Here is a 142509-nt window from a genome sequence, read left to right as displayed (position 1 = left end):
AAATTTAACATTTTTGAAAACAGCTTTTTTTTTCTTCAGCCCCGAATCCAACCGTGTGTACAGTTCTACTACCAGACGCTTTGGGCGGGTAACAGATACGACGACAGACAGTTATTATCAGTATCATAATGCGTCTCATAAACAGATTATGTAACTCACACATCTAGTCAGGAATAATGTCGTAAAAAGAACTTCAACATTGAAAACGAAATAACATATTAAAACTAGGAAAGGTTCTTGCATCTTTCAACAAGAAATAATACATGCGAAATATACTAACTAATTTATGCAATTAAACTGGTTACAGTATTCAACCGTCAGCTGGGCTATCCTGACTGTATTCTGAAATGCAAGCACACTTTCACACTGCTGTCCACGTAGTATGTCGTATTTTATACTGGACATCGTATCAGTGGATACAAAACAACTTGTCGAAATCAGCTGTATGTAAATCACAGGCCTTCCACAATAATGTACATTACATTTTTATGTTGATGTAGCTGTGTCCTAAAACTATTATCATTGTCCGCCATGCTAGTGGTCATCCTGAATAATTGTTGGGCAGTGGTGTTATTTCATTTTGTTTTTTACTATCCGACATATGGTCTAGACAGGTAAAAGAGAACGATTGTTCGTCTCTACCAAAAATTGCTATCTTGACCACATATTTATTATTGTTGTTTGTTTGTACCTTTATTTATGAAGATGTTGATGTGGTTTATTGTCCTGTCCCAATACTCTTTATATATTGATGTTACTGCTTTTCACGTTAGAAGTCCTATAACTCTAGATGAACTATCCAAGATTGTGTTAATCAAACGGTAGCTTACTAAGTAGTACTTAAGATAATTTTTTTAAGGGTTTCTCAATTAATTTTCAATAACCCACTCCCTTTAAAATGTATAAAAGTGACAGACTTATTAATATACGAGTTGACGGTTGTTTGTCTGGCGTCTAAAGGCCATAATTTGATGGATATAAAAGACTTCAGACTATAGATAAAAAAAAATGCACCCGAATTTCACCCAAAAAAGATTCAACAGAACGATTTTGATAACTTGACCAATTAGTATTTAGTAGAAATTGTCCTCTTTATAATACTTTCCAATGATTTTGAATTGAAATACGCATATAAAAAAATGACCGGTGCCTTTTTTTGTACACATTACATTAAATGAACAAAAAAGTAAATAGACAGATACTATATTGGTTTATTATCGAATGAGTCTGTAATGGTTTGTACATCCCATACTGCATGCATTAATACAATTTATTTGATAAACATTTTAAAATATAATCTATCAAATACTTGCAGATGCAATAACTGTAATGATTAAATATTCAAATAATAGTATTGAATTCTTTAAGTGAAGCGTATGGCATTTGGTGTAACCAAATAATACTAGTAGTGTAAAGAAAGAGAAATTAAACACATGATTTAACATTATTTGATCTAAGCGTATCAAATTGTTATTAAAAACCTTTGATAAATAGTTACATTACTGAGTCGATGCCACTGCTGGTGGACGTTTCGTCCCCAAGAGTACCACGAGCCCAGTGGTAAGCACTCTGGTGTTGACATGAATATCAATAATATGGTCATTTTTATCAAATTAACTGTTTGAAAAAATGAGGGATTCGAAATGCTAAGGATTTTCTTATCCGAGGCATAGATTACCTTAGCCGTATTAAGCATAACTTTTTGGAATTTCGGGTCCGCAATGCTCTTCGACCTTATAATTGTTTGGCTTGGTACCTATTTTGATCTGAGCGTCACTGATGGGTCTTGTGTAAACGAAACGCGCGTCTGTCGTATCAAATTATAAGCCTGGTTCCTTTGATAACTATTAACAGACTGAATGTTATTCATGGTATATTGTTCACCAGCTTCATTTTCAAAATAATAATAATGTCGTTACAAATGATTTCAAAAAGACTAAGTAAACTACTAAATATACAACTACTGAATCATTTGTGGTTTTCTGAATTACATATTATCGTAAATTATGTCATGATTGAGTAGCAACTTCAGTCGCTGATAACTTTAATCTTCATACAAGATCGTTTAAATAAAACACTTGCTTTAATAGTGGAATAGTGTTAAAGGGAAGGTTAACATGGAATTGTTTTGCTTTAGTGTTTTTTTCAGTATTTATGTAAACCTTGAATACTTCACTTATTGTCCCTATTTCTATTTAATTTGTGGAAAATAAGGATATAGGAAACGCATATTTAAACCGTTTTTTAGTAATATCGTATGGATAAGAGCAAGAACAATAAGTTACTAGTAAACGAAAAAAAGTTTAAAAAAATTATAGAACATCTGTGTTTTACAAAAGGAATCAATTAGATGGAATTTTGGGAAAACGAATGTCAACTTGAAACTAATATAGTTTAAATATTACATGCTGTTATCGCATTCTTGTATATACAGGGTAAATATAATTCTTAACCAAAACTATTAATTTGATTTTTAGGTCAGTTTTGAAAATTAAATTCTCCCAACTTGACGGAATTTTCAAGAATCCTCCTTGACATCACACATATTCATATTGTATGTACTGAGTTGTAAAGACGTATCCGATTGTGAGTTACCATTATCGTATCTTCGATAAGCACCCATCTATTCCTTTTGTATTCGGTATAACAAATAATTTCTAACAATTAATACATTCAGTTATTTATATTGTTTCCTTTAGCATCGATTTAATTATGATATTTTTTTTAATATTCGGATTACATCCTCGGTTTTTTTTTTCTTCAAAAAATTAAGCAAACAAAAAGATAATAAAAAAGTTGGAATATACAACAAGCGCCTGAGATTTCGGGATGAGCAAAAAACGTCTTACAAACACATTTAAATGACCAAGATCGAAATGAAAAAGTTGGAGATAATAAATCCGTATAGGATTAACATACACCTGTGCCTGTTAAAAGTCGGGAACCTCATTAGTGACTGTCGTTATGTCTTCCTTTTTTTTTTAAAACATTTTAGACATAAGATTTAGATATAAGCCTGGTACCTTTTAAAATAACTATTTGGAGACAGATATTGAGAATCTGTGTACATTTATTCTCAACGTTTTAAGATACGGGACTGTACAAATATTGAAGGGGGCCAAGAGGTTTAGGTAGTTCATATACAACGATCACTAGTCTGTCAACACTCACTCGGATCAACACTGAGGTTGTGAGTTCGAGACCCGTACAAGGTATGTGCTCTTAACTAACTTAAATTGAAAGTTTTTCTGTAAAAGTCCAGTGGTTCTCTTCGGAAATTTCAGCATTCTCCACCAAATGAAATTGGCATTCACGACAAAACCAACAGTGAAGAAAGTGGCGCAAAACACCTACCAACAATCATCCAATCAATCAATCAAAGCGTGGATGTTATATAAAATTGTCAGTGTTTAATTGAATACGACTTTATTTTAGGTTTTTTTTCTAACGGTTGGACGCTTTTTCATTGAAGTATATCGATAATCTTTAATCACAAAAAATACAAGTCTTATGCGGTTTTACAAAAATAATATAACAAACACTTGTTGTCACGTTAAGAGTTCTTTTGTCAAGTGAGGTAACCCTATTAAGAACCGAAATATGGAGATGTGAATTTACTTTTAAGAAATTGAAACTGAGATACATGTCAAAATAATATAAAAGATAAAGCCCACATAATTTTAACAACGTCCAAATTTCAAGGATTTAGGGGAAAATATTTAATTCAAGCATTTAAATCATGATTTTCACATCTACATCTATACTATTGATCTGCAGTGAAAATTCATAACGCAGATACTGCTATGCAAACTGTAACCTGCGTGTAAGTGTAAATTTAAATTGGATAAAAATAGGTGGTTTCTGAATACATCTGCAGTCCCCGAAGTTGCTTCTTGAAGCATTACATAGATGTAGCTTGGAAGGCGTCAAGAGGCAGGCTTTTTCAGTCGGAGATGGTGCGTGGTATGTAGATCTATTTATAGGCATCTGCGGAGGTACTGATATGAGAGAATTAATCTGGATGATATTGTCTTGTTGAGGTGGATGGTCTTCTAACGTATGATGGTATGTTGACTGCCGCCTTTCCATGTGTGCAAAGTCTACTGCATATCAGTCTACTAAGATTCTAGCGTTTGCTATTCTAGAGTTTTCATTATATATGTAACAGTGCCTGGTTCCCGACTGTATGTTAATGTCGCAAATCTGACAGCTCTTCTTTGGACCATTTCTAATGAGTCAATGTGATGTTTTCGATACGGATCCCGAACTGCAGAGGCGAACAAAAGATATGGGCGTACTAGCGATATGTAGGCCTGCGCATTGGTGTCTTGTGGACGCTTCCAGATGTTGCGTCTTAGGAATCCTTCTACTCGGTTGGGTTTTGTGGTCACTTCTAGATGTGAGAATCCCAACTGATGCCTTCTGATAATTCGACTCCGAAATATGGATATTGGTGAACTGTTGATAATCTTTTATTGTTTAGTTTTTTTCTTTCTTATTACCCATCAGTGTGTAGCATTTAGATGAAGAAATGTCATTTGCCACCTCACCGCACTTTTGGTCAGTTCTGTCAGATCTTGTTGAAGTTGTAAGTTGTCCTCACTACCATTGGTGGATCTATATAGCATCGAGTCGTCAGCAAATAGATATAGGGTTGATTTTGATGAGATTGTTTCTCTTATATCGTTGATACATAATATTGCAACGTATCATATAAAAATATCTTAATCAATTTACGTTTTCGTGTACCAAGTTCTTTTAAAAAGTCCCCTTTAAAACCACGCACTGTGCTTTTGTTAATTGTTCTCGACAGTAACGGTGAAAATTTCCTAACCGTGGCACTAGCTAGGGCTATTTTCGGCAGCATATTTTCCCATTTCTAGTCTTTGACTTGGGCTTTATGTAGCATATTTCCCACGACAACAAGGCTTAGGGTTTTCTAAAAGCCTTTGCATCTGTTCATTGGCAACTTCAAATTCTTCATTTGTGGGAGTTTGGATTTGTCAGTAACTATTGATAGTTAAGCAAAGACATGTTGACAAATTTGATCAACACACACCACTGACTTAATACGGGTATAATAATTATTTTTACCTTCAGTTTTTTTAAAACAATGTTCACATACTTGTATTTTCATTATTTACTTACCCGCATGACCGTATATGGAATGTTTATAGAGAGACAACTCCGACACTTTAAGGGAAATTCTTGCTGGGATTAATATTCGCGATTAAATAGCTGGCGCGAACAAAGCGGAAATTAAACACACGCGAAACAGACCCGATATACTGTATATTAGGAAACAAAGTGGTCCCAATAATGTACCCTGTGGAACTCCTGATCTCACTGGCGTCTCCATCTAGACATACTCTCTAGTGTCGCTGAGTGAGCCATGCCGCATTGTAGTGTGTTGGGTGTTATCCAATAGTGTAACATTTCCTTTAGAAGTCTTTGGTGGGGAACTGTATCGAACGCTTTCGAGAAATCAAGGATAAGCATGTACATTTGTCCTCGATGGTCCAGTTCTCTTGCAACTGTTTCAATGGTGTTAATGAGTTGAGTTTCACATGATCGGTTACGTCTGAATCCGTGTTGGAAGTCGGATAAGACTTGATGTTCTTCAAGATGTTCCATGATGTGCTTATAGATTATGTGTTCCATGACTTTACAACATATTGTGGTTAAAGATACGGGTCGGTAGTTTACTGCTTGACTTCTGCCTTTTTATAGATGGCTGTGATGTTTGCTTGTTGCCAGTCTTAAGGAACTTCTCCACTGGCATAGGAATGTTCATAGATTTTTGTTAGGAACGGTGCAATTTCGCAGTGTGCTTCTTTCAAGATTCTAGTTGGTAGTTCATCTGGACCGTTTGCTTTTATTGTGTCTATTTGTTCCAATTTTTCTTGGTGTTATGTTTTTAGCTTTGCTGTCTGGGTCGTATCAGTCTTTTGATATATGTAAAGATCATGGCACACGTTGTTTACTACCTATCGTTTTCTGTCGGATTAATTCTGTAGTTGCTTGTAGTATGATCTTTTTGAAGCATGTCCAGTTTTCTTTTACAGTGTTTTCTTCCATGTTTTTCATAAGGTTTCCAAAGTTGTTTTCTTCGAGTCCATTCATATCGCCCTTTTTAAAAAGGTGCACCAGTCTGGGTTTCTAATTTTTTTTATGTTTTGGCTTTCATATGTATATTTGCTATGACTATTTGATGGTTACGAGTCATTCCAGGATGTACTTCGATTTTACTTGCAAGTGCTGGATTGGTTGTCATGAGTAGGTTTAGTGTTTCTTTGTCTCTTAGCGATTAACCAACTATAGTGGGTTTTTTTTTTTTATTTGAAGCTTTTGATTTGACGTACAATAATTGTATACTGTAAATCCTTTATATATTAGTTTTATTAGAGACTAATGCTTTGCTATGGTCAAATTGCATGGTCTTGAGGTATATATTCAGGGTACTGACGTTGTTTAACATCTTTTAGAAAACGTGTTATAGTATTCTTTTATTTGCCTTTATGAATATCACTTACTGTACAGTCTGTTTTTGGTGATTTCTATTTCAAGTGGCTCTGTACTTAAACATCCCGTCATAGTATTATTGTTCTATGGTAAAAACATTTGTATTCTTGTCTTTAATTTTTGCTAATGTGCTTTATCTATATGCCTTTTTGTGCTTCTTTGTTACATATTTGTTTGTTTTCATAGTGATTAAGGTTATAACACAATGTTGACTGATGTACCCCGATTTTTGACTATTATGACTATTATGTCTGAGGGGTTTTCACCCATCGTTTTCAGCCTAATTGAATTTTATGCGACTGACATACAAGTGAGAGGTTTAGCTAGCTTTAAACCCAAGTTTAATCCACCATCTTTTACATAAGATAATACCTGTACCAAGTCAGGAATATGAAAGTTGTTATCCATTCGTTTGATGTGTTTGAGCTTTTGATTTTGCTATTTGATTAGGGACTTTCCGTTTTTAATTTTCTTCGGAGTTTAGTATTTTTGTGATTTTACTTTTTTCATAACCTTATGACTCAGTATATTCTTGAAAGGGGCACTAGCTGTCAAATTTATGTTCTCCGATTTGACTCAAATTCTCATATTAATATAGGATTTAAAACATACTTAAACCGGTATCCAAATTACAACAGCCTCAGGTAATACACAGTTAACAAAGCAGGTACTCGATAATCTATATCAGAATTTCGTTAGTATTTCGGTCTAGACGCCATCTAATTAACTATCGAGATGACTTCCGAATACTGCTGACGATCACATAGCCTGATATAAAAATAAACATAAATATATATAAATTGTGACCTCGTGTAATTGGATTTTTATAGGTCTGTTCGATTTCATGTTTTAGGTTAGAAATATAAGTCTTTTGATGTTTTTACCTGTATAAGAATGCTTTATTGTGGATCGAATTACTGTCTATGTTGACAATCGTTTCCTATTAATGGCTGAACACGACTTATACCTGTTCTGTCTTAGCTATTCCTAAGCAGTTGAGTTGCCAGTAATCAACACTATAATAAATAAGAGACATTGATCAGAAGAAACGCGATTTCTTATAACCTATAGTTGAATAGAATTTTACACATCAAACAAAACAATCTATTTAAGTTTTTAGCATATCAATAGGATTGATACCAATAATAATGCACCATTAAGCACTTCGAAAAGAAGTCGGCTGAGGCAATAATAGACATATATGACATCCAAACGTTATGCTGAAAATACGAAAAAATAATAAATGTAAAGCCAAACCTGGACAAGAAATGAGAGTTTGGTACGAAGGCATACATTCTTGAATTTAAAATGAATACCAAAACTTTAGAACTGCAACTTTAATACTACTAAATCAACTAAAACAGTTAAAGAAGTAATTCTATTTGAAAATTCTATCGTTAAACACTTTTTTGCATGAATGTGTCATCACTTACATTTCCATCTTAAAATACAATATTTTGTGTCTAATTATAGCAAAGATCTTGTACACCATGACAATACTGGGTGATATGAAGTTTTTGTCTAAGTACACGTTGCCCTTATGATATTGCATCCTTGAGGTTTTTGTACATAACAACTTACAGTTTCAAGGTAAGTACATTGAGCATAAAAGTATATAATATGAAGCGCAATTGATGTCTTCACTATGCATTTAGGCCAGATCCCTACCAGTTTAGGTAAGTTTGTATATTTTCATATGTATGTAGTATATTGCAAATTGAATTTTGTAAAAAATATTTTTGATGAAGAAAAAAAGAACGATATAATTGTAAAAAAAATAGAGGAACTGTGGTTAAATAACAGAATCCTCCTTGATAAACTGTATGTGTATGGATTCATCTTGTTCTTACGTAATAGATCTTTTTTTCTAACGGCTACAATAAGATACCGCAGCAATGGTTTGCGCTTTTTTAATTATGGGTACACACACAGAGCCATGAAATATTTATATTTTCTCTTTGTAAAATACACAAAAAAGATCAATTGTTGTAAAGGAGAAGATTGTATTTTCTAAGTTACCTACAATGAATGCAAAATGATCAGCTTACATCAACATGTTTTCGCATCCCGAGGAAAGACAAACTTTGCAACGGAATTATTTAATTCAATTGACAAATCAAGATCTTTTTTTTATTTTAATTATATTTTTTTTTTCATTTACAGATTCCGTAATCAACAACTGATATTGCGACGAAAAATACCATCATGACGTCGAAAGCTGCCCCTATGCAAACAAGGACTACCCCTTCGACGACTACCCCTGTGCCGACAAAAACAACCATAACGCCGGAAACAACTAGTAAAATGCCGACGAAAACTGCCATAATACCAGAGAAAACTACTCCCTTGCCAACGAAAACTACCATTACGCCCGAGAAAACTATGACTAATCCGACGAAAGCACCCATTACGCCAGAGAAAACAACCACTTGTCCGACGAAAGCGGCCATTACGTCAGAGAAAACAACCACTAGTCCGACGAAAGAGCCCATTACACCGGAGAAAACTATAATAACACAGGAGAAACCTACACCTATTCAGACAAAAGCTATAATTACGCCTCAGAAAACTACCACTCTTCCGACAAAAACTGCAATAACGCCGGAGAAAACTACCCCTATGCCGACGAAAACTACCATAAGTATAACGCCAGAGAAAACTACACCTATACCGACAAAAACTACTCCAGGTGAGTCTCCGTATTATGCATTTACATTATATTGTTCTCCAATGTTTTATTTAAGTGTAAAGTTTTTCACTTGTTTTTTATTAAAATTTTTGGATATACAAATATCAAATTTGTCACATTGTATAAATGGGGGGCTGTGTGGTGAGAATCAATGAGACAGCAACCTAACAACACCGAGACCATCCTTCTCACAATATCTTCATACCACTAGTTAATTACATCAGATGTGGTTGCCTTAACTTAAAATGACTTTAAATTTCAACTAGAATAGTCAGCGTCTTCAGTTGTGTTCATCGTGTTGATAACTTGTATTGGTCTGGACTTTGCAACTGCGGTTAGCTAATAAAAAATGTTCTTCTTAAAATTTCAAACCAGAAAAATCCTTGGCCAAACTGGATAAGGATGTATATATTAGACAATAGATAGCGAAATGCCCAATAAAAGAAAAAACTACTTTCTATTTTATTTTTACAGTGGTGTCTGGAATTGAGTTCTTGAAAGAAAAGTGGAATGTCTGGTATCGCACTCTTGATGTGAATCATGACGGGGTTATCACACGTGCTGACGTTGACTACACACTCAAGCAATTCCTTCTAGTTGAAGGCCTAAGCAAATCTAAGGGAAAGGTGGAAGCTGCTAAAATAGGAGCATGGTGGGAGAAATACATCCTTAAAGGGAATAATAAAATAACCAAGGCTGACCTCTTAAAAGATTTAGAAAAAGGGTATACCGAAAACAAGAAAAATTTTATCGCAAAAATGAAAGCCTTGTGTGAAGACATTATTTGCATTCTGGATACAGACAAGACTAAAATGATTTCACTGGATAACTACGTCAAGGCATATAATATATATGGTCATGACAACGAGGCTCTCATTAGGAAGGCATTCGAACTTTACAAACCAAGCCATGGTATGGTTCCGATACAGGAATACATTGAAGACTGGCTTCTATTTCTCACCAATGATGATCCATCGAAGAATGATGTTGTATATGAAACATACAAGGCTTGTTTGGTATAAACAATTGCACAGAAGAATGAAGTTTATGGAGACTAATTGATACTCCAATTTGTCTTTGTTGTCCAATTTATTATGTTTAACTTTTAAACGTAACTAATATATCATTTATAGTCACAAAGTTATCTTTTATTTAAGTAACAATTTAATGAATGTTATTTCCTAGGTATCTTATACCAATGGAAAAAAAATACCAGAGTAAACCCACGAACCTTTACCATCAACCACGAATAGTTCAATAATTATGATAGAAGAGCAGTCTCCCTGTTTTTGGTAGTCGATCGGTTATTTATCCTTTAGTTTTAAGTCGTGTGGTCATATTGTAGATTACAATGTCAGGTTACTTGATTTAGCCCATTTTGCTTTATATTTAGGTATGTTGGGGGTGCATTTTTAGATACAGATTTTTTTTATAGAGTTTGTAGAGAAAATGGTTGATTCCTTGAGTTAAATTGGTGCAATGATGTTTTGCTTTTTTTATGCCCCACCTACGATAGTAGAGGGGCATTATGTTTTCTGGTCTGTGCCTCCGTCCGTTCGTCTGTGCGTCCGTTCATGTTAAATATTTTGGTCAAGGTAGTTTTTGATGAAGCTGAAGTCCAATCAACTTGAAACTTAGTACACTTGTTGCTTATGATATGATCTTTCGGATTTTAAAGCCAAATTAGACTTTTGACCCCAATTTCACGGTCCATTGAACATAGGAAATGAAAGTGGGAGTTTCAGGTTAAAGTTTTTGGTCAAGGTAGTTTTTGATGAAGCTGAAGTCCAATCAACTTGAAACTTAGTACACTTGTTGCTTATGATATGATCTTTCTAATTTTAAAGCCAAATTAAACTTTTGACCCCAATTTCACGGTCCACTGAACATAGAAAATGAAAGTGGGAGTTTCAGGTTAAAGTTTTTGGTCAAGGTAGTTTTTGATGAAGCTGAAGTCCAATCAACTTGAAACTTCGTACACTTGTTGCTTATGATATGATCTTTCTAATTTTAAAGCCAAATTAGACTTTTGACCCCAATTTCACGGTCCACTGAACATAGAAAATGAAAGTGGGAGTTTCAGGTTAAAGTTTTTGGTCAAGGTAGTTTTTGATGAAGCTGAAGTCCAATCAACTTGAAACTTAGTACACTTGTTGCTTATAATATGATCTTTCTAATTCTAAAGCCAAATTAGACCTTTGACCCCAATTTCACGGTCCACTGAACATAGAAAATGAAAGTGGGAGTTTCAGGTTAAAGTTAGTAAAGTCAGCATATGTTCTCTATAGTATAATCTTTCTAATTTTAATGTCAAATTAGTTTATTACCCAATTTCACGGTCCACGGAACATGGAAAAGGATAGTGCGAGTGGGGCATCCGTGTAGACTTTGGACACATTCTTGTTTTAAATGTTTTTATTCTAAATATATTTAAACACTCGGGAAGTAAGTCCAGCAAAAAATGTGAATTGTTGTAAAAAAAAGGTCTATCATCACGAGGGATACGGTTTTTATATTTTCACAATGAATTTAGAACTACAAAGGAATTTTTAATATATAAAGATGTATGGCCTGTTTTGCTATTCATTAACTAATCAGGTAAATATTTTAAGGCATTTTAATGTCAAAAAGCATTAACTATATACCTTAAAGAATTTTAAAATATACCAAATGAATCCATAATATAAAGATATAATTTAGCTCTATATATTTCTATGTAAATATAAAAAAGGAGGTGGTGTATGATTGCTAATCCACAAGAGACCAAAATGACAGACACAGAAATTAACAACTATAGGTCACCGTACGGCCTAATAATGAGCAAAGCCCATACCGCATAGTCAGCTATAAAGGGCCCGAAATGACAATGTAAAACAATTCAAATGAGAAAACTAACGGCCTCACAGGCGCGTAGCTCCCTATAAGCTAACACGCAGTTGCGTGCACATCGATTCGGCATGCAAAAAAAAATTGGCAAAATAAAAATTTATAGATTGAATGTTAAAGGAAACACCTATGTTGTCACTTTTTTAATTGATGAAATATCATTAAATAACGACAATGGTTTCAAAATAAAAGTGTTATTGGAGGTTATGACTAAATCGGACAGTAACTTGTATCTTTTACAAGATTTGAATTTGTAATACTCAGTCTAAGACATGTAGTTTTTGGAGCACATTTTACAGTGTACGGTTCATTAGTTTGGAATGAGATGTACCAATCGGCATTAGAATTATCAGAACCCTTCGATATCGTTGAAAATATGCCGAGGCGATGTGGGCGACAGACTACCAGAGCCAATCACCCTGCAAACATGCCAAAACAGTATTGGAAAATCTCATTATTTTTTGCGTATGTTGAAAACAAATGTACGATATACAATGAACGACGACAGTTACTAGCATTACTACATATTCATCAGCATTTCAGTGTGAATATTGACAATTAAAGTAATAGAGAAGTTTGTTTCTGCCTAGACCCGAAAAGCAGATTTTGAGTAAATTCTGTATCACAAATATGTGTTGTTTATGTATTACTCTATTTAGAAGATTTATTAATAGTTTTACATTCATAAATTTTTTATAAGTCCTATCTACATATAGCTCCCCTTTTAACCGTCCTATGACCGAAAACCGGAAAAGAAAACATTTTTCTGCATAAAAGGGTCCCAAAAATTTTTCTGCATAAAAGGGTCCCAAAATTTTTTCGCCTCGCTACGCTCGGCGGTAGTTGCTTGCACATCGTTTCTTTCTAGCTACGCCCCTGCCTCATTTATGTATAAAAATGAACGAAAAACACATATGTAACACAGAAACAAACGACAACCACTGAATTACAGGCTCCTAACTTGGGACAGGCACTTACATACATATTGTTGCGGGGTTAAACATGTTAGCGGGATCTCAACCCTCACCCTAACCTAGGACAGTATAACAGTACAACATAAGAACGAACTATAAAAATCTGTTGAAAAAGGCTGTGTCATGTTGGTCTCTTAAGGACAGTTGTCTCATTGGCAATCATACCACATCTTTTTTATATAAACTCATCAGATGGACAATCTATGCAAGTGGACGTGACTGGGTAATACAATTTCGGAACAAAATTGAAAATTAAAATTGTTTTGTTGGATTTTATATTCTTAGAAATAACAATTATAGTCGTTGAATTTCTTGTATTTGAAAGACAAAGAAAAGCTTGACTTCCAAAATATTGTTTGTTTTGACTGACCTTTGGTTCTCCATCGTTTTAGTCGGACGAGTCGGTTTGCCAATAATTTGAAGATTGAAGTTTTGAGCCATCTTTACGTAACTTTAACTGGTTTCCTGTTTAGAAATATAACATAATGTTGTATTCTAATGTGGTGTGATACCACATATTTATTTGTTAATCACAATTACACAGCTTTTCATTTCTTGTCTCATACGATGTTCAAGATCATGCATGTGAACCGTACGGTCCAGAAAAATGTAAGGTAATGAGACTGCAGAACATTTAAGAATTATACAATTTAAGAGACTTTCTGGGCAGATTTTTTTAAGTGGGTCTGATTTTTAGATATTGTCGGCGAGTGCATCTATGGAAAATCTGTAAAACGAAGAATGTTTTTCAATTAAAAGTTGTCCCATTATTTTTTAAAGACACTATGTCATAAAATCTTACTGGGGCATAAACGCAGAGTGGATGTGACCGGGTACTTGTATACTAGTATCCCACATCAAAAAGATATCAAGCACAGATCTGAGAGTATTCACAGTTACTGACAGCTAGTTCAAAGCCACTAACAACTAATAAAAAATATACAGATATGTATAGACTAAACACATTGATATCGTAAAATATTAGCCGCGAGCCACAATGTTATCTTTTTTGGCAAGTGAGCACAGTTAATGCACTCAAATCATTGGACACGAACATTATTGTTACATTCGTAATTAATCAGTTCCTTTCCCAACTCTGAATTCCGATGTAAGGCAGCAACCATTTGATTTTCTGGGGGGGGGGGGGGGTATGGTTTTTTTTTCTGGACAAATTTTTTTCGCGACAAGTCGAAAACAATTATTTTCTTTCAATTTTAGCATTACATATAGTGGCAGCTGAGGGTGAAACAAACAATTTTTTTTTCTCAGAATCAAAAACAAATTATTTTTTTCTCCAAAAACTGGAAACAAACTTTTTTTTCCAAAAAAAACCATAGCCCCCCCCCCCCCCAGAAAATCAAATGGTTGCTGCCTAACAATAACTTATAAATAATTATTTTTACATTTTAATGTAACCGTAGCCAGTGCCTATTACTTAACAAGTTTGCCTGATTGCAGAATTTCAACATTCTGCACCAAGTCAGAAATATGACACTTGTTATCCATTCGTTAAATCTTTTGGCATTTGAATACACAGGGGCGGATCCAGCCATTTTAAAAAGGAGGGGGGGGGTGTCCCAACCCAGGACAAAAGGGGTAGGTCCATCTATATGTTCCCATTCAAATGCATTGATCGTCCAAAAAGGGGGGTTCAGACCCCCCGGTACCCTCCCCTGGATCCGCCACTGATACGGACTTTCCGTTTTGAATTTACCTCGGAGTTGGGTATTTTTGTTATTTTACTTTTTTCTATACACCAAATATAGTTTAAGAAAAACCCAAATCAAAACGCTGAAACTTAACTCTGAAGATTGGACCATGTAAACTAGGTCAAGGTCAAATAAAAACCAGTCACACTGAAATGGACACTTTTGATTTTGTATTAACATTGTATGATCTTGTGCCATAGATCAAATTTATTCGTTCAGTGTATATTCACTTGTTAGTTTTCATGTCTTTTGATTGAGTTAAGCCATTTCAATTGAAATTTTTTAGTGTCTTTCTATATTTGTGATGATACACTATTGTTCCAGGTAAGGATGAAGATCGATACCTATTGAAACGTTCAAATCAGCTGCATTTGTTTGCACCTTTCCTAAGTCAGAAACCTAGGAAATAATGTTCAGTGGTTGTCGTTTGTTGATGTTGTTCATAAATGTTTCTCATTTTTTATAGATTAGACTTTTGGTTTTCCACTAGTCATTTTTTAGGCCCTTTAGAGTCTGCTGTTCGGTGTTAACCAAGGCTCCGAGTTGAAGACGGTACTTATACCTATAATGGTTAATTTCTACCAATTATGACTTGGATGGAGAGTTGTCTCATTGGCACTCATTGCATACCACATATAATAATAATAATAATAATAATAATTTATGGTAGAATATTTACATACACTAAATATGGTTCACCTATTGCATACAGTATTGTATAACAGATAAAGTAAGAACGCCCAAGCTGAAATGTCTCGCCTTCTTTACTAATTATTAATGTTATGTTGAGTCCTAAATATAAAGCTTTAAATTCTAATTCGTAAACTCAAACGAACATAAAATATTTATCAAATAACCACAAACTCTTACATGGGAGACGCCACTTGCAGATACAAGTGCTCTCGAAACACATAGAACGGGAATATAGCATTGAATATTTATTTGAATTTCTTAATTTCGATGAAAAGATAGCTGTGCTGGAAAGTCTCCTCTAACGTAACCATCCTTTCCTCTGTCCTATTTAAACCTGTTATGCTTTAGAAAATTCTTATCAGAAGTACAGGTGTTGGCACTGGCTCTTGTATATGAGAGACGAATCATTTCGAAACTTGTGAACATTTGACTACTTGGTGAATGTTATTCTAACTAAATATTAATCAAGGTGTATGTCAGCATCTTTAATATAATTATTTAAAGAAATTTATTTTGTTGAATAATATACCAATTTGCACGTCTAAAATTTAGCCTAATAGCTTCAATAACAATCAGTATTGTCTAAACCTTCGCCCTAGTGACTTTAATAATAATATGCTTAGTTACTTAGATAATAAACAGCCTAGTTGCTTCATCCACAGCCACCTGCCCAGTGTATTCAACAACAACCAGTCCAGTGTCTGTAGTAACAACCTGTCCAGTGTTTTGGAAGAACAACCAGCCCAGTGTCTTCAATAACAACCTGTCCAGTGTTTTAACAACAACCCATCCAGTGTCTGTAATAACAACCGGTCCAGTCTTTTTGAACAACAACCAGCCCAGTGTCTTCCATAACAACATACCCAGTGTCTTCAACAACAACCAGCCAAGTGCCTTTTATTAAAACTTGTCCAGTGTTTTCAACGAAAACCACCTCAGTGTCTTCAATAACATCTCCAGTGGCTTATACAAAAACTGATCCAGTGTCTTCAACAACAACCAGCCCAGTATCTTTATCAACCAGCCGATAATTTTTAACAAACAGCTCAGTGTCTTCAAAAACAACAAGCCCAGTGTCTTCAATAACTAAACAACCTGCCCAATGTCTTCAACAACAATCAGCAGTGTCTTCATTAACAACATAACCAGAGGCTTCGACAACAAACCTGCCAAGTGTCTTCAACAATAACATACCCTGTGTTTTCAACATCAATATGTCCAGTGTCTTGAATAACTACCAGCCAAGTGTTTGTAATAACAACCTGCCCAGTGGCTTCAACAACAACCAAGCCAAGTCACTGCAAGTGTCTTCAACATCTACCAACCCAATGTCCTCAACACCAAGCCTTGTGTCTTCAACATCTATCAACCCAATATCCTCAACACCAAGCCCAGTGTCTTCAACATCTACCAACTCAGTGTCCCCAACACCAAGCCCATTGTCCTCAACATCTACCAACCCAATGTCCTCAACACCAAGCCAAGTGTCTTCAACAATAACCTACCCTGTGTTTTCAACATCAATATGTCCAGTGTCTTGAATAACTACCAGCCAAGTGTTTGTAATAACAACCTGCCCAGTGGCTTCAACAACAACCAGCCAAGTCACTGCAAGTGTCTTCAACATCTACCAACCCAATGTCCTCAACACCAAGCTCAGTGACTTCAACATCTACCAACTCAGTGTCCCCAACACCAAGCCCAGTGTCCTCGACATCTACCAACCCAATGTCCTCAACACCAAGCCCAGTGTCTTCAACATCTACCAACGCAATGTTCTCAACACCAAGCCCAGTGTCTTCAACAAAAACTACCCAAGAGTCTTCAATAACAACAAGTCCAGTATCTTCAATAACAACCTGGCCAATGGCGTAAATAACAACATGCCGAGTGGCTTAAATAACTAACTATCAGCCCAGTAGCTTCAATTACTAAATGCCAAGTGGCTTCAACAACAACCAGTCAAGTGTCGTCAACAACATGCTGCCCACTGATGTCAATAAGAACCTGTCCAGTGTCTTCAAAAACAACCGGCCCATTGGCTTTACAAACAACCTGCCCAGTGTCTTAAATAACAACAAGCCCAGTGTCTTCAATAACTAAACAACCTGCCCAATGTCTTCAACCACAATCAGCAGTGCCTTCATTAACAACATAACCAGAGGCTTCAACAACAAACCTGCCAAGTGTCTTCAACAATAACCTACCCTATGTTTTTAACATCAATATGTCCAGTGTCTTGATTAACTACCAGCCAAGTGTTTGTAATAACAACCTGCCCAGTGGCTTCAACAACAACCAGCCAAGTCACTGCAAGTATCTTCAACATCTACCAACCCAATGTCCCCAACACCAAGCCCAGTGTCCTCGACATCTACCAACCCAATGTCCTCAACACCAAGCCCAGTGTCTTCAACATCTACCAACGCAATGTCCTCAACACCAAGCCTAGTGACTTCAACAAAAACTACACAAGAGTCTTCAATAACTGCAAGTCCAGTATCTTCAATAACAACCTGGCCAATGGCGTAAATAACAACATGCCGAGTGGCTTAAATAACTAACTATCAGCCCAGTAGCTTCAATTACTAAATGCCGAGTGTCTTCAACAACAACCAGTCAAGTGTCTTCAACAACATGCTATCCACTGATGTCAATAAGAACCTGTCCAGTGTCTTCAAAAACAACCGGTCCATTGGCTTTACAAACAACCTGCCCAGTGGCTTCAATATCAACCTGCCCAGTGGCATTATATAACTATCAGCCTATATATTTATATAACTACATGCCCAGTGGCTTCAACAACGTAATGCCCATACCATATGTATTAATAATTAATATGTCCAGTTGCGTCAATAATAACATGTCCAGTGGTTTAATTAACTATCAGCCCATTGCCTTTAATTATAATTTGCCAAGTTGCCTAGTGGCGTCAACAACGACCTGTTCATGGGCGTCAATAAGAACAAGCCAAGTGTCCTCAACAACAGACTGCCCACTGGCTTTGTAAACAACCTGTCCAGTGGCTTCAATACCAACCCGCCCAGTGGCGTCTATAACAATCTACCTAGTGTCGTCAATAATAAATGCCCAGTGGTTAAATGACTATTAGCCTATGGATTTAATTAAGACATGCCCAGTGACTTCAACAGCATCCTTCTCCTTGGCATTAATAATTATTTTGCCAAGTTGTGTAAATAACAACATGCCCAGTGGCGTAAATAACAACATGCCCAGTGGAGTCAATAACAACATGCCCAGTGGCTCAATTAATATATATGGAAGTGTTTAACGACCTTGACTGGCTTTTCATCCCTCGCACGGTCGGTTGGCTCAATTAACAATCAGCCTTGTGGTTTTTATAACAACTTGTCTAGTGTCTTCAATAACAACACGCCAAGCTGCGTCAACAACATGTCCATCGGCATCAATAACAACCATTCCAGTGGCTTCAACAATAACCAGCCAAGTGTCTTCAACAACGACTCGCCAAGTGGTTTTACAAACAACCTGCCCAATGGCTTCAATACCAACCTGCCAAGTGGCGTCTATAACAACCTGCCCAGTGGCTTCAATACCAAACTGCCTAATGGCGTCTATAACAACATACCCAGTGCGTTAATAACAACATGCCTAATGGCTTAGATAACTTCTAGCCCATGGCTTTAATTACGACATGCCCAGTGGCTTCAACAGCATCTTGCCCAGTGGAATCAATGTCAACCTGCCCATTGGCTTTAATAACAACACGCCCAGTGGCGTCGATAACAACACGCCCAGTGGCGTCAATAATAACTTGCCCAGTGTCGTCGATAACAACACGCCCAGTTGCGTCAATAACAAAACGCACTGTTGCGTCAATAACACGCCAAGAGGCGTCAAAAATACCACGCCCAGTAGCGTAAATAACACGCCAAGAGGCGTCAATAATACACGCCCAGTGGCGTCAATAACAACACATCCAGTGGCGTCAATAACAACACGCCCAGTTGCGTCAATAACAAAACGCACATTTGCGTCAATAACACGCCCAGTGGCGTAAATAACACGCCAAGAGGCGTCAATAATACCACGCCCAGTGGCGTCAATAACAACCCATCCAGTGGCGTCAATAACACGCCAAGACGCTTCAATAATACCACGGTCAGTGGCGTCGATAACAACACGCCCAGTGGCGTCAAAAATAACTCGCCCAGTGGTGTTAATAACAACACGCCCAGTTGCGTCAATAACAAAACGCCCAGTTGCGTCAATAACACGCCACGAGGCGTCAATAATACCACGCCCAGTGGCGTCAATAACAACACGCCCAGCGGCGTCAATAACACGAAAAGAGGCGTCAATATTACCACGCCCAGTGGCGTCAATAACAACACGCCCAGTGGCGTCAAAAACACGTCAAAAGGCGTCAATAATACCACGCCCAGTGGCGTCAATAACAACACGCACAATGGCGTTATAAGCAACACGCCCAGTGGCGTCATAGACAACACGCCCAGTGGCGTCAATAACACGCGAAGAGGTGTCAATAATAACATGCCCAGTGGCGTCAATAAAAACTCGCCCAGTGGCGTCAAAAACAACACGCCCAGTGGTGTGAATAACACGCAAAGAGGCGTCAATAATAACACGCCCAGTGGCGTCAATAACAACACACCCAGTGGCGTCAATAACACGTCAAGAGACGTCAAAATTAAAACATCCAAGTCGTCAATACCAACATGGCCAGTAGCTTAATTATCTATCAGCCCAATGGCTTTTATTACAATTTGTTCAAGCGTCTACAATAATAACACGCTCAGTTGCGTCAACAACAACATGTCCATTGGCGTCAATAACCACCAGTCAAGTGGCTTCAACAATAACCGGCCAAATGTCTTCAACGGCAACCTGCCCAATGGTTTTACAAACAACCTGCTCAGTGGCTTTACAACTGTACAATTGCTTTACAAACATCCTGCCCAGTGGCTTCAATACCAACCTACGCAGTGGCGTCTATAATAACCTGCTCATGTGGCGTCAAAAACAAAATACCTAGTGGCTTAAATAACTACCAGCCGATGGCTTTAAATACGACATGCCCAGTGGTATCAACAGCATTCTGCCTATTAGCGTCAATAACAACATGTACAATGGCTTTAACTACAACTTGTACAGTGTCTTCAATTACAACACGACTAGTGGCTTCAATAAAACCCGCCCAGTAGTTTCAATAACAACATGCCCAGCGGTTTGAATAACTATCAACCAAGTTTCTTATATTACGACATGCCAAGTGGCTTCACTAGCAACTAGTCCAGCGGCTTCAATAATATTCTGTCCAGTGGATTAAATGATTAATAGTCAGTGCCTTAATATAACTATCAGTAGATTTAACAATCAATCAGCCTAGCGATTAAGACAAATAGTTACTCAAAAAGTACTAAACCTAAAAGAAAAATACTAGTATCATTCCCAGTGATAAATTAGGCAACAATAAACAAATTGAAACTCTTGGTTACTGTATTATATTTTAGCTAAAACTCATAACTATATATTTTATCTGCTGCACATGTCAGATATCTTTTTATCCTTTTCTTACTTTTTTTAATAATTAGTACTCATTAAAAATCTGATGTATACTGAACTGGATACCATGAAAAGAAGAACTGAATTATTTATTCCCAAACGTGTTGTTTAACCACTTGTAGGTCAAAAATGATCCCCTTACAAATCCTTTCTCTGGATTAGCTTCTGAAACAAATTCAGCATTTTTATATAGTTTTTGTTGAATATAACAGTATAACTGGTTGAATCGTGATAAACGAGATAGAATAACCATTATCAATCATGTCTAAAATTAATGAATTTGTATCATAATCTTTCAAATATATATGTTTCTCATTTCCCTAAACAGATCATGAAGAGTGATTCTTTTCGTATTCAAATGACATGTACTGAATTGTATCTAAATATTCATTTTATATAATAATTTTTTATATTCAATATGATGAAAAAGCATACATTATGTAAACAATACTTATCACCTTGATCTTTAAAACGCTCTAGTTACAGCGGACCTTATCTTCTTCTCATCATCGGAAACCTCTAGCAAGCTCGTCTGACTGGTATTCTTTGACTGTATCCCATCCTGCTGGTGACTTATCAGCAATCGTAATAAACTTGTTCCGCTTAAGAAATTGTTCAAGGTTATGTCTGCAATTTTGGTTAACATGTCTTTATCTGTTATGTCAGTATCATAATGTCATAGAAGTGACTTTCTTCACGTTCAGAACTTGCCATATTCCGAAAAGTACAAGTTGAAGAGAAACTAATAAAATGCTACAGTACACTTTGACTGCAATGGCTCGAATGACTTCAAACCACCTGAGTTCACTCGTGCATGAACTCAATATCCCAATCGAACCGACCTTACTATAATTAACCAAACACGTGTTAACTATAAACAAATAACATTTTACATGTTCGATTTTGTACAACTTTGATAAATACATTTACTACTACTATCACATAAACTAAACATGATCCAAGAAAATGAGGTCAATGTCATATAAACCAAACAAGAAAAACATGTACACCTTGCACTCATTCAATACACTAAATATAGTTGACTATTGCTTATAATTTATACTGAAAATAAACATTGACCAATGAACCATGCCAGACAGACATGTACAGCTTACAATTCTTCCATACACTAAATATTTGACTTATTGCTTATAGTTTAAGAAAAACAGACCAAAACACAAAAACTCAACACTGAGCAATGGACCTTGAAAATGAGGTCAAGGTCAAATAAAACCTGCAAGAATTACATGTACATCATAAAATATTTCCATACATCAAATATAGTTGACCTTTTTCATAGTATGAGAAAAAAAGACCACAACTCAAAAATTAACGGACCACTGAACCATGAAAATGACCCCAAGTACAAATGACACCTGCCAGCTAGACATGTACAATTGCAATCATTCCATACACCAAATATAGTAGACCTATTGCATAGAGTATAAGAAAAACAGACCAAAACACAACCAGATGCTCCACAGGGCGCAGCTTTATACGACCGCAGAGTTCGAACCCTGAACAGTTGGGGCAAGTATGGACACAACATTCAAGCTTGATACAGCTCTGAATTTGGATTGTGATTAAATAGTTGACACAACATAAGTTTCTGACACAGAATGAATGTGGTCTAAGAACTTAAACTTAAAAACTTAAAATTTTTAAATTGGACATTTACCTATTATGGTCCAATATCCAAAATCTAAATACATGGTTAGATTCAGCATATCATAGAACCCTAAGAATTCAATTTTTGATGAAATCAAATAATGTTCAATTTTAGTCCCTTTAGACCTCAATGTGGACAATTTGATAAATAAAGGCAACAGTAGTATACCGCTGTTCAAACTCATAAATCCATGGACAAAAAACAAAATCGGGGTAACAAACTAAAACTGAGGGAAACGCATAAATATAAGAGAACAACGACACAACACTACAATGTAACTAACACACACAGAAACGGACCAAGCATCAGACAAAATCCCACGAGAATAACAAATATAACATCAAAACCAAATACATGAATTTGGGATAGACAAGTACCGTGACACGTCTTATCGCAATGTCAATTTACACTCAAAAATAAGAGAAAACAAACGACGCAACGTTAAATTGTAACACACACAGAAACGAACTATAATATAACAATGGCCATATTCCTGACTTAGTACAGGACATTTTTAAAGGAAAAAATGGTGGGTTGAACCTTGTTTTGTGGCATGCCAAACCTCGCACTTTAATGGCAATGTTAAATATAACATAGAAATGACAACATAATATTACAGGACTATAATACAAATACCGGGCCCAAATATTAAAAATCTAAATACATGGTTAGATTCAGCATATTGAAGAACCCAATATATTCAATTTTTGTTGAAATCAAACAGTTTAATTTTGGAATCCGATTTGGACCAACTTGAAAACTGGGCCCATAATCAAAAATCTAAGTACATGTTTAGATTCAGCATATCAAAGAACACCAAGAATTCAATTTTTGTTAAAATCAAACTAAGTTTAATTTTGGACCCTTTGGACCTTAATGTAGACCAATTTGAAAACAGGACCAAAAATCAAATATCTAAATACACGGTTAGATTTGTCAAATCAAAGAACCCCAATAATTCATTTTTTGATGAAATCAAACAAAATTTAGTTTTAGACCCTTTTTGCCCCTTATTCCTAAACTGTTGGAACCAAAACTCCCAAAATCAATCCCAACCTTCCTTTTTGTGGTCATAAACCTTGTGTTAAAATTTCTATTTACTTATACTAAAGTTATTGTGCAAAAACCAAAAGAAATGCTTATTTGGTACCTTTTTTTGGCCCCTAATTCCTAAACTGTTGGGACCAAAACTCCCAACCTTCCTTTTGTGGTCATAAACCTTATGTTAAAATTTCATAGATTTCTATTTACTTATACTAAAGTTATAGTGGGAAAACCAAATGCCTTTGGACGACGACGACAACGTTATACCAATATACGACAAAAAATTTTTCAATTTTTGCGGTCGTATAAAAATCTTTATACATGTTTAGATTCAGACTATCAAAGAACCCCAAGGATTCAATTTTTGTTGAAATCAAACAAAGTTTAATTTTGGACCCCGATTTGGACCAACTTAAAACTGGGCCCATGATCAAAAATCTAAGTACATGTTTAGATTCAGCATATCAAAGAACCGCAAGAATTCAATTTTTATTGAAATCAAACAAAGTTTAATTTTGGACCCGGATTTGGACCAACTTAAAAACTGACCAGATAATCAAAAATCTAAGTACATGTTTAGATTAAGCATATCAAAGAACCCAAAGAATTCAATTTTTGTTAAAATCAAACTTAATTTAATTTTGGACCCTTTGGACCTTATTGTAGACCAATTTGAAAACTGGACCAAAAATAAAGAATCTACATACACAGTTAGATTCGGCCTATCAAAGAACCCCAATTATTCAATTTTTGATGAAATCAAACAAAGTTTAATTTTGGACCCTTTGAGCCCCTTTTAAATTCCTAAACTGTTGGGACCAAAACTCCCATAATCAATCCCAACCTTCCTTTTATGGTCATAACCCTTGTGTTCAAATTTCATAGATTTCTATTTACTTATACTAAAGTTATGGTGCGAAAACCAAGAAATATGCATATAAGGGCCCCTTGTTGGCCCCCAATTCCTAAACTGTTTGGACCAAAACTCCCAAAATCAATCCCAACCTTCCTTTTGTGTTCATAAACCTTGTATAAATTTCATAGATTTCTATTCTTATTCTACAAAAGTTATTGTGCGAAAACCAAGAATAATGCTTAATTGGGCCCCTACCTAATTCCTAAACTGTTGGTACCAAACTCCCAAAATCAATCCCAACCTTCCTTTTGTGGTCATAAACCTTGTGTTTAAATTTCATAGATTTCTATTTACTTAAACTAAAGTTATAGTGCGAAAACCAATTTGTTTTCGGACGACGATGACGCCGCCAACTTACCAATATATGACCGTAGAAAATTTTGTGGTCATATAAAAACTTGGAACTATAACCACTGAACCATGAAAATGAGGTCCAGGTCAGTTGACACCTTCCAGTTGGACATGTACATATCACAGTCCGTCCATACACCAAATATACAAGACATATCTGAGATGTGAACTTAACCACTAGAACTTAATCTTGTTCACCGATCCATGAAATGAGGTCAAGTGCAAACTGTCGACGGGCATCTGGAGGTTGCAAGGTACACGCATACCAAATATAGTTATCCTATTACTCATAATAAGAGAGAAATTAACATTACAAAAAATCTTAACTTTTTTCCCAAGTTATCACTGAATCAAGGTCAAACAGAAACTTCATATCATGAGGCATCTATATACAAAGTATGAAGCATCAAGGTCCTCAAACTTCTAAAATATAAAGCTTTTAAGAAAATGGCTAACACCTCAGGATCACTCTCCCTGTCGAGTTTTCAGCGAAAAAAAACTTAACTTTAATCACTGAACCATGAAAATGAGCTCAAGGAAAGATGACACCGGCTAGTTTAACATGTGCACCTTATCCTCATTCCATAAACTAAGTATAGTAGACCTTAAAGTTGTTAATACTTTAACCACAGAGTGAATGTATGTTAATAGGCAGAAAAAGACAAGTCCATCATAAGTAAAATACGGAAAACAGGGTGGGTTTTTTTTAACAAATATACATCTGGATACTGTCTTATAATCACAAACAAGCATCTGTCCAAGTTTAGTAGAAATCCAGGATAGATTAAGAAAGTTATTAAACCACTGAGTGAATAATTGTGGACCACAACAATGTAGGATCGCTGTCTCACTTTCGAGACGAAAGTTGCTGTCAACAAAAATTCTTTGGTGGTTGAATTTACATAATTTCATAGGATTAATCATGCACAAAAATTAGAATAAAATTTATAGTGTACATCTTCCCAAGTAGAGCAAATGACAATTAAACCTGGAACTCCTACCCCTAGCAATGGATTTTTTCTTGTATACTTTCCCAATGTATCAGATACAAATATGAATACTTAACTTTGTTTATACATGTAATGCACATAATTATGTCTGTCATGGTCTATAATGGAACATATATACCAAGTTATTTTTTTTCCTGAGGCCAGACTTTTTATTTTATCTGTTTAACGAGAAAATTTGTAAAAAATTAGGGTCGAGGGGGCGAAATAAAAAAAAAATAAAAGTGCAAAATTGGTCCAGTCGACATTAAAAATAAAAATAAAACCATTATAAGTGACTTTTTTTTTTTTTTTTTTTTTTTTTAGAATTTATCAAAATACAAGAACAATGAAATGAGAACAGACCAGTATATTAACCCAGAGAAATATAAATACATATAGTTTATATATGTCTCTGGTTAACCCTTCTATTAATATAAACATAAAAACTATGTTTTGATTCTGTATTTCCACTAATATAGATCCATGGCACCACTCAAATATATCAACCTCGCTGCATATACACTATATATGTATATACCAGTCACCCAGTCAGGAACTCTTAGTGTATACAGAGACATATATATACACATGTGTATATATGTCTCTGGTGTAATAGTCCCAGAGTTAAGCAACTTTAACCTATAAATTGAAACAATGCTTATACATGGAAATATATACATTAATCAAGAAGATCTAACCAAAAGTATGTTAATGCGTGTGGAATGCGGAATTTTCCCTTTTGGGATCAATTTTTGTCTGTCAGCAGTGCCATTCATGCGTCTGTAGTCATTATCGCAAGAATCCGGATTTCGGTCATAGCGGGTCCGTTTCCGATGCAATCCCGATTCCGGTCCGTAGTTCTACAAATTTAAATGTCGGACGAAGAAAAATTTACAAAAATAAACGATGTTTGATACGCTATTTGGAAAGGAATATGACGTTTCTAATGCAATACATGGACGACAAGTTTACTTTAGGCTAATTTCATCAAGTTCTGATGAAGTAATAATTGATTTTGCCGAAAGTTAGAATGATTTGATGTACGCTCTCGTGTAACAAGTATGAAAAGCATGCCACCAGCTTAAAAATCTTTTAGAAGAAAATATATCGTTTATGCCTTGAATTTCTTTACTTTTAAATGAAAATTGCTGTTTCATTGACTTGGTAAAAATTAAATATTACCGATAACGAAAATGACTGAAAGCGAGTATCGTGAACAACACATTTTATTTTTTTCTGAGGATTTCGTAACAGTCGGCGGGAAAAATAATAATAAAAGTAAGAAGCACTACTTTTATTTTTATTCTAAAATCGGGAAAGGTGGAGTCGGCGGATCTCGTTTAACAGATAATAAAAAAAGTCTGGCCTGATGAGAAATAAATTTTTTGGATCTGGTTTTTAAAGAAATATGAATTATCTGATAAAATCAGTATTGATCCAAGACAACCTGAGTGTTTTCATCAACTGGATTATAATATGACTCGCACAATAGGATAGCTAGGGACTATGGGTTATTGAAGTATTCATAACAAATAGTTTTTTTATATTTTATTTTTGACACTTCAAAGTTCCTTCATTTCTCTAAGACGTCGAACTGCACTTCTGACTGTGGCTGCAGCATTTGTACTACAAAAGATAGAAAATTTGGTGTTTAAATAAAATTATTAGTATTTAAAGATAAAATATCAAAACAACTATCACATTAATAAAATATACACCATTTTCTATGTATAAAATATGCCAATTAGTAATCTCTTTCACTTGTTTGTCTAGTTTATTTTAACAATTAACAAGCATGAAGTAAAAAAGCGTGGATAACTGATTTGCTGGACTGATGGATGGACAGACAGACAGAGTGCAAACCTTAAGTCACCGTCGATAGGGGACAAAAGATTCATCACACAAATGAAATTAAATGCCATTATTTTTTTCTCTTTCTTCAGTGCCAGTATCTCATTATTATGTTACTTGGATATTAAAAATATTTAAAATAAATTGGGAATGTGTCATTGGGACACAGATGATGCCTCTGCTTGCATATAATATTATAAAGAGACATAACTAAGAACTGTAAAAGTGACGCTACCCAAATTTGTAATTGATCTGAGTTTTGTGGTAATAAGCATTGTATAAACATTTCATAACATTTAGTTGAGGCAAACTTAAGGCAGAGAACGAAAAAAACATAGCGATCCTGCATTCTGTTGGCATCAGCCGTGTCCACAAATATTCACTCTGGTTAAAGTTTTTGAAATTCCAACAACTTTCTTCCAGCAATTTTTCAATTTGTAACGGGGCTTTAATCTAAAACATTAAAATTGTGACATTGGTAAAACTTAATGCCCCTCCCCTATGGCAACATAAAAATATCTTTGAGGCTCCCTTCCCCAAATCAAATTGCACCGACAATATTTTATGCCATTGAAATCAATTGTGAACCTCAATTTTCTTGTTTATTAATGTTGATCTCTACAGTTCCTCTATCCATTATTGTTTTGACAAAAACTTTGAAAATATATCATATAGTTCATCACTCAGAGACAACTCAAATAAACAGTAAATCCACAGTTAACAACGGGAATCAATTCTATTCTTGCCTTGATGATCATTTGACAAAATTGTTGTATTTAGATTCTGTCAGTTCACCATTTAAGGGCTATAACTCTCATAATAATATATTAAGTAGTTCCTTTTTAAGTTACATTATATAAATTGTCATAAATAAAATCTATTCGTTCAAAGAATGTTTACTTGTTTTTGTTAATATGTCTTTTGATTGAGTTAAGTCATTGCAATTGATATTTTATAGTGTGTCTTTCTATGTTGTGATGTTACACTTTGGTTTAAGGTTAGGGTGAATGTTGGCACCTATTAAAATGTTTAGTCAGGAACCTGTGGTTAATAATCGCTTCTAGCTTATTTTTATATTGATTATAACGTTGGTTTTCCTATTCGAATGGTTAAACATGTACACTAGTCATTTTTGGGGCCCTTAAAGGCTTGCTGTTCCGTGTGAGCCAAGGCTCTGTATTGAAGGCTGTACTCTTACCTATGATGGTTTACTTTAACAAATTGGGACTTTGATGGTGAGTTGTCTCATTATACCACATCTTCTAATATCTATTAACATTTAAACAATTTAAGTTTTCAGAGTCAATAAACCCTGACAAAGATGGGGGGGGGGGGGGGGGGAGGAGGCATATAAACTCAGCAAAAGCAATAATACATCGTCTACTCCATCTCCACCGAAGGCTTACTTATGGGAAGGTTGAAGCAAGGCTAGAACAGTACTATGCATTGTTGATATGAGGACTTTTATGAATAACAGGGGTGTGGAAATATTTGCTGTGGGCACCTGGGCAAGTAAAACTGTAAAGTTCACTTGCCCGGAAAAAAAGTTACTTGCCCTGGTGTTCCCAATAAATATTGAAGTATTTCATTGTAGTTAATATATGATTCTTAGCACTGTTTTGCATTACAAACAAATGAAATCCATTTGTTTTATTATGTATTAAAATTTAGGAAAGTAGGTTAACATCTATAAGAACAGAAACCTTACAGCAAACCAACCAATAAAATGACATGTAAAGGTAATTTTTGCAGCAGTTTTTAAATAAAAATTGTAGCCAGTAGGTACATACAATGATATACTAATTTAGAGGACAGTGAGTGAAGAAATGGAAATTAAATAATGGATAAACTATTGACTTTTTTGCTGTTTCTCTCAACTGACACACTTGGTTTTTTTGGGTTTTTTTTTTTTTTTTATAATTGTCTTGATGGGCGATTAAACCGTCCCTTCTATTTACCACTCTGACAACAAATAATGTTGACCTTCGATCTCTAAATATAAAGACAAAAAAATATTTATTTTCCGAATTTCCATCCTTAGTAGATAGCCAGGTGCAATCTGATATTCATGATGTCTAAAATTCTCGCTTCGTATTTTTTTTTAATACTCCTTATCCTCCATTTGCGTTTTAGGTTTTTTACTCGACTCATTACTCTTTGTCTTGCTTGCCCAGTGTTTTATAAAGTATTTATCAATCTGAATCTCGATACAAAATCATATAAAATAACACTTCCGGTACATGATGGATAAAACCTAATTGACGATCCCGTGTCAATGGACAAAACCAATGCAATGTTACGCAACTCGGGTTCGCACACTTATTTTTATTTATTTTGTTAATCGATCTATTTCCGGTATTATGTAATATTTATCGTCATGAATATTGGTGTTTTTACTCGCTGACCATTAGTTTATTTTTACATAAATTTAACATCTTTATACATTTTGAACATGTTGAAATTAATTCTATATTTCTGTTGGATTTGAACTTTGTCTTTTATATTTTTTTACTTGTCCACGGGCAACCAAGACCAAAATAATTACTTGCCCGGTTGTTCAAATGTACAAGTCGGGCGAGTCGGGCATAGCATTTCCACACCCCTGAATAATGTTGCATTGAAAATCCATTGGTGGCCTTCCACTATTGTCTGCTCTTTGGTAAAGTTGTTGTTTGTTTCTTGGACGCAATTCCCAATTTCCATTCTCAATTTTAATTTTATAGGTGTATTGAGATGGTGAAAACACATGAACATGTACCTGTATATCCAAGCACCTCCTGCAACAGTCTTCATACACTTGGTGCAGTGCCAGATTCCTACAGCTCTTCTTTTCATAGCGTCCTGTAAATTATAGAATACAAAATTTAAAATATAATGCTTTTTAGACAACAGAAGTTACGTCACAAAATCAACATCCTTCAGTTCACAGTCATTTTGAATGATTGGTGTATAACACCACTTTCAACACTATTGAGCTATTTTAAGGTTCATAACCTTTTGGCTAATATGGCCCTATTTACACCACAAATTTTACTCTTGAGTACAGACAAACCTATGCACCTGCAAAAATTTTGAGGGATGGCAGGAACTAGATATATAAATTTTAAATGCATTTTAGGCGACAATTAAAATAATTTTGGTTTGCCCAAACCCTACCCAAAGGTTAAGACAGTGGGTAGGTAGGTAGGCATTTTCTTTTTTTTTTCAAAAAGAGAAATTGAAGTATCTGGTGTTTATTAGTCTTTATGCTATATACATGTATCTGATTAAAAAACAAGAGGCTGTCACAACGACAGCAAACCGGATTTATTAACATTTATTTGTGTCCTGGCAATATCACAAGAACCATTACTGATGAATGGTGAAAGTGAAAATCGTCAATATCAAATTTGACCTCCATTTTGTCATCAGTATCAACATCTTAAAATTTGAAAAGCTTAGATTGAATGGTTCATGAGTAAATGCAACAACCTGAATGGAAACGCCATTTTACGATCTTTCAAGAACCATAACTCCTGAACGGTAAAAGTCAAAATCGTCATTATTGAACTTGACCTCTATTTTGTCATCAGTAACAACATATTAAAATTTCAAAAGCTTTGGTTGAATGGTTCATGAGAAAATGCACGGACACGACGGGAAAAACCATTTTTCAATCTTTCAAGAACCATAACTCCTGAACGGTAAAAGTCAAAATCGTCATTATAGAACTTGACCTCCATTTTGTCATCAGTAACAGCATATTAAAATTTGGGAAGCTTTGGTAGAACAGTTCATGCATAAATGCACGGACATGACTGGAAACTCCATTTTTCAATCTTTCAAGAACCATAACTCCTGAACGGTAAAAGTCAAATTCGTCATTATTGAACTTGACCTCCATTCTTTCATTAGTAACAACATATTAAAATTTGGGAAGCTTTGGTAGAACAGTTCATGCGTAAATGAACGGACAACTCCATTTTTCAATCTTTCAAGAACCATAACTCCTGAACGGTAAAAGTCAAAATCGCCATTATTGAACTTGACCTTCGTATAGTTGTCAGGAATAACATATTAAAATTTTAAAAGCTTTGGTTGAACGGTTCATGAGTTAATGCACGGACAACATTTGATTGCCGCCCACCCGCCCGCCGTACATCCCCAAATCAATAACCGACATTTTTGTCACAAAAATCCGGTTAAAAACTTCTTCAGATCAGGACAATAAAAGAATTTGAGTAGGAAGCTTTTTTCTGGGTAGGTAGCTAACTAAGTTGGGAAAAGGTTTGATAATCTGCCCTCATATAACAGGTTGGGCGCAACCCACCAAATGGGGAACTGTTCCCCAAATGAGTAACAATCCCTCATTTGAGTAATCATTTGGTAGTGCTAAAAATCTAAATTTTCTCAATTGAGTCTTTTTACTTAAAATGGCACATATTCATGAAAAATGCAGCCAATTTTCCAAAAGATGATTATCTGATTTACTGAGAAGATACAAGCCTATAATCAAAGAGCAGATTGCTCTAAGGGATACGATTGCCATTGTTTTCATCGATACATGTATTAGTATTATTTTCAAAAATAATTCAACTGCACATGTAAAATGCCCAACGTGTTTCTAAATTTATAAAAACACTAAATATAAATACTGCTTAATTCTGATTTTCCGTGTTGTTAAAAACACGCATACATTGTACAAGTCAAGGGAAATATCGAAACATGAAGATTATGAGAAGAACATTATAGGACAGTTGTTTAAATTCAATCCTTTTGTTTTTTATACCATTTAAAGCAAGACAATCACAAGAATCTGAGATGTTCCTTGATGTTTAGAATAAAACGTTTGAAGTGAGGGCATGGCCCTGAGTCAATGGTATAAGTCTACAGATTGCTTAAAAGCAATTGTATCCCAAAAACTTAGAAAATTTGACAATTCTCAAGGCTTCTAACTTTTTTTAAATCCATAATAAAAATATGGTTCTTTGGAAGAAGTTGTTCCATTTTCTATAAATGTGTGCCATTTGAACTAAAAATACCCATTTTTAGAAAATATTGTTTTTGACACTATGAAATGATTACTCAAATGAGGGATTGTTACTTATTTGGGGAATAGCTCCCCATTTGGCAGGTTGTCCCCAACCTGTATAATACATATGTTGCAAGTAGTATTGATTTAAATGAAAAATAGATGGACAAAAGACATCTGCAGACAATAGTTTGATTTAAACTGTGTTACTGAGTGGACCATAACAAATGAAATCGGGATTTTGTTTATTTTGCTATCTTCTGCAGACTGGAAACAACTGGACATCAAAATCCAGGTACGTTTTTAATTTTCTGAAACGTATATTACATGTAACTTTTATATATATCTAGTTCCCGCCATGCCTTAAAACTTTCCTAGATGTACCAGTTTGTCTGTACTCATAGTAAATTTTTAGGTGTAAACACGGCCATGTTTTTCAATTTCCTATGATGACCCTTAACTTTTTTTGGTAGAGGAGGATGGAGTACCAGATTTTTTTAAAACTTTAATGTAAAAATGTTATTATATTTTCCTTTCTTATGCTTCTACAATATGTATATAGTGGTTATAACAGTTCATTTTTTAAATTAGGACCAAGACAATAAGCTACTGACCCAATATTTTTTATGAAAACAAACACTCATATTTTTATTGCTTTACCTTTCCACAAAACTGACATGTGTACTTGGCATGCTGTTCAATTTCCATCTTTTTGATGGTCTTCCTCAGTGAAGCACCATATCTGGTACCATACTTTCCAGTAATGCCAACCTTTCTTGTTCTCTTTGCCTGAAAAAATAACATCAACAATAAGACACAAATATAAAATGCATTTTGTCTTATTGATGACAACATGCAAAAGTGATGCACTGCTTGTCAAGCCTGTCTAGTTATATGTATTAGGTTTATCCTATTAGGTATAATTTCTGAGTTCTCATTGCTTTTCATTATTTACACTTACACCAGAAGTTGTAAAGCTCTGAAAAGCAAGATAAGTAAAGATATCAAGATCTCCATTGGCATTTCAACATTTACCTTTATACATAAACATGTCAAAGTAGTTATAGACTGTTAATATCGAAGATTGTGAATCTTTGGAACCCTATATGGCCATGGTTTGTTTTTTTTGGACTAGTAGAAACTTTTCATGTATATTTAAGAAAATCTATATAACTAGAAAACAATGCAAAATAAATATAGAACAGACAACACAATTAGAAAGAGAAGGAAAACATGGTAAACTTCAGAATAATAGTGAAGAAATTTAGACAGATATTTAACCCGTTCGTGAATTTTATATTATTGCAGTCGTTCGTAAGCCTTTAAAGGTTGGATAGAAATTCGGGATATTCCTCTAACAGTGTAATGTATTAAATCTATTCAAAAGTAACAAGATGGCATAGATTAAGATGGATTTTATTTAGCATGTACCATTTCGAAGGCTGAAAGTTGGATAGAGGAAGCGGAAAAGGCTGACGAACGGGAAATACGGATACATCTCCGGATTCGGACACGCTTTTGATTCAACCAGATATTTTTTTGATAACCTGAATTAAAGTCGCTTATGTGTAGATTTTATGGAAGATAAATTGAATTTGTACATTATCATTTACTAAAATTTAATTTATTGATTGTGAATCTTGAAATGATTTCTCTCTCTCCTACTGTCAAATGTTTGTTTTCGGATATTCAAACCGGAAGTAGTATGTACAGATTTTAGTATTGCAAAACACGTTGTAAGAATCTTTGACATAAATATTGTTAGGTAATTTCTTTAATTTAATTGTCAGAAAAGTCTTGAAGAGAACTCGGGTATACTATGGGAAGGAGTAGAAGGTGACGAAAATGTCATTGTTGATAAACATTCTTCATTTTCAGATTTGTTTATAGACTAATATAGTTTGCCACAGGTTCAACGTATATTCGTTGGTAGTGGGTCTCCCCGTAGATATAATCAAGTGCCTGTGAATTTTGCCGTGGCATAGAGTTTTAGACATAACCAGTTTGTCCACAGGTCTTTTTGGCCACACTACCAGTTGGGGCCGTAGTGATACATTTTGTAGTCTGACGCTTCGATAGTCAGACAGTTCGATGGTCCGACGGTTCGATGATCCGACAGTTCAATAGTCCGATAGTTCGATAGTCCGACAGTTTTGAGTCAGAAGTCATATACCGGATTTGAGTACTGTGTACGTATGATTAAAGTATAATGAACTAATTTAAAAGTAAAAAGATCCTACCTACCAACTGAAGGAAACGCTGAACACGAATTCCGGTCACCTGAATGTGTTTTTTAGGCCTCCATAAGTCAGTGTTGGTCTCACATGACTGTTTTCAGGTATTCACAGTACTCATTTGACTGACTATTGCTGCTCCCTGGCTTACAAATGCTGCACTATTTCATTTTCAGGATGGTTGTTACTTAGATGTTCAAAACATCATTTGTAAGCTAGAGTTAAAATTGTATCTTTGGTGGTTTCAGACGAAAAGGTCTTTTAAGGTATTTCCTAAAGGATTCAATATTACTAAGTTCACTATGGCAGCCATCTTGGTCGGCGGCCCCGGATCATTTGACTCATTTCTGAAACAGGACCACCCAAGGACCATTGCTGCCAAGTATTGTTCCATTTCCTAAGTTATTTCAGACAATGAAATATGTAAGTAAATTTCTCATAGGGTCCTATATATGTTAAACTATTAAAGTTTGATTGTTGCGGCTATCTTGTTCGCAGATTGAAGATGTTGGAAATATTTTTCGAAGGGACCACTTTAGAACCATTCTACAAAAGTTTCGTCACAATTGGCCTACTGGTTCCAGACAAGAAGATCTTTATGAGAATTTTCCATAGGATCCAATGTTTAGCTGAGTTCGGCTGTTGCGGATATCTTGGTCTGAGATCGGTTATGTCGGACATAGTTTTCGGAAGGGGACCACCCAAGGACCATTCTACTTAAGTTTGTTCCCAATTAACTCAGTGGTTTCAGACAAAAAGATTTTTGATTGATGCTGCCATAGGGTCCTATGTTTAATAAAGTTCAGATGTTGCAGCCATCTTGGTTGGAATTTGGGGACGCTGAACATAACTTCTAAAGCGGACCACCCAAGGACCATTGCTGCAAAATTTGGTTCAAATTGGCTGAATGGTTTCAGACAAGATGATTTTGAAGTGACTTTCCATAGGACCCTTGTGTTTAACTATGTTCAGCAATGGCAGCCATCTTGTACTACGGATCGGGGCATAGGACACAATTCTGAAAGAGGACCAGATAAAGACCATTGCTGCCAAGTTTGGTTCAAATTGGCCCAATGGTTTCAGTGGAGAAGATCTTTAAGTAAAATGTTGACAGTGACGGACGCCAAATGATGGCAAAAGCTCACATGATCTTTTAGGTAAGGTGAGTTAAAGAAAAAAGGACCCCGTGTAAAATAATTCAGACGAGAAAACTAATAAACGGAAAAAAGTGTGGAATTAGCTTAAAATATAGGTAGAAATATGAAAGAATATTCTATTATGAAAATTAAACACAAAGAATAAATAAAAGAAAGGGGATATCCACAGCATACGTGTATGCGACTGTATTCTATTTCATGATTACATTAATAATTATCTACCAACGATGTTTTTGAAAATAGAAAAGATATTGAACGCATTTGGATGTAAGCATGAAATTGAGAATGGAAATGGGGAATGTGCCAAAGAGACAACAACCCGACCATAGAAAAAACAACAGCAGAAGGTCACCAACAGGTCTTCAATGTAGCGAGAAATTCCCGCACCCGGTGTCGTTCCTCAACTGGCCCCTAAACAAATATATACTAGTTCAGTGATAATGAACGCCATACTAATTTCCAAATTGTACACAAGAAACTAAAATTAAAATAATACAAGACTAACAAAGGCCAGAGGCTCCTGACTTGGGACAGGCGCAAAAATGCGGTGGGGTTAAACATGTTTATGAGATCTCAACCCTCCCCTCTATACCTCTAGCCAATGTAGAAAAGTAAATGGACTTTTAGTTTAAAATCGACCAAAAGCGGAGTCGTTGGATTATCTGTGAAATAAGCTAAAAACAATAACAGGATTCAGTTTTGGAAAAGTTAGGTCTGTCGCGTCTCGAAAGCCAGGTAGAACGCCTTGTGCCTGTGAATTGATTAGTCTATTATATCATATATGGTTGTATATGTCGGACTATCGGACCATCAGACCGTCGGACTACAGAATTGTCGGACTATTAAACCGTCGGACCATTGAACCGTCAGACTATAGAACTGTCGGACTGTCCAGCGGACCCCTACCAGTTTTGGCCAAAGTCGAATCGGACACACTTTTTATACGCCCGTTTACAGGACGTATAAAAGTATACCTTTGTCCGCCCGTCTGTCTGACCGTCCGTCGTCAACATGTGGGACATTCACTCTGAAACTTTTATGCAATATTTATTACCACAATATACAAATGATTATCATGATTATTACCACAAAACACAGACTACATTTGTAAGTAAAAAAATGTACAAATTTGGATAGTGTCACTTTTATCGTTCTTAAGTTATCATAAATTTATGTTCCTTTAATATGAGGCAGGCATTACTTGTGGAAGGGGGAGAAGTCCATATGAATTCTTTTAATTCATGTTAAAAAAAAAAGAAATAGAAATACCGTTATGTTTCCGATTTTGGTTCTGTTGTTAGGGATTTTAGTTAAGACGTCATATTCAAAGTAAACAAAGAAACGCTCTCAGGTAACGTTTTTTTCATATCAAATATTTATTAAAAATGATTTGGTATTGAGGTCCTTCCTTATATTTTACTAGACTGATAAATAGATATTTTATTCAAAGTCTCATGCAAACAAGACTGGAAAAGGAAGTAGATTTCTGCACAGATGGGTGGATTTAAAAAAGTCTGAAAAAAAGTTAACAATTTTGAGTTTATTAGTAGAATGAAAAAATTCGGGAAATTTTCCTGATTTTTAATTAATTTTTTTATTGATTTTTCTACCGTTATAGAGGACTTCGTCTCCATATAATCATATATGCAAGGTGGAACATCATCTGTGTCCCATAGACACATTTCCCAATTGTTTTATAAATATTAACCCTGCATTACAAAAGTGAAGTATTTTGTGATCATGTTTCATTTAACTAAGTTACAGGACTATTCAATTTTAGGACAGCTGTTGATGTCATGTCGGGCCTGTATACATGTATAACATGCAGAGTAGGATTTTCCACATTGGATCTTCAGAGAGGACATTATAAAACTGACTGGCACAGATATAACTTGAAAAGAAAAGTAGCTGAGCTCCCACCAGTCACAGCAGATACTTTCCAACAGAAAGTTCTTGCACAGAGAGAAAAGGTAAGTTCCTTTAATTCCACCAGTCACAATAAATGATCTATTTAATGAGACGATCAAACTTGACATTAATAAATCAACCGGATCTGATAACATAGGACCAAATTTTTTTAAATTCAGTGCTCCTTTCATAACTTCATCTTTAACTTACATTTTTAACAGAATGATAGACACAAGTACATTACCCAGTGTTCTAAAGAATGCAAGAGTAACCCCTGTTTTTAAAGCTGGGGAAAAATTCATGGCAACAAATTATAGACCAATTTCTGTACTTCCTATTTTATCAAAACTTTTAGAAAAGCATGTTTCAAAACATTTGTATGACTATCTGAAAAGATTAGATCTTTTACACCTAGCATAGTCTGGGTTTCGACAAGAACACTCTTGCCAAACTACCCTTATCAATATCAGAGATAAATAGATACAGGATATTCATTCATAAATGATGGTAATATCACCATAGCAGTCCTGTTGGATTTTAAAAAAAGCTTTTGATGTAGTAGATCATGATATTGTCTGTAAAAAAAACTTGAAATTTATGATTTGATAATGCTGCTGTTTTTTTTTTTTTTAAATCGTATTTAAAAGTACAAATTGGTAATGCTCATTCTGAAAAACTTTATATCAAGTATGGTGTTCCCCAAGGCTCCATATTAGGACCCATTCTGTTTATATTATACATAAACAACCTTCCTATCTAGTATATAAAAAATTGTTGGTCTGATTTGTATGCTGATGATTCAACTTTACATCTTTCTGGTAATTGTTATCAAACTCTACCGTCAAAGGTACAAGAAGATTTACATAGTGTTGAGGAATGGCATGAATGGTGCAATGATAACAATATGTTCATCAATAAAAATAAAACAAAATATATGATTATTGGAACAAAGCAAAGAGCTATGCCACATTACAATGAGAGTTGTTTAACTATTAACAATCAAGTGATACAATCTTCCACATGCGAAAGTCTCTTAGGCATTAAAATTTACCCTTCCCTCACATGGACAAACCAAATTGATGTGATCTGCTCAAAAATTTCATCTAAACTATATCTACTATTAAAGATTAAGAAATTTCTAAATCTAGACTGCAGAAAATTATTCTATAATGGTTATATCTAACCACTAATTGATTATTGTTGTTTAGTGTGGGGTAGTTGTAGCAGTGAGGGTTTAAATTGAATATTTAAATTACAAAAGAGAGCTGCTAGATTAATACTAGAAACAGACACTTTCGCTCCTTCGCTTTATTCAAACACTTAAACTGGATGACAGTTGAACAGAGAATAAAATATCTTAAGTTTGTGATGACATTTAAGTGCATTAAAAATGATGCCCCCATCATATCTTACTAACAAGTTTCATTATGTTTCAGACAGAAATCCATACCCCTTGAGAAATGCTGTTCAAGGAAACCTCATACTCCCTAAACCAAAAACAGAATTGTTCAAAAAATCTTTTGTGTATTCTGGACCATTCTTGTGGAATAATTTGCCAATACCATTTAGAAATATTACAAATGTTAATTCTTTCAAATACAAAATAACAGATCATTTAATGAAATCAACCTAGCTGTATAAATAATATTGAAAACTGACTATGTCATCATGTTTATTTTTTGATAGCATTTTATCAAGTTGTATTGAACGTTTTATCATACTTGACTTTTTATACAAATGTATGCAATGTATATATTTGCATTTTGTTTTATTTTCATGATGAGGGCCTCGGGGAAGATTAGTTATATAGCTAACTGTGTAACCCTTTTAAAATAAAGTATTGTTGTTGTTGTTTTTGTTTAATCAAATGTATTTCTGAAATAATTTTAACATCAGGAACTCAAAAAATTAGCTAGAAGTATTTTTTTTTTTTTAAATTATATCAGAATGACAGAATATCCATTCAAGGATTGAATTAAACAAGAGCATAATGATAATAATTATTAATAATAAATTCTTTATTTAAAGAAGGTAAACACAGCTGTAAGTTACAACAATCTAAACTTCCTTGTGGCCCTCACATATAAATCTAAAACATATATTTACACATAGTAGCAGACAAGTAGTTCAAATTACAATGAATTTTTATTTAAATGTGATAAGAGATAAAACTGGTCAAGAGGTACACAAAGTAAAAAAAAAAAAAAAAAAGTAAAAAAAAAAAAAAAATCAAATCAAATCAAATCCAAAAATATAGAAATCAAAATAATACATTGTACTTTGTTTAAAAGTAAATGTGTTTTGTTCTTTAGGCATTTTATATGGTAGTCCATTTCTTAACATTGATCCAGAATCAGATTTTTAAAAACCTCAACTTTTTGCTCAGGAACTATCAGATCACCTTGTGTTACATCTTTCAAGGAGAGGAATTATCTGATTTCAGTTTAAACTTTTTGAACTTTGGTGCTTCCATACACAAACATTTACATGGAAGTAAATATTAGTGGTATTCAAAAGAAACAAGTTAAATTTGTTTCAGACAATGTTTCATTAAGTTTGATTTGGTTTGTTAACAGGCTATTATAGATGAGGAGGCCACCACTGCTACATGTGAAATATGTAATAAACATTTCAACTCAAAGAACCAGTATGAAAATCATTTAAAATCTAAAAAGCATAAAGATGTTGTTACAAAACACACCTCAAAGCTGAGAGAAGAAATAGAAAAAAATAAAGAAAAAATCACAGAAAATGCAGAAGGAACAGATTTTTCTGATTTGCCAGAAAATGAAAAAAGATTGATGAAAGATTGTGTAAACATGGCACTGAAAACCAAAATATCAGCTACTGCTGGTGGCAAGGGAGATCAAGCTAAACCAGCTGGAAGTAACAAAACACAGATGGAAATATCCGATGACGGTAACTTCATATATTTACCTTTGATAAACCCCTATACCCATATTCAATTTTACCATCATTGTGTAATACAGTAAAGGGTATTTACATCTACTCTAAAAAAATCACTGGTTCAGCATAAAATTGCATCTGCAGAAATAGAAGTTCTTTAAAATGGAAAGTTCACCAAAGGAAATTTAGGATTATGATTAGCTGTTTTTAAAATGCAATACTTCTCAATTGAAAAGTTTCAATCTTTTCAGTTTTTAAAGAAGAGATGTCTTGATGGCATTTTTGAATAAGGATTTACTATTGTAAAACATGCATGATAATAATAGATTCCCATTTAATCCTTAAAGTATTTTTATGTCTGTATCTTGTTTTCTATAATATATAAAAGTCAACAGATTACCGAAAAAAATACTGAGTATATCTTTCACTGAAAGATAGTATATCTTTCACTGAAAGATATTTACAATTTATTAGATTAATAATTGTGTGATCTCTATTTATTTTTCTTTTTATAGATGATTCTGATGGAGAATCCGTGGAGGATTGGGAAGAAAATGCCTTAGGTATCGAGGAATGCTTATTCTGTTCACATATCAGTTCATCTCTGGAGTCAAATGTCAATCACATGACTAAGAAACATAGCTTCTTCATACCGGATGCAGGATTTATTGCTGATTTGGAAGGACTTGTTGTGTACCTAGGTAACATTAATTTGATTCACAATATTTTGAAAATGGGGACGAAAATGTCATTTTAGTCTGAAGTTGAATTTCTATCCATTTGAGTGACACCTTTCCTGAAACCATTTATCAAGAGGTCAAATGAAAATCATATATGCATTAGTGTGTTAACAAATTGATTAAAAACACTACAATAGTTACTGTACTTATGGCCAGTACTGATGTGAAACAACTGACTGTCAATTAGAAAATGGCCGATAACACATGCAAAAGATAATCTTGATGTTCATATAAACCACTTTGAAGGCTTTATTATTTGTTTGCTGTCTAAAAAAGTAAGTTGATGGCACAATAACTTTCATAATTGAAAAAATCACATATCAAAATGGGAAATAAAACTATAAACTGTATATTGCTACCTAAGATCTCTGAGACAAAAATTGAAAAAAAAACATTAAATAAAGGATAAAGAAAATTATGAAAATAATGTATTATTGTTCAATGTTTTATATTTAAATTTTGTAGGTGAAAAAGTAGGAGTTGGTCATGTTTGCCTGTGGTGTAATGAGAAAGGGAAGGCTTTCCACTCAGTACAGGCTGTACAGAAACACATGTTAGACAAGGGACATTGTAAACTTCTACATGATGGGGATACAATGTTTGAATATGCTGATTACTATGATTACAGGTAAGATTGTAAAATTCTACATGATGGGGATACCATATTTGAATATGCTGATTACTATGATTACAGGTAAGATTGTAAACTTCTACATGATGGGGATACAATGTTTGAATATGCTGATTACTATGATTACAGGTAAGATTGTAAACTTCTACATGATGGGGATACAATGTTTGACTATTCCGATTACTATGATTACAGGTAAGATTATAAACTTCTACATAATGGGGATACAATGTTTAAATATGCTGATTACTATGATTACAGGTGAGATTGTAAAACTGGCAGGAGACCATCAATTAAAATTAAGAATGGAAATTGGGAATGTGTCAAAGAGACAACAACCAAACCATAGAACAGACAACAACGGAAAGTCACCAATAGGTCTTCAATGTAGAAACTTCTGCACCCGGAGTCGTCCTTCAGCTAGCCCCTAAACAAATATCTATACTAGTTCAGTGATAATGGACCTAAAACTAAGTTCAGTATTATACACAAGAAACTAGAATTAAAAATCATGCAAGACTAACAAAGGCCAGACAGAGGCTCCTGACTTGGGACAGGCGCAAAAATGTGGCGGCGTTAAACATTTTTTTTGAGATCTCAACCCTCCCCTATACCTCTAGCCAATTTAAAAAAGAAAATTGTAGATATGCCTTCTTAATGAAATATTTCTTGGTATATTTTTTTTCTGTATATGATTTAATATCAGAAATAGTGCAACTCCTCAGAATTTTTTTGTTGGTCTATTGCTCTGTCCACTCAATTTCTTAACAGTGCTGTGGATAACAGACTTTTCAAGCTCTCCATTTATAGGCCATGACAGCTAATAATTTCATCACCTGTTCTTGTTCTCTATAAGTAATCTGATTTTTTTGTTACAGGAGTAGCTATCCAGACTTTGATGAAGCTGCAGGAGAGGGTGAGGAAAGTATGGAAGTGGATTCTGAACAAGTTGACCCACAAGTTCTGCTTGATGATGGGTATGAATTGGTATTACCTTCAGGTGTGTAATGCCTTTAAATAAGGATTTTTATACGACCGCAAAAATTGAAAATTTTTTGGTCGTATATTGGTATCACGTTGGTGTCAGCGTCGTCGTCGTCCGAATACTTTTGGTTTTCCCACTATAACTTTAGTTTAAGTAAATAGAAATGTATGAAATTTAAACACAAGGTTTATGACCATAAAAGGGAGGTTGGGATTGATTTAGGAAGCTTTGGTCCCAACAGTTTAGGAATTAAGGGCCAAAAAGGGCCCAAATAAGCATTTTCTAGGTTTTCGCACTATAACTTTAGTTTAAGCAAATAGAAATCAATGATATTTTGACACAAAGTTTATGACCAAAAAAGGAAGGTTGGGATTGATTTTGGGTGTGTTGGTTCGAACTGTTTAGGAATTAAGGGCCAAAAAAGGGCCCAAATAAGCATTATTCTTGGTTTTCGCACAATAACTTTAGTATAAGTAAATAGAAATCATTGAAATTTAAACACAAGGTTTATCAACACAAAAGGAAGGTTGGGATTGATTTTGGGAGTTGAGATCCCAACAGTTAAGGAATTGGGGGCCAAAAAGGGGCCCAAATAAGCATTTTTCTTGTTTTTCGCACCATAACTTTAGTATAAGTAAATAGAAATTTATGAAATTTAAACACAAGGTTTATGACCATAAAAGGATTTTTTGGCTAAAACTATAGTAGAGAGAATTCAAATGAGTGACAGTTTAAAATAATTTATAACTTATCAATTGTACTTGGATGTATAACTGTATAAATACAGTGTGTCTCTGCATAAAAAATACTTAATTAATATAATGCAAAGAAATTTTATTTCAATAAAGTGCAAAGAAATTTTATTTCACAGAGTTCAATAAATTTTAATTTCATTGATTTTCCAGGTGCAACTATTGGGCATAGGTCATTGATGAAATATTACAAACAGAATTTACCACACAGAGACTTAAGCCAGAACAAGAGCGTTTTACCTAAAATGTTGGCTCAGTACAAAGCACTTGGGTGGACGGGTTGTACAGGTAATTATTTATTATACACAAATGTTGATTAGTTAAATAGGTCATGTGTCCATTATACACAGGACTTCACTTGACTAGTTTTAAAACAGATAAAAAACACTATAAAAAGCCAAGAAATAACAAATGTAAATCAATTCAAAAGAGAAAACCAACAGCCTGATTGAGGTAAAAAACTAACAACCACTGAATATCAAAACTCACCTAAAACCTGGCATCAACTGAAGTGCTTTTGAAGGATCAGCAGTTCAGTCTGTTCCTGTTGTATTTCTATTCATTACTTTGGAAGAGTACTATAATCTGAAGAATATTAAACAAGGAAGCACTTTTGGATGATATGAATTGTTATGTCCCCAGGCCAGAGTCTTTATTTTTACTTTAAAGAAAGTACCATGTTTATTTTGTCAGAAAGTGGGGTGTGTGAGCTTGCTCCTTAAAGTTACTTTGTGTGATCTTTGTTATAAGCAGGTATCCCATTTGTATTTCATATGATGTAGACGGTATTGGTCCTCTTTGATAGTACTCCAACATTTATAATTAGGTTTCATTTAAAAAATAACAATTGCCCAATGTTTTTTGTAATTGTGTCATAAATATTTCATTGGTAGAATGTTACATCTATACAAAAATTGACACATAAAATTCCATGATTTAAAAAAACTTGTGTTATAGAATTATATTTGTCACATAGAATAATATATAATATGACATCTCTTTATTTTTAGGTGAGGTGGCACAGAAAAGAGTTAAAGATCTTGGTTACATGCAGAGACTTAAGAATAAGCACAGATTAAGACTTGGTAAAAAGGCCAACAAATTTCAACCTCACTACAGACCACAAGTGGTGTTCTAGAATGGATACCTTTGTTATTAATAGTCAGCATTGTGATTTTGATGAATTAAGTACAATTCTAAAAGAAAACAAACAATTATTGTTACAATTATAATTTATTTGTTACAGCTGATTAATTATGATCCTATGGATGTGATATGTTGGAAAAAAATCAGTGTTATGCAGAAAATGATGTATACACATATTAAAAGACTATTAACAAATCACTGACTCAATCTTTTAAAACATATATCTTATATAGTTTTACATTTATATTTTGACGTGAAATATTCTCTGATCTAGTTCCTATAATTGTGCTATATCCTCCTTTAAATCCCCTTCATTTTTAGTGGTAGAAGATTTTAAAATCTTCTGAAATCCAATACTGAGTCAGTATTACTGACAGCTGGTCAAGTCTATCATTATACATTTCCAGGAGTGTTCCCTTTTTGTGGTTTTCAATTTAATAATCTGTAATAAGATTGTAAAATAGTTGCTGCATCATTTTATTATATGGAAGAACAAATGTACAGCTGATTTCAGACAGCTGTTTCTTACTCTCAAACTAAAATTCTCAATACAATAACAATAAAATACAATAGCATTAAATAAGAGGAATACTCAGTTTCACTAGGTTTGTTTACATCATCTGTGTTTGTCACTAAAGTAAAATTGTAGATGACCGTGATGATATTATTATAAAGTGTATAAAATTATTACAGGTTCCCGGCTTGGAACAAGCAAATACAGAAAATAACTGGGTTGTTATAAAGACTTGGATGCTTCAAACCTTGTGTGCAGATACCTTGTGTTGAATTGCGTCTATTGTCCTTGATCTCATTTTTGTCTTGCTATGATGATGTTGAAAAAAACTAGCCTTACATTCTGCTTTCGTCAGCATCATCAACAATGTATTAGTTTGTGATAAAGTCAAGTTTATGGGAAACACTAGTGATAGGTCAATAATATTTGGTATGCAGTTGTTTTAGCATTGGCACATCTCATTTCCATGGAGATTTATTTGCCCTACCCCCTCAGTTATCGACTATTGACTTTAGAACTTTAGTTTACATGTACAAAATTGTACTAGTCTGTGATTATGTAAGAACTGTTAGAGGTAGGTCAGTGATATTTGGTATACTGATGTATTAGCATTGGCATATTACATTTCCATGGTGGTAGTTTGGCTCCCCACTCAGTCCTAATTCATGGACTTTGAATGTCTTGCATTTTTTACATGTAAACAGTTTGTGACTAGTTCAGTTCGAGATGAACCAATAATGTTACCAGTTAGTCAATAAAATTTGGTATGCAGTTCAATTATCATTTGCAAGTTTCATTTTCGAGGTGATTATATGGCCCCACAACCTCAGTGAAACACATGGCTTTCAACTTAAATTTTGTTGTAAAGTTAGTCAGAAGGGAACCACTTATGATAAGTCAATGCTATTTGGTATGCAGTTATAAAAGCATTTGCATTCACATCTCCATGCAGGTTATTTAGCCCTGCACCTCCAGTCATTGTTCTTTGAATTTGAATGATATGCTTAGATATTGCCACTTTATTTCAATCTTTGCATTTAACCATCAAAAGTACAAAATGCAAGACATGTCATTTTATCTACAGTTTATCATGGATCAGTTACTGCTTGAAAATACTCACTTAATGAGAGCAAGTGGATACCTATACTTGAGTATATGGGTTCCTTGCAAGGTCTTTCAGGGTTAACGGACCTCAACCTCATTTTATGGAAAACTGATTGGGGTTAAATTTCCGTGTCAAGTTCATAACTCAAATAATACGAGCAATAAGTCAACTATATATGGTGTAAGAAATGATAGTAAGTTGTAGATGTTTTACTGTCGGGTTTAATCTGACTTGGGATCTTATTTTCATGGTTCATTGGACAATGTTGAGTGTTTTGTGATATGGTTAATCTTTAAGATACTATATTTTACCAATTATATAAGTAAGCTATTAGCCACTATATATTTATATATGGAATGATTGTAAGGTTTACATGTATGTCTATTCATCTGACCTTGACTTCATTTTCATGGTTCATTGGTCTATGTTAATTTTACATGGTTTTGTCAGTTTATCAGGTACCAAAAGCATTAGATCCTATATTTGGCATATGACTGATTGTAAGGTAAACATGTCTGTCTGGTTAGGTTCAACTCACTGTGACCTCGTTTACATTGATCACTGACAAATGATAATGATAAAATTCTAAGAAACTGTAGATAAATCTTCATATTTCAGACTTGCAACATAAATTCAGTTATAAGTAATACAGGCAAGACAGTTCATTGTGTATATATATATATATATGTTTGTATTATTGAGAAAGAGATAAACCCTTTCCCCAGAATCAGTTAAGTGTTTACCTAGCAATTTAAATTCTTGCAAATAGGAATCTCCATTGAATTATACCATACTTATTATTTCCTTTGAGTTGATTCAATGGAAACATTAAAATCTCTCCTTGAATAACCCATCAATCATTACAATCATTACTAATTTGGCTGTTTACTCTTGGTATTGATTCACTTATTATGAAATCAGTTTTGACTGTGCAATAAGAAAGACCCAAATCACTGTTAATAGTATCCATATAGGCAAATATTTATCCTCCTTTCCTCGTCTGTGTTTCCATCAGTATATTTCTATGGTCTTCTGTCAATTCCATGATTGTTATGTCGCAATTGTCTCCAGAATACGTCAGCGCCTCATTTGTAATGCTGTGTGATGTATTTTAAAATTCATTGCTCAACAACTTCCTGTTAACCAATACTTATACTGTTCATGTATATTCTTGCACATAATTAATTGCTTTCTGTGACATTTTTTCCAATTTGTCTTAGGAACAATAAATCAAGACTTTCAGAAATTTGAAATCAATCTGACATGCATTTCAGATCACCAGTTTGAGCAGAACAATTGCATATTTTTACACCCCCTTCATGTTGTGGTATTTACAAAAGGTTTTTACTGTGGATTCATTTATTTTTTCGTGGGTACCAATTTTTGTGTGCCTTTTCGTGGCGATGTAATTTCTTGGTTTTGGCAAAATCTGCATACAACCTGATAGAAAACCACGAAAATTGGTATCCAATGAATAATAATAAATCCACAGTATGTGTTTCAATGGGACATTAAATAAAATTAAGAATGGAAATGGGGAATGTGTCAAAGAGACAACAACCTGACCAAAGACCGAAAAAACAGATGAAGGCTACCAATGGGTCTTCAATACAGCTAGAAAATCTCACACCCCCGGAGGCATTTCACCTGAACCCTAAACAAACCGGTGAACTAGTTCAGTGATAATGGACGTCATAATTTTAAAATATGTAAAAAAAAAACTAAAATTAAAAATCATACAAGACCAACAAAGGCTAGAGGCTCATATAACTTAAAGAAAGTCCCTTTTACTGAATGAACATTTTTAATATAAGTATTTGTTTTTTTCATGTATCACCAAAAACAGATAGCACCTTCATTAGATCTTTTGATTATTGCACAAAATGAAAATATTAGTTTAAGTTTTAAATTTCTTTTGTTGTGGCTCTTCATCCCAATCATCATCCTCCATTAACAGTTCAAGGTCATTTTCAAAGTCATCCTTTGAACTCTGACCTTCAATATTAACACATTGTCCACTCGTTTGTAGAGTATTAGTATTTTTAAATGAACTACTTGTTGGCACATTTTTAGAAGAATCCTTTTTCTTACTGGAAAAATAGTTAAGTAATGATCCATCTTTTTTGGAATGTGAATCATGAACCACTGAAATAAATAAAAAAATGTTCAACAGAATGGTAAAACATAAATTCATTTTTAATCGGTTCTTCAAAATGAGTACTGTGAGTTTAGAAATAAAACAATGTATCTATAACTGCAGATTCCTGATTATTGGTAAAACCTTATCAATGTGATTACACAAATTTTGCAAAAAAAAAACTACTGAAAAGGGAACGTAAACTCTTATTCTGGTAGGCAATGAAATGAATAAAAAGGAAATGGAAAATTACAAATTAAAACTTAAAAAAAAGCATTTTCTCATCCATTTTTCATTTCTTTTATATGTCCAGATAGCAGCTTTAGTTCAAATTTCTGTTTTGCTTTCAAATGGGATGTCCAATCAAGTTTGTTCAAGAGTACAAATGGACAATGAAAGATAACTGATGCCTTTAGCGTCATTTTATCGTAACTTTCTATTTAAGTAAGTTGTGGCTACCTTTACATATTTTTTTGTCCAATTAAAACTTGATGTTGATGTCAGATGTTTATTCATGAAACCATATTAATAACTTGTCCAAACTTGAAGCAAATTAGGGCTTGCAATATAGCGAGTGCCTTGACGACAATATTGTGACATGTAGATGTTTATTACCTCTCCTGGCCCGAAGGGCCAAGTGAGCTTTTCTCATCACTTGGCGTCCGTCGTTTCGTCATCGTTAACTTTTTACATTTTGAACTTCTAGAGAACCACTGAATGGAATGAAACCAAACCTGGCATGAATGTTCCTTATGAGGTGTTCACCAAGTTTTGTTACTTTGTGGCCGATCAATCATCCAAGATGGCCGCCAGCAGGGGACTTAGTTTAACATAGGACCCTATGGGAAATGCATACAAATGACTTCTTTTAGAGAACCACTGAATGGAATGAAACCAAACACGGCATGAATGTTCCTTAAGAGGTGCTGACCAAGTGTTGTTACTTTGTAGCCAATCCATTATCCAAGATGACCGCCAGCGGGGGGACTTAGTTTAACATAGGACCCTATGGGAAATGCATACAAATAACTTCTTTTAGAGAACCACTGAATGGAATGAAACCAAACATGGCATGAATGTTCTTTATGAGGTGCTGACCAAGTGATGTTACTTTGTAGCGATCCATTATCCAAGATGGCCACCAGCGGGGGACTTAGTTTAACATAGGACCCTAAGGGAAATATATACAAATGTCTTCTTTTAGAGAACCACTGAATGGAATGAAACAAAACATGGCATGAATGTTCCTTAAGAGGTGCTGACCAAGTGTTGTTACTTTATTGTCATTGCAACGTCCAAGATGGCTGCCAGTAGGGGACTTAGTTTAACATAGGACCCTATGGGAAATACATACAAGTTTCTTCTTATAGAGAACCACTGAATGGAATGAAACCAAACATAGCAAAAATTTTTCTTATGAGATGCTGACCAAGTGCTGTTACTTTGTAGCCGATCCATTATCCAAGATGGTCGCCAGTGGGGAACTTAGTTTAACATAGGACCCTATGGGAAATACATACCAATGTCTTCTTTTAGTGAACCACTGAATGGAATGAAACCAAACATAGCATGAATGTTCCTAATGAGATGATGACCAAGTGTTGTTACTTTGTTGTCATGGCAACATCCAAGATGGACGCCAGTGGGGGGACTTAGTTTAACATAGGACCCTATGGGAAATGCATACAAAAGTCTTCTTCTAGAGAACCACTGAATTGAATGAAATCAAACACAGCATGAATGTTCCTTTCCTTATGAGGTGCTGGCCAAGTGTTGTTACTTTTAGCCAAATTTTATATTTTTTTATATATGATTTCAAAAACCCAAGTAGAATCAGGTGAGCGATACAGGCTCTTGAGAGCCTCTAGTTTTTGATTATAATTGTTTACTTTGTCAGTATCTAATGCATCAAAACTACAGTAAAACCCACCATTGTCATCATGTTCTTCTATTTGGTCAATATTTTCAGCAATAAAACTGTCATCCTCTTCTATAAAGGATTCCTCAAAGTACTGCATCAGATCTGTTTGCCTGCTATCCTGCAGAACAGACACAAAATTTTAGATTGATACTGATATAAATCTCAGTTCAGACAATACTTGTACTGTTACTGTAGCCTGCATGCATTCAAATAGAAATCACACACTTCATCGTGTCATTGGGGAAAAGTTTGACAAAAATCATAATCCTGATAATATCCTCAACTTTGTACTTGTTTGGCTTTATTACTTTTATGATATGAGCGTCACTGATGAGTCTTATGTAGACGAAATGCACGTCTGGCGTACTAAATTATAATCCTGGTACCTTTGATAACTATATATGTACTCATGACATGTGTAATATAAAAAAATATGAAAACTTTGTAAGTTACCCTATGCAGTTCACAGGAAGGACAAAGGGTAAACAATATGCAACTTCTCCCCACAACCAAAAAAACATTGAAGAAAAAAATTACAATCTTCATTCAACAAGGAAACCAAAAACAAGGATACTTTGAATTATAGATACCTTCAGTACTAATGTTGTTGTATCTGCAGAGGAAAAGTCATCTTTACTGAGGCCAGCCTTATTCAAAACATCTAATTTCTTTTGTACCAAGGGCCTATAAATAAGAAAATATAATCAAATTTCATTTATTATTTTCAGAATGATTACCAATGGTAATTTACCATTGATCGACACATTAAGTATTATTTCTTTATTATTTTATACTGAAATACTTCTTTTATCATTTTTTTGGAAAGTGCGAAGTAATATCCCTATAATACATTTATTTTGAACTTTGTTAAAACTGTTTTTTACATACCTATAATTATTACGTATTAAAAAAAATTATCCAGAGACACCCAGTATCAACTATGAAAACAGAAATCATTTCAAAATAAAAATCAACAAATCAATATAACAATATTTATGCCCGCGTCACACTGTCCCGATTTTTACGCCGATGGCAACACGATTATGGAAATTTTCAAAATCGGGACTGATCGTATCCAGATCGGGCTATTCGTAGTGCCATCTTTAACCATCGTAGAACCATCGGCCACTTTTTCTAGCCTTCGGGGACAACTTCGGGAAGGGTTCTAAATTTTTTAACATGTTAAAAAATTCCCGAAGGTGCGTCCGATGTTGAGGGTTCGTATTCAGTTCGTATCACCATCCTCATCATCGTAATGTCACCGGGAATGCATCTTTGAACATCGTATTGCATTCGTGTTTCCATCGTTTCCATCGGGCAGTTTTGACATTACGATGTCTACACGAATGAATCACGAAGCTACCCGAAGGTCTTACAATGGCAACACGACTTCGTAAAGACCTCGTAATCCCGTCGTGTTGCCATCGAATAAAAGTACGAAGGCGACAAGATGGAACTACGACGGCAATGAATTCAGCTAAATGTAAGTTAATTTTCGCACTAAAATACATTTAAAGTGCCATGCGCGATATGCACTGGTCAGTCTAATACGACAGTTAAGAAAGACGTTCACAAAACATGGAGCTCATATCATATGATTCTATGAGAATAAGAAAGGCGACAGCGTTGTTTCTATTTATTCAAATGGAACAAGAAGAGCAGCTATTACAGGCTCAGGATTTAATTTTACAAGTAAAATATTATTTTTTGTCAATTTTTCATATCAAGTAACATAATGAAAATCATAAACGCGCCTCGTACACCAACACTACAGGTACACGTATATAGGGAAACCAACTTTTTCTTCATTATTCTGATTTTTTATGTATCGTCTGAGTTGTCGTCACACGAATGTTTACTCCATAACCGTTTTGTTTTCTATATGTCATATTTTGCCGCATTTGTTGCTTTCCCCAACATCCTTCCTTTTGTCTATATTATTATGATATTCTCCTGGAAAGAGCTCTTTTTGAATAAAAGGGATCAACGAACCCATTACCTTACCTTTAAGATAGATCAGTAAATATGGGCATAATTATGGGTGATTATTCAGACTAGTGCACACATTTTACAGTTCAAACAAGGCAATGCCGAGCGTGGCATCCCCTCGTATGTAACATATTGGGGACAAATATGGACACTATATTTGTATATGACACATGCAGAAAATGGTAAATTAAATATGCATATTTGATACATAAACTATTTTTTTAGAAATCAACAAAAACATTCAGTAACTGGAAATACCTTTAATATTGTCTTTAGAACAAGCAGGTAAAAAAATGAGCAACCAATTTCCTGTGTATTATGCTATTTCAAGGAGAAAAAACAAGTCCATCTGCATGACCTTGACCTTTGGCCTTGAACGTAAAAAAGGTCAGATCATTACAAGGAGGAACAATATACCAAATGTGGTTAAAATCTTTTGAAGCATATTGGTTTTAGAGTGTCCACAAGAGTGATATTGCCTTGTATTACAACTGCCACTGTGACCTTGACCTTTGAACTTTAAAGTCAATAGCGCTTAAAACATTATTAACGAGTAGCACCATACCAAGTTTTGAGCATTTTAGTTCTAGAGTGTCCATAACAATTTTATCTACACGCAACTTACATGTAGTAGGCGAGAGGATAATAAACTAAGTTTTATAAGAATTAGACAAAAAGATCGATTTCCCGCCATGCATGGCAGACTTGTACAGAAACGATATGTTGTCGAAATTCTGTTTTACCCTTCAAGCCCACGATCTTCCGTCTTATGATTAAACCAGAAATTAAATGTACAATATAATATATATTCAATATTGATCAAACAATTTAAAACGCGTGATGCCTTCGGCATATAATTTAAATGCATCGTAAGCTGTACACGACGTCTTTTAGACATCGTAATCCATCGTGTAGCCTTCGTAACCCATCGTGTAGCCTTCGTGATCCATCGTGTAGGCTTCGGCTGAGATATGAAGCTTAAATACCCGTCTTCGGTTAACCTTCGTATGTCCATCTTTTGCTATCGTATATAATTTCGGCACCATCGTATAGACTTCGTTATTCATCGTACTTGCTTCAGTCACTTTTTTGTATTTTAACGAGATCGGGACCAACTTCGTACGAACTTACAATTTTCGCATTCGGTTGTCCATCGTATATAAAAATCGGGACAGTGTGACGCGGGCATTAATAAAACATATGTATGCATGAACATGTATTCTTGAATTCAACATTTGTTTATAAACTAATATAAAATGTGACCCGGAATAAAAAAAAAGGCATAGTATGATTGCCAATAAGACAACTCTACACCAGAGACCAAATGATGTAGAAGTTTGCACCTATAGGTCAAGGTATGGCCTTTAACAATGTAAACCAGTTGCTTCGCAGGGCGCAGCATTATACGACCACAGAGGTCGAACCCTGAACAGTTGGGGCAAGTATGGACAAAACATTGAAGCGTGATACAGCTCTGAATTTGGATTGTGATCAAATGTTGACATTACATGGGTTTTTTTTACACAAAAAAAATGTCAAGATTTTACAAATCAATTAAAGATTTCTTCTTCAAACTTTTTAAATCTAAAATTAAATAGTTGACACAGCATAGGTTTCTGACACAGAATGAATGTGGTCTAATGAACTTAAAAGGTTTTTTTTTGCCTTTGAGCAATTCACTATGCTGTTGAATATTAATCCTCTTAATAAAATGTTTGAAGAAATTTTCTTTTTATTTATGAAATCTGAAATGAGAAAAATTTAAACCCCCCCTTTTTTTTCACATCCCCGTTTCCCTTTTTCCAAAACTGATATCAATTCAAATTTCTAATGGAGTTTGCAACAACTAGATATCATTGAGATGGGAGCCATCTCTGTGGGCCCCGCTGTGAATAATGTGCATTAAAAAATTGTATCTTTACCATAGGACATGGGTTTGTCAACTGAAATCAAAGTTTTTGACCTTGACCTTTGACCTATGAAGTTGTAAATAAATTATGACACACCCTTTGGTGTTGGTTTATAAACATGTCAAGTATAAACTTTGAAATGATAAAGGTTCTCAAGATATAGAGCGGACACGATCTTTACCATAGGACATGGGGTTGTCAACTGAAACCAAAGTTTTTGACCTTGACCTTTGACCTAGGAAGTTGCACATAAATTATGACACACCCTTTGGTGTTGGTTTATATACATGTCAAGTATAAACTTTGAAATGATAACGGTTCTCAAGATATAGAGCGGACACAATCTTTACCATAGGACATGGGGTTGTCAACTGAAACCAAAGTTTTTGACCTTGAACTTTGCCCTAGGCAGTCGTTCATAAATTATGACACACCCTCTGGTGTTGGTTCATATACATGTCAAGTATAAACTTTGAAATCATAACGGTTCTCAAGATATAGAGCGGACACGATCTTCACCACAGGACACAGGGTTGTCAACTGAAACCAAAGTTTTTTGACCTTGACCTTTGACCTAGGAAGTTGTACATACATCATGACATGCCCTCTGGTGGTGGTTAATAAACATGTAAAGTATAAAGTATGAAATCATAATGGTTCTCTAGATCTGGAGCGGACACAAAGTGTTACGGACGGACGGATGGACGGACGGATGGACAGACTGATCACTATAGGGGACCCTAATAACTACTCTTTTAAATACATCATAAAATATTAAAATGTAAAATAAAGTGCTTGTTATCAGTGAATGGTAAAGATTGGTTGGTAGTAAAAGTGAATATACATTGTTTATTGTATAAAACAATAAAAAAAACTTCATCAGCAACATTTTATATTGGCAAATTTCCAATGAAGTTATTTACATAAAGTTATTGGCAAATAAAAATAGAAAATGACATCATAGTCATGTCTGGCAAATGTCCAACATACATTATCTAAAAACATTTTAGATAAGATAAGGAAAAAAAGCTTCATCAGCAACATTTTATATTGGCAAATTTCCAATGAAGTTATTTACATAAAGTTATTGGCAAATAAAAATAGACCAGATGCTCCGCAGGGCGTAGCTTTATACGACCGCAGAGGTTGACCCCTGAACGGTTGGGGCAAGTATGGACACAACATTCAAGCTGGATTCAGCTCTAAATTTGGATTGTGATTAAATAGTTGACACAGCATAGGTTTCTGACACAGAATGAATGTGTTCTAATGAACTTAAAATTTTTGTTTTCTCTTAGAGCAATTCACTATGCTGTTGAATATTAATCCTCTCAAAACAAGTATGTGTCCTCAGTACACGAATGCCCCACTCGCACTATCATTTTCCATGTTCAGTGGACCGTGAAATTGGGGTAAAAACTCTAATTTGGCATTAAAATTAGAAAGATCATATCATAGGGGACATGTGTACTAAGTTTGAAGTCGATTGGACTTAAACTTCATCAAAAACTACCTTGACCAAAAACTTTAACCTGAAGCGGGACAGACGGACGGACGAACGAACGGACAGACGGACGGACGGACGGACGCACAGACCAGAAAACATAATGCCCCTCTACTATCGTAGGTGGGGCATAAAAATGTTTGAAGAAATTTTCTTTTTTATTTATGAAATTTCAAATGAGAAAAATTGAACCCAATTTTTTTAATCACATCCCCCTTTCCCTTATTCCAAAACTAATCTCAATTAAAATTTCTAATGGAGTTTGCAACAATAACTACTCATTTAAATACATCATAAAATATTAAGATGTAAAAAAAACTGCTTGTTATCACTGAATGTTATTTATTATAATTTATCAGTTGGTAGTAAAAAGTGAATATACATTGTATATTGTATATAACAAAGATTTAAGTTGATTCTGGACAAAGAAAGATAACTCCAATTAAAAAAAAAATCTTGCTATTGCACAATATTTTGCAATTAGATATTTCTTGCTTACTATTCTGGACAAAGAAAGATAACTCTAATTAAAAAAAAATTTGCTATTTCACAATATTGTGCAATTAGATATTTCTTGCCATTGCGCAATACTGTGCAATTGAAAAGACTTGCTATTGCACAACACTTAATATAATAATTTTAGATCCTGATTTGGACCAACTTGAAAACTGGGCCCATAATAAAAAAATCTAAGTACATTTTTGGATTCAGCATATCAAAGAACCCCAAGATTTCAATTTTTGTTGAAATCAGACTAAGTTTAATTTTGGACCCTTTGGACTTTAGTGTAGACCAATTTGAAAACAGGACCAAAAATGAAGAATCTACATAACAGTTAGATTTGATATATCAAAGAACCCCATTTATTCAATTTTTGATGAAATCAAACAAAGTTTAATTTTGGACCCCGATTTGGACCAACTTGAAAACTGGGCCAATAATCAAGAATCTAAGTACATTTTTAGATTCAGCATATCAAAAAACCTAACTGATTCATTTTTTGTCAAAATCAAACTAAGTTTAATTTTGGACCCTTTGGACCTTAATGTAGACCAATTTGAAAACGGGACCAAAAGTTAAGAATCTACATACACAGTCATGACAGTTAGATTCGGCATATCAAAGAACCCCAATTATTCAATTTTGATGAAATCAAACAAAGTTTAATTTTGGACCCTTTGGGCCCCTTATTCTGTTGGGACCAAAACTCCCAAAATCAATACCAACCTTCCTTTTATGGTCATAAACCTTGTGTTTAAATTTCATAGATTTATATTAACTTATACTAACGTTATGGTGCGAAAACCAAGAAAAATGCTTATTTGGGTCCCTTTTTGGCCCCTAATTCCTAAACTGTTGGGACCTAAACTCCCAAAATCAATACCAACCTTCCTTTTGTAGTCATTAACATTGTGTTTAAATTTCATTGATTTCTATTTACTTAAACTAAAGTTATTGTGCGAAAACCAAGAATAATGCTTATTTGGGCCCTTTTTTGGCCCCTAATTCCTAAACTGTTGAAACCTAAACTCCCAAAATCAATCCCAACCGTTCTTTTGTGGTCATAAACCTTGTGTCAAAATTTCATAGATTTCTATTAACTTAAACTAAAGTTATAGTGCGAAAACCAAGAAAATGCTTATTTGGGCCCTTTTTGGCCCCTAATTCCTAAAATGTTGGGACCAAAACTCCCAAAATCAATACCAACCTTCCTTTTGTGGTCATAAACCTTGTGTTAAAATTTCATAGATTTCCATACACTTTTACTAAAGTTAGAGTGCGAAAACTAAAAGTATTCGGACGCCGGACGACGACGACGACGCCGACGCCAACGTGATAGCAATATACGACGAAAAATTTTTCAAATTTTGCGGTCGTATAAAAATGACATCATAGTCATGTCTGGCAAATTTCCAACATATATTATCAACTACTATTCTATACAAAGAAAGATAACTCCTATTGAAAATTAATTGCTATTGCACAATATTGTGCAATTAGATATTTCCTGCTATTGTGCAATACTGTGCAATTGAAAATTTCTTGCTATTGCACAATACTTGATATGGACAACTTGAAAACTGGACCCATAATCAAAAATCAAAGTACATGTTTAGATCAAATAAGCCCAAAAATTTACTTTTTGTTAAAATCAAACTTAGTTTAATTTTGGACCCTTTGGACCTTAATGTAGACCAATTTGAAAACTGGACCAAAAATTAAGAATCTACATACACAGTTAGATTTGGCATATCAAAGAACCCATTTATTCAATTTTTGATGAAATCAAACAAAGTTTAATTTTGGACCCCCTTTGGACCAACTTGAAAACTAGGCCAATAATTAAAAATCTAAGTACATTTTTAAATTCAGCATATCAAAGACCCCCAAGGATTCAATTTTTGTTAAAATCAAACTACATTTAATTTTGGACCCTTTGGACCTTAATGTAGACCAATTTGAAAACGGGACCAAAAATTAAGAATCTACATACATAGTTAGATTCGGCATATCAAAGAACCCCAATTATTCAATTTTTGATGAAATCACACAAAGTTCAATTTTGGACCCTCTGGGCCCCTTATTCCTAAACTGTTGGGACCAAAACTCCCAAAATCAAACCCAACCTTCCTTTTATGGTCAAAAACCTTGTGTTTAAATTTCATAGATTTCTATTTACTTATACTAAAGTTATGGTGCAAAAACCAAAAATAAAGATTATTTGGGCCCCTAATTCATAAACTGTTGTGACCTCAACTCCAAAAATCAATCCCACCCTTCCTTTTATAGTCATAAACCTTGTGTTTAAATTTCATTGATTTCTATTTACTTATACTAAAGTTATGGTGCAAAAAACAAAAATAAAGATTATTTGGGCCCCTTTTTGGCCCCTAATTCATAAACTGTTGTGACCTCAACTCCAAAAATCAATCCCAACCTTCCTTTTGTGGTCATAAACCTTGTGTTTAAATTTCATTGATTTCTATTTACTTATACTAAAGTTATTGTGCGAAAACCAAGAATAATGCTTATTTGGGCCCTTTTTTGGCCCTTAATTCCTAAATTGTTGGAACCAAAACTCCCAAAGACAATCCCAACCTTCCTTTTGTGGTCATAAACCTTGTGTCAAAATTTCATAGATTTCTATTCACTTAAACTAAAGTTATAGTGCGAAAACCAAGAAAATGCTTATTTGGGCCCTTATTGGCCCCTAATTCCTAAAATGTTAGGACCAAAACTCCCAAAATCAATCCCAACCTTCCTTTTGTGGTCATAAACCTTGTGTTAAAATTTCATTGATTTCTATTCACTTTTACTAAAGTTAGAGTGCGAAAACTAAAAGTATTCGGACGATGACGCAGACGACAACGACGGCGCCAACGTGATAGCAATATACGACCAAAAAATTAAAATTTTTGCAATCGTATAAAAACCTATACTGCATAGAAAGCTAAAAACAGCCTCAAAATGCCAATTGTAAAACAATTCAAATGAGAATATTCATGACCTAATGTATGTACAATACAATAAACCTAAAACAAATATGATTGATATACAGCATCAAACAAAAAGTATCGAATTACAGACTTGATATAGCCATTAGGTTTATCTTAATATATAAACCAACACTAATGGGTCCATAGTACACGGATGCCCCAGTCGCACTTTCATTTTCTATTTTCAGTGGACCGTCAAATTGGGATCAAAACTCTAATTTGGCATTGAAATTAGAAAGCTCTTTTAAAGGGTACATGCGTACTAAGTTTCAGGTTGATTGGACTTCAACTTTATTAAAAACTACCTTGACCAAAAACTTTAACCTGAAGTGTGACAGACAACCAAACTATTGAATGGATGAACAAACGAACGAACAAACAAATAAACGCTCAGACCGAAAAACATAAATGCCTATAAAGAGGCATAAAAATAACTTAATGGATACCCTAGATGAGTACTTTGCAAATAAAATATATTTTTTCAGACAATGAAATTTATAAAGCTTAAAAAAAATGACTATTTCTTCTATTACACTCTTTAAAATGATCTCCATTTTACTTGACATACCATATTTGGTCATCAGCAGTGTTTTGAGCAACTAAGTAATGTACACTGACCATATCCTGTTGTCCCATTCTATGTGCTCGGTCTTCAGCTTGTACAAGTATCTATTGATAAATAGTCATTCTAGGAATTCATATATTTTTCATAAAAAACACAGAATTACTGTGGATTCACTTATTTTCTGTGGATAGAGGATTAGCTGCATTTTTGGGGACATTTGATTTTATAGTTTAACAAAAGTTTCCATACAGCCCTAAGGAAATTATACTTCATTGAACATACAAAATTTTGGTTAACTTTTAACCGTGAAATCCACATAAAACGGTATCCTACAAATAGTGATGAATCCACAGTACCCAGTAATTTTCATGTGTCTTTCTGTGTAAGATGATGGAATGATTCCATTTCAAAAATGAGTTTGAAATTAAGAAGAATTTCATTATATACATAATCTGGTAAAGTCATTTTGATTTATGTTATGGTCTTTGGAATAAAAAAATAAAAAAATCATTTAAATCATGTTATCCAGTTAAAATTAACAATGATGCATGTCCCAAATCATATTATCAACAAGTAAAACACATATATACTTTTGATATCTGCCAAGACGTTTGATTTTTAATGATAACTAGTGAACACATGACATTCAATGCTAGAAACATATCTAGTTCAATTTACTATTCAAAAACATCTTCAACATGACTTTGATTACAATTTTTTAAATACAAACCCCTGGATTCCAGAAAAGTTCCCCAAACACAACCAAAGTAGCTGCTGATAGATTAATGCCTGCATTAGCAGCTGTGATAGATAAAATAGCCAGTTTATAATCTGGATTTTCCTGGAACTTCTTACAGAAAATATTTCTATTTTCTGGTGATGTCTTTCCATCTATTCGGATATAGTGTTTTCCAAGCTGTAAAAAAAACAACAGCAATAATTAATTTTTAAATAATTTCCATATTTTTAGTTCTAATTTGTTTTTCTAACTGTTAAATTAGTTCATTTTTCAAAAAACTCCTATCAATATCAGCAAGGACTTATTTGCCAAAACATGTATTTCATATTTGTCTGTTCACTTTTATTGATAATCATCTGCCAGAAAATTTGTAGCATATTTCTATAAGAGTGAATACAAATTTGATCTTATTTTTCATATATAAGTTTACTTACTTTAGATTGTGCTAATTCTTCTACGGAATCTAAAAATTCTTGGTGATGGGCAAACATTAAAAATTTTCTGTCTGTTTCAAATAAATCTGTCAAATAATCTCTGAAATTTTTTTATAAATATATTATATCATATTAATGTCAAATCTATAAAATACAAAGACTTGTCAAATAAATATAATTCAAAATAAGTTGAACTACTAACTACACATATATATCTTTGACACCCTGTTTCTGACACTTATAATGAAAATCAACTGGCAAACAGTATTCCTATAAAAAGGAAAGACTATTCCAAATTATCTCCCTTTTTTGCAAAAAAAAACCACATTTTTTGCATTGAAATTGAATGTTTATCATCGTTTTTACCTGTATAAGGATGATTTTTTTGTGGATCGAATCAGTCAATCAAATGTTTACCTTTGTTTCACTTTCAGTGTTGACATTCTTTTCCTTTAAATAATTTTACACATACAATTCACGTGTTACCCATCTCAAGTTAAGGGGTTAAATTGAAGTTCACATGAATACAGATTCAATGAGGTCGAATTATTAACTTGTAAGTTAATAATTCATCATCAATAAAAAAAAAAAAGATTATTTTTACAAAATTGAACCATATTGGTTGCAAAAAACGAATTATTATTTCACTATTTGCATTTCATTAATGATTGAGCAAAAAAATAATATAATAGATTTTGTATATATCTCGTAGCTAGTGCCCCTTTAACAGCTTGTATTTTGGCCCCTCTTAAATGGTGGAAATATTCTTACAGATAAAGTTTATTATAATTCTTACTTAACAGCTTGTATTTTGGCCGTTCCTGTATGGTGGAAATATTCTAACAGAGAAAATCTATTACAATTCTTACTTAACAGCTTGTATTTTGGCCGTTCCTGTATGGGGAAATATTCCAACAGATAAAATCTATTACAATTCTTACTTTACAGCTTGTATTTTGGCCGTTCCTGTATGGTGGAAATATTCTAACAGAGCACCTCTTCTTTCCATACCCTGAAATATGACATAATCCAAGTAAAGTAGATGACTTTCAGCCATCTTTGACACCATATCATATCATGTCGGTTTGATTAAATTGTCAGTTTTGATCTTCTGTATGAATAATATACATAATTTGTGCATGCATATAGTGTGTTTTGTTTTGTTTTATTCAGGAATTAAGAATTTTTTAGCCTTACACAAAATTTTAGTGGATCCTGTTTTGATCTCTTTAGTTTCTGTATCAAACGGGAGTCAGGCCAACCAATGTGAACATGGAAGGAGATAAGAAGTTGGCAAAACACCACACAACAAAATACTTCAGATGTTGATGCTCGTTATCTTACTGACTATCTTACTTATCAAACAAACTAAATACATAAAATCAGTGAAAGACCAGTAAATTTCTGTCAAACACTTAAAGCTTCGTACCTTTTCATGATTCATCAAATAAGTACTTAAGAGAACATACAATTGATTATTTAACTAATTTATCTTTATATCTAAATGCAAATTTACCCATCACACTTGCACACACATATATATATGCATACAATGTAGTTCTGTCAATCTTTTGCTAAGAAAAACTTTTACTTAGTTTTGATACATGTACTGTTTTGACAAATATTTTTTTGCTAGAAATTAATTACTGTGGATTATTTTTTTTGTTTGTACTAGTTTTAGTGGATTGAGAATAATTTGCAGTTTTGTGGATATTCTTTTTTGTGTTTTTGCAAAGACTGCATTTAAGCCTATAATTTATTTTTAATTCAGGGTTGACTTGTTTGATCCACGAAATAAATTGATGATTCCATAGTAGTTGAAAACCAGTCAAACATAAAAGACAACTTCATAATAACTGATCAACTTCTGTCAGGTATACAGATAATACAGCTATTTCTACAGTAATAACTCCTTGTGTCATTTCAATGACCCACAATGTGTTCCTGAAAACAGTTTCCATCTACAATTAGCATATATTTCCTCACCTTCAAACTTTTTAGGTCCATCACTTTTGAAGCCTTCTTTAAATCTTTAGTACTTTTAATTGCACCAGGATCTAAAAGTACCATTTGTCGTACTTTAGCTGGTAATTCTTTAAGAACATCCTTCTTTAATCTCCTAAAAGTATTACTAATAATAACTAGATTTGCCATTGCAAGCAATAGCAGATCTAACCATGGTCTGCCAATTGTCATGTCATGGTAGCCTTTTGGACAAGTTCAAGGTCAAATAGCGCATCTACTTTTTGTGTGTGGGTGCTTTCTTGAGTGAAACATGTTTTTGTAGAGATAACTCAGGAATCAAGTGAAAAGGGGGGCTTTTTCCACACATAATCTGTTCCCCTTTCAGTAAATATCAATGCATCAAACTCCTTATATTATCCATTTTATATTTTCTATAGATGGTTTTATTAGTGTGTATACAAAGGCAACAGTAATTTACTGATGTTGAAATAAATTAAATAAGAAGAGAAAGAGAAAGGTAACCAACATGAACTGATGGTATTGCATGACCTCTTTAAGGGATAAGACAGTGTGCAACAATTGTAACATTATTGTTGTATCAAGTAAAATCATGAAAAAGCTACCCTTGTGTCAAACAGTAACATTACAAATTGTTCTGACTTGCCTTCTGGCAGATTTTAATAATTCTTTGGAAAAAAAAGGAAACTTAAAAAATTACAATTTTGTAGCTAACCCTAGTACTGCCAGCTATAAATAGATTATCAGTTCACTGCAGTGCCATGATGCTAATTAGCCTCTGCATCTCACTGTGCCGAGTTGTTTTCCAGAAATTTATCACTTTTACACTATGTTATTGTTTTGTTAATTTTCTTTAATTTCTGAACATTTTAGAAAATAACATTGAATGTATTTGTTTTGCAGAATTGAATGCAGAATTTCATAGTGTAAAATAAGTGACAGTGGATTATGAAATTATTTAGTTAAATCAAATAAAAGTAGAAAAACTATGTTTTTATTTATTTGATCATTAAACATATTTCTGTTATTTAATTAGCACTTAAATGTCAAATAGCTGTTTCAATATTATATTTTCATTATTTCTTGAAACACAACTTCATGTCAACCCTGCTAATTTGAATATGAACCACGAGTGTGGTTTCAATGTTATTGTCCTTTCCGACGAAAATAAGTTATAGTGTATCGATTTGTTTCTTCAACTTATTTATTTATGAAATTTTAATCAATAATTAAACTAAAGAAATCTATCGTCGGATCACTGGATTTTGTCCAACGGCAGAGTTTTAACTTCTTTACAGCATCAAAAGCGAGACCACGTGTATCCAGGTTTCTACCTGTTAAATGTCGCTATTTTTTCATCATTTTCTAGATCATCCTCATCAAAACATAAAAATCCTTTATTACACATTATCATTAAGAATTATTTCTTTAACACAATCACGATTTTCAGGGTCTACTTGCTATAAAAAAACGCATCTCCGTCCGCTACTTCTCTGACGACTTCCATTGTTTCAAACTCGAATGTAAACAAACTACAGGGTCAGTTTTGTCATCAAAATAACTTTAGAATGGAATGCTGGAAGCAACCAATGAAAACATCTTTCTACGGGGAAATCCTTCTTCTGACTTAATATTGACTAAAAATATTAATAGCTGCGTGATTTGATTGGCTAGAACTCGAAACCTTTACCTTGTATAGAAAGTCAATAAAGCGACAACCGGCAATGAATGAAACTACCGGAAGTCATCAATATATCGACGACCGGCAGTAGAGTAAAGTTATACAGGTCGTCACTATATCGACGTCCTGCAGTACTAGGGTTAAGATAACAGAAGAACAATTTTCATTTCAAGTTGTCAACTAATGTTTAATCTTTTTCTTTTTCCCTTTCTTGACAAAACATAAAAAAGTATGCTGATTATTATTTCCCACTGAAACTTGTGTAAATATCTTCCAAAATATACCTGATCATAATTTTTTCTTCCAATAGTATCTGGAGTTCTGCCATATTTGAGGAACCAGAAAAATCCCAGCCCCATGGTTGCTGAAAACAACAAACGCTTCTATAAATATTATTTCTAACATTGAATAAACAAATAGTTTTCTTTCATCTTATTTCTAAATATTTCTATTTCAACTTTCATAAGGCATATACTTTGCAGAAATCGTTTATGAAATACATGTATACTGTTGTAGAAAGTTTTGTAATTTGTATAACAATAGAAATTTAAGTCTTAGGTCAACAAGTAAATTAACATGTTTATTTGAGTTTGTAAAAGGTTATTATTAAACATGTTAAAGTTTGAGTCATATTAACAGTATGAACGCTCTGCTACTTTTTTAAGGCGGGTCATAAAAAGGAATATTTAATGAAATAGGATACAGGGTGGATGTACATGAGATAATGTATTGACATTTATATCTTCAAATATCTAAAAGATTGACAGGCTTCTATTTAAACCATATATATGTATAGATTATCGGGTTTTCTACACATTGATATCTAAAAATATCAGCCGCGACCCACAATGTGAACCTTTTTGGCGAGTGAGCACAGCGAACGAGCTAAAAAGTTTCACATTGTGTCGAGCGGCTGATATTTTAGAATATCTATAAGAAGACAACCCGATTATCTGTTTATCGTTCAAAACTGGTCTTTTCCCTCTTCCTAAGACAGTTTTACACTGACGAAAGCAAGCTTGATAACGTCTCCTCTTGCATTGTGACTTTGCTGATAACTTCTCCTCTCACATTGTGACGTCGCTGATAATGCCTGGTCTGGTTTTGAAGCCTTGATACGAGAATTACGGAGCGACAGATCAGGGTGATATAGGCGTAGGCGTAGGGAAGGGCAATAAATATCAATATCTAAATGCAAAACTTAAAATTCAAATTCTAAAGATTCAGATTTTCAATAAATAGTTTCTACCTACATGTTTACCATCACAGTATCGAATACCAAAATCTTGAAACTTAAACATGAATGGCGAAATAGCTGATATCTGTGTATATAACTCTGATGGTCGGGAAAGTGCTGGAGTACCACTAAGTAATATCACTCTGTGAGAATTCTGAAATGGAAATGATTATTACTAACTGACTACTTGATAATTTGTCACTTTTTTTCATTTGCTATAACTTGACTGTTATATATATATATATATAACGTTTGTGTAAGAAAAAACTTTCATGCAGCTTAACCCTTCAATATAAAATGCAAGCAATCTCATCATAAAAAGACAAAAAGCCCAAATTGTACTGCAAATTTCATAAATGCATAAAACCTTTAACATTTCCTATTATTTCATGAAGAATCTGATCTTAAAATAATTTGGGGTGATAATTATTTTTTGTATGTGTATGCAGTTATCAACTTAAAAAAAAAAAAGGCTGAAGATCTTATAGTAAAATAATTGTGAATAGGAAGTAGGTTAGAGATTCACAATTTAGTTTTTTCAAATATTTAAAGGCTTCCATGGATAAACTAGTTTGAACAGAGGTGTAAACATACAACATAAGAACAAACTATAATACATGGGGAATGTGTTCATGGGACACAGAGGTTGCCCTCCAATGCAAATCATATATAGTTATAAAGGGACCGAACTGAAGAACAGTAAAATTGATGTTACCCAAATTTGTACTTGATCTGAGTTTTGTGGTAGTAAGCATTGTGCATTTGGTTGTGGCAAACTTAAGTTAAAGAATGGAAATGAAAAATTTTGCAATTTCTATATTTGTAAAGGGGCATAACTCTAGAACAGTTGAAGTGACATCCCTAAAATTCAACCTTGATTTGTATTTTGTGGTAATAAGCATTGTGTGTAAGTTTCATAACATTTAGTCAAACTTAAGTTAGAGAAGAATTGAAAACTTCAGCAATTATTCCATTTGTAAAGGGGCATAACTCTGAAACTGATAAATAGACACCACCAAAATTAAAACTTGAGCTATGTTTTGTGGTAATAAGCATTGTGTATAAGTTGAATAGCATTTCATTATGGTAAACTTAGATGAGGGTGAAGGTTGGGTACCATTAAAATGTTTAAAACCGCTGCAATTGTTTGCGCCTGTCCTAAGTCAGGAATCTGATGTTCAGTAGTTGTCGTTTGTTGTGTTGATGTGGTTAATAAGTTTTTCTCGTTTCTCTTTTTTTATATAGATTAGACCGTTGGTTTTCCTGTTTTAATGGTTTGACACAAGTATTTTTTTTGGGACCATTATAACTTGCTGTTCAGTGTGAGCCAACACTCTGTGTTGAAGACCATACCTTGACATATAATGGCTTACTTTTATAAATTGTGACTTGGATGGAAAGTTGTCTCATTGGCACTCATACCACATCTTTCTATATCTATTGAGTTAGTGAATGGAAACGAAAAGATCAGCAATTTTTCTATTTTTACAGGGGCATAACTCTTGAACGGTAAAAGTGACACCACCAAAATTCAAACTTGATCTGTGTTTTGTGGTAATAAGCATTGTGTATAAAAATCATTTGAAAAGGTCTTAACTCGTCAGATTGATACCTAACAAAATACAAATGGTGAATGTGTCCATGGGACACAGATGATGCCCCTGCTCGTATATCATATAAAGTTATATAAAGGGACATAACTGACTAACGATAAAAGTGTCCCTATCCAAATTTGTACTGAAATTGAATCTGATTTATTGGTAATTAGTATTGTGTATCAGTTTCATAACATTTGGTTGAGGCATGCTTAAGTAATAAAACAGGAACGAAAAATTCAGCAATTTTTGGCGATTTGTAAAGGGGCATAACTCTTGAACAGTTAAAGTGACACCACCAAAATTCAAACTTGATCCGTGTTTTGCAGACCTGTTTACCCACCATGGTGTCTATCAATAGAATTGTCAGTAGTTTTGCAATGTTGTCAGTAATACTCTAAATGAGTGCCGCAAAGCGGCACGAATCATCAAGTTGGTTTGGGGGCATGCCCCCCCCCCCAGAAAATTTTGAAAAATTAGATGCAATTTCCTGCATTCTGACAGTATCTGCAGTCTTATTCAGATATTTTTGCAACAAATATTATAACCAAAAATTTGCATGATTTGACAAAAAGTTGAGCTAAAGTTTGGAATAAGTCAATACATGCAAATCTGGTATTCCCTGTGTACTTATAAAGAAACAAGATACGTACATTTAAAATTTCATTAATTATTTAATCTTGTACAACACATTAAAAATACAAAACCTCAAAATAATAAACTCAAAAGGGACTAGATTTCAATACTTATGGCTAGAAATTTAACTGCCATTGAATGACTATAAATATTATCAAGTTACTTTCAAAGTTGTCAATAGTTTAAGAGTTCAACAAGGTACTATGTAGATCGTATTCAATTCACAGTTCAGAGTTTGCAGGATCTTTGTATAAACAAAAGAAAAAACTTTTCACAATGTGCGCTACTGTGGGGAATTTTCATAATTCCATTGAACGCTGGCATCCTGATTCATGACGTCCATGAAATATACTTGATCGCTATCATTTTGCGCTTTAAGGGCATACGATACAGTTTTGATCCTGTATTTACAGTTTGATGAAAATTTCCATATAGGCTATTTTTTGCCTGATTAAATCAAATATGCAATAAAAAATATACCTCCATGTGCTACTTTTTGAGTTAAATGAGGTCGAAATTTTGTATATTTGCTTAAAATTCGGATTTTTGGCCGTATTTTTCCTTTCGAAAGAAAGACATAACTTTTTTGTTTTAAAAGATAAACACAAATTGTTTTTTGTTAAATAATTTGTAATTTCTGTATTTTACAAGTATTCTAAAAATTTATGCATTTTTTTATTCAGAAATAACTCATATTTATCAAATGGTCATGAATTGAGAAAAAAACGTAATTTTTTGCTGTACATTTCTCAAAATTCGGGTGTTAAAGCTGATAAACTAAAGTTAGAGAAAGGAAACCAACTTAACAACGTAGAAACATGCATACTTACAGACGGACGAGGGTAAAACTTAATGCCCCCTCACTTACAGCAGGGGCAAACAGGGGAGTTCTTTTTAAGACAAAAGTGAAGTTCAAATTGATGTAAAATCATTATAATCCTCTTGTCCAATAAAAATTGTTCTTCCAATTAAATAAATGTACCTGTAGAATAGGTAATGCTGCTTTACATCTTGCTGTTTTGTAATTTTTCAGTAAATGACATTCATCCTGAAAATATATAAATTAGGTTTCAGTTATACCAATAATAATTCACAATCAGTTAGGTCATTTTATTTTTCATTTACTTGAATTTAGACAAAAGAATGCTATTTTCAATGGTGTTAACTTCAACAATGTATAGTTTGTGATTATGTCAGTTTAACAGGAACCACTAGTGATAAGTCAATAATATTTGGTATATATGCATTTGTATTTGGATTGGCACATTTCATTTCCATGGTGATTATTTGGCCATGTCACCTTAAACATGGTCTATTGGCTTTGAAACTTTGGATAGTTGACTTGTTAAATTTTGTGACTAGGTCAGTTCCATATGATCCACTAAAAGTTGATCAATTATATTTGGTATGCAGTTGTTTAAGCATTTACACATCTCAAAAAATACGACCCAATCCCCTCCGTCATTATTCATTCTTATTTTTGCGAAATCTTCACTGTCACAATCTTTCGCAATAACAAAATCATCTAAAAAAGAAATGAATTAACAGTTCCATAATAATAAGCAAAGCTTACCACAATAACAATTTTGAAATGTTTATCTTGTAAATATTTAGCTTTTCTTGCCACAAGGTCATAGGTCACAATGTTAACTTGATTAGATGACGTGTCCTTTCCTGTTGTTGCTACAGAAATTTCCTGTGGGTCTATACTTGGTACCCATCTTCTAATTTGCTAAAAAATAAAGAATAAGTTTACCATCCTGTATACTTCAATTAACCATTATATGATATACAATTTGTTTTACACAGATCAACTAAAACAGTTCACGATAATTGAAACCTACAAATATTCCTGTGAATATCAATAAGTTGATAGAAGCTAACAGTTTGATCTTACAATAAGGCATGAGCAGTTAAGTACATCACTAAAAAATTTCAAGCTACAATAAAAGCCTTTGATTTATTGGTTATTTCTGAATATTAAATTGTACTTTTGTCTCATGTACATTCATCCTCTCTCCTTTCTTTTTGAATTGTTTTACAAGATAAACTAACCTGTGCCCAGTCAAATCTAACAGAAGATGGTACTATAATTAGTAATGGCCACTCTTCCCTGTAGTAACATGCCAAACAAATAGCCTGTATTGTCTTTCCTAGTCCCATGTCGTCTGCTATCAACACCCTTCCATTCTTTGATACACTAAAACTAAAAGCACAAGACAGAATCAAAATATTACTGTATTTTAAGGTTCTTCGTGCAAGTCTAAGGTTTCAAAAATCTGTTTACTTTTTATTTTTCAGTATAATATTGGAATAAGAATTAATCATAAATCTTGCTTTATGTAATAAATTAAGATTTGAACATGAAGTTATTTATTTCATGTCTTCATCAAATGTTTAGTAACCGATAGATTTTTTCTTTTTTGGTTGGGTCAAAAACCAGCTTATAATATGCTGATGACAGGTAGGTGGGCTAGGAAAGTAGGTACCTAATTTGTGTCATCAACTCCTCCTACAGTTTGAACCCAGATCCGTGAAACTTCAAGGGAATATAGCACATATGTTGAAGTTACTTAATTACTTGTTTTCTTCCACATCCATGGGACATAAGGCTACAAACTGTTGAAGTTGTGCATCTACTATTATTGATTTGTTTGAGGAATCTATAAATTTCATATTTCAATTTTCTGTATAAATGGTATAGAGCATTTTATGTTTTTAAGAAAATTCTGAGCAACCCAGCCATTTGAGTCTTTGATCTATTTTTTGTCTACGTTGTATTACTGTGTTGCTGAGTCATTGGTGTATACAGATATCTCACATCATTCATAATACATTTGAACAATTATAAAGCCATAGGGTTCATCTGTCTAAAGTATACAGGTTAATAAAACAGAATCATACTTGACTCCTTCCCTCTGAAAGGACAATAACGAGTTGACCAGTGATACGTCTACTTCAGACAGGTCAGCATTAGGGATGTCTTTACTGGTGTAATTTCCTTTTAACTGGGAATTGAACACCTGTAAAATGGCCTTTGGTAGAGGCTCTATTGTCACATGTGGTCTGAACACTGTCACTTGCTTCACTGAAAAATATAAACAAAAGTACTTTATAAACGAGAAACGAGATACATCTATGAACTACATCAACAAACGACAACTACTGAACATCAGATTCCTGACTTAGGACAGGTGCAAACAATTGCAGCAGGTTTCAACGCTTTAAACCTCCATCCTTATCTGAAACAATAGTGTAACATCACAACATAAAAAAGACACACTATGAAATATAAATTGAAATGGCTTAACCCAAGCAAAAGACACATTTTCACAAGTGAACAGACACTGAATGAATAAATCTTATCAATAATACAATGTAATTACAAAATCAATAGAATAAGGCATGAATAATTTAACTGCATTACACTGCTGTGAAATATTAAACAATTTCAGAAAAACAACAATAAGCTTGAACAAAACTCTGACATTTGCAATGGAATATTATTTACAGGTAAATGATAATTACGTTGTTTGTAGAGAATTTTTTGCTTATTTCATATTTAAATGATATTCTTCATTTTGAAAGTTGCTACAAAAGAATGGCCTTCAATATATGTAATCAGAAATAACTTACTGAATGCTTCATACTCTTCAAGTTTAAATGTCCATTTTTTGGTAACAGCATCTTAAAAATACAATAAACATTATAAACAAAGATAAACATTTTTATTTCAAGATAATTTTGAAATAACACAGCTTTCTATGATTTCAAACATCATAAGAATGTCAGAATAGTTCCAACTTTCAACAAATAATGACAAAGGAAAACCTAAAACAAATAATCCAAAGTAAGGTCATTACACGATGTATCATAGCATGCTTTATCAAATATATTCCACTAAAATTAAAAAGAGGTTACCACAGATACAGATTTGGTCTGCTTCATATCTAAAAACTACATATTTAGAAATTGTCATTTCTAGGCCTTTAATAGCTGACTATGCAGTATATCAGGCTATGCTCATTGTTGACAGCCATACAGTGACCCATAATTGTTAATTTCTTTGTCATTTGGTCTCTTGTGAAGAGTTGCCTCTTCAGCAGTCATACCACAACTTCTTTTTTATATGGAGTTTGTTTTTAAACTAAACTTTACCACAACAGACATCATTTCCGGTTTCCTGTTTGCAAACTTTCTATTTTTATGTAGCACCAGCAGACACATGAAGAATCGTTAAGTTAAGGTTATCTCTTAGAAAGTTTAACAACTACATCATGATCATTATGATTCTGTTGACTGTTTCTAAATATATGTAAATAAATTTCATTTGCAGTAGCCATCATCCCATCCTACTTTCCCTTTGACAAAACCGATGTGACTAATCATCAGGTTTAAACTTGTCAACAACATGACAGTAGCCACTAGTGTAACAGAAACAAAACCCTCTTCCAAGAGCACCTATAGTTTTTTTGTAATATTTTGTGGACTGTTATTTGTTTATCTTTATATTTCAGACTATTTCTTCAACTTATGGTTTTGTATTGCCCACTTGGGATCCTTTTTCAGCAATTTATTGGGAATTCAAATAGCATAACAATTTTGAAAACAGTATAATGGAAATCAAACACTGCTGGTCTTTCATTGTTTTTTACTTATTCATATTGTAATTCATGTGGATAATGGGATCTCCCCATGTAATAAAAGAAACATAAGAAAATGCCTGTTCCAAGTCAGACATATAACAATTGCTATCCATTTGTTTGATGTGTTTAAGCTTTTGATTTTGCCTTTGCATGTTTTGATTGGGGACTTTCCGATTTGAATTTTCCTCAGAGTTCAGTATTTTTGTTATTTTACTTTTTAGGAACCACAATTATAATATTTTCAGTAGAAGCCCATAATATGTAATTCACTGATCACTTTTTAATTCATCCCTAAGAACATGTTAAACATTATAATGGTGACAATATACTTTTGATATTTACTTTTGACTCTCAAAAATACTTTTTTAATATGGTTTCCAATCATTTAACAATTATAAATGTATCCAAAACTATCCATACCATACAATTTAGTCTTCATTTTTTTAAACAGCTCAATCAATGGCGGACTATAACCAACTTTGACTTCAAATCTCTCTCTAGATATTAATATACATTGTCCTTTGATTGGCTTAACACCAGCACCAAATATATTCCTCTGTTTATCCCCAGTTTTTTCTTGGGATGGAAGAGTTCCTGTAAAGTTCTGTGTTGGTTTTGAGTCAGTAATATGTGAGGTTGTTGAAGAAGGTGGTTTATACAGTCCAGAACCTGAAGCACTATTTCCTGCAGAAGTGTTACAGAACGGTTTACTTGAAGCACTGTTCATAGCAGAAGTGTTACAGATTGGTTTATTTGAACTGTTACTTGAACTAGCATTATTTGAAGTCCCACCACTAGTACCAGTATATGGTCTATATGTTCCTGTAGAACTGTTTTGACTTGATAAACTAACTACATTTTGATTAGAGAGAGTATACGCACTATGTTTATTAATCTGATTGCTAAGGCTATTCTTATTGTAGGATGAAGAGTAACTGGTCTGCCTTGGTAGATTATTTCCTTTAAACAAATTACCAGAATGTTGAACTTCTGTTGCAGACACAGGTTTAGAGGTACTTGTAACAGATGTTTTGTTTATTGATGGTGGAAAATTTACTGTTTTTTGTATATTTCCAGATGTCCTGTTATTATTGACCCCATACTCTGATTTGTTTGGCGATGTTTTCTGGGCTCGTTTAGCCAAAGCTTTCTGTCTATTTTCTTCTATCTTCCTTTTCTGTTCAGCAGTAAGCCCTCCACTTCCAGACATTGTCAATACATTATAATATAACAACTAAATCTAAAACAAAAAAAACTATTCATTGATATCATTACTGGTAGTGATCAGTCACTAATATTCTGTACTGTTAAATATATCACACCAAAATTTTCACCAAAATTTTGACAGTGAAGTTGAACTAAGGTCAAGCAAAATTTTACAAAATATTTGAACAATGTTGAAATAAAAGAGAAGACTTATTTTTGTTTAACAATTCAGCACTAGTGCTTTTTTTGATAATTTGTTTAGACTAAACATTTATGAGTGCTCAATAAAACTTTCCTCTGCTGTTCTCTCAGGTACAATGTAGATGTGTGATCATTTTGCTTTGGAATGTTATGGAATAAATGATTTTTCCTGTCTAAGAGCATTGAAGTGCCATTTTTAAATATGTGACCCTCTATTTTCCAATCCTAGCTGGAACACTATACATTTGTAATATCAAATAGTTATTCTATTTGAAATTGATTCCAAGAGCTATTTTCAATCAGGAAGTGTATCTAAAATTTATGTTTTTTCACTGAAGTAATAATGAATTTATGTTAAATTAAGATGCTTGTTTGTATTTTCTATGATGATATTACTTTGTGTCTTCTTACACACCACCAAAGCTCTTCATTGCTTCCTACTTGCTTACATTAGACGTTTTCTTCAAAAGGTAGTATGAACATAATGACTCATCACAGAGTGAAATTGCATAGGTATGAAATGTCTCAATGTAGGTACAACAGAGATTTCCTACCCTCATTTTGGGTCTGAATTTGGGCCCAAATCCAAAAGAGAAATATTTTCTTTTTTTCCAGTTAACAACTCTAAAACTCCCGATCGTATATAGACATCATTGTGAGATTTTGCTGGTGTCATATCATGATATATTGTTTACAAATCTCTTAAATCTTGTTTGCAATTCATGCAGTTATCCCTATGAATGCAGAATTTTAAACCTAATTTTTAAAAAAATTCTTGGGGGCATGTCCACAAACCCCCCTAGCAAGTTGCTGATGCTGTGTACCCTCCGTACAAAAGGGACACATATATTTTCCCCAAAAGCCAACATTCGCAAACATTTATTTCCAATTGCATGGCCCTCTTTCCCAAATCACTAGGAAAACACTGTACAAATTCATCATGAATGTAACACAAATAACCTGGCACTTACTTTATTTAAAGGAATTTTTCATGTGTTTCATTGTTAAGACAACAAATGTCAAGTGAAAGCATTATTCTGAATGATGATGACCCATTTCAAAGGGAGTATAAGTATATCTCAAGCAGTAGCGTTTATGGTAAGAAGTCAGCTTTGGGCTACATTGGATACTACTACCATCTGAGAAACGTACATCTAATACATATGTTCCTGCTACCTTGAATGAGAGATCATTTATGATAAGACCATGTAGAAAAAAAACACCAACCAATACATGTATATCAGAATTTATTTTCTAGTGTTTATACGACCGCAAAATTTTAGTTCCTTTCCTAAATTTTTTGTATTCCTGCTTAAGGGCAAAGTCAAAATAAATGGTTCCTTGCATATATAGCAATATTTATCAACCATGCTGATAATTTGATTGGATAATTTGATTTCAAATGATGTGGCTTGATGTGTAGAATATTCCTGCAAAATTTCTTTTGAAAATCTCAAGTATTAAAAAAATTATGTTAAAAAAAGATGCCAAAATTGTCAGGAGTGTAACACTTTTTTGTGACATTTTGAAAAAACACTTTTTTTCCAAGACACAGCAAATTGTTTTATGGAGTGATATGCCATAAATTCTTATTTCTTTGGAAACTGCTATATCTTAATAATGATTTTAGCTCAAAATGAAGCTTTTCCATTGAACCGTTTTGATACAGATGTGTTTTGAAAAAAAGTTGTGCCATGTCAGGAGTGCAACACAAAAATTAGTATTACTGAGGAATAGAATGAATTTTGCTCAAATGACTCACACCTAAACATAAACAAAAGTCAATACTGTTAAACAAATATGTCCTTTCTAGAATGTATAGTTTATTTACCAGACTATTGATAAAAATAATATGTGAGAGTAAATAAGGCCTTCCTATGAGTGTCAGGAGTGCAACTTTGAAGTTTAAAGACTCACACTTAAAAAATACAAAAGCCAATATATGGTTTTGTTTTATTTTTCAAAAGATACTATACTAGATACAAGATTGCACCCAAAGAGTAGTCTGATAGACAAGGAACTTTTCTTTTAGAACCATTTCTTTGATGTCAGGAGTGCAACACTTTTAAAATGACATTTTCTTGGACTTAAATTTTAAGATAATCTCAGTTCCTAGTGACCTATTTGCGTCTAAACATGTTTTCTAACTATTTAGGTGACATGTATGAGGTATAATAAATACTTAAAGGTAGGTTTCAAAGCAGGACTTAGATCCAAGAATTGTTTTTTGTCACAAGAAAACATATTTTAAAGCTAAATTTTCATATAATTTTCAAATTATGGATGGTAATTGTCTTAAACTTTGTCATTTGATTAGGAAATAACCGTATTTCAATTTATAAGTTTTAGAATGGTTTCATGTAACACTTATTAAATTATTATAATTGTTATAACAAACAATTAATTGTGTTTCACTCCTGACATAGATTTACCATAACAAACCATTGATCACATTTTGAGTTCAATTTTAAGACCCAACCTTTCAATGAATGAAAGATTAGCAAGATGGTTGTGAAACTAAGCTTTAGAGTAATATCAGACAGGCTAAGTGCATGTATACAAAGTCAACAACAGTTTCAACTTTGAGGAGTAGAAAATTGAGAAAAACAATGAAATAAGATCCAAATCTGAAGGACAATCTAGATAAATATAAACAAAGAAAACAAAACAATGTAACACTTAATTCAAAAGACTGACCAGAATTAAAACACATATGAGAACAGGAAAACAAAACAGAGAAACTGGTAACAAAAGAGAAGACGAAAATTGACACAAGCTGAAAAAGTTGCAAACCAGCAGAAAATTGTCCAGTCATGTAGCAAAAGTACAGATGCATTAACAATACCTAGAGAAATCAGAAAGAGAAGTCAAAGAAAAGACATTATCTGCCTGACCATTCCAAATCTTGTGGTAAAACAATTGAGCACATCATATCCACAGCTACACCAAGGTTGTTGTCAGAGTTAATGAGAACTGATGGCAGCTGTGTACAAGAAATTGATGAGTCTTAAATATGTTGACGTATAAGCAAAGATGAGGAACCCCTTAAAGATCTGAAAACTGTTGAAAAGAAAAACGACATTTTCAAAGAGTTCCTTAGTTCTAAGTCTAAGTTTTTTAGGTAGCCTCTATTCTTTTTGAAAATGCCAGTTTCTTTTCAAGTTTCCAGATCTATCAAGGGTCTCTCAACTTTGTTTGCACACTTCCACCAGTACTGATTAGTTCCTACAACTACCTTGGTTTAGCTGTGGATATGATGTATTCAATTGTTTTAGGGTAATATTTGGGTTTGTCAGGACGAATTAGTCTTCTCTTTCTGACTTCTCTAGATGGTATATCTGTACCTGTACTTTTACTTATTGACTGGATATTTTTCTGTGGGTTTGGATTTTTTTTTTTTTGGCTTGTGTAAATTTATTTTTCTCTTCTGCTGGCGCTGCCGATCTCTCTGTTTTTTTTCCATTTTTTTATATCTATGTTTTTGTTTTCATGTTTAAGTCTTTGTAATTAAGTTTTACATTTCTTGTTCTTTCTTTGGTTATATAATGTCTAGTGTGTCCTTGAGGTGGATCTTCTTTCAGATTTTTTCTCAATTTTCTGCTCATCAAAGTTTTAGTCGATGTTGACTTTGATGGTGTATTCTGATCCCTTAGTCTGTCTAATTCTATTCTCAAGTAAGTTTAGAAAGTTTAGTTTCATGAACTATCTTTCCCATCTTTTATTTATTTTAAGGTTGGATAAGCAAGATGAACTCAAAATTTGCGAATTTTTCTAAGATAAAAATACTGAATATGTGCAAAAACTTTTTGTTATCATACAGGCATGACAGGATTGACTTTTGTTTATATTTAGGTGTGATCCATTTAAGCATAAATCATTCTAATCCTCAGTAATATTATTTTTTGTGTTGCACTCCTGACATGGCACAACTTTTTTTCAAAACACATCTATATCAAAACAGTTCAATGGATAAGCTTCATTCTGAGATGAAATCATCCCTAAGATACACTACTTGTAATATACATAAGAATCTATGGAACATGTCATCATATTACAAGTTGCTACATGTCTTTTAAATAAAACTTTTTTTTGGCATCTTTTTTAATGTAATTTTTCTAATGCTTGAAATTTTCCAAAGATATTTAGCAGGATTATTTTACACATCAAGCCACAGAATTCAGCCAATTTAACATTGCAATCACTGCCATTTAAAAAAAATAGTAGCGCAATGTGATGAGATGTGAATTTATGTATACAAAAAGTGATATGTATGATATACATGTAGCTCAAAAAATATTGTTTAAATGAAAATAAAATGTCAAATCTGAAAGGCATAAATGTATATAATCACTTAATCTAGACATCATGGTATGTTTTGAGGATGTACAAACTATTTTGTAATGATATATATTAAATGTCAGGAGTGAAACAACATGAACAAGATAGGGGAAATAAAGTACCTTATATAAGTAATAATTTAAAAAAAATAAGAGTTCAGAAAAATTTTAAGATTGCAGATCTCTTTTTAAGCTGTCAAACAACAATTCTGATGGATATTTAATGGAATTTAGTTCATAGTTTGGTAACTTAACCTCAATTGTATAAGATTGTGCCAGAAAAATTAATTTAAATATGGTCTGAAGTGCATAAGATGCATAAGGTAAAACAGAAATTACATTCAAATGACAGATTTAGGTCTTTATAAACCAGCAATGATTAAAAATTTTTAAAAAATCACGAGCATTTTATTCTAGTTTCTGTATTTTAGTTTGGTGTATAATATGTCAGGAGTGCAACAAAAACAGGGGAAATTGGATGTATTTTCTATTTGATATATCTTTTTGATTAAAAGATTTATGTATCAATTTTTTTCATCAGTGAATTTAAAAACGGGTTAATTTTGATAAGGAGAAGGTTTTTTATCAACTTATTGATGAAGTATTTTTTAATTAAAACTTTTCAATCAACTTTAAATGAGTTGATACAAAAAATAGCCAAAAACATTAAAAAAAATTATAATCAAAGATGAGATTATTAATTTTTGCATTAAAAGTAATATTTGGATTTCTGCAATCAAACTTTTTTAAATCATTGCATCTGCGCAGAAATCTACTTCCATTTCTGGTCTTGTTGGCATGAATAAAGGCAACAGTAGTATACCGCTGTTCAAAATTCATAAATGGATAGAGAAAAAATAAATCTGGGTTACAAACTACTTTGAATAATATATTATATATTTCTCAGTTTGCTAAAATATAAGGAACGAACTCAATACTAATTCATTTTTAATGATTGTTTGATGAGAAAAAAAGTTACCTGATGAAAGCATTTCTTTGTTTACATTGAATATGACATCATAATTAAAATAACACCACAACTTAATCCCTAACAACAGAACCGAAATCAGAACGTTACGGTATTTCCGTTTCTTTTATTAACATGTTAAAAAAATAATTCATACAGACTTCGTCCCCATTCACAGGTTATGCCTGCCTCATATTAAAAGTAGCAGGCAATGATTATGGATTGTGTAGCCTCACATTTTTTTGTGCAAAATCCTGCATTTTGGGGGGGGGGCTCATGAGCTGTACGTTACCTGAGAGGGAGCATATCAAAGTTGTATGCCAACATATAAAAAAGAAGATGTGGTATCTTCTTCTTCTTCTTCCAAATACAGGGGTAGAGTCCTAGGTAGGAGTGTAAAACTTCCCGGAACTTGTGTGGTATGTACATATGGACTTAATTTAAAAATAATATGACCAAAAAAAAATCATTAACAATAACATATATACATTATGTACAGTGGCTTTGTAGTTTAATAAGTTGTTGTGGATCCTTCGAATGTTAGAATGGATATGCCACTTTTGAAGGATTCCAAGGTGTCAAACATACCTATTGCTTCAGGTAGTGAGTTCCAGTCCGAAAATGTGTGAGGATAAAATGAAAATTTATGGAAATCTTTGTTGATATTTGCCTAAATTTATGTTTCCCCCTAGTACGTCTACCAGATATTGTTAAATTGTCCTTAGGAACTTCAACTTACCCCCAGTTTGGTTTATATAGCATAGTTAATCTAGCTTTTTTCCTTCTTATTTCTAAATTTTCGCATTCCAATGATTTAATTAAATTTGAAACTGCTCCAGGTGATCTGTCTTTATAATCATTGTATAATTGCCTATGAGACTACTCTCCACAAGAGACCAAAAAGACACATAACTTAACAACTATAGGTCACCGGTCAGCCTTCAACAATGAGCAAAGTAGCCTCAACGGACACAATTACGAACGATTTTTGAACTGTGATTAATATTTTTTATGTAGACTACTTTTCTTGAATTGTTTATACCATAGAATTTAAGATATATGAAGGCTTTCCATTTTGCATCATATCCCACATAATTTTTTATTCATGTTAGGGTCATAAGAGTCTAAAAAACGTCAATTGTGGGGTGATTTGGGCAAGATAAAAGGCATCACGCATATGAACAGAATCAGGAGATATTTTTCTTTCTATATATAAACAAAAGAAGGCAATATGCACTTACCTTTATGTTTTTTTTATATAACTTGCAGGCCAGATTGCAGTTCTTATATTTTCGGAATGATTTTGTCCATACCTGCCAACTTTCACGATTTAGGCGTGTACTACACGATTTTGACCCTCTGTCCCGATTACACGATCGTGATCGTGAAAATAGCCAAAAAACACGATTTTAGTAAAATTTACACGAAAAATATTTTTGTTCCCGATTGTGAACTTTTGAAAGTTTTCCCAAGGGAGACAAATCGTGTCTGACAAATTTCATCCAATCAAAATTTAGTGATCACGCATTCACCAGTTGATTAATGTCGGCATAGTAAACAATCAAAGAATCGAAATTTTGAGTTGTTTTTTTTTTAGCTTGGGTGTTAAATTTATAAAAATTGGAATCATGATGGGCGAGTTATCACTTGCAAAATAGTTCTGTCACCGCCTTAGAAAAAAAAGCGTGTTGCTTCGTGCAAATACTTAGAGAAATGGGAGAATGATGTCAAGTACAGGGGCTGGTTGTCTAAATCAACGTTTGGATTGTCACATGCCTTTTGTAAAGTTTGCAACAGAGACTTTAAAGTTGACCACGGTGGCCTTAATGATGTCTCCAAACATTCTAGTACTGCTTGTGATATTGATCTATATAATATATGAGGGTTTGGATGGGGTTAAATGATTAAAGAATATAATGCCCTTAAAAAATGAAGATAAGGGAATAAAGGGCAAAAAAAAATGAAAATTGGAGAAATGCGTGGTCAAATTTTTTGAAGATTAGAAAAAAAAGAGGTTAATTTTTTGAAGATTAGAGAAAAAAGGGGTGAAAATTAAACGTTTACAGAACAACAGACCCCCCCCCCCCCCCCCCCCTCATTTCCAGACCCTCATATATTGTTGGTTTTTTTGTTATTAAATTATTAAAATTATTACTTTTTTTTTATTTCTTGACAATGTATCAGACAAACATAAAGTCATCTTACTGGTGTTTATCTCAACAAAAAGAATACAACAATCAAACAATTTAAAGAAAGATAGGTTATAATAACATCTTCAACTATCACCCCCCAAAAAAGAAGTATGTCAGACACTTTTAGGAGCCAAATCATCACACGAAAAAATGATGCGAAAAATTCTACCCTCAAAAATGGTGCCGAGCACAAAAACCCCCATGGCCATTTTCAAAAGTTGGCAGGTATGTTTTGTCATCGTCTTCAACATTCACAAATGGCACATAAATTGTATTATCATGAAAACAAGGGAATTTTAATAGGGTTTTTATTTATAATAAACATTTATTGATAAATATAAATAAATATGATCTCAGAGGGCAAAACATTGGAAATCGTTTGTAATTGTGTCCAGTCGTAATTGTGTTCTGTGGGGCTAGTTTATTTTTACCTGCAGGAACGAATAAAAAATGCCCATTAAAAATCAAAAAGATTTTCATTTAACTTTTTTTTATATCTAGTGGATGCGAGCCCTTAAAACTTTCCCAACTGAACAGGTAAGTCTGTACACAAAGCAGTGTTTGAGGTGTAAATACAGCCATTTTTGTTCGTTTTTCATTTTTTACTTTTAGAAAATTATGGTCCAGAGTTGTTCACTTTAAAAGGAGCTGAGCTAAAGATTATGTGTAGCTATTAAAGGCAATGGCAAGATTTTGTATATAACAGTAATATGTGTTTGAGAATAGCAGTTACTAACCTAGTAAAAAATATTGAAGAAAAATCAAACCGAAACCAGTTGCTGCAATTCGGTATTGTCGTAATTATTCAGAATTTCATTTGTAATCTATTTTCATTAATTTTAGGTTTTAACAACAAAATAAGCATTATTTTTTAAAGTATTAATAAATACAAATATTATTAGTTAGTTATAGTTATTAATATATTACGACACTTCAAGGATTTTAAGGGGAGATAGTATATTTCCCGCCAATATTCAATTCGATTTCATCCAACCAAATATATATAAAATAATATGTGTCTCTGACCCAACTTAAAGGATCTTAAAGGGCATGCATGATTGGCTGACATATATATATATACAAGTCTAAGTTGAAAACTATGTTCAAACCTATGATTGCGTTGGATAAAAACCGCAATTTTTATACGTGTGTATGTCACTATTGTGTTACAATATTTATGCTTTTTATGGTGCATTTTAATACAACTTGCATTGCAACTGACATTGTGTTTTTTTACATTTTAAAATTTGAAAGATTTGAAATTTTTTCTTTATTAATCATAAATTTTTTTCAAAAAAAATTAGTGCTTCATATATGTTTTGGTACTTTGCAAGATACATGGATATGCTATTTGCTTAGAAAATTTTTGGTGCTGCTTTGATGGGGTTATAAGGTTGTATTTGACTAAATTATATCATCTTCTGCTCATGAAATGTACGAAACCGAAGTGTTATGGGTAGTTTTATTTTTTTCGTGCATTTTGCATTGAAGAAATTACAAATTTGAAGCTTAGTAACCTTTTTGAAAAAATAATGTGAAAATTTGGTATTGTTTATATCTGTATATTATATTTTTTTCAGCATCTAACTTGTCTTAAGAAACTTAAACCACAAAAATAAGAATACATGCTTAATTATTTTTGTTAAATTTGAGGTTCTTTACCTTGACCTGTTGAAAAATTTTAAAAAATGGTCAACGAATGAATTACGAAATCTAAATAATAGCTTGATAAAATATATGAAAACACCTTTAGAGTTGTTTGTTATACTCTAAAGACCGCTAAAAAATCAAGAATCAATACATTCTGATGAATAGAAGCGGTAAAGTTATAATTTTAAATCAATTTTTATTGATATTTCTGCCCTTTTTGCCTCCCTTTTCAATGCAAATCTCCATAGGAATTTTAAATGGTGATTTTTTTTAGTCTTCCTTAAGTTAGATTTTATGGGACTTTTTTTCTGTGTATATTTGGGGTATAATGCTAAATATTTAAACTTAAAAATCTTCTGTTGCAATTATTTTCGGGTTGGGGACAAATTTAGGCTAGATTGACTGGACTATGTCAATACTTTTATGTACACCAGATCCGGATTTCGACAATAAATGTCTCTTCAGTGATGTTAGGGATCGAAACAGTATTTGGAAGGCCATATAATTTACCCTCAATTTTAGACAAACTCTTGAATTTTAAGAGTCAATATAGGATGAATATCATATATAAACAGGAGGGAAAATATGATACAAGCCCAAACAAAAAATAAAAACAAGTCTAAATTGAAAACTACGTTCAAACCTATGATTGTGTTGGATAAAAACCGCAATTTGTATACGTGTGCATGTAAAACAAATTTCGTTGTAGAAGGGTCTAAATGCAGCACAAACAACATTTTCCATACGACCAAAAAAGTGAAAAAGTATATTCAAACAAAACGCATTTGACTAACTGGTCGAACAACTGATGTTCTTTAACCCTGCTGACTGCCATTGGCGATTGCCAAATAAAATTGATCACAAGATGTAACAAAATGGATCTTAATATAAATTTAATACTAAACAGTTAACAATAAACTTTTGGCCAAGATTTCATGCCACAAACATGAGGTGTCAATACTTTAATGTACACCAGATCTGGATTTCGACAATAAATGTCTCTTCAGTGATGTAAGGGATCGAAACGGTATTTGGAAGGCCATATAATTTACCCTCAATTTTAAACAGACAGACAACTATATATATATATATATATATATATATGACCAATGTTGACAACATCTATTCCCTTTTAATAACCGAACACATAATTCATGCGTAATCCATCTCTAGCTTTATATATAAGAGGTTAAATTTAAATTGCAGGTCACATGAATACGGATTCAATGAGGTCAAATTATTCACTTGAAAATGAATAATTCATCTTCAATGTTTCTTAGCTTATTTTGACAAAATTGAACCATGCTGCCTGCTAACAGCGAATAAATATTTGACCATTTCACTTTAATTAATGGTTGAACCAAACTGGCAAAAAAAATCATAATTTAAATTATTATTATGATTAAATCTCGTAGCTAGCCATTTTACCTCTATATTTAAATTTAATAACTGTTTTATTCTATATAGGATATCAAGTCTCTTTGAGGACTAGACACGCTTTATAATCATACATGCATTACCGTAACCTATTCAAGGATGTTTCCAAAAGGCTGAAACCTTATATTAAATGATTACAAGTTCACCAGAAAACTAACATTTCAATGTGTTGAAATATGACGTGTTTAGCTAAAATGTGTGTTGAATTATATCATGTTTAGCTAAAGATGTGTGTTGAATTATGTTTACCAGAAACCTGAAATTTTGTTTATTGATGACATGTTCACCAGAAACCTAAGATTTGTGTTGAATGATGACATGTTTACCCGAAACCTATCATAAGTGTTGAATAGATTCATTATAGTAACATGTTAAAGAAACCAAGCATGAGTGTAAAAAATGGCATGTTCACCTGAAACCTTAGATTGTTATTGAATGATGACATATTCACCAGAAACCTAAGATTTGTGTTGAATAATGACAGTTTTTCACAAGAAACATAAGATTTGTGTTAAATGATGAAAATAAATGTTCACCAAATACAACATAAGTGTTGCATAATGGCATGTTCACAGAAACCCAAGATTGCTTTTAAAAGATTTCATGTTGGCAGTTCACCGAAACATGTGATTTGTGTTGAATGATGATATGTTTAGTAGAAACCTAACATTTGTGTTGTATGATGAAAGGTCCATTTAAGATTTGTGCTGAATTATTACATGTTAACCGGAAACCTGAGATTTGTTTTGGATAATGAAATGTTCACAAGAAACCTTACATTTGTTTTGAATCATTTGTTTTGAATGTTGAAATGTTTACCAGAAACCTAAAGTTTATGTTTAATGGTGACCTGTTTACAAGAAACACAACTTATTGCTTAATGATGACATGTTTACCAGAAACCTAAAGTTTGTGTTTAATGGTGACCTGTTTACAAGAAACACAACTTATTGCTTAATGATGACATGTTTACCGGAAACCTGAGATTTGTGTTGGATGGTGGCTTTTTCACTAAACACATTATGAATGTTGATTGATTAAAAGTTCACCAGCAACCTTAGATTGGTGTTAAATGAAAGTATCAACTTTACAAATTACTATTGCTAGGCATATTAATATATACTAAATACTATTTACAGCCGATAGCCCAGCAATACTGGTGGAACCCATATTTTATTAATATAAATATAATTGAGATGCACAATATACATGAATCATAAATATCACTGCACGATCAATAAACTTTCATTAAAGAATACCATAGAAAAACTAGTAAATTGTGTTAAAAAATATGGGCTCTGTCATCAACGATCCCGCCGGCCAGGAAAAACCAACAAAGACGAGTTACCTCGGTTCAAACTCCATTTAAACTGCAGTCAAAAGACTACATTTTAAATAAAGTGGAAAAATGTGGGAAACCTGTGTCCAAACCCAAATGCTCGGAAGACCGTCTCGAGAGTTACACTTGGACTGTATATAACTGAATTAAATGTGTATGGAATAAGTAATAAATCAAGTTACTTTTTAGTAAGATATCGAATCCCTACATAAATACAAATTAGAATAACAATTCAATAGAAAATGAAATTTATTTCACTGTTGTCCAGTCTGATGCTTGGCTAGAAGTGATCAACAAGGGAAAATATTCCCGCTAAATATCCGTATCACGTGATATGTATATATACGTAGTACGAAGTACCCGTATCAATACTATTCACTAGTACCGTTAATACAATAATTTCCCACTATACTATCGAACCGTTGGCAATTATAAATATGTTCAACAGAAACCTAAGATTGTTGTTAAACGATGACATATTCATCAGAAACCGTAGATTTATGTTGCATAATAACATGTTCATCAGGAACAAAGGATTTGTGATGACTAATGGTTTGTTCGCAAAACCATAACATAAGTGTTGATTGATGACATGTTCACCAGAAACATAAGATTGGCGTTAAATGATCATTACATGTTCACCAAAAACCTAACGATTGGTCTTCAATGATGATATGTTAACCACAATCCCCGAATATATGTTGAATTATGACATATTTACCAGACACTTAACATTGGTTTTGAATGATGGCACCTTCACCACAAATCTAACATTGGTGTTGAATATTGTCATGTTTACCCAAACCTATCATAAGTGTTGAATAATAACGGTAGTAATGCCCTTTACCGTCACTCGTCAAACAGCCATTTTGGAAACCGTTAGCGTCAAATTGATTAAAATTTTACCGTGATTGGTCAAAAAATACTTATCGTGATTCGTCAGAGGTCTCAAAAAATTATCGTTACTTATTTTTGATTCGATTTTTTTATCGTCTAAAAGAAAGTGCATATTTTATCGTCATGCACCAAAAACTACCGTTAACGTCTTTTGGCGAGAATTTTTACCGTTATTCGTCATTACCACGCTCAATAATGACATGTTCATCAGAAACCCCAAGATTGGTTTTCAATGATGATACGTTAACCAGAATCCCGAATAGGTGTAGAATGATGACATATTTACCAGACACTAAACATTGGGGTTGAATGGTTGCATATTCACCAGAAACCTAACATTTGTGTTGAATGGTAGCATGTAAAACATGAAATCTCACATTGAGGTTGAATGATGGCATGTTTACTGGAAACCTACATTGTTGTTTGATGTTGACCTGTTCACCAGAAAATCAAGATTAAAGTTGAATGATTATATATTTACCAGACATTCGACATTGGGGTTGAATGATGACCCGTTTACTTGAAACTTAACATTGGTGTTGAATGATGGCTTGTTCACCGGAAACCTAACATGGGTGTTGAATAATGACCTGTAAACCAGAAACTTCACATTGCTATTATGATGGCCTGTTCACAGAAACCTGACATTTGTGTTGAAAGACGGCATGTTCACAGAAACCAGACATTTGTGTTGAATGATGGCAAATCACCGGAAACCTTACATTATAGGTGATGGCATGTTCCCTGGAAACCTAAAATTTGTGTTGAATGATGACAAATTCACCGAAAACCTCACATTGGTGTTGAATGATAGCATGTTCACCAGAAACCTAACTGTGGTGTTTAATGATGGCATGTTCTTCAGAAACCTAAATTGTTTTGTTGAATGATAACATGTTCACAGGAAACCTAAGATTCGTGTTGAATGATAACATATTCACCAGAAACCTAACATTGGATTTGAATGATAACACATTCACCAGAAACTAAACATTGTTCTTGAATGATGACCTGTTTACAAGAAACCTCACACTGGTGTTGAATGATTGCATGTTCACCAGAAACCTGTGATTTGTGTTGAATGATGACATGTTCACAGTAATAACATTAACGGTACCAATTTTCCTGCACCAGATGCGCATTTCGACAATACATGTCTCTTCAGTGATGCTCGTGGTCAAAATATTTGAACCCAGAGCTTATATAAAAGATCAAGAGCTATAATCCAAAAGGTCCAAAAAGTAAAGCCAAATCCTTGAAAGGAATCAGAGCTTTGCATGAGGGAGATACATTCCTTAATTTATAATAATTTCTAACATTTTGTAACAGAAAATTTGCATGAGGGAGATGCATTCCTTAATTTATAATAATTTCTAACATTTTGTAACAGAAAATTTTAATAACACAAAAAATCCGTATTTTCATGCCAGTACCGAAGTACTGGCTATTGGGCTGGTGATACCCTCGGGGACTAACAGTCCACCAGTAGAGACATCGACCCAGCGGTAGTAATAACATTAACGGTACCTTTTTTCCTGCACCAAACCTGTCATTTGTGTTGAATGATGGCCTGTACACATGGAATCTCACATTCAGGTTGAATGAAGGTATGTTCACCGAAAACCTACATTCGTGTTGAATGATGACCTGTTCACCAGAAACATCACACTGGTCAAACTGTTGAATGATGGCCTGTTTACCAGAAACCACAAGATTAGTTTTTAATGATGACATATGTTAACAAGAATCCCCAAATTGGTGTTGAATGAGGAAAAATGTCCAGAAACTTAACATTGTTCTTGAATGATGGCCTGTTCGCAGAAACCTCACATTTGTGTTGAATGGTGGCATTTTCACCGGAAACCTTACATTGGTGTTGAATGATGGTATGTTCACAGAAACCTAACATTGGTGTTGAATGATTACCTGTTTACTAGAAACTTAACATTGGTGTTGAATGATGGTATGTTAACTGGAAACTAAACATTTTTGTTGAATGATGACATATTCTCCGGAAACCTAAGATTTTTATTGAATGATAACATGTTCACCAGAAGCCTAAAATTGGTGTTCAATGATAACATGTTCACTAGAAACCTTAAATTGGTGTTGGATGGTGGCAAGTTCACCAGAAATTTAACATTGGTGTTGAACGGTTGCCTTTTCACCAGGCACCTCCCATTTTGTTGTTGTTGAATGATGACATGTTCACCGGAAACCTAACATGGGTGTTGCAATGTGACCTGTTCACTAGAAACCTCACTTTGTTTGTGAATGATCACAGGCACTCGTCTAAGAAATTATAGGGAAAAAATACTGAGACGAGTGCCTGTGTGAATGATGGCCCGTTTACAGAAACCAACCATTGGTGTTGAATGATGACATGTTTACCGGAAACCTCACACTGGTGTTGAATGGTGACCCGTTTACAGAAACCTAACTGGTGTTGAATGACAGGTTCACCAGATACTCAAGATTAGTGTCGAATGATGACATGCTGACCAGAAACCCCAGATTGGTTTTGAATGGTGGCATGTTCACCAGAAACCTGCAATCTGTGTTGGCTGATGACCTGTTTACCAGAAACCTAACATTAATGTTTTATGATGACATATTTACCAAAACCTGAGATTTGTGTTGGATGATGACATGTTCACCAGAAACTAACATTCGTGTTGAATAATGACATGCTAGGAAGCAATACACAGTTAGGAGTTTGGTTTCACAATCTGGCCCTTTGAATTTTTAAATATGAAATGTATTGTCAATGCAATACATTTTTTTTAATAGCTAATGGACAATAAAGACTTTAAAGTGGATTTTTACGAACATCAAGATTGCTTTTTTTGCATGTACAATAGGCTATTTTTTGTTTGACAGTCCGTTTTTTCACATCTATATAGCCCATGGGTCCAGAAGTTATTGTAGTGTTTTTCAGGAACTATTTAACCCTAAACATTTTCAATTCAGTTTTATGGAAAACTGATGTGAAATGCATATGATTTGTATTTGACCTAAAATAGATAAGTGTCAATGGTTTCATAAAAGGTATCACTCTTATTGATTGAAATTCTACTATAATTCAATTGCGTGGACTTTTGTGACATTTCTGCACCCCCTCTTTTAGCAATATGTGTATCAACTGAATGCATATTGTTGTCATGGTTATACCAAAACAGAAATCAAATCAAATCTGTTTTGATCTATGGAAGATGTTGTTTCCATACGATCTTTTTTATGTACAGGCGTTTTTCCAAAGTACCATAGGAATGAATTTTAAGCAAATGTTAAGTGAAATGCTGCATTCTTTGTTTACATGTTTCACACATCTTATGAAGTAGAATCATTCGATTACCCTTGACACCAGTGGCACTTTGTGGGGCTGAAAATTTGTGACACACAACTAATTCAAACCAAAATACTAGTGCATGGCTTTTAAAGTATGATTTTTTTCCAGTCTATTCGACACCTCTATGTTGTGGTGAATAATTATTCCAAGTTTCATTACCCAAATCAAATAGGTTTTAAAGCAGAAAAGACTTTAGCACATAAATGACTATTTAAATGAAACAACGTATTTGAACTAGACCTCAATCATCAAACCAATATCAAATGTTTGGGGGATAATTATTCCCAGGGTGCTATAATTCAAGTTTTGATGTGAAACTACCATTTTGGAAAATAATAAACAAGAAAAGTTTCACTGATACAATATTAATTTCTTCCCAATCTCATATTTAGTGTTAGTGAGCTGAATGACTCATACATACGCCAAGGGATAGATAAGTTGAACTAAGGTTTTGTCTTGCAATATAGTTTTTTTCTTTGTACCAACACACCTTCAAGAAGTGGTTAATAATCATTTCAAGTTTCATAACTAATACCAAGGGGTTTTAATGTAAGACAGTGGAAATGATTTTTTGTTGAGTTTGCTTCTTTTGTCACAGAAAGCTTGACATAGGGATAGTTCACTTCTTTAATAAAAGCTTTATATTTTAGGTTGAAGACATGGATGCTTCATACTTCGTATATGGATGCCTCATGTTATGAAGTTTCCGTCTGTCACATTTCCATGGTCCTTGACATCATTTTCATGGTTCAACGACTACTTGAAAAAAAGTTTTAAGATTTTTTGTAATGTTAGTTTCTCTCTTATTATGAGTAATAGTACAACTATATTTGGTATGTGCGTCCCTTGGATTACATCCCAGCTCCTTTGTTCTAACAGGGGTGATCTGAGCCGGATCACCACAGTTTGAGTTTCTTTGTTATGCATGCTTTCCTTTGTTCTGTAACATTTTGGCGGGAATGTCAAATCCACTATAAAACTAATAATTAAATATACAATTATACGGAAAAGACTATCTATCAAAATTCACATAGAAAAAATCCAGTGTATATGCTGAGATTCGAACTCAAACCTTTAGCATATCAAGCCACGACACAACCACTACACCAGGACGACTGGATACAAACTGTCCGTAATGTAACATACTTAAAGGAAGCAAGATAATTTTTATAAGTGGGGCGAGTTGGCAGACCTTTATTTAGTGGGGTTAAACCATTTTCATTAATAAGTGAGTTGTCAGTGATTGTTCAGTTTGATTTTACACTTTTTCAAAAGTGGGGCGATTTTTTTCATAAAGTGGCGATATAGATTAGGCCGATTGGCCAGTGTGGCGAGTTGACATTGTTTGATATCTACTCATCGTGTTCGGGGGTCAAAACAGGGTATTAATCCTATAGTAATGTATAAAGTGTATTATAATGGTTGTGTGGCGTTCTAAACTAGATTTTAGGAATTGTAAATGGTTTTTTGTCTAATCTAAAACAGCTGGGATGTAAAATAGTTATCCCATTCGAACTTGGTGTGTCAGTGTAAGATCACCCTCTGGCCTCCGGGTTGATCTTACACTGACACACCGCGTCATCGTGACCTCGATCTCATTTTATGGATCAGTTAACAAGGTTAAGTTTTGGTGGTTAAGTCCATATCTCAGGTTCTATAAGCAATAGGTCTAGTATATTCGGTGTATGGAAGGACAGTAAGGTGTACATGTCCAACTGGCATGTGTCATCTGACATTGACTACATTTTGTGGTTCAATGGTTATAGTTAAGCTTTTGTGTTTTGATCTGTTTTTCTTATACTTTATGCTATAGGTGTACTATATTTTGTGTAGTGAATGATTGTAAGGCGTACATGTCTAGCTGGCAGGTTTCATCAGACCTTGTTCTCATTTTCATGGTTCGATGGTCAAAGTTAAGTTTTTGAGTTTTAGTCTTTTTTTCTAATACTATATGCAAAAGGTCAACTATATTTGGTGCATAGAAATATTTTATTATGTACATGAAAGTCTCGCAGGTTTTATTTGACCCTGACCTCATTTTCACGGTTCATTGCTCAGTATAAAGTTTTGGTCTGTTTTTTTAAGCTATAAGCAATGGGTCAAATATATTTGTTGTATGGAAGAATTGTAAGCTGTACATGTCTACCTGGATTGGTTCATCTGACCTTGACCTCATTTTCAAAGTTCATTGGTCAATGTTTAGCTTTCATGGTTAAAGTCTGTTTCTTAGAAACTATAAGCAATAGGTCAACTATAGTTTGTGTATTGAATGATTGTGAGGTGTATATTTGATAGGTTTATATGACCATGACCTCATTTTCTTGGATCATGTAATCTTTGTGTGATAGTTATAGTAAAGCTTTATATTTAGGACTATCAACATAATATCAATCATAAGTAAAGAAGGTGAGACATTTCAGTGTGTGCACTCTTGTGTTCATATGTATAGGGTTGACAGAGTTGAACATACATTTATAGATTAATAAACATACCAAGTTTCATAATCCAACTCCAGGTGTTTTTTTTTTAAAGTGATATAGTGCAAACTATTTGTGACAAACAATAGGACTTTAGCCCATTAATTGGTAAGGTCCAACTATACAGTGCAAAGGAAGGGACATAATGTAGGATAATAGCTGAACTACTAAATGTATAATAATAATGATAAACACAAAATATCATCTTAAAAAGTTGTATTCAGATATATTTCTAGAGATTCAGATAAAAGAAACTGAAAAATAAGGATAACAACTAAAAGATTAAAAGTACTAAATATAACTAATAAAAATATCAAATATTGGAATTACAATTTTCTGAAGGATATTCATAAAACATACCGTGTTTTCCACTGTCAATTTTACTACCTATTCAAAATTTAGTTTTCAAAGTTCTATTTGGTTATACAATAATATATTCTTTAACACAAGAAGACATCCTTATCCTTATTTAAGTTTTGCAGAATTTTCCCACATATTATTGTATGTTCTGGTGTTTGAAATAACAGTGCATACATTATATTTGTTATTAAATATTCATGGTGGATACCAAAAGGGGTATGGGTTTTGCTCATTGTTGAAGGTTGTCCATCAAATTATGTTGTACACTTCTAAGACATTTGGTCTCTGTTGGAGAGTTGTCTTAGTGGCAATCATACCACATCCACTTATTTTCATATCAGTTTCTATGGCCATGGACAATATTGATTGTTGTTTGATAATGTCATGGCTCTGAAATCTGAATTTTAAATTTTGTTACTTCTTCTAATAAGCTTGAAGGCATAGAAAGGGAAGTATCATGTTTTTAGTTAAGACAACATTGTAGCTTTAAATTAACCAATGAAATAGAAAGAAAAATATTCAAAATTTATGAAGACAGTGTAGTTAATTTTTATTAGCTTTGTAGAAATCCTGTTCTCCTACAAACACTCTGTCCATACCTTATGCAAAGCATTGACCCTTGCTTACATGTATGGTATGGCCATCACATTGTAAGTCATACAAACCTAATTTCATCCCAAATAAGTGAGACTTATTCAATAAAACATTAAAAATAACATAAAACACAAACCTACATGTATATATAGCTTTGAATATCTTAAAAAAGATTACATACACCATTGACAACATATATTTACACTTTCTACAGACCATATGTACAATTGGACCTATATATACATACCATGGATATAGCACCAGTGTGAGTAATGAAGAATGAAAGCTTAGGGTTATTTACACAAGCATGTCAATTGTAGTCAAAAGTGTATTTATATATATATATTTATTCTTGTCAATATATCACTAATCTAAAAACTTTTTAAAAATGTAAAATGGTAGAAAAAGATCAATTTTATAATATAATATATCTCTTAAATTATTAAATTTATTAACTTTTAAGATCAAAAAGTTTAGCTTTATCATAGGAGAGACCTGATCAATATACAATCTTAATTTGAGGTAGAGAGGATTTCATTTGACATGAATAACTGGGAGAAATCAGATAGTGTATGTACAGTTAATATCAAGTAAACTTATGAATTGTGTTTAACCTTAAAATCAATATAAATTTTATCCTGTGAATTCAAAAATTTAATTTTCTAAAAACTACATATTTCAGTTCCAAGTAGCTTTAATCAAGAACTTGAAGTAGGGTTATTATATCTATTCTTGCTTTAACAATTTACATGTCTTTTACCACCTAAATATATGGAAATCAAGCAAGCATCAGAAGTCACATTTTAACTGTGATATTATCAATTGTTATGTCAAAAAATGTCTACAAAAACATAATGTAAAATATTGTACATACAAAAATATATACAATACAAAATATTTAATCCAGTGATGAGATGTTAAATTATTAGCATATAAGTACATGGCCATAGATGTATGAATCAGTATCATGATTATTGACTGTTCTGTTACATGGTGATATGGGTACACTAATTCAGCATAGGTGAAGAGAAGAAATGGCTAGGCTTTTTGTTCACTTGTCTACTCTTGTTGCCAAATCTGAAAATTAAATAAAAAAGTTTTAAACATGATATTAACTTTCAATTGTGTACAAATTTTTAAACATCTATATTAATGTCAAATTTAGAGTCAATACCTTAATATCACACTCAAGGGGGTAAACAAGTGCAAAATGATCATGACATTTGCTTGTGTGTCTTATTTCTACCATATTGAAAAGTTCTAACCCAAAAGAACTTGTTATCTGTAATTTGAAAAATTAAAAGGACTCCACCATCAGTATTCACTATAGAGGGCACAATAACAAGAATTTAGCTTCCTTTTAACATATACTATAAATTGTTGTTTCACAATCTATAGTAGTCTAAATGATATCTTCAAAAGTATATGCCAAAACATGTTGATATGTTAACAAAGTCAAACACAATAGAAACTCAACAAAAGTTGTATCCATATCATTGATATTTTTTTTGTGCTGAATTACATACAATGAAATAATTTGTTATCCTTTAAAATGGAAAATCACTTTTTTATTTTTCTGTTAACAGTGTGTTTTGAGATTAGTGATTACTTGATGAAATAAAAAAACAAAAACAATCATATTGACTTGTATATAAAAGTACAATACAACAAGAAATGAATATTCACAGATTTTCATCCTACATCATACAACATTGAACATTTATCTAAACTACCATTAATACAACTATACTATAACAAACTCAAAATAAATAAACAAAACACAACTGTAGTTGATGTAATTGAACCATCCAGCATTTGGCTTATATATCTACATTTTGTACTTTTTGCAAAATTATATAATTTCAATTATTATCCTTTCATCATACAGGATTTCTGCTTTATATCATGGCTAAAAACTTTATATGGTGTAAATTCTAACTCTGATATTATGTAAATATTTTAATGCAGACTTGTGAATCCCAACCAAGCATGTTCCTATGGTCAATTTCCCAAAAAATCTTACAAGTGTCAACACTAAAGCCATCAATGCTGGAAATATACTACATGTATGTTGACAACAACACAAAAATCTGACAAAAAATAATAAGCTAAAAAAGAAAATCGTTTACCCAGATTTCATTTACATCTTATTTCTCAAGTAGAGCAGATATGGCAAGAAAAGAAATCCGCCATTTACACAGACACTGTTTATTTGATCAATCTGTATGGCTAACAGATGCCTACCTGGTATAATAGAGAATTATCTCAAATAGAAGTCTCACTCATTGAACGTCTCAATGGAACTAGAGGTGGCATTAGTTTGGATTTTTTGCCCTTTCTATAAACATGAACATTTGTATTATTTGATTTTAGAAGATATTTATACAATTTTTATTTTCACTTGCATTAAATATATTTAATTTAGTTTCTAAAATGTCCTTCATTCAAAATAGATTAATGTGTACAAAAAATATCTTATTTTCCTCAAAAATAATAAGTTTAAAAATTTTACTCTCATTTATTCGATTTCAAACCATTTTCATTTTGTCATAAAAATACTTTAAATTAAATAATAAAGATACTACATAATGTATATTATGTAATCCCCAATCCCCATGCTTATCTTATATCTGTATAATGATTTTGCCTGAAGTATTATTATAATTTATACTAGCTGTGATATATATATATATAGAATAATACATGGCAAAATCCGTATCGCATGCTGTATCTCCATGAGAAACCAATATCAGTCCCGAGGGCCAAAGGCCCCGAGGGCTGATATTGGTCGAGTGGGGATACAGCATGCGATACGGATTTTGCCATGTATTATTCTGTTTATCATATATTTCAGTAGAATCAGATTCCTGGGATATCCATTTTTTTAAATCGTCTAAAATTATAAGCTAGAAAAGAACATTATGATTTTCTTGTATTTTTCCAGCTGACTTTATTTTTATAGACTTCCTTATTTGCTTAATATCCACATCGTAATGTCCTCTTTAACCTATTACATTTTCAATATACGTTTAAAACCACACATATGTATTAAAATGCATCCTCTAATAATACTGTCCTATTATTTCAACTAAAATTAATATTTTTCAAAGATGTAGAAATGTTTAAAGTTTTATTGTTTATTTGACGATGATATTATTCAAAATCATTTTAATTTTAATTTTAATTTTCTGACGAGGTGAACGAAGAGCAAGAAAAATATTCCTTGAAAAGTTTGCTATCTATTCTAACCAAATAAAAATAAAATTTGCATATGTGTTTAATCCATCAGGTAATGAAAACAGACTTCACGAAAATTATGACCAAACAAAAAATAAAACTTCAGATATTTCTACATCTTATTGTGTCTTTTATATATATATAAAAGTCATTCATAAAGTTACTGAGAAATAATTTTTGGAAAAATATCGATTTAAGTTGAAATGATAGGACATTTGTTTTAGTTAGAACTCATTCTTTTCCTATGCAAGGATTGCAAATAGAGCAACTGGACGTCATAGGTCAAACGATGACGTCATTCGAATTATGACGTAAAGCTAGGTATGCGATACGGGGTATGTGATACAGGTTTAGCTATGCGATACGGGGTATGCGATACAGGGTAGGTGATACAGACTGGGGAAAAGAACCTTTATTAGACATACAAAAAAGCTGTATTTTGTACTAAATATATGATAAATATATATATATATATAATCTATACCATTAAGTCAGTTTCAAATAGACTGTTAATACAGTTGAACCTCAATGAGTGTTTCAAACTTTTGAAAGTACATGGTTATTTTTATCAATATTTTATTGTGGTTGAGTAGAGGGTTGTTAAGATATGTATCTTATAAACAATGCTGAATAAGTTAGCTATATGTTTGGTAACTGTGACCAGGAAATATAAATTTATAAAAGGTCCAGTGACTATTAAAACCAAACATAGTTATGTTCTATAGGAGAAATAACTTATTATTCTGAAACTTTCTACAATCTATTATTCATTTAAAATACAAAACTTGTAAGAAGCTCAGGCCAGGATTGAAAGGAGGTTCAGCTGTATGTATGTATATTACTATTAGTAATAAGTCTATATCTATAAATGTTCTTCTTGATTATTTTAAATGTATCAGATGCAAGTTATATTCAAGATTTAAAGCCTTTTTTAAGGTACATGAAGCAATTATGTTTAAACTTTATTTATGTGTCATTCGAATATATTTCAATACCAAATACCTGATTTCAAAATAAAAACCTCAATTCATTATTTTTTCCATGTAATTATACCAAAAAGACTTGCTAGCACCATATCAAACTTGTAATAAATAATCTTCAATATCAAAATTAAAACTGAAAAGACAAGCAGATTATTTTTCCTAGTATAAAATCATGTTGCTTTTTATTTTGTTCAAAAGTTATTTGCATGTTTATAAAAACTCAATCTCTATTTCATTTATACCTATGTATTAGTAATAAGTCTATATCTATAAATGTTCTTCTTGATTATTTTAAATGTATCAGATGTAAGTTATATTCATGATTTAAAGGTTTTTTTTAGGTACATGAAGCAATTATGTTTATACTTTATTTATGTGTCATTCAAATATATTTCAATACCAAATACCTGATTTCAAAATAGAAACCTCAATTCATTATTTTTTCCATGTAATTATACCAAAAAGACTTGCTAGTACCATATCAAAATTGCAATAAATAATCTTCAATATCAAAATTAAAACTGAAAAGACAAGCAGATTATTTTTCCTAGTATAAAATCATGTTGCTTTTTATTTTGTTCAAAAGTTATTTGCATGTTTATAAAAACTCAATCTCTATTTCATTTATACCTATGTATTAGTAATAAGTCTATATCTATAAATGTTCTTCTTGATTATTTTAAATGTATCAGATGTAAGTTATATTCATGATTTAAAGGTTTTTTTTAGGTACATGAAGCAATTATGTTTATACTTTATTTATGTGTCATTCAAATATATTTCAATACCAAATACCTGATTTCAAAATAGAAACCTCAATTCATTATTTTTTCCATGTAATTATACCAAAAAGACTTGCTAGTACCATATCAAAATTGCAATAAATAATCTTCAATATCAAAATTAAAACTGAAAAGACAAGCAGATTATTTTTCCTAGTATAAAATCATGTTGCTTTTTATTTTGTTCAAAAGTTATTTGCATGTTTATAAAAACTCAATCTCTATTTCATTTATACCTCCCTTGAATGGTTGATTATTCTTTTTAAATTATATATTTTTAAAACTTTTTCAAGGAAAATATTTCTTTATTGAATATCATAAATTATTTATCCTCATTCTGACTTTGTGCATTTAAATAAATGCATTGAACAAAAGTTTTGTGAATCTTATATGCTTTGGTTATCATGGTTATGCATATTTGGTTTCCTGAGAAAGGACATAGTTATTTGAAATGCCATCAACCATTTATCTACTATATCTATGTCAACATAAAGCAAACACCAAAAATCAGCATCTTTAACCATCTACAAAATGTGTGTAGGAAGCTATTATAAATAAATATGTTCAAACCTATAAAAGCTATAATTTATATAAGATGCAAATATATGTTCACACTATTCCAAAAATATATATATATATATCATGCAGATTGAAACCATTTTGTGAGGAACAGATCTTCAATCAAAATGATTGAGTTAAATTTTATACAGTGAAGTAAAATAGTATGGAAAAGAACATTATATAGCCTTGAGGAAACTGTATCATGCACCAGATGTTTTTGTAGAACTCTACAGTCTGTATGCTTTAAGATAAGCTTGCCAACATTAACCACCTTAATGAAACCATTTCAATTTTGAAAAGCATATCAAATGTCCTTGGTGTTTTATATATTCTATTGTTTAGAAATTGTGGCAACAATGGTTAACAGCAAACCATCTTTGGATATATAAGAATACTTATTCAGAAGTATTGTGACGTCATGTTATTATTACGTTAAAGTATTATGACGTCATGACGTTTCCAAGGACATTTATCTATAACATCTTTTCAATGATTGATAAAAGAAATGTCAGCCATGTAGTTTAGAGGAATAATAAACAACTGAAGAAGGCCAATGGCTGAAACGTCTTGAACAATTGGTTTATTTGTACAATTATATAAGAATACATATGTGTGATTAAGTTTACTCTAATGACCCTTACATTTTCAGGGAGATTTTTTACCATTCATTTATTTTATTGCACTCCACAAAGAAAACTGAAGCAGATGTTGTAAGCCAAGAAAAATACATATTGCCATTTTCACCTGTATATTCTTATAATTATTACAGGGGTCATACTGTATGTAAGTTGTATCATTGAAAGCATAGTTCAAAGTGACCCCCAGGAAGATTCAGGTCAAATTGAGATTAAATTGGCACACGGGTATGAAAAATGATGATCTTCTAAAAAGTTCAAAGTATAAACAGTTCATTAAGACAAAAGTAAGGCCAAAGTCATACACAGCCTTAAGCCAGGTCTGCTGAAAACCTGGGACTAATATAAAATAGATTTGCAAGTACGTTTGTTTTCAATCTGCCACAAAATGCTTTCTATCCATTTGATAATTTATACAATACCTTGGTGAGCCAAATGTGTTAAATTTGCTGGATGAGCTGCAATTCAAGATATTTAACATTGTATCATGCATACAGAATATGGAAGTTATTATATAGGTAGTTTAAGAAAGGAATGAAAACAGACATTAAAGAATTAAAAAAAAACATGCCAAGATTTTACAGCGTAATTAAAGTGAATTTCAAAGTTACTTCATTATAAGAACTTTTCCAGAAACAAATGTATGAAGGAGGTTAGGTGTCAATTCATAAATGGTTAGTAATTTAGAAATTAAGATAAAAGAAATAAATTTCATACCTAAAATGTGTTTCTGGAATGGTCCTCAATAGGAAGTGTATTCAGAGAGGCATCCAGAAATAATGAATAAACCAAAGTGATTTTGCTTTTAACAGCTGTTTTCAGTAATTCAGTGAAAATAGGATTATCTGAGAATACTAACCGTGGAGTCATTGCATTCTTTCCCCAGGTCTTGCTTTTATTTTCATATGTCTCTGGTGTATGAATTGGCCCTAGATAGCTCTTTGGAACTGTAAAATAAAAATAAAAGATTTTTTTTCAGTAATTGAGTGTTTTCGATTATAACCTTTATCATTCTGAAATATATAAGATTTAGTGTTCAGTATAATTATTCATCAAACATATTTTTCATTATTGAAGTTAACACTTAATAATAGATGCCATAACAATTTGATTATCCTTAGGAACTTTGGAAATAAGTTGAATATTTTAAGGTAGAGAAATGTTCCCCTCCTCACAGAATAAACCAAATAAATCTCATGGAGATTAAAGTTGTCACGATTTGTAGACAAATAATTTGATAATTTTGATAATATGTAAAAGTTGTGTCTTTTCTCATACAAAACATCAAAATATTTTTAGAAAAATCACTTGCACTGTTGTCAACCAGAAAAAGGCTGAAATTACACTGTCTTTTGATTAAAAAACATACTTTTCAATTGTGCTATCTCCTGTAATTTCAAAAACTGTTTTATCATGCAAAAGATACAGCCAATGATATTTTAAAGTATCAGAAAACAGAAAATAGTTGTACAAAAGATCTGAAAATCCACATGCTACAACTCATCATTTTCAGCTGCTGATAAAATATAAGTAATTTTGTTCAGTAGTCTTTTAGATAAATGTGATGAAAACATTTGATCATCAAACTGACTGATGGCTGGACAAACAAGGTGATTGCAATAAAGCTTTTAGAATGGCAGTATAATAAAAGTGTATCCTTGATGGGACATATAAACCATTAATAGACTACAGCATTCAACAAAAAGCCATTTGCAAAATACTAACAAATACTTGTTGAATGTTGAATTCCAATTCTACTACTGACAACCAATATAAAATTATTTGGACTATTTTGTTACCAAAAATTTAAACCACACGAACAACTTAAGCATTTGTACAATGAATTCTAGCAAAATATGCTTTAGATACTCCAAAGAAAATAAACTCAGAGATTTCACATCTAAATCTGACATGAAGATAAAGCAGTGGCTCTCCTAAGTCATTAACTGACTACTGATTTAAATTGAACAATTACAAAAAATGTCTTCTTACCCATATGAAATGTAACTGGTAAAGATTTGGGTCTTTTTGTTGAACAACTCACAAATTATAAAATTTAGATTTATGTTGTAAAAAGACTAATATATCTACTATGAACCCTATAAGGTACTACATAAAGTACAAACCATCTGGTGTCTTTGGAGTATTGTATGTGTTTGGATATAAATTTTCCTCATCAATGTTCAGGAACTTCTCCCAGTAACTCTCTGGAACCTCAAAAAACTTGTCCATCACCTATAAAAACACAAACAAATCCTAATTTTCTATTACGAATGAGTTGAAAAATGCTCATAATTTACAACTGATCACTGTCATGATGCTGACCATACATCAAATCACTGTGTGCAGATGTTTCTGTGAGAACTGATGCAAATATTTGTTGGAAAAACAATAGATTGCAATAAAGCCTTCACTCTTAAAGTGGGTCATAACAAATTTGTTTAAATAACTGCTTTTATTTCTTCATTTATTTTATCATCAATTGTCAAGACCAATGCCAGGTCTGGATCTGCTTGGCTGTATGCAATTAACAAAGGTAAACAATATACTGGGGCACAATTGATCATTCTCTTAAAATGATGCTAAGAAGACAAATAGTTTTCTTGTACAATGTGAGTTATAAAATTTCAAACTATGAGCAAACAGGAAATGGCTACACAGGAAATGTAAAAATTGCCTACTCACTACAGCTCAACATTATCAAGCTGAAGACCAAATATCAAGTTATTTCCTTTCATAAAAGTCAACAAAACTTTGAACAAAATTTTTCTTTCAGACTGACAAGAGTCAAGCGGTTACAAGACCTGCCTTTGCCATTGGGAACACGTTATATATAAATACTTAAATTAACTTTTTTTGTCTGTTTGTGCCTAAACATTTAAAACTTTTTAAACCTTTTTTCTGCTGAATGAGTTTTGTTAAAAAAACAAGTGTTGAGAAAAAATTCTATGGAAGACAAGATCTGACATTAATGAAACATAGTTTTTGAAAGAAGTGTTTCAAAACTTTTGCCAATAAACATTACCATTGCTTGGTATTTTGTTTCATTAATCATCTGTAAAGGTTCTGGATCTGGTACTGAATATCCTATGACTGTTGGCCCAAAGACTTTAGCAAGATTACTGGCAGGCATCTTGCACTCTTTACACTCAGATACCCTGAAATAGAAATATATTTAAACAGGCATGAATAAATAATACATCTCACATTTATTTCTTGAATCTCAAAATTTTGACTTCTGTAAATTCATAAATTTATTAAGGAGTTTATTATTGAGATTATTGGATAGAAATATGAGATTGATTATAGCTACTTCAATTAATGCTATCAAAATACATACAATTTTTAATTTTGCCAAAAAAAATTAAAGAAATTTCTGGGGATAATCTAGTTTACGTTCAGCCTTTTGTAGTTGACAACAGTACATGATTTTCTAATTTTCTTGATGAGAAAAGACCCAACTTTTACATATTCTCAAAAAGAAATATTTGATTTGATTTTGACAAATATCAACTTTTTAAATAAACATATAGGCCTCTCTACCGTATAAGATGCAGTATAAGGAATGCTAATGTGTCTCTGTTTGGTGTTGGTAATTTACTAATAGCTTGGTAGACCTCTGATTCACCCATACATTTGTCTCTGTTCTCTAAAATATAACAACAACAACATATTACATACTATTTCATAGCATTTAAAAAGACTTATTTAAGATTTACTTCAGATCATATTTTAAATATTTCACATGATTAGATTAAAGAAAATGTTTGTAAAATGTTTTTAAGCTTTGTAATACAGAAACAACATATGTGGATCTTCATAACAAGAGAGCACAACCTGGAAAGTCTTTCCTAAACCAAATGTGATTTTTAAGTGTGGAAAATTTTAAACAAGTATCAATAAAACACAACATTAGCAATTAACCATGTGCATGTGAATGAGGTCAAGGTCAAATGAAACATGCCATTTATTCATGTACACCTTACAAACCTTCCATATACAAAATATAATTGACCTTTTTGCTCAAAATATCTGAGAAAACTACTTTACCACATTCATTCCATTACCCATATCTTATTCATGTGATTGAAAAGCTAGGTTTTTTCAAGCATTTAATGAACCAAGAAAATGAGTTGAAGGACAATTTTTATATGACATATGGAAACTTTAGAACATAAAAATGGTTTACTTTTACAAATTGTGACTTGGATGGAGAGTTGTCTCATTGGCACTCATACATAATCTTCTTATTTCTATTTAAAGTGTATACAAGGTATGAACTATCCCGGTCTTCTACCTTAAAATAAGATGTTTTTTACAAATAGTTTAGGCTACTGCCAAATTTTCTATCTTTATGTCATGCTCATACTTTTGTTACAGGCTAGGCAATGGGAGTGCCATATATATGTATGTATTTTACCTGCTGCATGCACAAAGTCCTTCCACAGGCCATATGTAACTAGAGGTTCTTTTAATCCTCGAAGAAAATCTTTGATGCAACCACATATTACATGTATATCATCTATATGTGACTGAAATAAAAGACATACTAAATAAACAAATAAATATATATATCCAATTAAGGCAAAAAAGTTATACATGGTTGGTAGGTTCTCTAGAAAATTACCATCTACAGAAAGAAACATATTTATGAATAAAACAAGAGTGGAAAACCTGATATGTCTTGCTTATTTTAAATTGGTTAGGACTTAACATCATAAGTTTTATTTATACTTATGTCTTGCAGAGGCAAATAACAACTTACCAGATTTGGAATACCCTTTCCTTTGAAGAAATCTTTCTTTAATTCTTTAACTTGGCTGTCAGATCTGAAAACAGATATCAGTTAACAAATTGTAAACACTTTTCACAATAAATAAGGCCAGATGATAATTTAAAGGGGAGATAATTAATAACTTGATAATTAACTTCAATATACATGTTCTATTGTTGCTAGTTATGTTTATGATGAATTAAGTCATAAAAACCAAATATAATCTAATAAAGCTCTAAAACTACGCATAGAATGAGTTAAATTGATAACTGAACATTTTTTCTTATTTGGAATGTGATCATGTATCCCTAAAATACAGTAAAGTGAAAAACAAAAAAAAATCTTTCTGACAAATACTTCTATACTTTCTCAAATTTTTCATCACTTTTCATTAATTGATAGAATAAAAATGATTTAAAATTTCACTGTATTTTTCATCATTTCTTAAAAGGAAACAGTATTTGTTATAGGAATTTTTGGCAATTTTCCAACAGTATTTAAAGGGAATTGAATTTTTAAAGTAGAGTAGTTTAGGTTGTTATTATATACATGTACAAATAAAAAAGAAAGGGTTATTTCCCTATACAAAAATCCAAATTACCTTCTGGTTCTATCAGTAAAAGATTATTAGAGATTCTGATAAGGTTTGTTCCAGTTTTCATTTTATTTTTCTGATTTATTAGTTTTATGGTGTAAATTACCCAGGCCCTCTGTATAAACCAATTTCACTCAGGCCTCTAGCTTCTACTTCATTTACAGTGTAACTTACCCAGGCACTCTGTATAAACCAATTTCACTCAGGCCTCTAGCTTCTACTTCATTTACACAATGTACCTATTATACAAATGAACATCATAAAAAGAATGTGCCAGAGGACCAAAGGCCCAGCTTAGCTTTGAAATTTTCAAGTCCATAATGGACATTACTTAAAAACTGTAATTGACTCACTGCCCATGTGTGGAAACGAAAATTTGCAATTTCCCCAGTTATTAAGGGACATAAATCTAGATAGTAAGTGACACATTTCCCAAATTTAAAACCCTGTTTGCAAGTTTTTGTTGTTTATTTTTTTCTGCAAGTTGCATTTAACAAAGGGGTATTTCGAATGAAATGTGCCTATTTTGCATGATACATTTCAAGAGACAACATAGAACCAATGCTTGTCTGTAAGTATAAAGTAACAATGTTGAAATGTCATTAGTATTTTCTATTATTTTCTATCCTAGAAAACTCATAGATTTTCCGTATTTGGCTTATATCTAAGAATTTGAAATCATAATTATACAGTGAAAACTTACAACTATTCCTGGTATGTATGGTGGATCTAATGGTGTGTAGTCAGATATTAAACCCTAAAAAAAAATCATACAAATATTAAATTCTCAAAAAATATAACTGAAAGCTAGAGGAACATATAGATACATTTTTTTTGGTGTTTCAATATACAATCTCCAATAAAGTTTCCTGATTTTTTAGCCAGTCTGTATGAAAGATAAAATACTGATAAAAATTAATGTTGAAAATTAGCATTGCTGGCATAACTTCTGAGTAATGCCCACAGATCGATACATATCAATGTGAATTAAAATACATAACATCCACTTGTATTAATTTAAAATCAACCTTTAAATTCACTTCCCTGTATTACCAATTGATGTAATTTCAACTGATCCAACGGGCAGAGCTTATGTTTTAATTTGCATAAGGACAGTCTATTTGAAAATGTGTGATAAGGATAATTGCTGTTATAATTATTATTGATATCTAATCTGACACCTATCAGTGTCACCAAACAGATATACAAAAGTACTAAGCATATAATATGGGACGAATAAGTGGACACTTTATTGCTGTTTTATCCCAAAACACCTGCCCATTGATGGACTGGTCTTTAATAAGCGAACAGGTTAAACCCCGCCCAGTCAATTGAAATAGATCAAATAGTACTACTGTTAAAGCCTGTAACAGCACCACATTTCTATACTTACCAAGTTGAATTCTTGAGGGTTGATAGTTTCCGGGGATATCTTTTTTAAGCTGTATTTAAAATGAGTATTAAACTTCTCATTGCTACAAGTTGCATTTATGATTATTTTATGTAAAGGAATCTCATCTCAGGACTTGAAATTTGCATAAAATATCAAGTCAGAAAGATGACAAAATTACGAGGCTACAATATTTAAAATGTAGAGCAAATCTTTTAATGATCACAGATCAGTAAGATAACCTGCAGGTTAACAGACTTACTCCACTTAATTTTGTACCACCAGGTGTACTAGGTGCTGTAGGTATACAAGGAAGAGGTAAACTGTCTTTACAATCAGGATGACAGGATGCTCTACAGTCTGAAAGTAAATACATTACAAAAGTATCAAATATAGTTATGGTCATGTTTGATAGTATCTTTATCTAAAAGCAGTTTATATGGATTGAAAATCAATGAATTAATCTAACATTGTCAGACAAGCCTACTGTGGATTCATTTCATTTCGTGGCTACCTATTTTCATGGATTAAGGAAAATATACATGTTCCTGGATATTTGATCTCGTTATTTTGCGAAAGTTTGCATACAAGCCTATAGAAAATTTGTCATTCATTAAACATCTAATTTCGTGGTTCAACTTTACCCAAGAAGTCAACGAAAATTAGTATCCAACGAATAATAATGAATCCACAATATATAAAATTGACAGAAAACAGCTGTTGCCTATTTTTTGTAGCTTCTGAAGTACTTCAATTTTATTTATCAAACCATAACTAACTTTGCTGTACCATTCATTTAAGTTCTAATTAAAGTAAACTGAAAATGTCGAGGCATAAAATCAATAAATTGTAATTGTAATAAATATAGTCTTCGCATATCTGAGTGACATACAAAGATATGAGATGACTACATCTGATTTACATCATTTTTTTTATAAACAGGAATAAGTGTCATTATCTTAAATTTTCTAGATGAAGTAACATTCAAAATATGTTAGTTATGTATTTGGAATGAAATCGGAATTGCATCTATTTTTGTCATCAAAAGTTAAATGATACATTAACACTGCTTTTGTATGGCAATAAGAATTGCTGTATAACCTTGTCTTGTATAATTTCCAAATCCTGAACATTTTGCTGATAAATGATCCCACTTTAATGTAAGTTAAACAAAAAAGTGTCTCCTACCTTTACACTTCATTGCCATTCTTCCAAACCCTATTCTTTTACCACACTGAAAAGAAAGTTCTTCAAGTTTAAAATTATGTTATTAAATGCAATTAAAACATTTATGTTGTATAGAAACACACATGAACACCATTTTTTTGGATAAAAATGTTAATTGCCTTCCAATCACACAAATACTTGCATTTCGTAGGACCTCTTCACTGTCTTCAGTGATTTTAAATGCCCATTTTGGTGCCATTGCTTTTGCTCTGATAGAAATTAAAAAGACTTCAATATATATCCTTTATTAATTATGCCATTTTTTTCATAAAACTATAACAAACAAATATGTCTGGCAGCTACCTATCTTGCCACCTTCAGCGACCAAACATAAGACACTTATTTACAGTAACATGTATAACCATTAACACATGTGTATACTTACTGGTGTACAGGTTTCTGGTTTAATGACTGTTTTTGATATTAACAGTTATGTGTATAACCATTATGGTGACTTGAGTAACACCGGTATCACTCAGATTACAATTCTACCTTGACAGGTAAGTTTGTATTTAGCCTATAAAATACTTATTTAGCCTTGAGAATTGAAAGGTCAGTTTATCCCATTCATACAATAGAAGTTTACCTATGAGGGTCTGAATGGGGTTTACAGAATAGAGAATACATGTAATAGCAACAAAAATAGATAATAGAGAAAAATGAAAAACAAAATGAAGAATAGAGAATAATGCAGTGCAAAAGTATAAAGAATAACTGTGCAAAATAACTGAAAAGGTAACTGTAATGCAATACTGATAATATAACGGTCAATGTACAGAATTGATAAATAATCTTGTAACAGAAAGACTAAAAATAGTAAAATCATTTTCATGAGAATTTTACAGAATGAGAGTTATTTTTAAGGCTATTAAAAGAAAAATGCCCTAAAATTTAAGGAATACAGATATTAAAAAAAAACCCAATCCAGGTCCTCATGTCATTTACATTGTCAAAATATAGGACACACTATTGTTATTCCAAGACTATACTAGACATTTAGTCAAACTGGTTTTAAGCTAGACATCTAGTCAAACTGGTTTGGTATAACTGACTGTTTCTTGCCCTAGATGTCCATTTCACAGTGACCTTATGTGTTTGTGCTAAGAGTACATTGTACTGTCATATTTATTGATTTTCTGTTGGGACATCACCTACATTGTAAACATGCAAAACAGTGGCTTGAGATTTCAAGTTTATAGGAATCAATATAATCTTTAAAAGTTTATTCTATATGAACTGATATTAGTATAATAAATTAATATTTTGAATTATATATCCTGGTTGATGATGTTTTTTTTGGGACCAAGATGTTTTCTTCATTCTTATTCACATTATGATTATTTTAACCTACAATGTACATTAAAAATAGAAAAAAAATTCAGCTCTCATTTAAAATATTTTGCAACTAAATAATAATCTGTCAAATTTGGTGAAAACAAAAAACAAGACAGTGTAATAGATAACCTGCAAGCATAGTCTATTTCTATAAAGTCAAGCAGATATTTTTTTTTATATCTGAAAAAAAGTACCATGTAAAGAAATATGCAATTAAAGGCCGAAAATAACCCCAAAAATTCAACATTAACAGATTTTGAACAATCGAATGTGTAAGTATTGGTCAGAATATAGGGTTCTGTTGTACTTTAACAATATCACAATAACAATAAAGTGGCCTTAATTTTGGACAAGGTAAATGGCATGAAGCCAAATGTATCAACTTCTATTGTATGAATGGGATAAACTGACCTTTCAATTCTCAAGGCTAAATAAGTATTTTATAGGCGAAATACAAACTTACCTGGCAAGGTAGAATTGTAATCTAAGTGATACCGGTGTTACTCAAGTCACCATAACACCTGTGAATACTTACTGGTGTACAGGTTTCTGGTTTAATGACTGTTTTTGATATGAAGAAATGTACTCTATTTAGACCTTTACTGGCAGATAAAGCTTTCTGTGTATACTTACTGATGTACAGGTTTCTGGTTTAATGACTTTTTTTGATATGAAGAAAGGTACTCTATTTAGACCTTTACTGGCAGATAGAGCTTTCTGTGTATACTAACTGGTGTACAGGTTTCTGGTTTAATGACTGTTTTTGATATGAAGAAATGTACTCTATTTAGAACCTTTACTGGCAGATAGCAGTGATCGGGAAGGGTGTGCGCCCTGCGCCTATTGACAAGAAATGGCGCATACAGTGACAAATGTAAGCGCCCACATGGCGCACGATATTTTTCCCTTCGTTTCGAAACGCTTAGATATCGTCAAATGGATTTCCCATCGTGTTTCGTGCCGCCATGTGTGTGTACACAACTGTGTAATGTTCCTCCAATAATAGGAGCACCTATATATTTTTGGAACATCTCGGGTGTTTCCATATAATAGAACCATGCAGTTTAACGTCTCGGGTGTTTTCCTATTGTAATAATTGAACCATGCGATCTAATTGATAACCCGAAAAACGTAGTTAACCATCATTCATGATATATTTTTTTTATAAACAACTTTAAATTTGTGAAATTTGGCTAGTACAGATGAGATTAAACTCTAATAACAATCTCATTTAGTTTAGCTTGCTATTATTTCGATTGAAGAACCCCAAAGACTTTTTAGGAATATAGTTTTTGTCTCCATAAAAGACGCTTAACTGTCCTTGTCATTTTTTGGTCTTTGGCTTGTTTTGACATTTTGTAAACATGACTTCAGCGATTTGTTGTTTTGTTCTATGAATTAATGGTACTCTATACTGTTATTCTTGTCACCCTGATGAAGTTATAATAATACAAGTGCAGAGGAAATGCCTGAAATGTCCTTTGATACGGAACGTCTGGAATAAGTATGGTATCGACGAAGACCCAAATTTAATGTACAAAAAAAAACATGAACATGAATAAGGCAACAGTTACAGTTTAAACTTTGTAAATAAATGTTATCTTAAATATTGTTCGGGTTTGAAGAAGTTATTGTATATTCATTGAAATTACAAAATCACAGGAACAATAAAGGTAAGTACCAACACCTCTTTGCCAAAATATACTGATACTTTTTTTTTTAACAGAAGTCAATTCAAATGGCCCATTATTTTTTAAAATGGCCCATTGAATTTATTTTTGAGGGGCCCTGGGCCCATGGGGAAAAAAACCTTCCAGATCACTGAGATAGAGCTTTCGGTGTATACTTACTGGTGTACAGGTTTCTGGTTTAATGACTGTTTTTGATATGAAGTAATGTACTCTATTTAGACCTTTACTGGCAGATAGAGCTTTCTGTGTATACTTACTGGTGTACAGGTTTCTGGTTTAATGACAGTTTTTGATATGAAGAAATGTACTCTATTTAGACCTTTACTGGCAGATAGAGCTTTTCTCATTCCAGGAGTACTGAAAAATAACAAACAATACTGTATGTGTATCATAGAAACAAAATAATCTACATTAATCAAAAACCAGCACACAAAACCAACTCCTTTATTTTCTGAATAATGCTTGAATTTGACATCTAGCACATCAAAAAAGGGTGAAATCATCAGTAATAGAGTTTATATGGCACAAACCTTGATAGTTCCTTGGTGTTCTCTTGAATGACCATATACCGGTCTTCTTAATAGTTTTATCCCATTCATGTATTGTTATCAATTCAATTACAACTTTTTTATGTTTTAAAATTAATCTAAAATAACCACTTTAAATTAATTGCATACTTTTATTTATTTCATAATTTTTTCATTCTTTATTTTTTATTCAGTTCATTAAATGAAATGAAGCTAAATAATAATGCATTGCAAAATTAATCATCCTTGAAATAAAGATTCAAGCATGTCCCAAGTATCCCTATGAAAGCAATTGTAAAAAGAGCTTTAACATATTATTATATGCTTGAGGATTGCTCCCAAAAATTACCTTGATCTCTATCTTTCCTATTTCAAACTAAAAAATTGATGTTTATTCTCTGTAAATGAACTGCATAAAAATGAGAACATATTAAAGTTTTTCTTTCTACTATAAATGCTGCAGGAGCAATCTAATCACTAACGGATCTAAACCTTAGACTTACTCTGCTGTTGAAGTTGTTCTTCTACTTCTGGATTTGCGTCTGTTGTTATTCCTATTGCCTGGTGTAGCATAACAAGAATCATCTGATTCAGGTTCACTATCTGTGAATATAAATATAACCATACAGCCTTACAAGTAAATTTTTTTTTCAAATTTGCACTTCTGTTATCAAGCCAGCAGCCAAATAAAGTTAATAAGAAAGTGGGATGAAATTGGACTAGAAAACTAAAAGTGAAACAGAAGTCTTCAACTGCATATTCTTCAGAACAGTATAAAGTGAAAATAAATAGTGGTTTTTTTTTCAATTTGAAAGCAATGTCAATTGAAACCTCTTTAATGATACACCCATGTAAGGTATGTTGTGTCATGGCTTTTTATTTTGTTGTTACAAGTTATGGATAGACATATTTAAACTGATTTTTATAGTTCCTTCTTATTTTGTACAGTCACACCACTGTCTGAGGTTAAGGAGGGTTGTGATCTTGCGCTAACATGTTTAACCTTGCCACATTCTGTATGTATGTGCCAGTCCAAAGTTGTTTGTTGATGTGTTACATATTTGTTTTTCATTCATTTTTTTTTACATAAATTATGCCCTTAGTGTTCTTATTCCTATTGTTCTACAGTTGTTATTTCAGGACCTTTTAAAGCTGACTATGCGGTATGGGTTCTAATAATTGTTGAAGGCTGTACAGTTATCTGTAGTTGTTAACTTCTATGTTATTTGGTTTCTTGTGGAGAGTTGTCTCATTGGCAATTATACCACAACTTCTTTTTTATATACATGTATATGTATAGTATATACTTTTTATTCCTTTTTGAGAAATAACCTGAAAAATAAGTTTATCTTACTATACCTGCCATTCTTGTTGCCGGGGAACCATACTTGTCAAGAGCTGGTTCACTAAAACTTTTGTTTAGTTTCCTTTGGGGACCTGAAGTAACATTTGTTGTGGCAGCTATTGGTTTACCTACTGCATCTAGTGTCACAGTTGTTGTTGTGATCAGAGAACTTTCTTTCTAAAAAAAATAGTTTCAAATTTTCCATCAATTTTTTTTTTAAATTTATCTTTTAGAAAGTCTTTATTTTGAAAAAGAAGAAAATGTGATGTTTCTAGGCTTGTATAAAGGCAAATCATTTAACATTGACTTACAATTAATGTTTCTAATTAAACTGACCTGATGATTAAACAAATTGTTGGCTTTGTAACCATTGAAAACAGCATGCCTAAGTTTGGACATTGCAACTGTGTCAAGTCCAGACAAAAACAAAAAGAAAACAATGTAGAACCGACATATATATAAAATGTACTGTTAAAATGTATTGCTATTACCTCTTCATCACTTCTTCGTCTTTTTGGTTCAGCTTCCTCCATAGGTGGTGCTGAAGGCCGTTTGTACTTTCGACCACTACGAAGATATGTTGATTGTAAATCATCTTCTGTCTTGTCATAATCAGAGTCAGACAGAATAGAATGTGTTGACTCATTTATTGTGTTTAATCTGAAATAAGACATAACAAAAATTAATTCTATTTTAAAAGTACATCCTAGAAACAAAATTAAGCTTACCAAAAGCCGTTATTTGATCATCATTGCTTTATGATTGCAGAGCTTACACTACTTGACGTATTGAGGAACAAAAGGAGAAGTGACTTTCTAAAATGATAGGGAGAACTAGTGAGATTAAAATACAAGTGCTTGTTCAAAGTAGCACTTATGTTTGGTTATTGATATGTCAGATATATTTTGCCATTTGCATCCTACTTATTTCATTTTTTTTTTGTATAAATTAATAAAAAAAAAAGGTAAATATTGACTGTTGACCACTAAAAATGTTTAGTTTCATTACTGAATTAAATGGAATTTTTGAATAGAAAAAATCTGATACAGTTCAACAAGCATTTTTTTTATTTAAAGGTTAAATTAAGAAATAACTTACCTCCTGGAAGGAGAAGTGTCTAGTCTTGATTTCTGTTGTGTAAAGGTATTAAGGAAAGCAAGTCTCTCTCTGTCTTGGTCATGCAACATACTTTTACTATTTTTATCACATAACAATTCCCTTACCAGTCCAATCTGCTGATCCTGTTGGGAAAAAACAGTAATAACTACAACGAGCTAGATTTGAAAAGTGCTTGATTACAAGGAAGACACACAAATATATTATGTTATCAAAAAAAAAACCCAAATTTATTTAAGACTATTTAAATAGCAATAGTCAAGTTTATGTAAACTTATTTTGTTATTTCTTGGATGCACACAAGGCTTAAATTAAAATATTGTTTGTTTGCCCTTTACCGACCGACCCTGTAAATTCGTTCCGACTGAAAATCTTTTATTTGTATTTACCAGCAATATTTTATTTTATTTTTTTTTTCGTTCCTACCAAAAATCTTATATTTGTATTTCCCGCTTAAAACTTTTTTACCGGAATCCTCGGCTTTTATCTTCCCCATATAAGGTTAAGTCCGTTTGGTATCACGTGAGCGTTTGGCATTAACACTTGCATTTGAAATTCAACACCTTTGATTGAAGTCAATGTTGAAAGTTTTGAAATCATGATATGACTAACATTGCCCTTTGGTGATCTGTATATCAGGATGCCGCCTCGACCAGCTTTGACATTTTATTTATATCTGGCATGAACCAAAGGCCTGTAAATTGGAGGATAATTGGCAGTAAAATCGCCAAGTTTTCCTTACAGACCATGTATAAATGCAATGTAAAATATGTGACAATTGAGTTTCAAGTCTTTTAGATTTTTCTTGATAACACCGGGACACACGAAAATTTAAACACCCAGTCTCTAGGGTTGTAAGTAAAGTAAGACACATGCTTAGTTTTAGCTATTTCAACTGGTTGCATGATGATGATGGTGGGAAATGCACTGCTGAGCACTCAGCAGTGGCTTTATATTCTAGTCAAATATTCTTTTTATTTCCCAGATATCATCTCTGATAATTTAAGTTCAAATTTTGATAAAATTGGTAGAATGTCAGGATAAAACATGCTATAGATTGCACATTGTACAGCTGTTTCACAAACCATGCTAGGGAGATATATATCTTTCGGTCGAGTTAAGCGTACAAGGTACATGTACGTAGTACAGAATATCAGTGCAAGTTAAAACTCTTAAAAGTTACAGGCATATAAACGTTGAAAATATGCTGCACAGCCCTGCATTTTGACATTTGAAAACAAAATAGTAGTGCATATGAATTAACTTCACATTCTACATGATAATTTTTTTTCATAACTACCTTGGACTATTATACTTATAGTCCCAGACAATTTAATAATAGAAATGATCAGTAAAATCCTACTTAAAACAAAAGCAAATACAGACAAAAATGATATCATGCAGATTTTGTATTTATAAAATAAAATATTATGCCAGCCTACCTGCCTAGCTACCCATGACAAAAAATGTACAAAGCCAAGTTATTTTTTGGAAAAGAAAAATAAAATATTTTACCTACCTACCTACCTACCCTGTTTCAAAAAATAGGGTAGGAAAAGGTCAAACAAACAATATTTTAATTAAGGCCCAATGTTTCCACGCAGGAAATATGGATGGAAAACTCCATTAACTCAGTCGTCTTCTTTTTCATGAAAAACATGCATATAATGATGTAAAAAAAAATTGTGGATTAATTTATATTTTTATCTTATGTCAGTGGTCAGGAAGGACGTGTGGCCTGTGCCTATCCACCTGAAATGGCGCATAGAGTGACATATGTAAGCACCCACGTGGTGCACAATATTTTTCACTTCATTTGGAAACGTTTAGATATCGTCAAATGGATTTCCGATCGTGTTCTGTGCCGCCATGTGTGTGTACAACTGTGTAATGTTCCTCCAATGATAGGAGCGCCTTTAAATTTTTGGGACGTCTCTGGTGTTTTCCTATGGTAATAATAGAACCACATGGTAAAACTGATTACCCAAAAATGTAATTAACCTTCATTCATGATATAATTTTTTATAAACAACTTTAAATTTGTGAAATTTGGCTAGTACAGACGAGATTTTTTTCTCTAATCATAATCTTTTATTTTAGCTTAGCTTACTATCATTTCGATTAAATAAACTGTTATCACAGAGAGATGTCTCGCTTTTTTGGAATTTGATAATGTAAATGTTGAAAAAAAATAGCAACACTTTAACATGTAAGTTTAGCAACTATTCAGTCAATGAACCATGACTGAAGGTACATGGCTAATTAATCTCCATGGAAATGAGATGTGCCAATTCTAATACAACTGCATACCAAATACCATTGACTTATCATAAGTAGTTCTCTTTAAACAAACCTAAACACAAACTAATACATGTAAACTAAGGAAAATTTCAAAATCAAGAAACCATAACTGAGGGGGAGGGTAAACAAATTTCCATGGTAATAAGATGTGCCAATGTAAATACAACTGCATACCAAGTATAATTAACCTACCAATACTGGTTCCCCATAAACTGACCTAATCACAAACTAATATATGAAAACTAAGCAAAATTTTCAGTCAATAGACCAAGAGGGGGTGGGGCCAAATAATCTCCATGGAAATGAGGTATGCCAATGCTTATACAACTGCATACCAATTATCATTAACCTACAACTAGTGGTTCCCCATAAACTGACCAAATTACAAACTAATACATGAAAACCAAGCAATGATTTCAAAGTCAATAGATCATGACTGAGGGGGTGGGACCAAATAATCTCCATGGAAATGAGATATGCTGATGCTTATACAACTGCATACCAATTATCATTACTTTACCACTAGTGGTTCCCGATAAACTGACCTAATCACAAACTAATACATGAAAACTAAGCAATGGTTTCAAAGTCAATAGACCATAACTGAGGGGGTGGGGTCAAATAATCTACATAATGGTAATGACATGTGCCAATACTTATAAAACTGCATACCAAATATCTTTGACTTACCACTAGTGGTTCACCATAAACTAGACCTAATCACAAACTAATACATTGTTGACGCCGCCGTCTCTCTATGTCCCGCTTTTTGACTCTGTCAAGCGAGACAAAAAAAACCCAAAGCTTTTTTATGAATATAGTTTTGTCTCCATAAAAGGCGCTTAACTGTCCTTGTCATTTTTTGGTCTTTGGTTCGTTTTGACATTTTGTAAACATGCTTTCAGCGAATTGTCGTTTTGTTCTATCAATTAATGATACTCTCTACTGTTATTCTTGTCATTGTGATGAAGTTATAATAATTCAAGAAGTGCAGAGGAAATACCAGAAACGTCCTCTAATACGGAAAGTCTGGAATAAGTATAATATCGACGAAGACCCAAATTTAATTTAAAAAAAAAAACATGAACAAGGCAACAGTACCAGTTTTAACATTGTAAATAAAGGTTATCTTAAACCTTGGACATGTTGGAAGAAGTTATTGTATATTCATTTAAATTGAAATTAATAAAAATCACAGGAACAATATCCATGATATCAATTAGAATCATAAAGGTAAGTACCACCACCTCTTTGCTGAAATATACACTTTTTTTTACTGTAGTCAATTCAAATGACCCTCTCAATTGACAACATGGCCCATTATTTTTTTAAATGGCCAATTGAATTTATTTTTAGGGGGCCCATTGAGAAAAAATCCTTCCAGATCACTGTTATGTATTTACATAATGTGCAAATTTGAAATACTCCTTTTTTTTTTATTAAAAGATATTAACAGTTATCCCAAAATTTTCATGCATAATAGTAATTTTTCCTTGTAAGATTTTAATTGAAAAGAGATGCCATATTGCTAACCTGTTATTTTGCCTTCATGTGATCTATATTCTAATACACAGATTTAATATTGCCATATACATGTATATATGGAACATGTAAGATTTGCATGTAAATTGTATTAATGAAAACAAACCAATTCTAGTTTATTATGTTCAATCCTTCTCCTTTCATCAGCCTCTCTTTCAATCTGAACATGTGCATGTCTAAGCTTGGTTTTTAATAAACTGTTTTCTTCCTCTAATGCTTTAACTCTTTCCTTTATTCTATCCAGCTCTGTCTCAGCATCTCTCCATTTTCTTTGACATTCTTGTTGATTTCCTACAAATCTTCTGAATTCTGAAAATGAAATAACCATGTCAAAAAAAAATACAATTTCATAAAATATTTGATTTATGATTGTTTATTTCTTTGCAAATGAAGTTATAATATAATTCTTGATACAACGATATGTGATATGAGAGGACAAAATTATCTTGTTGCCAGTAGTTGCCAACTAGGCCACTAAGTAAGTGAATTTAGGGGCTATGAAAAAACAGCAATTGACTTTGAAATACCAACAGAGACAGATTTGTGTTCTCCTCAGGCCAATATGAAGCCTTCAAACTATTTTTGTTGTCCCCACAGCGCTTACATTGCCCCACAGTACCTTAAAAGATTATCCTGCAGTGTGTTAAAATATATAAACCAGGTGCTCCGCAGGGCGCAGCTTTATACGACCGCAGAGGTCGAACCCTGAACAGTTGGGGCAAGTATGGACAAAACATTCTAGCGTGATACAGCTCTGAATTTGGATTGTGATCAAATTTTTGACATTACATGGGTTTTTTTTACACAAAACAAATGTCAAGATTTTACAAATTTTACAATTAAAGATTTCTTCTTCAAACTTTTTAAATCTAAAATTAAATAGTTGACACAGCATAGGTTTCTGACAAAGAATGAATGTGGTCTATTGAACTTAAAAGTTTGTTTTCGCCTTTTAGCAATTCACTATGCTGTTGAATATTAATCCTCTCAAAAAAATGTATGAAGAAATTTTCTTTTTATTTATGAAATCTGAAATGAGAAAAATTTAACCCCCCCCCCCTTTTTTCACATCCCCGTTTCCCTTTTTCCAAAACTGATATCAATTCAAATTTCTAATGGAGTTTGCAACAATAACTACTGTTAAATACATCATAAAATATTAAAATGTAAAATAAAGTGCTTGTTATCACTGAATGGTAAAGATTGGTTGGTAGTAAAAGTGAATATACATTGTTTATTGTATAAAACAATAAAAAAAAAACTTCATCAGCAACATTTTATATTGGCAAATAAAAATAGAAAATGACATCATAGTCATGTCTGGCAAATGTCCAACATACATTATCTAAAAACATTTTAGATAAGATAAGGAAATAAGATGTAAAAAAAACTGCTTGTTATCACTGAATGGTAAAGATTATTTTAATTTATCAGTTGGTAGTAAAAAGTGAATATACATTGTATATTGTATATAACAAAGATTTAAGTTGATTCTGGACAAAGAAAGATAACTCCAATTAAAAAAAAAATCTTGCTATTGCACAATATTTTGCAATTAAATATTTCTTGCTTACTATTCTGGACAAAGAAAGATAACTCTAATTAAAAAAAAATTTGCTATTTCACAATATTGTGCAATTAGATATTTCTTGCCATTGCGCAATACTGTGCAATTGAAAAGACTTGCTATTGCACAATACTTAATATAATAATTTTAGATCCTGATTTGGACCAACTTGAAAACTGGGCCCATAATAAAAAATCTAAGTACATTTTTGGATTCAGCATATCAAAGAACCCCAAGATTTCAATTTTTGTTAAAATCAGACTAAGTTTAATTTTGGACCCTTTGGACTTTAGTGTAGAACAATTTGAAAACAGGACCAAAAATGAAGAATCTACATACACAGTTAGATTTGGTATATCAAAGAACCCCATTTATTCAATTTTTGATGAAATCAAACAAAGTTTAATTTTGGACCCCGATTTGGACCAACTTGAAAACTGGGCCAATAATCAAGAATCTAAGTACATTTTTAGATTCAGCATATCAAAGAACCTAACCGATTCATTTTTTGTCAAAATCAAACTAAGTTTAATTTTGGACCCTTTGGACCTTAATGTAGACCAATTTGAAAACAGGACCAAAAGTTAAGAATCTACATACACAGTCATGACAGTTAGATTCGGCATATCAAAGAACCCCAATTATTCAATTTTGATGAAATCAAACAAAGTTTAATTTTGGACCCTTTGGGCCCCTTATTCTGTTGGGACCAAAACTCCCAAAATCAATACCAACCTTCCTTTTATGGTCATAAACCTTGTGTTTAAATTTCATAGATTTCTATTTACTTATACTAACGTTATGGTGCGAAAACCAAGAAAAATGCTTATTTGGGTCCCTTTTTGGCCCCTAATTCCTAAACTGTTGGGACCTAAACTCCCAAAATCAATACCAACCTTCCTTTTGTAGTCATTAACATTGTGTTTAAATTTCATTGATTTCTATTTACTTAAACTAAAGTTATTGTGCGAAAACCAAGAATAATGCTTATTTGGGCCCTTTTTTGGCCCCTAATTCCTAAACTGTTGAAACCAAAACTCCCAAAATCAATCCCAACCATTCTTTTGTGGTCATAAACCTTGTGTCAAAATTTCATAGATTTCTATTAACTTAAACTAAAGTTATAGTGCGAAAACCAAGAAAATGCTTATTTGGGCCCTTTTTGGCCCCTAATTCCTAAAATGTTGGGACCAAAACTCCCAAAATCAATACCAACCTTCCTTTTGTGGTCATAAACCTTGTGTTAAAATTTCATAGATTTCCATTCACTTTTACTAAAGTTAGAGTGCGAAAACTAAAAGTATTCGGACGACGACGCCAACGTGATAGCAATATACGACGAAAAATTTTTCAAATTTTGCGGTCGTATAAAAATCATCATATTTATTTATCAACTGTTGATAACTTTGGTAAATATGGTCAAGTTAGATTACCACTAAGGAAATTAATATTTCAGGAAATTATGCAATGATTTTGGTCTATCTTTAACCTGTATAGAGTAATATTTTTTTTTATTTTCAGTGAATTTGAATCAGGGTAAGAATAAAGGGAACACATTGAAATACAATTACAACTGTTTTTAGGAATAGCTAAATGATTAATTCATAGTGCAAAAAGATAGTTTAAGTTAGTCAGAATGCAAAATTTGTTCATTGATGAGAAATAAAACTTGTCTGTAACTCATGTTAAAAAGAATAAATAAGTAAGGCCTGTTTCTTTCCTTGCACTAGAAAACTATAAGACAATAAACAAATCTAGCTTGATAATACCTGGCTCAATTCCAACTTGAAGAACCTTGGCATTCCTCATTAAGTCATCAAAAGCTGCAAGGAAAGTTAACTTTGTATCCATTGTCACCTGGAATATAAAAAAATGTAAACAATATATAACACACAAAAAACAAATATAAAATAATATGGTATGGGTATGTTTGTCTTCTAGAACAGGTTTTAAGTTCAGGACTAGTGATAGGGTAAGGGCAAATGATAGTTTAATATAGCTCTTTTTAGTTTGGACACTTTAGTTAAGTAAACTGATACCACATCAACTCATTCCCCTAAAAGTCAACTCATAATAATGTTAACTTGCACTACCGCTAACTGATACCATTGCTAAGGCAGCAACCATTTGATTTTCTGGGGGGGGGGCTATGAATTTTTTTTTCTGGACAAACTTTTTTTCTGCCTGTGGCGAAAAACAATTTTTTTTTTTCGTGACAACTCGAAAAACATTTTTTTTCTTTCAATTTTAGCATTACATATAGTGGCAGCTGAGGGGGAAACAAACATTTTTTTTTTCTCAGAATCAAAAACAAATTATTTTTTTCTCTATAAACTGGAAACAAACTTTTTTTTCCAAAAAAAATCCATAGCCACCCCCAGAAAATCAAATGGTTGCTGCCTAATTGTTACCATTTAAAATATCTGCCACAGTATTCTTTATCCAATTATCTAAGGGAAAATCAGCTACACATTCTATACATTTAACAGACTATGGGTAATCTCATCTAAATGAAATATTACGTCAGTGGTTCAATTACCATTGTTTAGAACGTTTTAAACCAATCACAACATCTTGATGAATGCTTTTGAAAATATTACCAAGAAAGTATTAGATTCCGAAATGGTGAAATGGTCATTCTGATTTCAAATTATGTACTTTTTTATAGACAAGTTTATCAGTAATTTTTAAAATTTGATGGACCCGAAATCCTGAATTCGTCAATTTACATTATTTTGAAATTCTGGTCCATAAAATTTTACCGAGTTTAATACTCTTTGGAAGTGACGTATTTTGGTAGTTCTGGGAAATTATTTTGGAAACAAAATAAATATTTGTCCACCTCAAAAGGAATCGTATCTTATTTTTATTTATCATTTCTTTTGGATATTTCTAGAAATATTTTGCAAAAATAAGCTCAAAAAGGGTAGCACTTTGTAACTACGCAAAAATTTCTAACCAGCAAAGCAAACTTCAGTCAAAATTAGGTCTCAAATATAAAAAAGAAGATGTGGTATGATTGCCAATGAGACAACTATCCACAAAAGACCAAAATGACACAGACATTAACAACTATAGGTCACCGTACGGCCTTCAACAATGAGCAAAGCCCATACCGCATAGTCCAAAATTTGCTCTCAAAGAGTCAAAGTCCAGACATAAAAAATGGCTTCAGCGTTATGACATCAAAGGAAGGCGTCAAAGAAAAAAGAAAATAGCCTGGCAAAACGTGGTTATTATTTGGACCATGTAGTATTCAGTTCATTTATACCTCTATTGTGAAAAACTGCCCCTATTCAATATGGCTGAACTAACAATGAAGGAGTCTGTTTGTAAAGAACCAAAATCAATATTTCGAAGACTTTGCAGTGTTGCTGTGTCTGGCAACACAAAAAAGTTCTCTCTTCAGACTATTTACATTTAAAATGTTTTGGTTGTTTACCTCATTCATGTGCAAAGGTAAATACGGAAATGGAGACAGATAAGGATATACGTTATTCTGTTTAAGTGTTAAAATTTTGTTTTTCATCTAAGAATGAGTCCGTACACAATGATTTGTGTTATGGCCTGTCTCTCTCTCCATTTCAGCATTTGTCTCACTGAGTCTCTGTGACCAGTGGGCGTTTTTTTACCATGGATTTCTTCGTATGACCCATGAAATTTTACAATAATATTCTTCTACTTTTAATTACCTATTGTTTATAGTATACCCAACTGTTACTTATAACTATTGTCATTCAAAAGTTCTTGATAAAGCCTTAAAGGCAACTTCCGTCTTCCCGGCTGTTTTCAAATCAGAATTAGATTATCCAATAAAATTACCTTTATCAAAACTGCAATCTGGTAAGGCAATTATTTGATTCACACATAGAGCAAACGCAATAATTTTACAAGTCTACGGTAACCATCACAAAAATTGGCCAATGAAAAGAAGTGTTACAAAGGCAAGGTTGGAAATCAACAACAGTTCCGGAATAAGGAATAACCCACCCTTCTTTCAGAGGAATAAGTCACTGCTAAAATGATTTTGCTTGAATTTCATAACAGAATTGTTGAAGAAACACTAAATTTAAGATTCAGAAATGCAAAAGAAGGGTAAAAGATTCATTAAGATTTGTATAGGGATATAGTTTTAGGGCGTTACAAATAAACCCGGTATAGTACATGCTTCCGTGTTCTTTCGATGTATCACAGTATCAGTACTACCCGTATAATGCAATAAGTTGGCATTGCACTAACAGCAAAAAATATAAGCAATGCAAGATCTACAAAATTGACAATATTAACAAAATCGTAGGATGACTTGTAGTCCTACAATGTAAGTCCGGAATGCAACCCGACTTTAAAAAAAGAATCTGATGTACATGTACACAGTACAGTAGTTGTCATTTGTTTATGTAATTCATATGTGTTTCTCGTTTCTCGATTTTTATATAGATTAGACCATTGGTTTTCCTGTTTGAATTGTTTTACACTTGTAATTTTGGGGCCCTTTATAGATTGTTGTTCGGTGTAAGCCAAGGCTCCATGTTGAAGGCCATACATTGACCAATAATTGTTTACTTTTATAAATTGTTATTTGGATGGAGAGTTGTCTCATTGGCAATCATACCAAATCTTCCTATATCTATAAATTAAAAAAAAAATAGTATCTTTGTCTCATTGTTTTTTTGCACTATTGAGAATGCATTGTGACATCACAATTTCCATTAAAAAAGATTGCATTAAAATTTATACGAATTCATATTATGTTCCAAAAAACATGATCTGACCAAATAATGGCTATTAAGAAGTTTCCACTTCACAACCTGGGCATTTTGACCGCAGGTTGTTTTGCCCACATTATTTTCTATTATTCTTAACATTAACTGGTTAGACAAAAGTTTGTTTTGATAAGGCCTAGGAAAAATTTATGATGATTTCCCTTTTCATTACTCATTAGTCCAAATAGTTTTGAAAGGTTATTTTAAAAAAAAATCTGTGACCCCTTCCTATTACAATGACGAAGCCACTTTTTTCTGTCTGGACTTTGAGATAGAATTTTCTGCAAGTGTTATTAAGACTTTAACAAGATTTTGGGTTGATTTTAGTGCTTCATTGATATAATGGTTTACAACACAGAATAGACTTTAAACAATTAGTCCGTAACAAACCTAAGTACACAAATTTTTTATGAGAAGTATGGAAACCAGGGCTTCCAAAACGGTCATATATTCCGGTCATTTGTATAATGTCCGGTCAAAGTCCGGCTGGGCAAAGCATGAAACGGTCATCTACTTTTTAGTTTCAAGGCTTTTTCGGTCATTTTAACATAATTCACGATCTTTTTGACCCAACCTTTTGCCTTTAACATCCACACATTTCCGGTCATAAAAGTGACATGATGTTTAATTACTATCAAAACAGCCCCTACTTCAATACTTTCCAATTTTAATCAAGGCTAATTAGTTGTTGGACAGCTGAAATCTACCTGTTCAGGTGACAGGTAAACTACTTTCAGTACCGGACATCGTAAAAATTATCAGTCTTTTCACAATTATTTTCTTACATTTCAGCGGTATCTAATTGATTTAGTCCAAAAGATTAAAATTATAAGAAATTAGTTTATCAACATGATTTGATAAAAAAATTAAAAAGGTTTTAAATGAAAACTAGTCAGAACTACGTTGTATGAACTAGAACACGTGTGCGCATGTGCACAGGTGGGAAATTTAATTATGTATCCTACATTTCTTAAAAAATACTAAAATTATCATTGATACCTGTATCTAACGTTCATTTCAAGTATTTTGTTGAAGAAATAAAGTGGAAAGAGCTTCTTCACTCAGTCGTGCTTTGTAAACGTACACGGATTTTACGTATCCGTTTATGGTCCATGTTTTACCATTGTCAAGTCAACATCCGGTTTAGATTTTAAAAACAAAAGTAAAGTTTTTGACAATGTCATTTTGCACAAATAAAGAGTCTAAGACAGATATGAGCAGGCTGATGTGCACACTATGAATGATGCACTGCCAATTTAACAGTTTACATCCGAAAATCAAATTCATATCAAAGTAAAGTTTAAAATCATGTTTTTTTTAATCTAATGCCAATCATTGGAATGGCCATCTGATTACCATAAATGCCTTTTGTGACTAAGTCTTAAGGGATTAAAATCGGGATCAGATATAAAATGTCCGGCTGGCTCAAATATTTTTTGGAAGCCCTGATGGAAACTAACACTTCATCTAAAATTTATACATCTGATGTGTTGATTCCATTTTAGTTTCCTTTTAACATTACATATTTGCTTTAGATATTGTTCAGTCTGTCGAGATTGAGCTCTACGCTCATCATGTTTATGTGAAAGCATATTTGAATCACTTCAGTTTTCTAATATGAATGTACTGGGGAAAACAGATTAAAACTACAGTAAAAGAACCTTCAGTAGCCTAACTACCCAAAAGTAAATTTTGTTCTTTTGCATAGTATATTGCTACTATATACTGTAAATCACACTTTAATGTTGCTGCACTGAATTCAAGCCTCCTTTAGGGCATCGTCTTAGTAAAGTTTTATTTTATTTATTTTTTTATTTTAGAAACAAACCAGAATCCATTGATGTCACTGTTGCAGGTAAGTCATTTTATTTCAATTTGATCTCTTGTGAAATCTGTTAGATCATAAGATAGTTTTAATACACTTTTAAATATGTTTAAAGGTGTACATGTATATAATGTATAGCAAAGAAATAGAATATATCTAAAATATTTCTCTGCACTTATCAGGCTTATTCATTGATGTTAACAAAATTACTCATGACGTCAACTTATTTTGGCTGCTAAATAAAATAAACACAGGATCACTTTATTTTCATGAATTATTATTGCATTTGTGCTATCTTTGTTTTTTTTACCTATGCATCCAAAAACTTCATGAAAATCACTCCAGATGCAACATAATATTTTTATGACAGTGTAATCACTTAAGTTTTTTTTTACATTTTTTGTGTTAATTTTTTATTTCGATTATGTTTTACAGATTTTGATGGTGTTTTATTCCATATATCAAACCCAGAAAATGACAAAACCAAAATAATAGTAAGTATATGTGGGCTTATTTATTGGTTTTGAGCCTTTTGTGTCTTAAAAAACATTTAATTACTTGAGAGACAGGCTTTGTGTACTAAACTGACATCATGGATTTGGTAAAATAGGTTAATTTTAGTCTCCCAGCAAAGAAATTTACAGTATGAGAAGCAGTGATGTAATCTATTGGTTTAAAACTTTTTATATCAGAAGGTAGATGGCCTGGATGCTTCATACCTTTTTTGCAGATACTTCATTTTACAAAGTTTCTGTCGGTCTTTAAGCTTAAGTCCATTGTCCTTGATCTCATTTTCATGGTTCAGCTACTGCTTGAAAAAGAAAAATTTTCTGTCACATGAATTTCTAATCTGACCTTGACTTCATTTTCAGGGTTTATTTGTCTATGATCAGTTTTTTTTTTTTTTTTTTAACTTTTCCCAGTTTATCAGATACTACATTTACAAGCAACAGGTTAACTATATTTGGATTGTAAGGTGATATATCTGTCTGGCCTGGTGCATCTGACCTTGACCTCATTATCACAGAACATTGATAAGTTTACTTAATAGGTGTAGTAAAACATTCATGTTACAGACTTTCAACATGAATTCAATAACAAGTAGCATAGTCAGATATTTCAGTGTGTGCTCTCTTATTAAAACTTTTACACTTTTCAAATATTGGGTGAAATGAATAATAACATGCAATATAATGTCAATAGGTGGTTATCATTTCTAATGTAAATGTTGATACCAAACAAGGGAAATTTTATCACTTAGCTAGGAACCAATATTTATCAAAAATTTCATAAATAATACATGGTGTATGTATCTGTTATAAAAATAGGTTTAAATACAAATCATGAACAAAAGTAAATAACTCCAACTCATTTTTTTAAAATGCAATGTTTTAATTTAAAAAACACATAATTGCAAATTAATTTAGCAATCTTTTCCCTTCAGTGCTCACAAGCATGTTGATTAATTCAATGTTTTAACAATGGGTATTTTCATATTAAGTTTATGAAATATAAGATAAATGATACAATTCATCTGCCTTCAGTCTATCTGAACCCCACTTACCCAATTATTATAAGTATAACCAAAATCATCCTTTGCTTGTCTTATTGTTAATTTTAATATTTCCCAAATGACTAACTTGTGATGAATATATTTAAAACGAGCAATGAGTATAATACCTGTTTATATTTTAGGTCAGTATTTCACTGAAATTTTACAAAGACTTAGAAGAGCATGGTGCTGAGGATGTAAGTATTAATAAATTTTATTGTTAAATTGTATGAGTAATAAAGTGGCAGCTGTAATTAGTGCAGCTCTTGTAGCTTATCATCTTATTTAAACCCATTGATAATCTTTTTCAAGAAAAGCTATTTGTTGAATTTTAGTGAAATTGTTTACTGGTTATTTTTATTTTTTGTTGGACTTTGTTTGACCAAACTTTAAAATGTATTGATCACAATATGAATAATGAGTAAAACTAAATAATGTTATTTTTTATTAATTAAGGAATGACTGTAATATTTTTTCTGTCTATGAAGAAATAACATAAAAAATTTGGTGCACACTGAATAACGTGTGTAGCGGGTTATTTAACAGTGTGCACCACATTTTTTATGTTATTTCGAATAGACAGAAAAAATATTACAGTCATTTCTTATAATTTAATTCTAACTTCCATTTTAAACCGTAGAAAACCATGAAAAAACGTTGATGACGTCACAGTCACATGACCAAATTATGTTGATGGGCTCATAACAAAATAACATCAGCTAATCAGAAGACGTGTTACATCAAAAATTAAATTATATGTCTATAAATGATGTCATTTAATATTCTGTAGATTAAAGATAGGTCTGGTTTTGTTGGGATGTCTCACTTAATACCCTATTTGTTTTGTAAGGTTGAAAATAAAACTAATCCTTTGTTGTATGATGATACATATAAAAATAAGGAGATGATTTATGATTGCCTTTGCGACAACTATCCACCAAAGTTCAAATGAATTGCATGTAAGAATTATAGTCAACCATACAGCCTTCAACAATGAGAAAAACCCATACCGTATGATCAGCTTTAAAAGGACCTGAAATGAAAAAGTGAAACAATTCAATTGAGAAAACTAATAGCATAATTTATAACAAAACAGTTTATGAAAAACAGATATGATAGATGATGAACTAACTTGTATTGTTATAAATTATTCTATTATTTCAGTTAATCAAAAGAGAATATGGTGACTTTATGACAACTACAGAAGATGGTAACTATTATGCTAATACCAATTATAAATTTATTAGAAAGATATTATTCTTTTTAAATATACACTATCATGTTGTCTTCTCATTGATATAGTAACATACCAGCTACTTCCTGCAATTTGAACCTATTTTGATTGGAGAGTACGGTAAATATGATAATTTACCTACCCTTGTTGGTAATAATATTTCTTGGGGTCCTCATAAAAAAAAAGAATGACAGCTAGGACTTATAATGCTTTCTTAATGACAGACATTTTCAATTAATTTGCCTGACACCATCCAGCCTGAAGAATGGTTAAATTATGTGAATAGTTTTAGATTTTTCCTGTACAGAATTTTGCTTTTCCTTAATATTACCAGAGTTTTGACAAAAAATGCAAGTTAAATTCATTTTAAAAGACTAATCTTAAAGTAAAATATGTTTTCTTTTATATTCTTATATATTGTGTTTATTTGTAGGATACAGTGTTTCACTTCTGTACAATTTAGAGACCATTCCTGATGACTTTGAAGAAATTGTTAAGAAAGCAGCTTTACTGAAAAGGAATTGTTTTGCATCAGTGTTTGAGAAATATTTTGAGTTTCAGGAAAAAGGAGTTACTGGTACCAAAAGAGCAGTCATACAGTACAGAGATGATGAAACTATGTAAGTTTTCTATACCACAGGGTTGGACATGAAGAGTTGTCCTATAGTCCTAAGTGAAAATAACCAAAACTATAATAGCTGTCTAGATGGGCAATGTTAAATAAAAATATAACTTATTTTTAGAATTTCACATATTTGTATTTGCTTATTAAATATAGATCATTTGATAATATTGGCCTTTCAGTATATGATTTTTTGCTTATAATTTGCTTTAAGTATAGTTCAGTACAACAATCACTACTTAATTCTTCAATATTTTGTTGCAATTGTGAATATGTTTTCATGTCTCACTTTCACTATGAAATTTTATGTATGTTGAGACACAGGGGTCTAATTAGTCCCCTAATGAAGAAGTCGTAGGGGACTTTAGGTTTGCACTCTGTCCATTTGTCTGTCTGGCAAATCAGTTTTCCAGACTTTTATTCTTCATGTTTGAAGATATTGATTTGATATTTGGTGTATTGTTTAATTATGACAAGTTACAGCTCAAGTTGGATTTTCACGATTTTAGCTTTTCTCCTTGTTCAGTTAAAGCCCTTTCCCTAGAATTAAATTTTGATGAAATACTTAGGGGTCATCCATAATTGTCAACCATTTTCCAAAGTGTACAAAACGTACACTTGGGGGGAGGGGGTTAAAAAATCAACATTTTTACCGTACGCTTTTTTTTTATTTCCGGAATTTATATCGTTTCCGTAGGGAAAGTCGATTTATAAAATCGAGAATTGGCTTGGGTGTGTTTCTCTTCTTATTTCTTCTTTATTATTTTCACTTGATGATATTGATTTCGATATCATAATTCTACTCAATCGGGATTGAACGATTACAAGATCAAATCATATGAAAACTAAATCTTTCAAAAATATGAACTAGTAAAATTATTTAAACAAAAAGTTTGCAAGGATTTCTCAATACCCCTGATTGTCAATTTCACCTGCTTTATTATTGATAGGTATCGTTTTACTCTGTTTAATAAACAAAATTGATGGAAACACTAACATGCTAAATTCTTTGAATGTTTTGATTTTGACAAGACGTCATTTTGTGAAAAGATTTTAAACTGGTCCTTCGATTAATTTCCTTGTAATGCGTTCCAAAATAGTAAACCAGTAAACCGGAAGTAAACTGATTTTTTCCTTGTATAAGCCTCCTTTAATTAGGAGCACCTTCATATGAAGTTTAACCTTAACTTAAAAAATATCCAATATATGTACACGTTACAGTATCGTCTGATTCCATCAACAACTGTCAGTCCATACTTTACAAATGCAATATAACCATGCATTTCCCTTTCTTTGATTCTTAGCATAATTTATGTGCCCTTTTGATAATCTTTTGCATGCTCTAGGTGCCCTTTTTTATTGGAGTAACCATTCCCACTGTGTGATAGAGGAAACACTAATTTTTGTACTCTTTATTCTGACAAAACACAAGCATCATAGATGTCATAAAAAAAAACAGTCAGATATGTTTTAGTTTTTTTTTCAATGCAAATTTCTATATTAAACTTAAATATAATAGACAGGATCTTCTTTTTATTAAGAATGACTGATTCTTCTCTTGAAATCTGAAAATGGTTGATGTACACTTTTTGAGGGAGGGTGGGGGGTCTAAAAAAGTGTACGTTTTGTACACTTTGGAAAATGGTTGACAATTATGGATGACCCCTTATTGATTATTAGATTTTTGTTCAAAGGGAAATAACTCATTTTTTTTAACAGATACATTGTAATAAGATAAATGACATTTTGGATTTTTCTTTTCTTTACTTAATTGTTTGAAGAATTTAGTGGTATATATGTCCATTAAATACATATTTAACCGGTACGGGACTATGAATTGCTATGCAATACTCACAGAATGCTTGTTTTAAAAATTTGAATATGAAATTATAGGTATGTTGAGGCACAGAAAGACAGAGTGACAGTTATATTCAGTACAGTGTTTAAAGATGATGATGATATTGTTATAGGAAAATTATTTATGCAGGTACGAAATATATAAATATATTAATTTTGAGGACAGAAAGACTCAAGTTTACTAATACTTTATTAGCTCACCTTTCCAAAAGGAAATGTGAGCTTTTGCCATAACTTGGTGTCCGTCGTCGTCCTTCCGTCGTCGTCGTCCGTCCGTCGTAAACTATTTCAAAGATCTTCTCCTCTGAAACTACTGAACCAATTCAAACCAAACTTCATCTGATTGATTCCTAGGGCATCTAGAATAAAGTTTGTGTTTTAATTCCCATTTCATCAAAAAACATGGCCGCCATAGCTAAAAATAGAACATAGGGGTAAAATGCAGTTTTTAGCTTATAACTCAAAAACCAAAGCATTTAGATCAAATCTGACATGGGGTAAAATTGTTTATCAGGTCAAGATCTATCTGCCCTGAAATTTTCAGATGAATCGGACAACCCGTTGTTAGGTTGCTGCCCCTGAATTGGTAATTTTAAGGAAATTTTGCTGTTTTTAGCTCACCTGGCCCGAAGGGCCAAGTGAGCTATTCCCATCACTTTGCGTCCGGCGTCCGTCGTCGTCCGTCGTCCGTCGTCGTCCGTCGTCCGTCGTCCGTCGTCGTTAACTTTTACAAAAATCTTCTCCTCTGAAACTACTGGGCCAAATCAAACCAAACTTGGCCACAATCATCATTGGGGTATCTAGTTTAAAAAATGTGTGGCGTGACCCGGTCAACCAACCAAGATGGCCGCCACGGCTAAAAATAGAACATAGGGGTAAAATGCAGTTTTTGGCTTATAACTCAAAAACCAAAGCATTTAGAGCAAATCTGACATGGGGTAAAAATGTTTATCAGGTCAAGATCTATCTGCCCTGAAATTTTCAGATGAATCGGTCAATCGGTTGTTGGGTTGCTGCCCCTGAATTGGTAATTTTGAGGAAATTTTGCTGTTTTTGGTTATTATCTTGAATATTATTATAGATAGAGGTAAACTGTAAACAGCAATAATGTTCAGCAAAGTAAGATCTACAAATAAGTCAACATGACCAAAATGGTCAGTTGACCCGTTTAGGAGTTATTGCCCTTTATAGTCAATTTTTAACCATTTTTCGTTAATTAAAGTAATCTTTTACAAAAATCTTCTCCTCTGAAACTACTGGGCCAAATTAATCCAAACTTGGCCACAATCATCTTTGGGGTATCTAGTTTAAAAAATGTGTGGCATGAATTGGTCAACCAACCAAGATGGCCGCCACGGCTAAAAATAGAACAAAGGGGTAAAATGCAGTTTTTGGCGTATAACTCAAAAACCAAAGCATTTTGAGGAAATCTGACATGGGATAAAAATGTTTATCAGGTCAAGATCTATCTGCCCTGAAATTTTCAGATGAATTGGTCAATCGGTTGTTGGGTTGCTGCCCCTGAATTGGTAATTTTGAGGAAATTTTGCTGTTTTTGGTTATTATCTTGAATATTATTATAGATAGAGATAAACTGTAAACAGCAATAATGTTCAGCAAAGTAAGATCTACAAATAAGTCAACATGACCAAAATGGTCAGTTGACCCGTTTAGGAGTTATTGCCCTTTATAGTCAATTTTTAACCATTTTTCGTAAATTAAAGTAATCTTTTACAAAAATCTTCTCCTCTGAAACTACTGGGCCAAATTAATCCAAACTTGGCCACAATCATCTTTGGGGTATCTTGTTTAAAAAATGTGTGGCATGACCTGGTCAACCAACCAAGATGGCCGCCACCGCTAAAAATAGAACATAGGGGTAAAATGCAGTTTTTGGCTTATAACTCAAAAACCAAAGCATTTTGAGGAAATCTGACATGGAATAAAAATGTTTATCAGGTCAAGATCTATCTGCCCTGAAATTTTCAGATGAATCGGTCAATCGGTTGTTGGGTTGCTGCCCCTGAGTTGGTAATTTTGAGGAAATTTTGCTGTTTTTGGTTATTATCTTGAATATTATTATAGATAGAGATAAATTGTAAACAGCAATAATGTTCAGCAAAGTAAGATCTACAAATAAGTCAACATGACCAAAATGGTCAGTTGACCCCTTAAGGAGTTATTGCCCTTTATAGTCAATTTTTAACAATTTTCATTAATTTGGTAAATTAATGTAAATTTTTACCAAATATAGTTCTCTGTTACTAATGGGCAAAGTTCATTATAGATATAATTGTAAGAAGCAAAATCGTTCAGTAAAGAAAGAACTTCAAACACATCACCATCACCAAAATACAATTTTGTCATGAATCCATTTGTGTCCTTTGTTTAATATGCACATAGACCAAGGTGAGCGACACAGGCTCTTTAGAGCCTCTAGTTGGTTATTATCATGAATATTATTATAGATAGAGATAAACTGTAAACAGCAAAAATGTTCAGCAAAGTAAGATTTACAAATAAGTCAACACGACCGAAATGGTCAGTTGACCCCTTTAGGAGTTATGGCCCTTTATAGTCAATTTTTAACCATTTTCCGTAAATCTTAGTTATCTTTTACAAAAATCTTCTCCTCTGAAACTACTGGGCCAAATTGAACCAAACTTGGCAACAATCATCATTGGGGTAACTAGTTTAAAAATTGTGTCCGGTGACCCGGCCAACCAACCAAGATGGCCACCATTGCTAAAAATAGAACATAGGGGTAAAATTAGTTTTTAGCTTATAACTCAAAAACCAAAGCATTTAGAGCAAATCTGACATGAGGTTAAATGGCTTATCAGGTCAAGATCTATCTGCCCTGAAATTTTCAGATGAATCAGACAACCGATTGTTAGGTTGCTGCCTCTGAATTGGTTATTTTAAGGAAATTTAGCTGTTTTTGGTTATTATCATGAATATTATTATAGATAGAGATAAACTGTAAACAGCAAAAATGTTCAGCAAAGTAAGATTTACAAATAAGTCAACATGACCGAAATGGTCAGTTGACCCCTTTAGGAGTTATGGCCCTTTATAGTCAATTTTTAACCATTTTCCGTAAATCTTAGTTATCTTTTACAAAAATCTTCTCTGAAACTACTGGGCCAAATTTAACCAAACATGCATACCTGTCAACTGACCCGTATTCTGCGGGTGTGACCTGAGATTTTCACAATTCTGAGGGATCACCCGGAACACCCGCCGGGTCATTGAAATAACCCAGGAATTCAGAAAATGACCCGATTTCACCCGTATTTCTTAGCCTTGAGATTGATTTCATAAGTAATATTCCTTTGAAATACCGGCAAATTCGTAATTCTTCCATGAACAGGAAGTTCATCTTGCTATGTAAACTGTCAAATAAAGTGACCCATTAAGTGCATGGCTTCACTTGACAGCTTTGGTGTCAAACACACTGTTAATCAACACCAATTACCTTAGCTTTAGGTCGTAAATAAATTGCACCATTGGTTTACAAACTGAACTAGAGTTACTTCCCCTTATTTGTCACCATTCAAAATTATTCCTTATATTTGCGTTTTATGGGTGAAAAAGGTTAAATCATAAAAATATAAAAATTCAAATACATATTGAAAAATAACTTTTCATAATTTTTATACCTTTATACAATTTTTTTTAAAAAGTTGAAAATTATTTTTTACATTTATACTTCCTTTAACTGTATTACTATATTTTATCATAGTCTAATTTCCTTGTTAAAAGAAACAAATTATGGTTAAAGGCTACATAGTCAAAAGTCTCAAACAGTTAAGAATTACATTAAATTCTAGTGTTTGATGATTGTAGTATTTTTGCTCAACAAGTAAAGCACATAAGACTGAGTTACACAAATTTATAAAAATCTTTAAAAGTGCAATGAAATAATATTTAATAAGATTTAAAATGACTTAACAAAGTGAACATGCATTGATGTTTTAGTATCTTTGACAGACATTATAAGAAAATGTACCATAAATACTGAAATTCAGCTCGAAAAAGTTTGTTCGCGTTATGACCTGAGATTTGATTCTTCAATGCAGGTAATGACCTGCATTTTCATCATCACAGGTTGACAGGTATGAACATGGCCAAAATCATTATTAGGGTATCTAGTTTAAAAATTGTGTCTGGTGACCCGGCTAACCAACCAAGAAGGCCGCCATGGCTAAAAATAGAACATAGGGGTAAAATACAGTTTTTAGCTTATAACTCAAAAACCAAAGCATTTAGAGCAAATCTGACATGGGGTAAAATTGTTTATCAGGTCAAGATCTATCTGCCCTGAAATTTTCAGATGAATCGGACAACCCGTTGTTGGGTTGCCGCCCCTGAATTGGTAATTTTAAGGAAATTTTGCTGTTTTTGGTTATTATCTTGAATATTATTATAGATGTAGATAAACTGTAAACAGCAATAGTGTAATGCTTGGGGTATACAATGTTTTTTTATACTTTCATCATAAATTATATTATGAACACGAGACAAACGAGACATTTCAGTGTGTCCACTCTTGTTTTTGCTTTTGAAGAAGATATGACAGAATCGAAGAACCATTTATATAAATTGAAAACCCAAATTCTATCGGTAATTTGAAAAAAAATTATAGCAATATTGCAATCTGGGACTTTTGTTACACAACATTTTATATGTACTGAGATCTTGAGGATGCACACAAAACAGATGCCTTCCAAAAACTACAAAATGCTCTTTAGTAGGTAGCACTAAAACTAGCACTGTAACCACTGGCATCCTATGTAGTCGATATACTTTAACCAAATTGAACCTGCAATTACTGCACTTATGTTGATAGTGTAGAGGTTTGAGATGCCTTGTACACTCTCTTTAGAAACCTATTTTGTACAGCATAAAGGTAAAAATATGTTGTTAAATTTTAGGAATTTAAAGAAGGTAGAAGAAATTATCAACAAGCACCACAAGTATTGTTTAGTCACAAAGAACCTCCAATGGAATTGAAAGGAACAGACGCTCGTGGTGGGGATAATGTAGGATATATCACTTTTGGTAGGTTTTGATAATTAATTGTATGACTTTCAGTGTAGAGATGTGCATGTTATATAGAGTGACTTAAAATTTAATTTCTTTTAGTTTCTTGTCTAGTTTCTTTATTCTTTTTCTATACTCATCCTTTTTATTTTGATAGAAAAGGTTTTCAAACTGACAAAGTTGTCTAAATAAGAATGTGTACTTGAATGCAAGTTGTGACAGTTATGTTTATGGAATGAAATATTTTACATACAAAAAAAAAGATATGTGTTGTTCGTCAATGAGACAGTATTTCAAAAAGGAAAATAACAATAGACAATTGTCTTTGTCATATGTGAAGCTCTGATTCATAATTACTCATAAACTAGTAGTATTCAAATTTTATATATGTATTACTGTAAACCGGGATATTTTCACGCCGTCTTTATTTTGCGATTTATGAACACAATCTAAATTTGTGTCGTTATGAATTTGCGATTTCCTTGTAGTCTATATAAATATTTTCAAAAGGAATGTAGAAAGTGAATAGCTTTATATGTATAGTAAATCAAGTGATAAAATCAATCAGAAATCTTTTGTTTTCGGTTTATTTATGTTAAAAGAGATTAAAATTTGTGTCTTGTCGGCTTGTAAAAACACATACACAATAACAGAAAAGAAGACCTAATTAAGAGTGAAATAAATATGTTATATAGTGGCCCCCCTACATATACGTTTACATGTATGGTATTCATCTTATGAATAGAGTTTCCTTGAAATTTCGCTGTTGTTTTATTTACGCGTTGCAAGTCTTATTGCAAAAATAGTGAAAATTAAACTGCCGCTAAAATTTCCCTGTTTACCGTATTTGAAATTGATAAGGAAGAAAAAATTCTCAGATTCTCTTGTTTTTGTAGGTACATTTATTTATATATGAATGATTTGTAATTACAGTTTTGTTTCCTCGACACACTGGTGCAGCAGTACGTGATAACACGATCAACTTAATCCACACACTCCGAGATTATTTACATTATCATATAAAGTGTTCGAAGGTAAAATATTTTCCTAATTTAAAAGACAGTTTGGAAATCTTGGAACTTAGAATTGTGTTTATCCTTTAACAATGAAACCTGGTGCTTCTTTTAAATTTGTTCAATTGGAGCTTATGTCTTTATACAATTACAAATACATGTACTTACATTAAGTTTAGAGTGCTGTATGTAATCTGGTAAAAAAATACTTTTGCTTGTGGCTCACATACAGTATATTTAGTCAACATTCATAATGGCCAAACATTAAATATATTGCAGTTGATAAATTCAACATAATTTGTACTTGAATAGATTTTTTTTTGTATTTTGTTATGATTTGAAAAGGTCTGATCCATAATTTTTATACGACCGCAAAAATTTTAATTTTTCGTCGTATATTGCTATCACGTTGGCGTCGTCGTCGTCCGAATACTTTCAGTTTTCGCACTCTAACTTTAGTAAAAGTGAATAGAAATCTATGAAATTTTAACACAAGGTTTATGACCACAAAAGGAAGGTTGGGATTGGTTTTGGGAGTTTTGATCCCAACATTTTAGGAATTAGGGGCCAAAAAGGGCCCCAACAAGCATTTTCTTGGTTTTCGCACTATAACTTTAGTTTAAGTAAATAGAAATTTATGAAATTTTGACACAAGGTTTATGACCACAAAAGGAAGGTTGGGATTGATTTTGGGAGTTTTAGTTCCAACAGTTTAGGAATTAGGGGCCAAAAAAGGGCCCAAATAAGCATTATTCTTGGTTTTCGCACAATAACTTTAGTATAAGTAAATAGAAATCAATGAAATTTAAACACAAGGTTTATGACCACAAAAGGAAGGTTGGGATTGATTTTGGGAGTTGAGGTCCGAACAGTTTAGGAATTAGGGGCCAAAAAGGGGCCCAAATAAGCATTTTTCTTGGTTTTTGCACCATAACTTTAGTATAAGTAAATAGAAATCTATGAAATTTAAACACAAGGTTTATGACCATAAAAGGAAGGTTGGGATTGATTTTGGGAGTTATGGTCCAAACAGTTTAGGAATAAGGGGCCCAAAGGGTCCAAAATTAAACTTTGTTTGATTTCATCAAAAATTGAATAATTGGGGTTCTTTGATATGCCGAATCTAACTGTGTATGTAGATTCTTAATTTTTGGTCCCGTTTTCAAATTGGTCTACATTAAGGTCCAAAGGGTCCAAAATTAAACTTTGTTTGATTTTGACAAAAATTGAATCCTTGGGGTTCTTTGATATGCTGAATCTAAAAATGTACTTAGATTTTTGATTATTGGCCCAGTTTTCAAGTTGGTCCAAATCGGGGTCCAAAATTAAACTTTGTTTAATTTCATCAAAAATTGAATAATTGGGGTTCTTTGATATGCCGATTCTAACTGTGTATGTAGATTCTTAATTTTTGGTCTCGTTTTTAAATTGGTCAACATAAAGGTCCAAAGGGTCCAAAATTAAACTTAGCTTAATTTTAACAAAAATTGAATTCTTGGGCTTCTTTGATATGCTGAATCTAAACATGTACTTAGATTTTGATTATGGGCCCAGTTTTCAAGTTGGTCCAAATCAGGATCCAAAATTATTATATTAAGTATTGTGCAATAGCAAGAAATTTTCAATTGCAGAGTATTCAGCAATAGCAAGAAATCTTCAATTGCACGGTATTGTGCAATAGCAAGCAATTTTCAATTACACAGTATTGAGCAATAGCAAGAAATCTTCAATTGCACAGTATTGTGCAATAGCAAATATTTTCAATTGCACAGTATTGCGCAATAGCAAGAAATATCTAATTGCACAATATTGTGCAATAGCAAGAAATTTTCAATTGATTGGAGTTATCTTTCTTTGTCCAGAATAGTAGTTGAATCAACTTAAATCATTGTTTTATACAATATACAATGTATATTCACTTTTACTACCAACTGATAAATTAAAACAATCTTTACCATTCAGTGATAACAAGCACTTTTTTTACATTTTAATATTTTATGATGTATTTAAATGAGTAGTTATTGCTATTTCTTCAATTTTTTTGAGAGGATTAATATTCAACAGCATAGTGAATTGCTCAAAGGCAAAACAAACATTTTAAGTTCATTAGACCACATTCATTCTGTGTCAGAAACCTATGCTGTGTCAACTATTTAATCACAGTCCAAATTTAGAGCTGAATCCAGCTTGAAAGTTGTGTCCATACTTGCCCCAACCGTTCAAGGTTCAACCTCTGCAGTCGTATAAAGCTGCGCCCTGCGAAGCATCTGGTTTATGAAATATTATGGGGAGTCCCCTATTACAGTAGAAAAAAAAAAAAAAAAAAAAAAAAAAAAAAAATTTTTTCATTCTACTAATGAACTCAAAATCGTTAACTTTTTTTTCAGACTTTTTAAAATCCCTGCACATGCGCAGAAATCTACTTCCTTTTTTCTGGTCTTGTCTGCATGAGACTTTGAATAAAATATATATTTATCAGTCTAGTAAATATATAAGGAAGGAACTCAATACCAATTCATTTCTAATAAATGTTTGATTAGAAAAAAACGTTACCTGATGATCGCGTTTCTTTGTTTACATTGAGTATGAAGTCATAACTTAAACAACGTCACAACTAAATTCCCTAACAACAGAACCACAATCAGAAACGTTACGGTACATTTCTGTTTCTTTAACATGTTTGAATTACAAGAAAGAAGTCATTCAGACTTCGTCCCCATTCACAGGTAATGCCTGCCTCATATTATAGAAACAATAATAAGAAATTCTTAATCAAATGATTGTTTATATTTTTTAGGCCTACATCCATTCGAGGATGAGAGCAAAGTGTTCAGATTTTCTAAAAGTACTGAACAGAGCTCGACCAGATCAACAGAAAGAAAAGAAAACAATCACGTAAGTATACACTAAGTAACATTCAATTCGTAAAATCTTGGCAATGCAACATAAATAGTTGTTTGATGTTAGAAATAATAAGTAAAAACATAGGACGAAAATAATGGCAAGATAGGTTTGACTTGAATATATCTTGAAGATTCCAAAGAGACTGGACATTCAAACTCAGAAGTCAAAAATAAACAGACAAGCCATGACAAAATATGAAAAAAAACAAGCAAAAGACAAACAACAGTACACATAATACAACATAGAAAACTAAACACTGAGCTATACGAATAACACCAGGAGTAATCTCAGGTTCTCTGGAAGGGTAAACAGATCCTGCTCTACATGTGGTACCTTACATATTACCTATGTCAGTACAAACCATGCGATAATTCTAATTTGGTAGGTCACATTCTAGGAAAACGTGATTGTGATGATATTTGATGACTTGAAGTTTTGAAATAAAATTAAACTAAAATATTAAAAAATAATGTTTTTAATTTGTTTTATTTCAGTGGCAAGACTTTCAAGATGAATTGATGAACACTATGTTGTAACTTGATATTTTGGTGCAAAATTACAGAATTGGCTTTACATCTCTCAGTCTGGCAGTCTGAAGAAGATGTGGGATAGTAACAATTGGCTGGACCAATGTTTTATTTTTAAATTGTATGCTTATGTATAAGTAAAAACTGCTGATAACATTTGGCGTCAGATAACTTTTCTCACAAATATTTTGCACATAATACAGTCGTTAATGTTATGGATTTCGAAGTACACAATCAATATTTTCTGGTAAGATTTGTTCTAAATTTTTCATCGGTTCTATGATTTTATATATTCTAACACATTCTTAAAATGAAAAGTAAATGTGGTAAATAATAAATGACTATTTAGATACTATTTTTTGTATGCTGTCTCATATTACATAAGTTATGCCTGCAATTATGGGCGTTGACCCAAGTTATAATAATGTAATATTTTTCCTATTATTTTCTATACCAGTTGTAGATAGATGATAGATAATGGGATTATAATTTAGTGGAAGTATTTTTTTTACAGTCATATTTGATGATGAACTATTCATTTTTATATGCTAATATTGGAAAGATATATTTCAACATTATTATAGTGCCAGAACAAATACCATGTACACTTGGCTGTATAAATATTTATAAATAAAATTATTAATAATTACTGTATGTTTTGTTGTACATGTTTGGAAGAATTAAACAGCTTTGGTATCAAGTTATCCGATTAATATACTACAGCAATTTGAATCACTGATCAGACACTTTCTCTACAGAAATAAAATCTTTCTTTACCTTCAACAACTCTTTGGTATATATAGATCATAACATGGCATTTTTCATATCAGACCCCTTATCAGCCCTAGGTCAAGATATCAGCCCGAGAGCCGACAGATTCCTAACTTTTTTTATATCCAACTTTATGTTTTACACAAAACAAAATGTACCATTGCTGTGTTTTTTCTGGAATTTGCATAATGGCGTCGAAATGTCATGGTAACATTACAGATAATAACCGGAAGCAGTTGATAGGAAACGGAAGCAGTTGATATGAAACGGAAGCAGCTGATATAAACCAGAAGCAGTTGATAACAAAAGTCATATCACACGGCTAAAGGAATTCTTCAAATTTAATGAATAATAAT

General features: G+C 32.6%; 5 protein-coding genes and 1 long non-coding RNA gene across 13 annotated transcripts; 3 read left to right on the top strand and 3 right to left on the bottom strand.

Moving 5' to 3' along the window:
• The first annotated feature begins 8111 nt into the window (after positions 1-8111).
• On the top strand, positions 8112-8777 carry LOC143065059 (uncharacterized). The gene is made up of 2 exons (XR_012975390.1): positions 8112-8198; positions 8686-8777. It is a non-coding gene; the product is annotated as an uncharacterized LOC143065059 (long non-coding RNA).
• An 18766-nt stretch (positions 8778-27543) lies between these two features.
• Positions 27544-34390, bottom strand: LOC143065058 (large ribosomal subunit protein eL43). The gene is made up of 4 exons (XM_076238376.1): positions 34304-34390; positions 33533-33661; positions 30620-30702; positions 27544-27636 (listed from the first exon to the last, which is right to left on the bottom strand). The coding sequence occupies exons 1-4, from the start codon at positions 34304-34306 to the stop codon at positions 27573-27575; spliced, it is 279 nt and encodes a 92-aa protein (XP_076094491.1). The 5' UTR covers positions 34307-34390; the 3' UTR covers positions 27544-27572.
• A 44-nt stretch (positions 34391-34434) lies between these two features.
• On the top strand, positions 34435-45527 carry LOC143065055 (cytoplasmic 60S subunit biogenesis factor ZNF622-like). Of its 6 annotated transcripts, none has more exons than XM_076238370.1 (8): positions 34435-34469; positions 38044-38233; positions 40748-41090; positions 41594-41779; positions 42284-42446; positions 43328-43449; positions 44340-44474; positions 45197-45527. In XM_076238370.1, the coding sequence occupies exons 1-8, from the start codon at positions 34450-34452 to the stop codon at positions 45322-45324; spliced, it is 1287 nt and encodes a 428-aa protein (XP_076094485.1). In that variant the 5' UTR covers positions 34435-34449; the 3' UTR covers positions 45325-45527. The 6 variants fall into 6 exon arrangements, with proteins under 6 accessions (XP_076094485.1, XP_076094488.1, XP_076094487.1 ...); XM_076238373.1 differs by lacking the exon at positions 34435-34469 and adding an exon at positions 34472-34608; XM_076238372.1 differs by lacking the exon at positions 34435-34469 and adding an exon at positions 34483-34637.
• Positions 45528-48736: 3209 nt separating this feature from the next.
• LOC143065054 (SWI/SNF-related matrix-associated actin-dependent regulator of chromatin subfamily A-like protein 1) lies at positions 48737-83118 on the bottom strand. Of its 2 annotated transcripts, XM_076238368.1 has the most exons (17): positions 83066-83118; positions 73846-74665; positions 72416-72466; positions 71684-71867; positions 70835-70985; positions 70353-70511; positions 69762-69827; positions 66565-66702; positions 65596-65675; positions 63634-63766; positions 62589-62659; positions 61648-61747; positions 61205-61390; positions 60478-60578; positions 51600-51693; positions 51019-51127; positions 48737-49096 (listed from the first exon to the last, which is right to left on the bottom strand). In XM_076238368.1, the coding sequence occupies exons 2-17, from the start codon at positions 74633-74635 to the stop codon at positions 48849-48851; spliced, it is 2661 nt and encodes an 886-aa protein (XP_076094483.1). In that variant the 5' UTR covers positions 74636-74665; positions 83066-83118; the 3' UTR covers positions 48737-48848. The 2 variants fall into 2 exon arrangements, with proteins under 2 accessions (XP_076094483.1, XP_076094482.1); XM_076238367.1 differs by lacking the exon at positions 83066-83118 and having other exon boundaries at positions 73846-74694.
• A 10558-nt stretch (positions 83119-93676) lies between these two features.
• Positions 93677-123855, bottom strand: LOC143065052 (rac GTPase-activating protein 1-like). Of its 2 annotated transcripts, XM_076238364.1 has the most exons (20): positions 123732-123855; positions 121809-121896; positions 118579-118781; positions 114612-114754; positions 114005-114173; positions 113528-113690; positions 112672-112771; positions 111899-111998; positions 108577-108622; positions 107651-107748; positions 106702-106755; positions 106173-106237; positions 105395-105458; positions 105050-105161; positions 104173-104278; positions 103655-103787; positions 102756-102864; positions 101489-101576; positions 101052-101087; positions 93677-95508 (listed from the first exon to the last, which is right to left on the bottom strand). In XM_076238364.1, exons 2-20 carry the CDS (start codon positions 121888-121890, stop codon positions 95439-95441), a joined length of 1941 nt encoding a protein of 646 aa, XP_076094479.1. In that variant the 5' UTR covers positions 121891-121896; positions 123732-123855; the 3' UTR covers positions 93677-95438. The 2 variants fall into 2 exon arrangements, with proteins under 2 accessions (XP_076094479.1, XP_076094480.1); XM_076238365.1 differs by lacking the exon at positions 101052-101087.
• A 121-nt stretch (positions 123856-123976) lies between these two features.
• Positions 123977-142032, top strand: LOC143065053 (actin-related protein 2/3 complex subunit 2-like). Its single transcript, XM_076238366.1, has 11 exons — positions 123977-124134; positions 126623-126657; positions 127063-127121; positions 128323-128376; positions 129344-129389; positions 129847-130033; positions 131929-132022; positions 136830-136956; positions 137872-137972; positions 140749-140846; positions 141350-142032. The coding sequence occupies exons 1-11, from the start codon at positions 124061-124063 to the stop codon at positions 141372-141374; spliced, it is 900 nt and encodes a 299-aa protein (XP_076094481.1). The 5' UTR covers positions 123977-124060; the 3' UTR covers positions 141375-142032.
• The last annotated feature ends 477 nt before the right edge of the window (positions 142033-142509 follow it).

The sequence above is a fragment of the Mytilus galloprovincialis genome, chromosome 2 (assembly GCF_965363235.1).
Source record: "Mytilus galloprovincialis chromosome 2, xbMytGall1.hap1.1, whole genome shotgun sequence".
Classification (NCBI taxonomy): Eukaryota; Metazoa; Mollusca; class Bivalvia; order Mytilida; family Mytilidae; genus Mytilus; species Mytilus galloprovincialis.
This window is presented reverse-complemented; position numbering and strand designations above follow the sequence as displayed.

Bases quoted from the DNA above. Each gene is read 5' to 3' on its own strand.
- LOC143065058 (XM_076238376.1), bottom strand. The intron at 30,703-33,532 runs GTAAAGCAATAA...TATAATTTACAG, and splicing joins CATGTCAGTTTTGTGGAAAG to GACGCTATGAAAAGAAGAGC. The intron at 27,637-30,619 runs GTACATGTTCAT...TATCTTTTGTAG, and splicing joins GGAGGTGCTTGGATATACAG to TACAAATGCTGCAGCCACAG.
- LOC143065055 (XM_076238369.1), top strand. From the start codon at position 37,330: ATGATTATCATGATTATTACCACAAAACACAGACTACATTT. The intron at 41,780-42,283 runs GTAACATTAATT...TAAATTTTGTAG, and splicing joins AGGACTTGTTGTGTACCTAG to GTGAAAAAGTAGGAGTTGGT. The intron at 43,450-44,339 runs GTGTGTAATGCC...TTGATTTTCCAG, and splicing joins TGAATTGGTATTACCTTCAG to GTGCAACTATTGGGCATAGG.
- LOC143065054 (XM_076238368.1), bottom strand. From the start codon at position 74,635: ATGTCTGGAAGTGGAGGGCTTACTGCTGAACAGAAAAGGAAGATAGAA. The intron at 70,986-71,683 runs GTATGATTCTGT...TTGTGCTTTTAG, and splicing joins TTTCAGAGGGAAGGAGTCAA to TTTTAGTGTATCAAAGAATG. The intron at 49,097-51,018 runs GTGGGTTTTACT...TATTTATTTCAG, and splicing joins AGAAGAACATGATGACAATG to TGGTTCATGATTCACATTCC.
- LOC143065052 (XM_076238364.1), bottom strand. From the start codon at position 121,890: ATGGATACAAAGTTAACTTTCCTTGCAGCTTTTGATGACTTAATGAGG. The intron at 111,999-112,671 runs GTAAGTCTAAGG...GTTATTTTTCAG, and splicing joins AGAACAACTTCAACAGCAGA to TACTCCTGGAATGAGAAAAG. The intron at 107,749-108,576 runs GTAGGAGACACT...ATTTACTTTCAG, and splicing joins AATGGCAATGAAGTGTAAAG to ACTGTAGAGCATCCTGTCAT.
- LOC143065053 (XM_076238366.1), top strand. From the start codon at position 124,061: ATGATTTTGCTTGAATTTCATAACAGAATTGTTGAAGAAACACTAAAT. The intron at 130,034-131,928 runs GTAAGTTTTCTA...ATGAAATTATAG, and splicing joins TACAGAGATGATGAAACTAT to GTATGTTGAGGCACAGAAAG. The intron at 137,973-140,748 runs GTAAAATATTTT...TATATTTTTTAG, and splicing joins ATCATATAAAGTGTTCGAAG to GCCTACATCCATTCGAGGAT.